The sequence below is a fragment of the Neospora caninum genome, chromosome Ia, assembly GCF_000208865.1.
Source record: "Neospora caninum Liverpool complete genome, chromosome Ia".
NCBI classification, from domain to species: domain Eukaryota; phylum Apicomplexa; class Conoidasida; order Eucoccidiorida; family Sarcocystidae; genus Neospora; species Neospora caninum.
Window position 1 is genome coordinate 1,089,280 of NC_018385.1, and position 138,631 is coordinate 1,227,910.

The 138,631-nt window shown below is 55.3% G+C and overlaps 14 protein-coding genes across 14 annotated transcripts in view; 8 read left to right on the forward strand and 6 right to left on the reverse strand.

Moving 5' to 3' along the window:
* Window positions 1-5,081: 5,081 nt before the first annotated feature.
* On the forward strand, window positions 5,082-7,344 carry NCLIV_001225 (uncharacterized protein; the record flags this gene model as incomplete). The annotated part of the gene is made up of 3 exons (XM_003879618.1): window positions 5,082-5,298; window positions 5,623-6,798; window positions 7,277-7,344. 3 exons carry the CDS (start codon window positions 5,082-5,084, stop codon window positions 7,342-7,344), a joined length of 1,461 nt encoding a protein of 486 aa, XP_003879667.1.
* Window positions 7,345-15,237: 7,893 nt separating this feature from the next.
* NCLIV_001230 (protein phosphatase 2C-like domain-containing protein, related) lies at window positions 15,238-27,028 on the reverse strand (the record flags this gene model as incomplete). Its single annotated transcript, XM_003879619.1, has 7 exons — window positions 15,238-15,509; window positions 16,045-16,285; window positions 16,730-16,911; window positions 17,478-18,083; window positions 18,609-19,216; window positions 19,527-25,541; window positions 26,934-27,028. The coding sequence occupies 7 exons, from the start codon at window positions 27,026-27,028 to the stop codon at window positions 15,238-15,240; spliced, it is 8,019 nt and encodes a 2,672-aa protein (XP_003879668.1).
* Window positions 27,029-33,166: 6,138 nt separating this feature from the next.
* NCLIV_001240 (hypothetical protein) lies at window positions 33,167-42,794 on the forward strand (the record flags this gene model as incomplete). Its single annotated transcript, XM_003879620.1, has 10 exons — window positions 33,167-36,352; window positions 36,953-37,108; window positions 37,798-37,887; window positions 38,341-38,427; window positions 38,862-39,018; window positions 39,804-39,893; window positions 40,505-40,644; window positions 41,166-41,276; window positions 41,934-41,994; window positions 42,676-42,794. 10 exons carry the CDS (start codon window positions 33,167-33,169, stop codon window positions 42,792-42,794), a joined length of 4,197 nt encoding a protein of 1,398 aa, XP_003879669.1.
* Window positions 42,795-46,257: 3,463 nt separating this feature from the next.
* On the forward strand, window positions 46,258-56,778 carry NCLIV_001250 (putative guanylate binding protein; the record flags this gene model as incomplete). The annotated part of the gene is made up of 17 exons (XM_003879621.1): window positions 46,258-46,545; window positions 46,982-47,501; window positions 48,538-48,953; window positions 49,781-50,065; window positions 50,261-50,433; window positions 50,777-51,287; window positions 51,523-51,770; window positions 51,927-52,067; window positions 52,375-52,513; window positions 52,997-53,135; window positions 53,568-53,743; window positions 54,123-54,299; window positions 54,725-54,844; window positions 55,244-55,459; window positions 55,856-56,005; window positions 56,207-56,381; window positions 56,567-56,778. The coding sequence occupies 17 exons, from the start codon at window positions 46,258-46,260 to the stop codon at window positions 56,776-56,778; spliced, it is 4,086 nt and encodes a 1,361-aa protein (XP_003879670.1).
* Window positions 56,779-61,726: 4,948 nt separating this feature from the next.
* NCLIV_001260 (putative RNA binding protein) lies at window positions 61,727-63,067 on the reverse strand (the record flags this gene model as incomplete). The annotated part of the gene is made up of 3 exons (XM_003879622.1): window positions 61,727-61,841; window positions 62,237-62,341; window positions 62,820-63,067. The coding sequence occupies 3 exons, from the start codon at window positions 63,065-63,067 to the stop codon at window positions 61,727-61,729; spliced, it is 468 nt and encodes a 155-aa protein (XP_003879671.1).
* Window positions 63,068-66,027: 2,960 nt separating this feature from the next.
* NCLIV_001270 (conserved hypothetical protein) lies at window positions 66,028-75,051 on the forward strand (the record flags this gene model as incomplete). The annotated part of the gene is made up of 12 exons (XM_003879623.1): window positions 66,028-66,207; window positions 66,645-67,141; window positions 67,554-68,378; window positions 68,682-69,327; window positions 69,570-69,972; window positions 70,757-70,836; window positions 71,471-71,553; window positions 71,993-72,221; window positions 72,918-73,000; window positions 73,414-73,516; window positions 74,015-74,163; window positions 74,790-75,051. The coding sequence occupies 12 exons, from the start codon at window positions 66,028-66,030 to the stop codon at window positions 75,049-75,051; spliced, it is 3,540 nt and encodes a 1,179-aa protein (XP_003879672.1).
* Window positions 75,052-79,417: 4,366 nt separating this feature from the next.
* Window positions 79,418-81,116, reverse strand: NCLIV_001280 (putative ribokinase; the record flags this gene model as incomplete). Its single annotated transcript, XM_003879624.1, has 2 exons — window positions 79,418-80,177; window positions 80,554-81,116. 2 exons carry the CDS (start codon window positions 81,114-81,116, stop codon window positions 79,418-79,420), a joined length of 1,323 nt encoding a protein of 440 aa, XP_003879673.1.
* A 2,889-nt stretch (window positions 81,117-84,005) lies between these two features.
* NCLIV_001290 (conserved hypothetical protein) lies at window positions 84,006-95,949 on the reverse strand (the record flags this gene model as incomplete). The annotated part of the gene is made up of 21 exons (XM_003879625.1): window positions 84,006-84,246; window positions 84,585-84,801; window positions 85,029-85,197; window positions 85,575-85,670; window positions 86,063-86,149; window positions 86,806-86,866; window positions 87,175-87,503; window positions 88,399-88,557; window positions 88,926-89,051; window positions 89,405-89,596; window positions 90,247-90,426; window positions 90,954-91,030; window positions 91,406-91,439; window positions 91,506-91,928; window positions 92,134-92,285; window positions 92,613-92,778; window positions 93,247-93,535; window positions 93,683-93,729; window positions 94,092-94,306; window positions 94,939-95,281; window positions 95,887-95,949. The coding sequence occupies 21 exons, from the start codon at window positions 95,947-95,949 to the stop codon at window positions 84,006-84,008; spliced, it is 3,666 nt and encodes a 1,221-aa protein (XP_003879674.1).
* A 2,751-nt stretch (window positions 95,950-98,700) lies between these two features.
* On the forward strand, window positions 98,701-99,102 carry NCLIV_001300 (putative calmodulin; the record flags this gene model as incomplete). Its single annotated transcript, XM_003879626.1, has 1 exon — window positions 98,701-99,102. The coding sequence occupies one exon, from the start codon at window positions 98,701-98,703 to the stop codon at window positions 99,100-99,102; it is 402 nt and encodes a 133-aa protein (XP_003879675.1).
* Window positions 99,103-101,030: 1,928 nt separating this feature from the next.
* On the reverse strand, window positions 101,031-103,258 carry NCLIV_001310 (putative tubulin-specific chaperone; the record flags this gene model as incomplete). Its single annotated transcript, XM_003879627.1, has 4 exons — window positions 101,031-101,221; window positions 101,755-101,830; window positions 102,188-102,494; window positions 102,987-103,258. The coding sequence occupies 4 exons, from the start codon at window positions 103,256-103,258 to the stop codon at window positions 101,031-101,033; spliced, it is 846 nt and encodes a 281-aa protein (XP_003879676.1).
* Window positions 103,259-104,134: 876 nt separating this feature from the next.
* Window positions 104,135-106,604, reverse strand: NCLIV_001320 (conserved hypothetical protein; the record flags this gene model as incomplete). Its single annotated transcript, XM_003879628.1, has 3 exons — window positions 104,135-104,329; window positions 104,889-105,155; window positions 105,747-106,604. 3 exons carry the CDS (start codon window positions 106,602-106,604, stop codon window positions 104,135-104,137), a joined length of 1,320 nt encoding a protein of 439 aa, XP_003879677.1.
* A 15,663-nt stretch (window positions 106,605-122,267) lies between these two features.
* Window positions 122,268-122,885, forward strand: NCLIV_001330 (conserved hypothetical protein; the record flags this gene model as incomplete). The annotated part of the gene is made up of 1 exon (XM_003879629.1): window positions 122,268-122,885. The coding sequence occupies one exon, from the start codon at window positions 122,268-122,270 to the stop codon at window positions 122,883-122,885; it is 618 nt and encodes a 205-aa protein (XP_003879678.1).
* Window positions 122,886-127,351: 4,466 nt separating this feature from the next.
* NCLIV_001340 (putative oxysterol-binding protein domain-containing protein) lies at window positions 127,352-131,934 on the forward strand (the record flags this gene model as incomplete). Its single annotated transcript, XM_003879630.1, has 6 exons — window positions 127,352-128,365; window positions 128,708-128,861; window positions 129,470-129,615; window positions 129,863-129,983; window positions 130,098-131,185; window positions 131,635-131,934. The coding sequence occupies 6 exons, from the start codon at window positions 127,352-127,354 to the stop codon at window positions 131,932-131,934; spliced, it is 2,823 nt and encodes a 940-aa protein (XP_003879679.1).
* A 2,433-nt stretch (window positions 131,935-134,367) lies between these two features.
* The window catches only part of NCLIV_001350 (putative EGF-like domain-containing protein), a gene marked incomplete at both ends in the record, with an annotated part of 5,593 nt that continues 1,329 nt past the window's right edge, over window positions 134,368-138,631 (forward strand). Inside the window, 3 exons of the mRNA XM_003879631.1 lie at window positions 134,368-134,668; window positions 135,209-136,093; window positions 136,555-138,555. Coding sequence (XP_003879680.1) covers window positions 134,368-134,668; window positions 135,209-136,093; window positions 136,555-138,555 — 3,187 coding nt within the window. The remainder of the gene's footprint in view (window positions 134,669-135,208; window positions 136,094-136,554; window positions 138,556-138,631) is intronic.

Consider the following 138,631-nt stretch of genomic DNA (forward strand, 5'->3'; position numbering starts at 1 on the left):
AGCGCATGCTGGAATGAGGCGACGGCCTGCGGCTGTAGAGACTCGAAATACAAAGTCACGGGGAACAACGCATGCAGGACAGGCTACGCAGAAAAGATAGACAGAAAAGAAGGTCAGACACACACAAAAAGTGAATGTCAAAGAAGAAGTGGGCTTGACTGTGGACCTCTCTGTGCGCGATAAAAAAGCACACACATAGCGCTGGTGCATGCGCATGCGCTGCTGCCTCCGAAAGAATGTCACTTCGTGCTTGTACTCCAGACGTGCTCCGCGATTGCACGAAACGGTTCACCAGAGAGGACAAGAAAGTTGAATACGGGGAACAAGTCGCTTTAGCTCCCTTCAAGAGAGAGACCATCTTGCTGGCACCTTCGGACTTAATCGATCCTTACTCGTTTTGTGCCTATGTCGCTAATCAACTGAAAATGCGTTCAGTATTTCATTTCGCTAACGACTCCCAGGTACGAAGATAACAATGGTGGCTAGCGAACCGATTGGAGGATGTGCGACAATGTAGAAGATCACAATCAGTTAATATCTTATCCGTCGCGGCAGAATTCACCGCCGGCATATAATAGTGGATCTAGTGCATCGAAGGAAGGCGTTCAAGGTAACATTGGAAACACGAGAGTATCTGGCCTGCAATGCAAGACATCTTCGGTTTCTCGGCAGAAGTAAACAACTGAAAGCAGCCGATGCAGTGTTGTTGCATCGCCGGCCATAATAGAACTTCTGAGAAGTACCTGACCACTGTTCAGAATATATGTGTGGCACACACGCAAGAAGCTGCACTCTTCAGCTGGTACTTATGCAACAGGTTTCTTATTAAAGCATCTTTTCTCATCGGCATCCGCGTAGTCGACGGATAAAGTCTAAAACCTTACAGTTTCCGCAGAAAGCTGCATGCGTCGAGGCCGCACGGATACTTAACAGGGAGCTTACGTTGATATGAAGGTTCTCAGCCAACGTTGCTTTTCTGTGTGTTCATCCACTGACAGATCCATCGACTGCCTCCCTCGTGGCAATGAAATGAACAGCTCCGGGCAATTTGGAACCGACTGTGTCTCTGAGAGAAGGGGAAAACTTTGAAGTTGAACCGACCCGACGGACGAGGCCGTTGTAGGCTCAGCCGTACCGTCATCTCTAAAACCCTCGTAACATCACAGGTCCGTGTCCCACCCATCAGTTCTGCAGCGTCAAGAAAGATATCGGCAGCGCCTTTGTGACACTAGCCACCGTGCGCTTCTTATGGCCACCGCAGCTAGCTCCTCAAGTATGCACACCCGCCACTGGACTGAGGATGTGACGGCGGAACTGTCCACCTATTGTAACAATTTGTATGTTGTTTTGTTCAAGAAGGGCGGTGAAACACTCCACAAACGCTTCGGGCCCGAGGAACCACCTCTAAACAGGCACCGGCGCTCGTCAGCAACGAAGGCCTTGACACTAAAGATGGCCTCCATGACGCACGAAAAAACAAACTGCGCGACAGAACGGCTGGAACGCTTCTAATTGGGACCACGCAGTGCTGAAGCCGCAAACACTATCAACTGACAGTGTCTAGGGCAATTCTTCTCTAAGGCAACAATGTACACGATTATCTCACACATAAATTGCCCAATTCTTCCCGGTACGCCGGAACGCAACACACCAGTAGGAAGTGAAGCCTTTTCGCTCGAGCGTGTCAAAACACCGCGTCCCACAAACCAGTGGCTCTCGCCTCCCAGGACAAGAGGAGAGTGTACTCCACTCCCGCAACATATACCTGTACGGGGAATCGCGGGTTTTTTCAGTACCTCACATCGCACAAGGAGCTGTACAGGGGGTAATCGCTCGCAGTCACAACGGCCCTGATGTCTGCGGGCTATGCCAATGCAGGGGAAGCAGGGACGTGGTTCCGTGTGTTTCTTTCTTCGCACCGTTGCTGCGCAATGATATCGTCTCGTGTGGTCTACTTTTGTAGATTTTCCTGGGTTGCCGCGCCACTGGTAGGAGGAGCTGCTTGCTGCGATCTGATATGCTGGGGTTCGGGGGGGGGCGGCGGGAAACATTGTCAGTATATTCCGACACATGTGCGCGAGTCTCAGATACTCGACATCCTGGAATGAGGTTAACGGTTCAGCCACAAGAGATATTCCGGAGTTCTTTCTATCCAATTTATTTCATCCGCGTTCCCGACCGATTACATTTTTTCCTGGGTTAAACTGGTCTGCCAGACTACACCAGCTAACACGCTTCGCCCATTGCACAGCACAGTGAGGAATTCCTCCGTCACTGCCAGACAGGAAATTTTTTATGTTTGCCCCTTTCATGGGCGCAGCATGGCTACCGACAGCGGCCACCTTCCCTGGATGAAGTTAGACACTGCCGACGGAACACCGGCCCTGGGAGAAAGGGGGGCGACAGCAGCACACGTTCGTGATTGAGGCCATCAAACACCACAGAAAGTGATCCGGCTTTCGTATAATTCACTCTGAGAACCAGCACGCACTTCCCTCTACTGATAGTACGGACTTTGGGGCGGTAACCGACGACGCCGTCCGCCAAGTTTATTCAGTTGATACGTCTGCACCGCGCTCACAGTATCGAGAGTTCTCAAACGCTGCCGTATACAATCGTGAAGGCAGTCGTACAGTGTGGGGAGGGAGCGCTGAAAGCAACATGTCGGTCCGTCAGCCAGCCGAAAATCGCAGTCGGCTCAAGGAGATATTTCTTCGGCGGCATTCCGTCTCTGGCCGCTACAGTCAGAAGAGACAGTGAATAGGATAGCACGGCTCAGCGAGACTGAAATTATTTGGCCGAAGGTTTAAGAATGCAGATTTCCGCGTGGGACTTCCATTTTGAGAAACTCGGTTTGGGTTGCGGAATTTTAGATGTTGATCTCTGAACCGATGGTGACGGCTGACACTAAGTTGCGCCACCTCATGCTTGGTATCAAGCGTTCAAGCGTGCCCGCTATTGATGATGGATAGACTCACCTTCCTGATGCTCGTGCTTCTTAGCACTATCTCCAGTGAAACAAAAGGCAAACAGGCATTCACCGATGGAGATGTCTCAAATTCTGGAGCTGCACAAGTGACCGGCTCGTCATATCCTTCCCCTTACCAACGCCTGCCACCTACTCATGTTTCTCCTATGGGGCAACATGGAAAACGGCAGCCCTTCCGCCAGGCGGGACGGCAGCCGCAGACTGTGGAGGGCCGTGAGCAGGATTGTTACCAGGAAGGGGAATTGATTGGCGGACATGCACATACAGCTGATGCAAGAGAGCCAATTGCCGGCGGGGCAGGCTTGCGCAGTCTGGCCGACACCGCCAGCATAACCCAACAAAAGCAACATGGCCATGAAACGTTCCTGTTGGTCAGTATTGCCGACGAAAAGTCGTTGCAAGAAGTTTTAGAGGGAACCCGTGCACGCTTGGCGGTTACAGGGCTCCCGAAGAAAACAGGGAGTGATAAGCAAGCACGGCCTCAGGCGTCAGGCGTACACACAGAGGAGAAAAACGGCCGCGAATGCACACATGAGGCGTCAGGGCCCCCAGTGGTTGCTCGTCTGTCCAAGCGCCTGAAGCTCACGAGTTTCGCATTGTCCAATGCCGTCTGCTTGAAAGGTATGAGTCACGGAGCTGTCTGTAGCTATGGCTTGCCGAAACGCATCTACGCGTGCGACTGAGGCATTCGCTCCGGCATGTGCTGCCAGGCTCCAGTGGCGATTGGGTCAATCATCAAGGGTGTCTGTGATACAACCGCCCCTCACTAGCTGCGCTAACAGTATGCCGCGTCAACGCATAGACAATACCGCCGACAAATAACGTCACAGTGAGACGTTTAATGACTTGTGGTGGCACTGTTGCAGGAGGCGCTTACGTGGTGACGACAATAGAAGATGTGAAGAAAATTGATGGCGAGCCATACGTGGCACCGTCAAGCAATTCGTTCGTTGTCCAGCAATTCTGGATACGGAAGCAGTGGAAGCAGAGTGGTCGAAGTTACGGACGCGAGCCCGGTCGCCGTAAATTTTTTGTCGCGTTGCAGGAAAATTTCCTCGTCTCTGCCACAGGACCGACGTCAATCTCTCAAGAGAATCCGCTGTCACTAGCCCGCAACAAAGAAGAGCACAAACATTGGCAGAAGCGGACTTTTCCACGAAAAGGCGACTACGTGGTTCTGATTTGTCTTTCAGCAGGTGGCCCCCTTATTGCTCTTGAGGCACGTTTCTCCTCGATGCTGTCTCTGAGTAAGGTGTTTGAGACACCCGACGTGTCGAAGTGCAAACGCGCGACACGGAAAGAGGCGTTATTTGACCTTGATCTATTCCAATGCCCCATGGTTGTTTAAAGTGGAGCCCTGCCTAGAAGTCACGCAGGTATTCAGCTTTGCGTGTTTGCTCCTTTTCATGCTCTCTAGAGCCTATACCTGCAGAGGGACTCGTAGGATACCTTTGCTCGTGAACACGCCGCATGCGTCTCTTGGCCTTCAACCAGCAGGCCCTCTTCGTAAATGCCGTGGTTGTCGTGTACGGATGGCCTTGTACGGGCCTCGTGGAGGCCAGATTCGGTAGACACAGTGCGTTGGTGGAAACCTCATGAACTCCGCTCTAGTGACTCTGTACGCTTTAGGACGGGCTCCCCCGCTGCACTCTGTTCACATCATACTCTCAATATAATAATGGCAGGATGCTATAATAAAAACAATGGGCACATCACCATGAAGATGTCGACGTGGACTGGAGGGCGGACTCTACCCAGTCTCTGCAGAAAAAAGAGTGCATGCGTGCGTCGCTCTTTACGACTTTTACCAACTGCTTCTCAGATGTTCTGAGCTGCTGCGTTTGCAGACAAGCCAGAGATTCATGCTGAACAAAGCTTCACGGCAGTCTACGGCTGGCGTGAACGCGAATTCACTTCCGAGAATGTTAACGACGACAAGGACAGGGATTTCAGCGGTCGTAGGCGGAGTGAGTCCGTAATGCTGGTGTTGAAGGCGCGACGCATGGTAAACCTTCTGGCGTACGGTGAAGAAAACGAAGAAGCGATTCAGGGTTCCGAGAAAGATGAAAAATGGGAGCGGGCGGAACTGCGGATGTTCTATTTCATTCGTGCCTGGCGAACAAGCCAGTTCCGAAAAAACAAAAACATCGCAAGTCTTTTCAGGTCGCCGTGGCGACCGCTCGACTGCTTCCTTGATGCCCAGCTCCCGTGGAGGGGAGCCAATATGGCAGGAACTGTGTGCCGACTGGCATCATGCGAATCAATAATCCTGCGATGCCGGCCGATGGCTGTTTACTCTGATCGACCACGTGAGTGAATAACACGAAGTTTTGCAGGTGATTGGTGCTTTTAGCCTCTTTGTCAACGTTGTGTGGGGGAGGGCTGCAGTGTAACGCGATCAGCGAGGGGTGATGCGGCTGAAACAAGTGTCTCAAGCGAGGTCACTTCAGCGGTCTTTCCGGTCAGCCCAGCTGAGCTTAGTCATTGTTCACAGAACTGCGTTGACGCTGCACCCGCGGACGGGTGTGCAAAAGTATTCAGTCCGAAGTATGTCTGTGGCTCGAAAGCAGTCACAGATTCACTGTCGTGATCTGTGAACGGCCAGCTGGCTAGGGGTATCGTGTTCTTTGCAGGATATACTGCAGTGCTGCTGGATAATCTGGATAAACTGATCAGCCTGCTACTTGCGGCAGACATTTTATTGATCTTCGTCGCTCCAGGCATCACAGTCGGCGGTCACGCACTGGCAGAAACTTCGGAAGAAATCGAAGAGTTATGGCAAACATTGGACAGAAGCGTCATCGAATACAACCCGATGATTTGTCGCACGTTCAACAGGTTAACGTGGGGAGCACAAGAGAAATGGTTCGACGCAGCCCGCTTGCAGAATCTCGTCAAAATAGCACGCCATATACCGAGAGATTGGCGCGCTGGTCTTGGCCTGTTGTGCGGAGGAATGGCATTTCGATTAGCCCTGTGGGCTGGCGCGACCTGGCGCCCATTGGTCCTCGCTTTGGTGGGGATGAAGCTGGCGAGGTGGATTTACTCATTTTATCAACTTGTTTTCGCCGATACCGGTGTTGGTGAGATTCGTAAGCTGGAGACTGCCAGGAATCGCCCATCTTCTGGCGTATCGGAACGAAGCGATGAAGCTCTGTCGTGGGAAGTGGCTGAAGCGATGGCATTCGGACGGTCGCATCAGGAGTCTCGTATGGTAAACGTGGAATCTGGAACAGTACACCGGGCCGAAAAGAATGTTGCCTCTGTGCATGGTGAGCGACGACAGAGCTGCCGAATTCCTACAACCGTGTATTGCTTTGGGCTGGAGGCAGCATTCCAAAACAAGGTATTGAAAGAGTCCGGTCACCGTGAGTCCTTAGCCGAAGAACGGCCGGGAAAGGGCCCCACAGGACCTCAGAGCGATCGCAACCTAACAAGGGATCTCCCTTCAGTTTCTTACCTCTTGGTAGGAGCGGAGCACGACGTCCGGAAAGAAGACGTCGAAGACTGGACTGTGCAAGGCACTGTCTACGTAGGTAGGCAGCCCGGCACAGGCCCCTTGGCTCCGCTTCAAGAAGAAGGACGTCAGGTAGTCTTGCCTCAACAGCCGGCAGGAAACGGCACTGGCTCAGGAAGATCAGATGAACAGGAATGGCCGGCAAGGGGCCGCAGGGGAAACACTGTGGCTCGAACAATTAATAGAGGACAAACCGCGCAAGATTACAAGAAGGAAATGTGGCATACACTGCTACCTCGTCACGCTCTGCGAGTTGTCAAAAACGTGACAGGCGGCGCCAGCTGTGTAGACGGTAATTCGTGCTACATGAGAAAATGAAGCTGCTTAGGTATTAAGGCAGCCAGCTGATTAAGGATGGAATACAGGGGTTCCACCGGTGGCCACAGTCTAGAAGAGTTGTGCCTCATGGCGCCATGTACTGAGCCAGGCCGCGCTAGCATTATTAGATGATACGCTGAAGCAAGTGCTGTCCCGTGACGTCGTAATGAGAAGAAGTTGAGCTCATGAGTGTATCCTTCTGTAGGCACACTTGCCGTGGACTCAGTTTGTGCCTCTACATGCAGGAACAAACGAAACATGGGAGTGATGGTGTATTTAAACTGTGCTGCTGTCACGGGTAGGAAAGTCGAAACACACACGTGCGGTTCCCGCGACGTTACACAGCCACCCGCGTGAATGAACAACCAAGCGATGCGTGTGTGAACCTTGGCATCTGTGCAGATTCTGCCTTCACAGTCACTAGTGTTGACAGTGTGTCTGACGATGGCAAGGCTGTCAACATCGCATTGGCTTCGTCGTCTTTGGAGTTCTCCCCGTTGGAGGAGGGACGGGCGATTGATATGCGAACACAAGGGCAGCGTGAGAGTTTGAAAGGGTCCATTCTCGTTCCGGTCAGGGCGAACATTGCCAGGTCACTGGTGACGAAGGAATCTCCGTTAACAGAATCCCACGCCGATACGAAGGAAAAATCGAATGCTGAGCAAACGGTTGCAATTGGAGATGCAGTCGTACTGTTGTGTCTCCGTAAAGGAGATGACATTATTGCCGTGGCTGCCGACCACGCAACGATGCTGTCAGGTAAACCGCGAGGTGTTTGTAGTTAGGTTCTTCTTTTTCATGGTAGGAGAGCAGCTGTAGTGCTCAGTGTGCCCCAACTACGGGGCTGTCTGCTCTCAGATTCTGTACAGTCGGTGCTGAACGCGAGGGCTGTCCCACACTCCGCGGATAACTGTAGGGATGTCCGAACTGATATGCTTGTGTCGACGTGCATACAGCATGTATCTGTGCTGTGTTTCCAGATGGTTCCCTAGTGTTTTGCAATCGCATCATCCCGCCCTGTGTTTGCAGCAGATAAGGACGGACCCTGGAACGGAGGTGTTGTCGTGCAGAAGGCGTGGGGATCACCGTATGATTCGTCAGATACCGGCTATCTGCTTCACACTCTGATCACGGTGGCGCGTTCCGTTGAAGGAGGCAAACTCGTGGGAGACAATGCCGCTCGACAACAAGAAACCGCCGGCGGTGGGCCATCGAACGAGCGTAAATTGTACTTTACGAACCTAAAAAGCCTTCAGGTGAAGCGTGCCGTTCCCTTTGGCCTGGCCCTAGCATCTCTTCTACAAGGAAGCGAATGCACAATCGCGCAGGTCGATGAGAAGTCACACCCAGAGGCGAAAGCCAAGCGTATCGCGCTTACGTGCATGCAGGCGCAAAGTGAGGCTTTTTGGGTTTCAGGTAGCGCACCATAAGATACTTAGGATAGTAAGGGTAGATTTACCGCTCGGGAATGAGAGATGATTCCTCGCCTCCTGGTTCTATAACGCCGCACGCCATTGCCGATAGCAACGGCAGACACGACTGTGCAAATGATGCCCTTACGAACAATATACTTGTTAAATTAGACAGTGTACCGGAACTGAAAAAAGACGGACTGACAATATACGCGAGGTCCTTGATAGCATCGACGGGATAGACACACATAGTCGTGCGTGCTCATTTTTCGCCAGAATGTACTGTCAGTGCACCGTTTGCGGAAGGCACGGGGCGGTAGTCGGCAAGTAGCACCATGCACTACCACGCACGCCAACTGTGTGTGTGTTTTGAGCAGAGAAGTCTCCTGTCAGCCGCGAGAGACTAGAGAAGCTTCCGGAAAATTTCGGTCGGGCGCTGAGGCGAGTGGCTGCAGGGTCTCTGATTACTCTCCTTGTCGGCATAGGAATGGCTGCTACTGGTTTCTCTGTCTCGCGAAAACCACACTTACCGCGTCTGCCTGCCGGGAGGCCTATTCCGTTGCGCGGAAGTCGTCTGGCAGTCAGACGGGGGTTCTTTTCGCGCATGTATGCGAGGTGGCGGGAAACGAGTAGACGGTGGTACCAGAGATATCGAGGATGGACTGATCTCCGCCGAGCGATTTTTACAGCTATGCAACCAGCGACTCGGGAACCAGTTGGAGCATATCTTTTAGGAGCCTTCGGAGGGAAGATCGTGGCGTACTCAGCGGTTGTAGCTTTTGTGACACTTAAGGGAATGGTTGTTAATGCAGCGTTACGCTACTGGGCGCGTCGTTTTGATACGAGGAAGACTCTGAAAATGAGAGAAAGAATACTCATGGCGCGACAACAACTGCGAAGTTCGACATTGTTAGCTCGCAAAGCGGAAGCGGAGGACGCCGCGCTGATAATTGTCTACTGCTTCGGGCTGGAAAAGGAATTGCGCAAGCATCGGTCAAGTGCGCATAAGAACAAGAAGATGTAACGTCAAACCTAGCAACGAAGTCCGCGTTGTCCAAACATTGCAAATACACCACTGTTCGGTACAGTGGACAGTGCTTCCGGGGTTCACCGTGCGGGCTACATAGCCTCGATTTTTTGGGGTGTCACCATTTGTAGAACGCCTGAATGCACCCTTCAGTTTGTTATTGTAGAGTTAGTCACTTATGCAATGGAAGTAATAACGATGATAAGTGTGTGCGCGTTCCGGTTCGCTCCTTGTCCCAGGTGGCTTTTATTGTTGGAACGACGGTGGAAACCCCCCAGGTAGCCAGTGGCAACCGTTTGATGTTTCAGCGTGACACTGACACAATGAGAGAGCCCCAGACGAGCTCGTGTTTGCGCCATGCCACAGCTGTTTCCGTACGGGGGGGGGGGGGTGCTTCTCCAGCCCATGCGGTGCCTGTCATGTACCCGGACATCACACTCGCCTCGCAGCCTGCATCTGGACTCCCCGAATAGACGTATCGCATTCGGTATCAGTTAGTCTTCCTCACTAATCCGCGATGTATTCTGCAGATCACAACAAGCAGGCGCAGAGATGACCTACACGAGTGCGTGAAGGTGGCCATTGTCTGCGTGAATCGACATGCCACAAATTGAGCTTTCCAGGGTCTTTGATTTCAGGGATTCCGTAACGCGCCCAAAACCCCTCACTGACTCTCTCATACAACAAGTATGGACCGCAGCATTAAACATAGGACTTCCGTGGGAACAAAATATGCCCATCACCTCACTGCAATGTTTTTCTGCCTCCCTCTCTGCCCACGAGGAATGCACGTAAATGCTGAGGACACGCGCAGTCCACTGGCGCTTCATGCGCGGTATGAACTGGTCACGCGCGTTCTGCCCACACACATCGATACACTCGCCCGGGCATTGACACAACGACCGCACATCAAGATGCACGCTGCGGTCTCTCCGTCGACCATCGAAGCAATGTGAACCACCACTCTAGTGCTCCAGAGCGATAACTCACCACCAGAGGACCACGAATCGACCGTTAGAAAAGACTCGTAATACATGACGGTCCTACCCCTTTTGGAACACTCACCAGTCTTAGGCAGTCCAGTGGGGTTGTGGTGGCGGTTGGCAGTCATGGCACCAGCAAAGCTAAACAGTACCTCCGCTATTCGATCCATACCAGAGCTCACCACTCCCGTGCGCGATTCAAACAATGATGACGAGCTCAGAAACACCAATATAGCATTCCACGTAACGTCAGCCAGTACGGTGAAAGCAGGCACACAGCGCTCCTGAGGAGCATTAGGCTCCACCACCAGAAAAAATTGAGTGGCTAGTTGCAACTCGCGTACCACACTACACATTCTAGCACAATTCCCCGGAAAACAGTTGACTTAGCCGATTTATCAGTAAGACTGAGTAAACGCTTACAGCAAACCGCCGCGTCACTAGAGTTCGCGCAGCCCTGTTTATTCATTATGAACCAGGAAGCGCTCCAAGTCCACCAGGAAAACAAGGACAACGCGTGAAGAACGGCAATTTGCTGACCTCTGAGCAGGCAGATTTCGTTCGACGGCGACTCTTTCGAGATTTCGCAGCTTTTTTTCTCGCCTTCTATTCTTATTCCACTCAGCCAACCTTATCAGAGGCGTATTTAGGACATACAATAGAAGTGCAAGAAGGAACGCTTCCGCAGATACATTTACTCCCAAAAGGCCCCCCCCTGCCACCAAAAATCCCGCCCCAGTTCCAGCGTCGTTCTGCCGAGCGAAGTCAAATGAGGTTCTCACGTTCTGCCACTGCTGGGCAGTCTGATAATCTACGAGGTCCTGATCCCGAATAAAGGGGAGGAGTCGGATCCCCACTCTTTCCGCAGCCGCGTGCCTGTTCACGAACCTTCTCAGAAGCTCGCTGCGCGACCGTTCCGAGCGGTATGTGAGGAAGTGACCCAGGAACATCGCCACCGCCGAAACGACATACACTTTGAAGAATGCAGACACGCAGGAACTTAAAAAACGCTCAATCTTATGAGGTAGCGACGCTAGGATTCTCCTGCTTGACGATTCTGTTGTGCCTGGGAAATACGAAGCACAGCTCACAAAATGACGGCATGCTTGAGCTTCGAAACTACCACGATCAATTAACACAATTAGACAGGAACAGCTGCAATGTTGTTCGAGGGCACTCTTTCCCCGAGATCTATGTGAGTCTCGCTAGCAATATATGCTCTAAAATAGACATGATGAACTGGAATCCTGGATGAAATACGCCTCTATGGTAGTATTGGAAAGCGCAGGCTGACAGGCATGCTGCTTGAGGGTTACTCGCCCACACGCAGCGCAGAGGCGATCACGTGACTCTCGCATAACGCCCGTGCTTACCATGTCGCCACCGCCTCGGGCGCAGATCTGAATGTCGCCCCGGGTCGCACTGCAACTCAACGGGGTACTGTTTCTGCCTGGTTTGGCGACTCAGGCCTATCAAAGTGCACGAGGGGATGTTCCTGAGAGCGATCCCTGCTGCCTCCGTAGCACGCTCCGTCCTGGCGTTGCTCGGTAAAGAGAGGGTCAATAAAAGAGGGACCGTGCTCTCTGATGGCTGCAAGCCGGAATCGAAACCACTGTTTGCCTTCCTGTCTGTTTTCAGTCGATCCGGTCTTTTTGCATCTGACAGTAACACGCGCATGGTGCCACCTCCTCCCCCTGCGGCTGCCGCTGCCGAAGGAAGCCACGCACGCCTGACAGCTACGCGATGAGACCAGGGTCCTGGAATATCAGCTATCGAAAGCAATAACAAAAGCATACAAGCGCTTCCAATAAATCAAAGTGAGAGACTTTGCCCCCCGTACACTGGATGCTTTATCGCCCTGCCACATGCCTGAGATATTCTGGCATTCCAGTTTCTGAGTTCCACTACTTCAGCTGTTGATAGTGTTTATCGAATGGCTCTGTTACCTTCGAAAAGTTTGGCATAAAGAAGCGGCAGAGCGAGGATCTTTTCTCCTCTCCCGGGGCACAGAACGACTACAGCATCTCCTTGACGGACAAAAGGATGCCCATTGCTTTGTCCTCGATATCCTTGCTCAGAGAGTGGATTCGCAACCATCGGTATAGCGTCCTCCCGCAGCGCCTGATAGCTGCGTGCTTCTGCTCTTCTCTCAGATTCGTGGTTGCCCATTTCATCCTGCTCCCCACTCTGCTGTGGCTGATGGGTGACAGTACGGTCACTGTCGTGAAGCGTTGAGAGAACGCCTTCAGGGACGAGCACGAATTGTTGATCATTCACCTGGCGTGTGGCCACAGCGGGCACCACCGTGTACACGAAGCCTATGCAATTTAACAGCAGCACAGCGGAAAGGAAAGGTGATGACAGCGTCGCTGCTGTAAGGGAGCCAGCCGTGTGTATACAAGCAGTTAGGATCTAATGTGGCGGATACACGGCGAGTTGCACGGCTTTTTCAGCGGGTAGACTCTACCACTGGAGCATCATACGCAGGATACACATTTAGCTTTAATACAGTTCAACCGTCGAGTAGTTGGCTGCAGGTGGCGGCGCCTCCGCGACGAGGATGCCCTATGCCACCAAAACGACGAACTATGCGTTAGCATGTGTCCGATTCCAGTTTTGGTCCTGGCGTCCAGATTCGTCGTAAACTCTGCCACTCTATAATAAGCTCACCATCTGCGCACAGGAGGCCACCTTGCTCACTCCGTGACACGCGTAAAACTTCTTTAGGCGAAAACGTCTGTGAAGATTCTTCAACAAAGCCAGTTCCCAGGCAAGCTCCATCACCGGATTCCATTCGTGGCTGCTGCGTCCGGCTACTTCCTGGCCTGCGATACGTTCGTTTCCGGTTTCCTGGTTCACGCCTCCAGGGGCCGGAAAGCAGACCGTGCACTACGCTGCCTAGATTTGGAGTCTCCCTGACCTGAGTACGACTGGCTGACACCAGCACAAAATGGGCATCTGAATGCCCTTTGGCCCGCCCCCCTCTTTCTTCTTCCGCCGCATCGCCTTCTCTCGCCCTTTCCAGAGTATCGATATACCTAAGCGACAGCTCATCATCCTCGGGATTCGCTAATACGTACTCCTCCGGGACAACGGCGGCCTCTGGCCAAATGATGCGGGGAAGCAAAACTACCCCGGCAATGGCTCCGGACAGCAAAAAAACGCCCAACTTTCCTCTCCTCATGCTGGGGTTGCCCCTACTGCATTCGACGCTTGCTCTCATGCGCCCCCCCTACCGGCAGATGATACACAAATATGACAATGCGCCAGAAAAAGACACGCTGTGGGTGACAAAAATGGGCTAAGCTGCAACCAGGTGTACAGAATGCGTTCTAATGCACCTGAGGTTTTTAAAACGCCTGGACGGGTGATATTTCGTGTTAGAGTATAAACCGAGGAGATGTAACGCCGCTGTGTCTCTCCAACGCTGCAGGATGGTGTCTAGTGTTGGCTTCCTAAAGAGACGCCGCTGCCCAGTCAATAATCGAAGGCGGACGTGCCGGGCCCCCCGGTCCGCGGCTGCGATAAATTGCTGCTGCATTTTTGTCGCTGCACTGTACATTGTGGAACACATGGCGTGGCGTTCTCGTGTGGAGTGTATGCAAATGAAAGACCAGGCCCGAGTGTTCGCCGGAAGAATCCGCTGGGCTTGTTTCGTGGCACAGCGCGTGCTTGGGACGGGTAGTGGCCAGGGCGGCATGCGGTGGAAAAGATTGCTCGCTGACTCCAGCAGTTGAGCTGAGAGAGCTGTTATCAGGAAAGTTTCACACAAAACATACTAGCGACAGACTTGGACAGGAGGAAGTCTTGGGCCCTCATTTCCCTCCGACGAACAGTTGGAAGACTTGACTCGAAAGAAACTCCCCACTGCGTCGACTGAAAGGCAGCTCAGCAGGAGCGGCTGTGCCCGAAGTACGCAGCTTCTTATATCCCGTGATCGCTTTGCCCACCGCAAGACGACGATGCAAGGAGAGAACGCACGTCAGAAGAGAAGCAGCAGAAGCGGTTATCTCTTTCACGACGTATGGCTGAGAGGAACTGCAACCGCTTGCACACCCTTCAGACAACTAACCCCATACGCAAAACAGGTACCCGTTGATGGAGAACTAACTGTTCGCTGTGCATTGGACTGTCACAGAGGGATATTTGCCTGGCGGTCTGACCGCTGCTCGCTGTCACCACTGGCACTTTAGCAATGGTTGTAGGAATCGGCGGCATGAGCCGCAGCCGCCATCAGTTAGAGGGCTCCAACTGCAATCGTTGCACTATCAAGAAGTAGAGCAACCTCAGAAGAGGCGGCTTCGCACATGCCTAATCTAATGGCACTTAAGGTGGAAGACATCGACGAAAATACGATGACAAAAGCTGAGCCGGAGTCTATCACAGTGATACCGACGGCTGGGACAGTAGCTGTTGGCAGGAGAAAGGGTCCTCTAATATGCCTACGTTATGTATGGTGATGGCTGTTGCAGCAGAGCTATACGCTGTAAAAAAGGCGAATCGACAATGATATGCCGCAGAAAAACGACATACGCCGTGGGTGCCCACGGTTGCATGTGATTCATTATAGAAAACTTTTTGCAAGAATGACACTATGAAATCGAGAAGGGACACTGAAATCTTTGCGGACGGGAGAAAATGCATTTTGATGCTGTTTGCGCCTGTGCGTTTCTTCAACCATTCCGCTTCAATTCCATTCATAATCTTGCTCCTGTCTCTGAACTCCTTCCCCTTTGCCTGCACTGCTTCGCTCTACGGCTTCCCTTCTGTCCATTTTCGCCCTCCAGTTCACAGTCCTAGACGTCCTGGTTTGTGCCTATCTTTGCTTCTTGCTCCCCCTACCTCTATCGCGTTCCGCCGCTCTTCATTCAGTTTTCGTCTTCGTGCTGCTCTCTTGCAAATAGTCTTTCTACGTCTTCCTCTGAGTTCTTGCGTTGTTGTCCGGTTGCCTCACAGTTCTCGTTTTACGAGTTTAGAGTGCAGAAAGACCTTCATTGCCATAGTGATGGCATTCCTCCGCTCTCTGCTTCCGCGATGTTCTCCTCACCCCGGTCAAGCGCAAGCTCGTACTCGCTATCTAAATTCGCATCGGCTTCAGCCACCACCCACGCAGCGGCGACAGTGATATCGTCTTCTTTCCCACCACTTGTAAAACTCGAAAACAGGGAGCCTCGCTGGCCGGCACGGCCTTCCAGTGCGGTCTGCTTCCTCGCTTCCTTCGCAAAAGGTGCCTGCGCAGAGGAGTCCAGCGATCGCCAGTACGCTGCCAAAGCAAGCGCACGAGCAATGTCGCCCGGAGGGGTTGCGCGTATCACACCGATTGACAGGTTCTTCGCTTCCGTTGGTGACAGAGCTAAACCTAGGACGAAGGAGAAACACATCAGCTTTCGCCTCCAGAGGTACGGAAACACGGAGTGGACGAAGAAACGGGAATCTCAAACATGCGATGCAGTTCGAGAGATGTACAGCTGTACACATATGCATTATCCACGCATATATCTCACAATACTACTGTTTCTTCTTCGTCGTTGCTATAGTTACATCTGGTGAAACTCCCTCACGCGGTGACAATGGAATCGTGCATCGATAGGAAGGCGTTCTGAACACCACGAGAGGCCGACTCGGGCGGCATATTTGCTTTCCTGGTGTGCTGAAACTATATATATATATATATATATCAGCTATCCATACGAATAGACAACGACACCCGTAGCCCTTTGCTAGGGATGGAGGGACGAGTACCCTTCCTCTATGTGCGCTGGTTCCTGGAAGCGGATTTTTTTGCGTCTAGAACTCACTACTGAGCGCGGTAATTTCGTAGTCGAAGAGATTGTCAAACAGCCCATCAGTGCCGAGAAGAATAAGGTCTCCTGCTTCAACGCGCACTGTTGTCGACTCGATACACGACGGCGAGTCTCCAATGGGCGAATCAGGTTCGCTGTGTTCACCTGCCTCGCCGCGCTTGCCGCCGGCGGGTGTCCTCTCTTCTGCGCGCTGATGAAATTCCTTCTCTGCAATGGACACCAAACGATGCAAGCCCTGCATGGACACGAGCGACACAGAGCAGGACGAGAGCGAACCGTACGAAGTCAAACAGAAGCGAGGGCCGAGAACGGGGAAAACGCAGAGGGTTGGAACAGACCAACGTCTCTCGAGAACTCGCACCCTGTCAAGGATTCACACAAAGTAGCCACTTCCAGCACGAATCGAAGCGCCTGAGAGGAAAATATTCCGTTGTACGTCGGCTCGTGAAGCGCAGAAGAACTGCACGAGACCAAGACGAGTTGTTGTTTTTGACAGAGCGACTCGAAAGGCTGCCGCGTTTTGGCCATCCACCCTATGGGGAGAAAAGCTGGACTAAGGAAATAGAGTGCGCCCTCGTCAGGGACCTACCGCGGCGCACGAGGAAGAAGCTGCGCAGAAGAGAAAAAGCAAAACACGCACAACCCCTCTTCAGACCGCCGGTCGCCCCCCTCCCCTTACCGTAGCTCGCAACCGCTCCCAATCCTCAGGAGCAGGAATATGGGCGAACTGATAGGGGACATTGAAGCTGTGCTGCATTCCCTTCACTCGCTTCACGACACTTAGGGCGGTTCCGCCGGCGCGCGTGTGGTTTCGGAGACGACGAAGAACCATCCCACTGCTGTCTCCGAGATTCGCGAACCCTGCGGTGTGAGGTGCCAGAAACGCGCCGCACAAAAAGTGAACAAAAATGAACGGAACAACCACACGCCACAGCGCCGGCGCGACACACACAGCGTCACGGCCGCAACCGACAGAAGGCATCAAGACAGGCTGGAACGAAGAGATTGCGAAACGGCCCCGAGAGAAGAGAAGAGTGCGACCCGATCAGACATGCAGACGAATGAGGAAGAAACGCAAGAAGACAGATACACAACGTGGAGAGGCAGAGGAAGAACCGGTATACCCGGAGAAGAATGAATGCAAGTCCCGTCACGAGCCAAGGACGGGACGAAGAAACGCGACAAGGACATGGAGACAGGCGCCGCGAGTCAAGCGGGAGCCATTTGGACTCGAAATCGCCAGAAACGACATGCAGAAACGCAACTATTTGGAGAGGACGTGAGCGGAGATGTGCCAGTCTAAGTCCCGCAGAGACCGACGGTTTCCGGCTCCATTTCTTTCTGGCGTCGGGCGACGCACTCTGTCGCGCCTGCGACGTTTTCTCGAACTGCATGGTCTTGTCTCGTTTGTTTTCTGTGCACCTTACCGAGGATGGCTTTATCCTCGTCGAGAACTCCCACGAGCGCTGTGCTGCTTCCGTAATTTTTTGCCTCCCTATAGGCCTTCGAAAGCGCCTCCGTGGCAGCTTGCGCAGCATCAAAGTCGGGCTTTGTCGCCTCGTCTGAGCCCTTGCGATCGTGTCCTTGTTCCGAAGCGTGGCGCTCTGCCGGCCGTTCCTCTGCCCGTCGCTGTTCCGCCCAATGCGTCTTCTTGATTCTCCGCACATGTCTGAGAGATCCCTTCATCAGATCCTGGGCGAAGGACTGAGGGTTGATGCCGGCGAGGTCTTCCCACTCGCCGACGCCGTCGGCCACGCCGACCGCGTTGCAGGCGCTGCTGATAAACCACGCGTCTTCGCCCCCTCGGTAGCGCTTGTCGTCCCTGGGGATCGAGAAGGAGCCTAGCCACAGACACAGGCGCGGCCTCCCCGTCCCTGAGGTCGCAACGCCCCTCGACGCAACCCGCTGAGACAACTCCGCGCGTGATTCCGTCGTATCGTGAGACGAAGAAAGGCCTGGCGGATGCCTGAGCTTAGCAGGCGGGGCGGGGCCGCAAGACGCAGAGCTCGCCGACAGACGCCCTCCGCCGCGGCCTGCAGGAGACAGGGAAAACGCGTTGCCGTCGGCACGCACACAAGACACGGTCGAGAAAAAGATTCGTGAGCCAGCGAAACAACAGGGAAACCAAACGTGAAGCGCGGCACGCTGCAGCATCGAACAGACTCCTCCAAAGATGCGGCAAAAGGAACCTGAACGGAAACCGTCGAAAAGACGCGCGGCAGCACACGAGAGTGGAGAATGGCACACAACCGGAGACCACCTTCGCGGATAGCCACAGCCGAGAGACGCGCCGCCTTCTGTAGACAGGCCGGGAAGGACTTCGAGTCAAACGGCCACCGGAAGTTTCGCGTTTGGACTGCGGAGTGACAAACACGATTACCACGCGCTTGCGGGCGAATCCCCATCCCCCGGCCCCTCCAACTTTCGGAGCGAGGATGTCCCCGTCGCTCCTGTACGCCGCGTGAGCACGCGCGCCCCTATATGCCACGAACAAGCCGACACCCACACGCACGGCCTCCCTGGCAGCGGAGCCTGAAATGTTACTGGTTGGAACTTACCGCCTGGGCGTTCGCCCTCTGTCTGCCTAGCGCCTGGTGTCTCCGGCCGTGAGTCGTGGCCAGCTCGAGGCGAGGCACGTTCGCGACAAGCCGGACCGTACGAAGCCTCTCGTCGCGGGCCTTCCCCGTCCTTTCCTCGCCCCTCTCCGTGCGTGCCGCGGGATTCGGAGGCGGGCACGGACGCGTCCATCTCGTCTTCTCGTCTCCGCACTCGCCTCCCACGACCGCTGAGAATGACCTCCAAAATGCACTGTGGGAAGTCTCGCAGGCAACCACTCAGGCGCCCCAGGTTGAGGTCGAGCCTCAGGCGCGCCTCGCCCTGCTCGGGTCCGAAGGCCACGGTGTTGGCGCGGTGGATGGGGCTGCGCACGGAGAAGACCGACGAGCCGAGCTCTGGACGTCCCGGTCCCTGGTCGAGGCTCTGGGGAACAAGCGACGCGCGAGAGGCCGCGAGAGGAGAGGCAGACAGCAAGAAGGCGTGGGACCACCCAGGAACTGCGTCTGCTCCGACGCTGTCCACGCTGCTCACAGAGTCCGCCGAGCCTGCGCTGCCGACAGACTCCGAGCTCAGGGTGCGTCGCCGGAACCCTTCGAGCGCTGCGAGGTCTCTGCAGCGGAAGAAGCACACGCGACGCCACGCGAGAATCTGCGACGCCGCGGGGGAAAAGGACAGAAACGAAAAAGAGGCAGAGACGCGGCACGCCCGCGAGCGGAACGCGGCGGAACCGGAGAGAGGCGAAAGACGGAGCAGGCGAAACCGAGGAAGCACGAACGACCGAAGGAGAAAAGTATCGGGGGAGACGGGAGACAACAGAGATGACGTCGCCACAGGTGGCTTCGAAAATCCGTCTGCGCGCGACCGCGTCCAGGCACCGCCGTGAAACCGGCCGGGCTGAGCAGACGGACGTTGAAACTTACCTTCTTTGCGTTTTCGCAAGAAGTTTTTGAAGCGCGCAGGCCCGACGCCTTGGCGGACTCCTCCAGCTGGCTCCCGATTTCCTCCGTAGGGAGCAGCGAGTCGCCCACGTCGGCGTCTTCGCGTCGTCTTTTGAACCGCCTGCCGGCACCTCGCGCGCAGTCCATCCTTCCTCGCTTCCAACCTGACTCCGGCTGATCCTCGCGACGTCTCCGCCCTCAGTGACCGGTCCCCTCGTAGGGCGAGAGGTGGGCGTCCCCACTAGACTCAACGTCTCTCCTTGTAAGACCGCAAGAGAGAGCGTAGTCGCCGGTGCGATGGACGCGCCCCACGTCTGTCGCCGCGTCGCCCCACTGTAGCTCGCGCCGGCCGGAGAGACCGCGAGTCGCTGGCATCCATCGCGTGGGATGTCGCCCGTCTGCGAGGCCTGCTCACCACCGGAAGAATCGTGCCAAGGCTTTCCAGAGGAAACCTGCAAAGGGGCTCCAGGGAGAAGACCCGCGTCCTGCGAAGGGTGTGGTGAGCTATCCCCCGAGCTGCTTCGCGTTTCCGCGCTGCGTTCCTTCCCTTGCGCAGCCGTCCCTCCCCGGTTCCTGCGTCGCTCGCCAAGGCGTCTTTCCTCGCCTTCTCCCGACCCCCGAGGTCGCTGCGCCTGCTTGGCCTGTCCTGCACACGCCACAGCGCCTGTTCCACCCCGATTCGTCGTCGATTGCCGCTCGTCCCCTTCGTATTCGCCTGTCGCCAGCGAGACCGTGGAGAGGATCTGAGGCGTCGAAGGCCGCGCGCTCTGGAAGAACAGCCCCTCGCCAGGCGGGCCGGAGACACACCGGTGTCCGAGGCCCGGACGGGCGTGCGAGAGGAGGCTTCGAGGCGCAGAGACAGAGGTCTCTTCGTGGTCGGAGTCTCGCTCGCTCGCGGCAAAGCTCCGAATGACGTGGCTCCTTGGACTCGTCGTGCCACTCGACGCCGCTGGACAGTCTCCACCGGATTCTCCCGCTCTCTCGGCTCGTGAGCGAGCAGTCCTGGAAGCAGGCGATTGAGGAATCGTCCCCTTTTCGGAGTCCCGCCTCGTTCCAGTAGAAGAACAAAGGACAGGAGGCGAACAAGAGCTCTGCGCCAGCGCCTCTGGAGAGGACCGCCTCGGACTGCCAGCGAAAGAGGTCGCGGCCGCGCCCCGCGAAGCCAAGGGCGACTCAAAGGACGAACGCGAAGACAGCGGAGAGGACGACGCACGAGATCCGGCGTCACCGGCTTTTGGCCAGCAAGTCTGACAGGTGGAGTCCCTCGGCGTAGGCTCAACACGCGCTGGCCGAACCACCGGTGTCCGCTCCCCACCGTCCCTCTCGACACGCCTCGGTCCTTCGCCCCGCTGTCGACTTGTTCCTCTTCCACTCAGTCGCTCCCGAATCTTCCGGCACAGCGCTGCGCCGCGTCCTGCCTCCATTCCCTGCCTGTCTTCTTGCCCGCCGTCCGGTTCGCCTCCGCGCCGCGCAGAACCTGCACTGGAGAGCGCCTTGGCGCTGGCTGGGCGACGGTAATTTTCCCACTCGGAGACCGCATCGGGGGAGCCCGACGTGCCTGTTGACCTTCGGCGTCCTTCGCACGTCGAGGGGACGCGTCTCCTCGCTGTGTGGTCTCCAAGACCTTGACAGGCAAACGCCCCCGGGGAGACACTGGGAGACACCTGCCTTCCACCTGCGTGTCCGCGCGCGTCTGCTCGTCTCGGTCGCCGCTGCGGCGAGGGACACCAAAGGGCGCGGTGGCCTTCGTCTGGGCGACACGGGGACTGCCGCAGCTCGCCTCTCCCGCCTGGCTTCTCCGCCTCGTTGCCCGGGCCAGTGACGAGCGTCGCGTCCGCAGGAACATTGGTGAACCTCCAGAGCTTTCGACGCAGCGAGTACCCGCGCCTCGACGGGGACATGAACGGGCGGGGGTCGGAATGGCGCACGCTGCGGTGCGGAGAGTGACTTGTCGCTCGGCCTCGTCTCTGCAGCGGCTGCTCGATGTCGCCGTGCCCCCAACCCTCACTGGAACTCCGTTCTGAGCTCTGCTCCTCTCCTGAGAACCCGTCGGGACTCCGCGGCGGACGGCGGCTCCGACACTCTGCACCGGTCCACCGCGCTTCTCTCCACTCCTCGCCCCGCCCGCCCGTCTCCGATCGCTGGCTTCCGCCTCGCCGCTCTTGCCAGCCAAGGGGAGAGAAACCCGACGCGGCGGCCGGTGAGCGCGGGGCGCGGCGCGAAGAGGCGGGTTTTAACTCTCTTCCCTCGTCGCTGCTCGCGGCACATGCGTCGACAGGAGACGGCGCAGATGGGAAAGACCGTGCGCCAGCAGGCAGATGGTTTCGCGGCGAACCGGGGCCTACAGCAGACGCCTGGCCAGGAGCCGCGCGGCCTCGCCTTCCATTCCACCTTTCAGCGCTCTGGCGAGGCGAGTCGCCAGCGACAGAGGACCGGGAGACAGAAGGCCCATGGCCATGAACAAAATTCCTCGGTCTCGGATTCGCCGACGCGCCGCTCTCTGCCTCTCGCCACCCCGCCCACCGCCCTCCGACGCTCGTTGCACGTTCCCAGTCCCCGCGCGAGGCGGGCGAAGTCGCCCGCTCCGCACCTGCGCTGGCGTAGAAGCGTCCGAACCGCGAGTGGATGTACACCTCGTGACAGACATCGCGCAACTCCGCGAAGAAGGGAAAGCGGCCGAGGTGCCGGGCCAGATGCGAAGTCCGCCACGATGCCACGGTCGAGCCCAGAATGGCTGCGACAGCTGCGCGCGATTTGCGCCACTCTCGCGATCGCGGAGGCGGGAGCGACTTGCCTCTGCGCTGGAGCGGCTCGCTGGGCGCGGCCACCCTCGGCAGCCCCGCCGCTTCCGGTGCGGCGACTGTGATGCGCCGCGAGGCGCGAGGCGCAGAGCTGGGGGCCAGCAAGCAGAGGGAGCGAGACAGATTGGGCACACACTCCGAGGGCGGAAGCGGCGCGGACGGTGACACAGACTCCTCACACTGCAGCAACGTCCGGAGCGGCTGCGGGGCTGTGCGGCACCGCGAAAACAGAGAAGAAGAAAGTCCCCCGTCCACGCGGAGGGCGGCCGCGGGTGCACCGCCGTCACCGGCCCTGTCGCCTCGAACGTTGGCACGGCGCGTCTCTCCGGACTCGCCCGCTTCTCTCGAAACGCACCTCTGGCGGGCTGGCGGATGACTCGCGCCAAACGCGACCTCCGCCCGCCAGCCGCGCCTCGCTTTGGAGGCACCTAGGAGTGCCGCATCGCCTGATGCTTCCTGTCGTCTTCGTTGCTTGGCGTCGCCGTCTCTCGCTTCCTGTCCGCCGCCGCAGCCCTCTGCGTCTTCACCCTGCGCGGCTTCGAAGTGAGGCGAGGCTGGAGACGCGAAGCCAGCAGAGGCAGCCTGCAGATCCCTTTCCGTCCCCCCGCGCAGGCCCCCCAAGTCTCCCCGCGAGGCTCCACAGCTGTCTCTGGGCCACCCCGCGCTGTTGGCCTGCTCGTTACCACCGTAGCTCTCCAGAGTCTCTTGAGTCATCTCGTGCGCGGCGCTTGCCGCCAGCGCCGCGCTGTGAAGGTTGTCTGCTGTGGAGACAATCGAAGTTGAAGGTGAATTGCCCGCGGATAACGACGCGGGACTCAAAGGCCAGCTTGGAGACAGGGTGCAGAGCCTCACCCGCGTCAGAGCTTCTTCGTCACCCGACGCGGGCCCCAAACCCGCGGTGTCTCTTCCGTCGTCTGCGCCTCCTGGCGTGGCCACGCCCGAGAACGCGAGAGGTCCGCGGCTCGCTTGGAATCTCCGAGCTGCGGGACTGAGACAGAACGCGGCAAAGACAGTTGCCTCCCCGTCACCGCCGCCAGCTGTCTCCACCGTCGTGCGCCCTCCGTCTCCTCCGTCTTCCCCAGGACTGTGTAGAGACCGCGGAGAAGAAAATGCGGACGCACCTGCCTCCCCTTCCTCGGGCCATCTTCCTTCCGCGAGCGAGTCGGCCTGCCTCACGAAAGGCCTCTCCTCGCGCCCCACATTCGCAGTTGGCGGCCGCCCTGCGTGCCGGTGCGGGTTCCCTTGGGAGGCTGTGGGGTCGGGCCCGACCCCGAACACGGAGGAGGCGGACGACGCCGAGACAAGTGCGGAGACCCATTGGACGAAAGGAGGGTGGAGATCTCCGTACGAATGCTCGCCAGTCGCCGAGTCCACAAGCGCCCCCGAGGGCGCGAACCGCATGTGACCAGAAGACGAGAAGAACAGGCGCTCTCTCCCGCCTTCGCCGCCTTGTCCCGGCCCATAAACGTGAACGAAAGCGTGGCCGGACGCGCGCCGTGTCGAGGCGTCCCGGTCTCTCTCGGCCCGCGCCCGCACCGAGACCGTGGCAGGTGCGAAGATCTCGCGGTGTTTCTGCAGGAAGGTGGCCAAGTGCCGCGCATGCAACCCGTGGGGACCCGGCAGCGACTGTAGGTCGCGCAGCAGGCGGAGACTATCTGCTGTCCTCTCCCCACCTGTTGGGTGCGGGGAGACACCTGGGACGGGCGCGAGGCCGTGGCGCATCAGCTGCAGGCGAGCGCGGCTCTTCCCCAGAGGCGCCCCGCCGCTCCGGCCGCCTGAGGAAGACCTTGCGCCGTCGACGGCTGAGGCGAACGACTCGTTCAACGAGGCCGCGAGAACCGCACTTTCGCGGGGAGCGGAGTCCAGACTCGAGGCAGAAGGTGCCGACCGTGGCGAGGGCGCCGGATCGGTTCCGCCCTTCCCATCACCTCCCGTTCCACCAGCGGAGACCAATGGGGGCTGACGCGGTTCCTCTCGCTGTGTGGCGCAGAGATGTCCCTTCACATCCGGTGTCTTCCTTTCTTCCTGATCCACGCAGGGCTCCACCCAGGTCGACGCGCGCGCTGCGTTTCGCTCGGCCTTTTCTTCTGGATGAGGGCGCACCCGCTCCTCAGCGCTCGCTCCTCCGTTCCCTCCCTCCTCTCGAACAGCGACGGCCTGGCGGGCTGCGTGTCCGGACAAAATTCGCGGCCTCGTGTCTCGGCCTCCGAGTTCCGCCCGCATGCCGACAGGCGTGCTGCGGTGTGGGGCAGCGCCCGCGCTGTCTGTCTCCCCCAAGGGAGCGGACGCGAGCGACCGCGCGGAAGAGGCGAAGGCAGCGCACGACGACACACCAGCAGACTGTGACGGTGGCGACGCCAGCTGTTTGTCTGCATGCAGAGTCAGAGCCTGGTGGAAGTCGAGCGCCGCGGGAGGGCAGCCACAGGCCGGAGGCGCGCTCGGCTCGCTCAGCGAGAGAGGGCCTTTCCCGGAAGCGAGCGGCGCGAGCGCCGCGCGAGGCCCACCGGCGCTTCTGGAGCCCCAGGAGACGCGGCGAAGAAAGCCTTCTGCAGACACGGCCGACTGCGAAGCCGAAGACGAGAGAGACGCACTGGAGGGACAGTAGTGAGAAGAGGCAGACGGGCAGCACGAAGACACCGACGGCGAAACAGAAGCCGCCGACTGCGACGTGCTTCGCCGTTTCCCTAAACCTTCCGAGGCGCTGTCCTCGTCGCCGCTGGAGGGGCGCCGGGAGAAGCGAAGACCGGCGCCAGCGAGCGCCTCGAGACTCCCGGAAGAGTTGGCTCCGCGGTCGCTGGCCTCTGCCGAAGACGCGTGTCGCGGCGCGAGATCGACGCGAGCTCTCGGGTCCGCGCCTTGTTCGCCCTTCCCGGAGATGCACGGAGAAGATGGAGCAGCGGCGCAGACGCCTGAGCGAGGCGAAAAGAAAGATTCCGGAGACGGTTCCGCACTCGACGCGCCGGCGGTCCCGCCTCGGGCGCGCCGCGTCTCCCGCGCAGGCGTCATGCGGCGAGAGTGGAGAGCATGCCAGAAGAGGGCAAAGGACAAACTCGGCGAGACAGACTCGGAGCGAAACCCTGCGCGAGACGACGCAGCAGAGCAAATGCTCAACCACGAGAAGACGAAGAAGTTTGCGCTGAGGGAGACGCTTGAGCGCCGCAGTCCGCGCACTTTCGCCACGGCTGCCCGATGATCTCTGTGGAACCGGAAAAGGGCACAAATGCGTTTGCCTGTCTGTCGTCTCCGTTGCACTGCCCGCTATGTCTCCTCACTCCATCTCTCTCTGCTCGCTTCCCTTGGCGCGTTCGGTCTCTCTGCCTCCCTGCGACGGGTCGAGAACGGGAGCGACGCAGCGCGACCAAACGGAATCCTGGCCTCAGGAAAAGGAGCCTCTCCTGTCCCTCCAGGCGCTTTCGATTCCCGCCCTCGCGGTTCCACGCAGGTACCAGTCCGCCGAGGTCGTCTGCTTCACAAGATAAAAAAACGACGGAAGCCCGAGCACAGACACGCGCGGCGACCTCTAAAGGGATCGCCTCCCGCTCCACTTCACTGCAGGCACACGCTGCCTCGGTTAGTGGACGCGGCCGAGGCGTTTTTTAAGCCGCGAGTGAGTGTCAGTACACCCGACTATTCTGTGGAGACGCTGCCGGGTCCCGGAACGCCGTTGGCGGCACCAGTCGAGCGTCCTCACGAAACCGTTCGCCTGCCTGTCCCTGCGTCGACGAGGCGTCTGCGGGCGCGGAAGCCAGGCGCGCATAAAAAAACCGGAAAAAAACGAAACGGTTACACTGCCCTGCCGGCAGAGAGAACGGAAAGAGGGTACACGAGCGTGGCAGCGGAGCGGCGAGATAGTCTGCAGACGAAGCGACAGGCGCGACGAGGCTTCTCTGCTGGCGCTCGAACCTGAGGGCCTGCGTACCTCTGGTGAACGCTTTTAGGCGCACAAAGACGCCGCTTTTGTTGTAGTACAGTACAAAGGCAGTGAGAGAGTCCACACAGAGTGCGGCACGTCCAGAGACGTTGAGACACGGCAGGACGAGTTAGCGCTCTCGTCACCAGAAAAAAAACCGTGTGCGAATGCCAGCTCGTACGCGCACACTCCGACCAGGAAACCTTTCGTGGACGCGAGACACAAAGTGCGGAGAGCCGGAGCGACGGGCGCAGCGCCAACCTGGACCCCACAAGATACCTGAAGGACGGGACAGACCTGTCTACATATAGAGCACACGTTTCGCGCAGTTCTCGCTGCGACAGCACCTTCCAGAATTCGTCGTCTGGGCTGCCTCAGCTGTGCAACTTCGCGGGAGAGAGGCCTGTGCGAGGCGCCTGCATCCGCCTAGCACGGCGAGGACAACCTCTCGCTAACTCGCCAAGTTTTCCGCCCGAGAAGGCCCGAGAAAGGTGGAACACTGAGGCGTGTGCGGTCTCGCCTGCTCGCATCTTTCGCGCTGCGAGGCAACCTGACCCGGTCGGAAGCAGCGAAGATGCCAGGCTGGGACAGGCGCGGCGCGCTCGAGGGCCGAGATACCCAGGCAGCGGCTGCGCGCCAGAAAGAAGCGGCGGGCGGCAAGGAGCGTCCTCGGCTCACCGCGGCGCGAGGCCGAAGGACGAGAAGAGCGCGACGCGGAGACGAGCCGGGAGAAGCGGGTGAAGCCGGAAAGAGAGCGCGAGAAGGCCACACATGATGGGCAATTCGACCTCTGACTGCGCCGGGGTCGGAAGAAGGTCGGATCCACAGGGCGCGGCGGGGCACCGCCGATGAAGCAGCGGAGGCTGCGGACCGCCGAAAAACAGTGGGACACGGGGGGAGAGCAGACGCTTTTTGCAGAGACGCCCGAGTGTGGCGTCATGAAGAGGGGAACTCCTCTGGAGACGCCCGGAAGACTCAGAGATGTGTCTTGCGTTTTCGCCGACCCAATCTACGGGTCAGGCGTGCGTTCTTCGTCGCGGCTGCGTCCAGCGAGAACCAGCGAGGCTCGAGCGGCCGCTCCAGAGGTTGCAGGGAGTCTGCTGGAAACGATTCCCCACGGCGGTACCTTGCAGCGCGAGCCTGTGAGGCTCACCCACTCGTGGCCGTGGAAGCGAGAAGGCGGGGAAAGGACGGTCTTCTCGCTCGCCGAGGAAGAAGCAAGGCGACGACGCTAGAAACCGACGGGGACTCGCCGCGCGACTGGCAGACGCGCCGCGGACAGCCTCCGCGTTCTCGGGTTTCTTCTCCCTCGAGAGGACTTGCGCGAGGCCTCTTGTCCTTTCGGTTTGTGCGCTCTTCTCAGCACTGAGTCTGTCGCGGGGTGAAACGGAGCAGTTTTCGTCGGTTTCAGCCCGAGACGGGGCAAGCGCCTCCGCGCGTCCATTCAGAGTCTTTTCCACGAGTTCCTAGCCCCCAGAGGGGAAAAGGAGAAAAAGTGCCAGGAGCGTGAGCGGGGATTGGAGCAGCGAGCTCGGCGTTCTTTGACTGCCCAGCCGCTGCTGCGACACACAAGGTGAGACCAGCCCTCCGTCGCGCGCTTCGTTCCAGTCCTCGACACGCAAGTGTCCAGGATTCCAGGAGGGGGAGTTTCGTCAAGCGCGTCTCCGCTGCAAGATGCTCACGGAGGGAGCGCGTCGGAACGGAATACAGATGCAACCGAGAAAGGTTTTCGCAGTGGAAGAGGCTCGCATGTGCCTCAGTTCGCGCTTTGCACGAGTCTCTCGCTCAGGCGCTCCTGAACCCTGCGAAAAGCGCGAAGCGGTCTCCCGGCGAGAATCCGGGCCAAAAAGAAAAAAGTATCGGAAGCAGGAACTGTGCCTGCGAGATTGGCTGTGAAACAAACGTCCGTTGGGAAACGGAGCCGTGGCCTTCCGCTACGAAGCCGCATATAGCGCCGGAAAACGAAAGCCGTGGGCGCAAAAAACACGAAAGAGTTAGCTGAACGGGAGAGAAAAATGCAGGAAAGTACAGCCTTCCACTGGAGAAACAGTTGAGAACTCGTCCCGGAAATCGACACAGACTCTCTCGCGCGCGTTTCTCCCCTGCAGGCGACCTCGGGGCAAACTCTCGTGAACCCTACCCTCCGTAGCGACGAGGCTAGCGGCGGATAAGTAAGCCTCTCCAAGGTCTGGGAGCGGAGACACGCGCAGCAAGCAACTGGAGGCTCTCCCCCCGGGAACTTGCGACAGCGCGACGGCGAGGCTGAGAGACACGCGGCGAGAAAACCGAAAGGAAAACAGGAAACGTCGATAAAAGCGAACCAGCGACAATGGACCCGCCGACCAGGTCGGCTGCCACGGTCGAGGAAAAAGCTCTTGCCTGCGCCGGCGCACGCCTATACATGCACCACGCCACTTGCTGTCGTGGCTCTATCTGTGTGGTGGCGATTTGAGAGACTGTCCTTCCCCCGCGCGGGGGTTCAGATGCGAACACGACACTCCGGCGAAGAAAGCGAGAGGATCTCTCCTCTCTCATATCTACACAGAGGCAAGCGGCGGGCGAGGGGAGGTAGGGGGAGAACGCCGGCGACGCCAAAACCGTCGCGTGTACGACGACGAATCGCCCGGCTGGCAAGCCGCTGGAAAGAAGCAACACCGAGAAGCGAACCCGCGGCAGAAAAACGCGCCTGAGAGTGTCGTTTTTCTCCAAGCTGTTTCGCGCCATGACAAGGGAACCGGGGGAAACCTCCAGAGATCCACACAATTCGTACGTGTGCTGCACGTACAGCCTCTGCGATATTCTCACCGACCCCGCAGCTGCGCAAGACAGCTCTTGTACACCGAACATCAACAGCTATTGTTCCAACATATGGGCACAAACCTACGCATCTCTCGTCCCCCTCTACAAGCATCGTTTGTGTCCATCTGCGCATCTAAGTTGATGCTCGGCCAAATATAAAAGACGCCAACTTCCTGGATGTACACATACAGCAAACTCATCCGTATCCCTTAGTCTACATACTCACACGCGCAGATATATACACGCATACACGCATATATGTATGCATATATATGTATATATAGGCAACAGACAGATGTCAGTGTGTAGTGCGTGGGCCCTAAAGAGGGAGAAACACAGGTTCTTCTTCCAAATGCACAGAACTGTCGGTGTTCTCGGGAGGAACGGCGTGGCTACGAAGGGAGTGAGGGGAGGAGCGAGGGGTGCGTAGTTTCGAGCCGCGGGGCGCACCGACAAGGGTGTCTCGTCCGTGTCCGTCGAGTCTCGCGCTCCAAACACAAATTCCCTGCTATCCCTTCAGCTCCTCCCGTGTTGTGTACTCCCAGGCGACCCGTTTTTCCTTCGCAAACCGAGTTTCCCCACGTATTTTCTCGGCCGGCCCATACTTTCGTACGTGTGTGCATGCTTATGGCTCTGTGGCGAACCTAACGAGAAGGGGAACGGAGACGAGGGCGGACATCCGATAGGCGGAATCTTTGGCAAAACTACGTCCACTCAAGCAGCACGGTCTCCGCCAGAACGTGTGGTTCGACTGTTTCACCTACGTGCTTGTATGAATGGAACATTCGGTGAAGAACTATGATAGAGAAACAAGGTATGGGTTGTTGGGTTGTTTGCCTTTTTACTTTTAAGACTATCTGTCACCGCCTTTCCACTACATCAATACAAAATATTGTTAGTTTATTGTCACTTTGCAAACTAGTGATTTTATTCGTTGACCCGTGAGTAGTCAGTAGAATTACACGAGACAGAGGACTTGATTCCCGTGACCATGTCCCCGCGCAACACGCGCCAAACACACCGAAACGCGTTTCTTGATTTACCAGGGTACTCAGCTACAACGATCATCGCTCCCTGAACCCCGGCCCTGCCTCTGTCATTCGATTTGAGTTAAACCCATGTGAACACAAAAGACCATCGAATATAACGGTATGCTGGATGAAACGGTAAAAATTTGGAGCGTCAGAACAGAGCCGCCGTTTACATGTTATTGCATCGTCCCGCTGGCCGACTGCGAGAATGGTCCGCCCTCCATCAGCTGCGAGTGGGCGGCCTTTTCGAACTGCGCTCGAGTTGTCCTCGTGCCTTTTTGTGTTCTTTTGAGAGGACACACGAACGGGAGCGATCCGACTGTGGGGGGAAGGGGGACACACTGCACAGCAGCGTTCGTGCCATCTCGTAGACGCCAGCCCAAGCGACGCACCGTGACGAGTTGTCTTCACGCGAAGAAACGGCCTACGAGAGAAGATCTCTTCCGCTCCGGGCCTGACGCTTAGAAGCTTCTACGCTCTGTACCACCACAGCCAGCCGAGATTCTCCACAGGACTCTTTCCAGCAAACCAGTTCCCGCGCCCGCTCGTCCTCCGCGATCCGGCGGCGACTCGCAGTTCGGAACACCAGCAAGCAGGCGTGGTGCAAGACTGCACACACGGGGCAGACACGTATATATATATATATGACATCTATGCGTGTGTAAGGAGATCAGACGCGTGGAGATGCTACCGAGAGAGAGGCCGAGAAGGACGTGCCGTCTTCTAGACAGGAGAAGGGAGAGAGAACGGGTACTCACTCACTTGTGGCCGCCTGAGGATCCTTGCGAGTGGCTGCGGCAAGGCGGAGATCGGTGGAAAACAAGCTGAAGAAGCTTTCCGTTTCTTTCTTGGCGTTATGAGGCTCCGCCCGAGCTGCAGAGCGCCCCACTGGTGTGACCGGGCGCCTGGAAGGCCCTTGGCGAGAGCCGCCGACTCTGCAGAGATTGACGTTAGGGAGAAACTACTCTCTATCACTGTGTGAACGGAGAGGCGCTGGCAACCCGAAGCTGCAAAGGCACCTTAGCCGCATGTGTTCAGGTGAGGACGCGTGTGTCACTCTCACCGCCAAGGGTCAGGGCGGGGCTGTGCGTGTGTGCCTCTTCCCACGACGGGGGACAATGGACCCCCATTTACAGACGCAGGAGACAGCAGGCTTTCCTCTCATCCCTCTGTAAAAGGCACTTCGAGAGTCTCCTCTCTGGAAAATCCCTGCTTCTCCCTTCCAGTTTGTCGATTTCCGGCGCGACAGAGGCGTCCCTCGCTGAGAATGTACACCCCGGCACACACGGGAGAGTGTGAGCAGTGCAACTCCCCGCGCAAGGCGTTCCGCCGTCACTTTCCATTTCTGCTTGGAAATGGCGACGATGCTGTTTTCTCGACTGCGAAGAGGAATGAGCGCGTGAGGACGCGCGACAGAGGGAAACGGTCAGCGAGCGCGCGTGGCCACACGCAACTGTCGGTTCGCCGCGTTGCGCGAGAAAGTCTCGCGACAGGAGGAGGAAAAAGCTGGTCGGCGCGCGCGCGCGCGGCAAAGCGTCACTGCATGCTTTCTCGTCGGCGCTCTGCATGAGCTTGCATATTTTCTTTCCTCTCCTCGGAGAGTGACTTTGTCGAAGCAGATATTGTCTCTTTAGGTTTGGCGGAGCCGGCGGGGTTTCCAGAGGTTTCGGGGAGGAAATCTGCTCGATTTGTTCCGCTTTCCCCCGCTGACTCTCGCTCCCCCGATTTTCCGCGTGTACGCTTCTTCCTCGCAGTGTTGCTCGACAAGAACCGTCGCTGGCTTTTTCGTCCCTCGTCTTTTTCGCTTCATTCTTCACTTTTCACTTGTAGTTTCCGCGGCGGCGCGCCAGGCTTTCGGGCTCCGACCTCGGTGCTCCCCTCGCCCTCGCACTCGGCCCCTCCCCATCGTCTGTCTCCCGCTGTTCACGCTCTGTCTACACGCCAGAGAGGCGGCGCGAAGGCAAACGCTTTGCCGCCTCTTACACAGTTCAGCAACTCCTCCGTGCTTTCTCCACTCTTTCTTCCGTCGTGCCTCTTTTAGGGCCTCCGACCTCAGTCTTCGAGTGCCTAGCCGAATCGTTCCCGTGCAGCGCCGCTAGAGCGCTTCTTCTTCCCTTTCTACCCGCTTCACTTGTCGCGAAATCGTCGAGTCAAGCAAGTCAGTCCCCTCTCTGCTTCTTGAGGTTGGCCGTGGACTCCGCAAAAGTATCTCCACCTCGCCTCGCTCACCTTTTTTCGTCTCGCCGTCTCCCCTCCGAGGCGTCACGCCTCTCCAGCAGATTCCCTTTCTTCGCGCTCTCCTCTTCTCCGCGCACCGCCGCCGTTTCGCGCCGGCTTCCGAGAAGCTGCGGGCGCCGAGGCGCCGGAGCGCACTTGGCATGCGCCGCTGCTGAGGCAGCGGGGGAAAAGGAGAAGACGGTTGCGTCGGATTGCTCTGAGCATCCAAAAGCTGGAGAAGATGGTTCTTCTGTCGCTTTGCTAAGGAGAGGAAGAAAGGCGCTCGCGCCCTGTCGTCTCTCGAGGGAAAAGAGTGTCTTTCGCGCGGTTTAACCTGCGAGAGACAGAGGACACAGCAGGGCTGACGACTGAGGGGAGAGGCTTCCGACTCCGGGATTTAATAGAACTTCATCGACTAGACCTAAAGGTAGACGGGCTGACCAGCCCGGGACGAGAAAGGCGTGCGTGTTTCTCGCTGCCGACTCCGCTCTTCTCTTTCCCTCGCGCGCGCAGCTCTCGCGTCTCACGCACGCGACTCTAAGCGCTGTGCGTGTGGGGGGATCCGCGTTTGAGCTGCGCGGCGAAAAACGCGTCTCGTGCTTCAGCCTCGCTGTCGGAATCCTCGGAGGCAAAAGGTTCTTGGCAGCGCCTTCTGTGTCTGTCGCCGTTTTCCGGCCAAGAGTTTGCGTGAAGCGCGTCGACTGCGAGAGCCTCGCCGCTCTGAGGAGACCGGTGCGCGTTCCGGTTTTCGCCTGCTCGTGGTCTTCTCAGGCGCGCGATTCTTCTCGCTGGCCCCTCGGGTTCCTTTCGCCGCCTGTCTTCCCGTTCGACGTTTCCCCTCTCTCTAGCGAGAGTCTCCACACCATGGACAGTCAGATGCAGCACAGGCTCGAGGTACTTCGGAACAAGTTAGGCCGTCAGCGCACACCTGTCCCTCCGGTTCCACCCGCTCTCTCTTCTCTCAAGCAGCCCGCTTCGGTTTCGCTCGGAATGGAGACTTCCGAGGCAGGCGCTGAGGGGAAAGAGGACTCAGGCGCGCCCGCAGCTGCAGCCGAGACAGGAGCTCAGTTTTCGCCTTCATCTTCTTCCTCGTGCTCTGCGCCGTCTTCATCCGGTTCTTCCGCTTCTTCGTTTCCAGGCGAAACAGTGAGAGAAGCGGAGGGCGCTGTGGAGAGGTCGGGCGAGAGAGGCGCGCACGTGAACGGAGCGGGGCCAGAGACTCTCGCGTCCGTGCCGGGAACTGCGGCTCTGCTTGCAGCCGCTTCCGCTCGATCCGCGCTCCGTTCTGGGCCGGCGTCTGCGGCTGCTCAGTCGTTTGCTGACACGTCTTCGAGCGTCCGTTCGCGCTTCGTGGGCTTGTCGGACATGACAACCTCCACAGCGCGTCGCATCGTTCTTCTCGAAGGGAGGAAGAAGAGCACTGCAGCGCTCTTGACCGAAAGCCTTCGCCCCTCGCGTTCGCCCTCGCACCCTCGCGGAGACGCCGAGAAAATGCGTGCTTCTGGTTCGCTGTCCGGTTGTGAGACGGAGCGCGAGGCGCCCGCAGAGGCGACGGGGCCTACGTCGCGGCCGCGCGTTTCCGAGCTGCAACAGTGGCGCTCGCGACTGAGAGAGAACGTGGAGAAGCAACTCGAGGAGTTTCAGACGCGCGCGCGGTCGCAAAAGGTTCTTGCGCCGCGGCGGGCGACCTCGAAGGAGCCCAGCGACGGAGAAGCCGAGACGGATCCGAGCGGCGCGCGAAATCCCGCCCGGGGTGGACCGGGAGAAGAACCGGAGGTGGGCGATGAACAGCCGGGAGACCGCGTGGTGGGGACGAAGAGCGACGGCAGAGAGGCGGACTTGAGGGCTGCAGACCGCGGAGAGGGCGACGAAGAGAGAGGAAACAATGGAGGATTCCACCAGGGAGACGCCGCGAAGGGAGACGACAGCAGGGCCGTGGATTCGCACGCGGTTTCGTCTCCGACGTCTCGCCTCCCTGCCAGTCGAGAGGCCAACAAGGAAGGCGAGAGAGACGCGAGCGAAGATGGCGCCGACTTCGAGCGGCCTTTGTCCAAGAGTCCCTTGAGTCGCTTCCACCCGCACCGCCCTCTGAAGAATGCGCACCTGCGCGATGTGCATGTTGCTGAGCGCCAAGAAGACACTTCTCACGCGGCCAGCGGCGCCGTGAGCAGCCCGGAAGCCGGAGCGAGTGCGCGACATGCCTCGCAGGGTCGCGAAGAGCGGCACGGCGGGCGGAGTCGCCATCCGCACGAAGAGCCTCGTTCGCGGGGAGGCGCGTGCAGTAAAGACGGCGGGTCTGCCGCGCGTTTCGCAGCGGATCGCGAGCGAGACGCCAGGGACGAGCGCGAGAGGCGCGAAGGCCAGGCGTTGCTGGACCGAGACAAGAAGCGCGAGGGCGGAGGCCGCGGGGAGGCGCACCGGCGTCGGTCACCGCGGAGGGAGCGCAGCTCGGAGGACGAGGCGCGGCGAGAAGATGTGGTTGTGGGTGGGCGCCCCGAGAGGAGAAGAGGGAGGAGCCGAAGTCGCGAGCGGAGGAGACACGAGGGGAACGCGCGGGCGCACCACCAGGAGTTGGCTGCGCGGCGAGAAGAGGAGACGCGCGAGAGAGAGAGGCGCGAGGAAGACGCCGGCAGGGACGCGCGCGATCGAGGGAAAGGCGGCCGCGAGAGAGAGCGCGAGAGAGGACGCGAGAGAGAAGGCTCTTCCCACGGCGGCTCGGCGTCGGCGGGACGCCGGAGCGACGAGCGCAGAAGAGAGGAGGCGAGCGGCGGGCGAGTCGAGGGGCGAAGGAGGAGAGACGACTCTGAGCGGCGAGAAGAGGCGCGCGCGTCCGGGTCCGAAGGCGGGGAGCGCGAGGAGAGGGAGCTCGCGAGTCAGCCAGGGAATCGAACAAAGGCGGCGGGGCGGGGTGCGAGCGGGAGGCGCCTCAGCGAGGAGCGGAGGAGCCGATCGGCGAGTCCGATCACGCGCGAAAACAGTCCAGAGACAGAGGAGAAGCAGAGGGCGGTGCGAGAGCGAGACAGCGCGAAGCGGGCGCCGCGTGACCGGGAGGGGCGAGGCCGAGAGCGCGAAGAAGAGAGAAAGCGGCCGCGAGCCGCGGGGTCGGGCGGCGAGATGGAGGCCGAGGGGGACAGTCTGCGCGCGACGGCGCTGGGGAAGAGAGAAGCCGCAGAAGAGAGAGAAGAAGGCGAAATCGACGAGGACGAACCCGAGATGAGGGAAGAAGACCCTGCGCAGAAACCTGACGGCGGGGAGACGAAGCAGAACGAAGAGAAAAAGAAAGAGAAGGAGGAGAAGGAGAAGAAGAAGAAGGAGGAGAAGAAGAAGGAGAAAGAGAAGGAGGAGAAAGAGGAAGAGGAGAAAGAGAAGGAGGAGAGGGAGGAGAATGAGAGAGAGGAGAGGGAGGAGAATGAGAGAGAGGAGGAGGAGATGGAGAGAGAGGAGGAGGAGAAGGAGAGAGAGGAGAAAGAGAAAGAGGAGAAAGAGGAGAACGAAGACGAGCGGGAAGAGCTGTTTACGCCGGAGCCTGGGGAAACGGAGATGCTGCTGACACCCGAAGATGGAGGGCAAGTCGACGCGTCTGTTGGGCAGCCGAGCGTGGAGGAGAGCGAGAGGCGACGGAGAGACGGCTCGGATCGGGCGAGTGGCCAAGAGGGGAAGGGCGTTGGCCGCGCCCTCGAGGCTTCGCGACTGAGCAGAGAGCCTCGGGCCGGGAGTGACGGCGACGGGCGCGGCGAGGACGAGGGCGAAGATGACGCGTGTTTGTCTGCGAGACCGGGCGCGGAGGCGGCCCCAGACGGGGCGAGGGAGCGCGGTGGGGAAGACGACGAGTGCAGTCCAGAGGAGGACGTGGATCCTGAGGAGCGCGAGGAGGAGGAGGAGCTCCAGAGACAGCTGCAGAGCGTGGGCGCGAGTTGCAAGTGCAAGCGCAGCAGCAGCCTGATGTACGGATGCCGCAGAGTCGAGATCTTCAAGAAACTCAACAAGATCAGCGAGGGAACCTACGGCGCAGTCTTCCGAGCCATGAACCGCACCACGGGCGAAATTGTGGTGAGCGACGGACCCTCCAACTCAGAGAAGCCGTCGAAAGACAGAGACAGAAGAGAAAAAGAGCGAGAGAGAAAAAAAGAGCGGGAGAGGAAAAAAGAGAGGGAGAGAAAAAAAGAGAGGGAAGAGACAGAGAGACGGTGTAGATATGACGGGGCAGGCTGGGGAACAGCAGAAGAGCGGCAGAGCCCAAAGTAGAGGGTAAACGGAAAACGGGTAGCAACATCTCGGCGGAGAGAGAAGGAGAAAGAACAAAGAGCAGGAGATAAAAAAGACAACTGGAGAGAGAAGGGACTGTGGAGGAAAGGCAAGAGAGCGAGGCGAGTTCTGGAGTTTGCGGCATGCGGAGAGTTGACCCGTGCCTTTGGAGAAGCGCGTTGGTTTTGGTATTTCTTCGACATGGGAGATGGACTTGAATTTGCTTGAACATTCGGACGCGACGGCGTCTATCTGCTTTGACGCATCTGCGAGCGGGGAAAGGGCGCGCGTGCAGATTCCCCGAGTGTCCCGTTTTTTTTTCCCGATCTCCTTTTCCCTCTGCAGCGGTCGTCTGCGGTCACACGCCACGCCGTGTTTCCCCCTTGCTTTGCGGCTCCTGTGCAGGCTCTCAAGCAGATAAAATACCACAACCGCCTGTGGAGCGAGGGCTTTCCGGTGACGAGTTTGCGAGAGATTTCCATCATGCTGGAGTTGCAGCACCCGAACGTCCTCGATGTCCAGGAGGTCGTGGTCGGGACGGGCCAGCATCAAGTCTTCATGGTACGCGGATCAAGTGGAACAAGGAAGAGAGACGGAAGCAAAAAACGGGGAGGAACAGAGGCAGAACACGCGCGGCGGGGGTGGGGAGTGAACGAAGGCGGGGCGTCCCCGAGACGGAGAGAGAGATGGAGAGGGAAAACGCGAGGAAGACAGAAGCGCACGAGGCGAGACTGGACACATAGATAGAGAAGGAAAGGAGAGACATACATCACAGACAGGCGGCAGTTGTTTGTTTTCGGGCCTCGGAGGGGGGTTCAAGGTTTAGGCGGGGCGGTCCCAAGGCATGCACTACTTGGCTGCCGAGTGCATCTGCACCAAGAGTGGAGCGGGAAACCTCACGACTCCGAGGCGCGTGTCTGCAGGAGTCCTTTCGAGCGAGGCACACACATCTCCCATTCTTTCACGCTCGGCATCCAGGACGCGGTTGACGTCTCCAGCGTGCCCACAGTTCCTGCGACTTTCGAGACTCCCATTTCCTCCTCTCTCCTCTCCCCGTGTTCGCTCCTAGCGGTATTTGTCTCTCTCTCCTCGCGACATCACTCTCTCTCGCCTCTCGAGGTCACTCTCATTTCCCCCTGTCTCTGTTTCGTTTTCTCTCGCTTTGTTTCTTCTCTTCCTTGCTTTCCGTCTGACCACTTTGTCTTGGTGGTTCGTGGACGCACAGCTTGTCTGCGTTCTCGTTGTCGCAGGTGATGGAGTACATTGAGCATGAAGTCAAGACGCTATTGGACGAGAAGCCGGAGTTTTCTACCGCCGAGAGGAAGTGCCTCCTCTACCAGGTGAGAAAGGGGGTCCAGTGCTCTTGCGACTTTTCGTTTTGTCTCCTCGCCCCTCTTGAGAGATGCTTCTCCGAACCACGTGGAAGCCGCATTTTTTCAGTCCACCTTTGGCGCTGAATGTTGAGTCTTTTCAAGAAAGCGCGGACAGCGCCGGCTCCGCGTGGTCGTCCGAGTCCCCCTAGAACCTCGGTTCTTCTTCCGCTCGTTCTGCGTCTCCGCTCCTGTCTCCCTTTCTTCGCGTCCCGTCTCTTCTCGTGGCACGTCGCGCTCCTGTATCCTTCCGTGCTTTTCCTTGCCTGCCTCGCACCTCGGCTCTGCTCCCCCTTCTGTCTCCTCGCTGACTGGCCTGCTTTTCCCTTCAGTTTGTTTGCCCTATCTTGCCGCCTTGCCCACCTTCCCCTCCTGTGTTTTCCGACTCTTCATGTGGTTGCTTTGGCTGTGCGATTGCTGCAGCTTCTCGAGGCCCTGGCGTACATGCATGCGAACTTTGTCTTCCACCGCGACCTGAAGCCGAGCAACTTGCTATACTCCAATCGAGGGGTACGTGACCGCAGGTTCCGCCTCGCCACGTATCTCTGGCGCCTGTGTAGTCTGGCCGCTCCTCCGTCTCTCGTCTCGCCTTCGTCCTTCCTGTGCTTCCCCTTTTCCTGCTCAGCTGCCGTCTCTCGCCCCTCCCAATTAGCGCAGTGTCGATGTCGTCTGCCTGGCGTCTCTATCCTGTTCGTCGCTTGTCTCTTTCTGCTGGTCTTTCTTCTGACCTTCGGTCCTTCTTTTGTCCTTCCGGCCCTGTGTCCGCCTCTTCGCCAGTCCTGTTCTTGTGTCCTTCTGTGCTTGCGTCCTTCTGTCCTGCGCTCCTTCCTTTGGTTCGCTTGGCTCTGTGTTTTCTCTCCTTCGCTCGCGTGTCTCTCGCGCGAACGCGCCGGTCTGGGTCTCTTCAAAAGCGTCTGTGGCCACGCCGTCTGCTTGCACTGCAGGTGCTCAAGGTCGCCGATTTCGGCATGGCTCGGAAGTTCGGTTTTCCGCTCCACAACCGCGTCTTCACCAAGAACGTCGTGACGCTCTGGTACCGCCCGCCCGAAATCCTCCTCGGCGAGGGAACCTACGACGCTGCTTGCGACGTCTGGGCCGTCGGTGAGTCCAAAAGAGACACCCAGCCGAGGACAAGAGGCAGGAGAAAGAGGGACAGCACGAGAGACGAAGGGTCCGGAGTAGGCGAAGGAACGGGAAAGAGGGGAGGGAGAAGAGTTGACGGGAAAAGACAAGTTGCGGGAAGCAGCCGGCGCCAGGCGCGTTGTGTCGTCTACCGCCCTTTCCGGCTGAATGCATACGAAGAGCGGTCGGAATCGTTGAGTGGATGCGCCGTATCGGCACGGGGCGATAGCGCGGGTTCCGAGGTTCCTCATCCGAGGCATGCAGTGGCTTCAGCAAGCAGACCTGAAGCACATTCAGACGCCCAAACAGGAGGCAAATATCTAGGCTTCAACCACGCTGCCTCCTGCTGCCAAAAAGCCGGATGGAGCCAGAAGATAGGAGCTACACACCGAGAGCAGCCCCCGTTTTCTGGCCACGAACGAGGGAGAAACGGTGGACAGGCGCCGCCCACCAAACCTCCACTTGCTGTCTCCTCCTGTCTCTCTCCTCCCGTTCTCTTCGTTGTCTCCGCGGCTGTTTCCTCGGAGATTGGCGCCTCTATTCGGTTTCGTATATATATTTATACATAGGCATTCACATATATATATATATATATATGTATATATATTTGTATACGTGTGTATGCATATGCATGTGCGTGTATGTAAAAGCGCACGGAAGGGGGTTCCTGTGGCTGCATGCGAGTGCACAAACTCTGGAAGGCACCGTTCTGCAGTTCTGAGGGAGCGCTGGGCGTCTCTTGGTTGGTTGCCGGCGTGGTGCAGGCGCAATTTTCGGCGAGTTTCTTCGAAAGAAGCCTCTCTTCGCAGGCCACGGCGAACTGGACACGCTGAACAAAATCTTCAAACTCTGCGGTGGGTGGTAGTAGCTCAGACTCGAAGGAGAACTCGGGGGAGGCCCCCCCTAGTGTGCCTGTGAGCCGCGGCGGAGCATCTCTGTCCGGCCACGCGTCCTCAAGACCGGGTTTTTTCCGCTGTGTGCATGCGCTATCCTCTCAATCTCGACGGGTTTGTGCATCTGCCTGTCGCGCAGTTTCTGTGCATTTCCATATACTTAAATACACATACTTACGCATATAGTGTATGTGCACATCTATCTCAGAATCCACGTGGTGTGCAGCCGTGCATGCGGTTTAGCACAGTCGTCTGTCGACTGGTTCGCCCTGTCTCTCCGTCTCCGTCGGTCCAGCCGTCCCCTTTCTGTGTCTCTGTGTGGGCGCGTGCGAACGCCTCGAATGATAAAGTGAGGGTTCCAGCGGCTGTGTGTCTCTACAGAGAGTTTCGCCTCACGCGTTGTTTCTGTCTCTCTCCCTCTCAGTGTCTCAGCCCTGCCTTCACTGATGCATGTGTGTGCATCGGAGGCTTTCTTGTCGCGGCTCTTGCCGCTCGGCGGCTCCACAGCGATCGCGAGACGAGGATGGTCAAATTTAAAACTGGCCTTTGCATGTGCTTTCTTTGCTTTTCAGGTACCCCGACGGAGACGTCTTGGCCGGAATTCAATTCGTTGCCCCACATCAAAAACAAGAAGTTCTTCACCTCGCCGCCTCAGTGTCAGCCTTCGTGGCGAGAGGTCTTCCCCCCACCTTCGAAACACCTGGCGATGGGGGTAGGGACGAACACGCGCGGCAGCAAAACGGCGCGTTTCAGTCCGCGTCGCCGTTTTATCGAACGCGACAGATCCTGCGCAGTTTATCTCTTCAAAGGAACCCTCTCAACGTGTGCTGCGTTCAGTCTCGATAAACTCCCTGCTTGCACTGGGCAGACCGAGACGCACTGGGATATCTCCGTCGCACTGGAACGGGCTTGAGTTGTGCCGGCCCTCTGTCGTTTGTTCTTCTTTTTCTTTCGTTTTCGTGCGTCGTGCGTGGTCTCACGTCCGCGTGTTCTCTCGTTGCTGCGCGGCTGTTTGTGTTTGTTCACGGCCACCCACCGGACGAGCATATCTTCTGCCTCGAGGCTGCCGCCACTCTGTGAATGCGCAGTGAAGAATAGGCCTGCATGCGTGCACAACCACTTCCATATGGGTGGAAGGTATGGACTTGTCCGCTCTCTGTTTCGTCGAGTTTTTGGCTCCCTTGCTTCTCGGCCATCGACCTCGCCTTCTCTCTTTTGTGTTGCGTTTCTCAGAGCAGCGGTGTGTTGACCGATCTCGGCCTCGATCTCCTCCAGAAGCTTCTCGAGCTCAACCCCGCGAAGCGCATCACGGCTGCTGAGGCGCTTCAGCACGAATATTTCCAGGTAAGAGGAAGAAAAGCAGAAAGAAAAAAGTGGAAACAAAACGCGTGGACGACGCGAGAAGCCGCGGGGCTCAGGGACGACCACAAATTGGAAACGCATGTGGCGGAGTGCATGCATGCGCCTGCAAGTTCATCTGCGCGGCCGCTCTGTGGTGCGGACACTCTGCGTGCTTTCTACATCGTTTTCGAGATGTGTGCAGCTTCACCTCGGGAAAACGCGCCCCAGCAGCGTACGGCCAGTGATGCACGTTTTGGTTAGGTGGACTGTGGAAGAAATCGCGACGCACCTCTATATTCTTTGTAGTGTGGAACGCATTGGCGCACCTGTTGCTATATACATACATATACACACATACATGTACATACGTATATATATATATATATATGTATATGTATAATAAATATATGCCTGAGTGGATAGTGTGTCCTTGGCTGCCGCGTGTCAGAGAGGTTTGCAGAATTTGTGCACCGCAACAGGAGGGAAGATAAAGGAATCTCATTGCGGGCGCCTTTGCGCAAACGCAGTCACGTACACGCGTGGACGTTTAAGGGTCGGGAGAGCCGTGCAGCTACGATGCCTGAAGTCGAGGTCCTTTTTGTCACGTCGGCGAGGTGAGGCTCACGCGGAGAGGTGCGGGTATGTTGTTTCCGTTTTCAGGAAAAACCCAGGCCGCAGCTGAAGGAACTGATGCCAACCTTCCCCGACACAAACAGCCAAGGTACGCGTTTGAACTTGCGTTCTGGAGTTCTCTCTCTGGGCGCCTCTGCGCTCGACGCCTGCTCATCCACTGTTAGGCTGTACATCCATGCCTCTTAAAAAATATATATACAGCCCTATCCGTTTGCCTAGACAAAGGTCTCCACATCTACGATGTAGCTGCGTCCATCTGCCGACATGGATCTCTCTGCCTCGATCGCTAGGCATGTGTATCTCTGTGTTTCTTTGTTGAGCTGCACGAATGCTCGCGGGGTGTTTGTACGTTTGCTGGCAAGTTCACTGATGTGGATGGGTCTCGCGCATGCACTTGATAAAGGCGGCATCTTACGGACTGTGGTTTTCAGCACGCCGGAAGCGTCGACGGCTGGGCAGCGGGAACCCGTTCGACGAACAGAAACGTAAGGGCGAGGTTAGGTCGATTTAGGCTTGCGCGTGACCGTCTGAACAGAGTCTCTGGGTTCTGCATGTATGCCCGGGAGTAAACGTGGAAGAATAGATTGAATCTTGAGTAGGGGGAAAAGAAGGACAATCGCATGTGTAGAACACGTGAATTTTTGGACGTCGATGGATCCCCTGCATCCGTTTCCTGCATCCATTGCGGCGTTCATGTGATGCGTTTGGGTTGGGGATGCGTGGCGCGGATGAAAAGAAGCGATTTACCTGTTTGCGCGTTTGTGTGCAGATCAAGACTCGTTCCGCTTCGGCGCTCGGGTGGATGCTGAGAAGTTTCTCTCTGCTCTGGCAGACCAAACAAAGGAGAAGAAGAAAGACAAGACGACGGGTGCCCGGAAGGGCCGGTAATTCTTCGGGAAAGAAGAGGGAAGGAGAAAGGCCATGGGCGTTCGCTTTTCTCGGATGTGCGCACAAAAGGCCAAAGAAGGAAGCGTCAGAGAGTGAAGTGCTTCGCCGCACCTGTTAGGCATGTCACGACGCGTTGGTGCGTGTTTTTATAGCCTCGCTGATAGCCGCAAGCACACGCTTGCATGCAGGACTGAATTTTCCAGTTGCGGACGCCCTTACGTGCTTATACCTTTGTGCATATATATATATATATATATATATATATGTATTTATATATATATATATATATATATATGCATGCTGATGTAGTTGCATGCGCAGCCTCTGGCGAGGGCGGGGCAGGGGTGAGGGAAGGGGGGCCGTGGCACAGCGTCTTCCGTCTGGTTCTGTGGGGTTCGGGAGACTGGCGTGTTGGCGATGTAGAGAAGAAAGAGTTTCAATCGGAGGAAGCGCTGCATTTTTGTCTTCGATGTCCTTGGCGGATCTCCTATTTGTCTGTTTGTGCGTCGATTTTTTTTCTCTGCGCGTTAACAACTGACTCTGCAAAATCGACGAACGGACATCGGGGGTTCATGAAATTCTGGCTGCAGTTGGCGAACCGAGTCTCCCGCAAACACCGCGCACCACACCGTCGCGCGGCCCCCGCGGAAATCTGCGCCGTCGGGCGCGGCCTTTTCTCGCGAAACCTCGACGTGGGAATGAAAAACGAAAGGCAGAATCGAACACGTCTGGAGTTATTCACAAACTAATTCGATATTCATGGATGTGTATCAGGTGGGGGCCCATACCTTAGCTTTTCTATTGACACAAACCCACACACATAGATGGAATCCTATACAAATGTTTAGATATCCAAGAATACAAAACTGGAGAGATTCGCCTGGTAAGGTGTGTCCCAGCGATGGCATCGCGTGTGCCTCCTGTCTCCCCTCTTTTTTTGACTCATGGGAAGAGACTTCCGCCCCGTAGCGATCAATCCCGACCCGTCGCTCCGTGCGGTCGCCTCCGGTTGAGACCGCACACAGCGACATCGGGGCACACAGCGACATCTCCAGTGTTCTCCGACAGTGTCTCAGTCGACACAGGCTCACAAAGGCCATCCCACAGTTCTTCCAAAGGGGGGTGTTTGTCCTCTCTTTGTTCATCCACGCTCGCGAGGAATCGAACAGTCGGATTCCTGCTGGTCTGCGACCGATTCCGACACTCGACGATTCTGTTCGCGGGGGTTTCAAGTGGACGCCCCTCGCGACTTGGGAGGTTGAGAAAATCGATTTACCCCGGGTGAAGCCAAGCCACCACGCTCAGCGGCTGTCCAACCATGACGGCCGTTTATTCAGAGAAGGAGGCTCGGCGACAGCTCTCTCCTCGTTCTGCGGAAGTGTGAGGTTTCGCTTTTGGAATGATACGCGGAACTCCAGTGACTCGAGCCTATACCACGATGCTCCCTAGTTTTAGCCTCTAGAAATTTCTGGGTTGCTTCGTTACGCCTTTTCAACTAGACAAGCACGTAGGTTCCAGCGTTCTTGTTTGAGAATGACGTTGCGACAAACGCTTGCGTTTTGCGGAAACAGTCATGAAAAGAAATAATACTGAAGGGGGCCAGGAGAAACAACATAACGTAGAAGTGTCTCCTCACACGCAGCATATTGTTCTACAACGATCTCCTTGCCAAGATAAAAATCCTCCGAGCGCGTACCACACACGGATTCATTTCCCGAGCGCAGCAGGGGCGATGGCTCTGAAGATGTTCTCACAGGAGATTTACTCTCTTCTTTGCTCCTTTTCCAGTAAGTACACTTCTCCGTGAAATCTGTACGACTAGCTCCCCACTCCGCGTTCCAGAAACCACCGCCTTCCATGTTTAGGCCAACCGGAACAATGCCGATGACATGCAAATGTATATCTTATTTTTCGCTCTACAAGTATGTAGGGGCAGCTGCGTACACAGTGGTAGACGCGCGTTCCGCTGTGTATTGGTGTTTCTGTGTTCCTGGTGAGGCACAAGCTGATCCTCTGAGCCGGCCATACTGGGGACGAACCCCGCAACCACCTGGAAGCTGGGTAAACGGCTGCGTACCACTGTTCTCTAGCGGAATAGTTGCCGTTTGAGGCCCGCGAGTACCATGCAAAAGTCCACCTTTTTGAGAAGCTTCACTGAACATATTTGTGCGCCGGGTCGGTTCGCGTAGAGTCTCAGTCGCGTTTCGTTCTGAAGAACTGCCGCTGGAGCCCGGGAAGCTTCTCCTTCCACCTTTGCTTCAGTATGTTTCCTCTGCCTTCGAAACAGACAGAACTCCGAACTTTTGCACACCCAGGGTCGCGCTAGTCTTTTTGGTTTCTCTGCTGCTGGCGGCGGCTGTCTCGCGCAGCTGCACGTCTTTCAAATTTTGCTTTGATAATCTCGTCCGTTTCTGCTTGTCGCTCCAGACGCAGGGGCGATATCTGGAAAGCGCACGCCAGTTAAACACACCTTGTCGAGACGTTCCCGCTTTTTGTCCTTGTGTCGGTTAGCATGCGTTGAGAAAACCCAAGAAAAAGGGACGTCCGAGGTTCACGCGTGTGCGACATGCGGGAACGTGTGCTGCAGCTTTTCTCAGCCGCCCGCCAGCCTGCTCGCGTCCGTCGCGTTTTTCGCCGATTTTCACTGTGGAACGCCGGGTTTCTCGCTCTCGTTTAGTCTGGCATTTCGCGGGCGCCGTGGAAAAAACGGTTCTCGAATCTCCAAGGGCGATTCTGCGGGTTCGTAGGCTCGTTCGCGTTCCCATTGCGATCCCGATGTCTCCGCAACACAGCGCGCTTGTCTGCCGTATGTGTAGGTTGAAGTGCCTCGCCGCGGTTGAAGTTCTCTTCGTTTTTCTTTGCAAGGCGCCATTCCGAAGTGAAATCTCACGTCGCGCCTTCCCTTTCCCGGAAGACGACTGAGGGCCTTTATTTGAGCTGTTGTTCCCTGAGTGCTCGACTTCCTACGCGGCCTCTGACGTCTCCGCGGCGGCCTGCACACGAGCTGCTGTATGTACACCCAAAAGGTTCTGCCGGCGTGGACCTCTCTAAAGTGTCGACACGGGAACCGTTCCCTTTTCCATTTTCTCGTCTCTCGTGGCATAACAGCTGCACACTGTAGGAGACAAACCTGCTAAGATTCGCTTTTTCACAACCCTCCACCGTGTCTCCCGTCCCTTGTGTCGCCGCGCTGCATTTCCGAACTCTGCCTGTAGAAGGCCTGAAGACATCTCCCTCGCACACACCGTCAATCCAGACTTTCTCGCGGCGCAGCCCTCTTGTTTCCCTTTTCCCTCTCCTTTTTTCTCCACCTGTTCCCCGTGGTGGAGGTCGGTCTTCGAAGATGTGCGAGCCCTGCGCGGACCGTGACCGCACCCTTTTGCGTTCAGGCTGAGCGGCGTCGTTCTGCAGCCCGCTTGTATCTTTTTCGCTCCGCAAATCGGTTCGTTTTACGCGAAGAATCATGCCCGCCCCGAACCCGGCTGCTTCGCCCCCTGTTGTGCCTCCGTTGAACGCTGTCTTGTCCACGCGTCCCGTCTCGTCTCCCGCCTCGCCCTCCGGAGCTCCGTACTTCCTCGCTGTCACTGGGGCGGTTGCATCCTGGTTGATGCTTCTGTGTGTCGCGCAAGAGCTGCCCTACGACCTGGGCGAAGGTCTCGGCATTCGCTTTCGCCGCTGGCTCCGCGCACATCCGCTGCTCTTCGCGCCGTGGACTGCTTTTCTTCGCTGGCTGGGCCGCAGAAGGCGTCTCGTGAGTCTCGGAGACTTCATTCTCAGAGAACACATTCGTCTGAGTGGCTGACCCGAGTGTCCCCGTGCTCTTGCTTCTGTGAAGGTCCAGAGAACTCGCGGCGGCAGGCAGCGGAGCTCTCCGGCCCTGCTCACCCACCTTTGCTTTTCGCGCCTCGTCTGCCTTGCTTCTTCTGCGAAAAAACGAAGGACAACCAAAACGCGACCCAAGACGGAGAAAACCTAAACCGCCACCGGAGACGGGAGTCTGTGCAGCCTGGCGAAACGCGGGACTTTCCGACCGCTTGGCCTGTCGTGTCCCACTGCCACTTCCCAGTCTTCTCTTCTGGAAAAACATACGGCGCATGCACCCTCGCAAGATGAAGGGGCTTCTCTGGAGAGACTCCTCGGCGCGGGCCGCGCTTGCTGGCCTTGCATGTGGCGATTCTGCGTCGCAGGGTGTTGCTTCGTTGCCGAGGCTTGTGGAGACCCGGAAGACGCCCGGCGAAAAGAGCAGCTCGATGCCGCTCAGACTCTCTCTCTTGCCGGTGCATGAACGGCCCGCTCAGCTCTGTCTCTTACTCGCTGTGACGCTTCTCTCGCTCCTCCTCAGTTCGTTCTTCGTCGCCTCGCCCTCCGATCTCCTGGGCTCCCACCTCAGTCTCCCTCGCTCCTCCTCGTCTGGGACTCCGCCGGTCGCTCCCGGTCTCTCCAGCTCTTCGCCTTGGCTTGGACTCGCCGCGTCTGCCTCACCGTCGCCTCTTCAACCTCCCTCCTTCTTCCTTCTACCTGCCTCTGCATCCCCGCTCGCCTCCACTGCCGCCGGGCTGGCCGGCGGGGTTGTCGCCTTCGGGGCGCGCGGGGCAGAGACTGCGGAAGTTGCGCCAAAGACCTCGAAGGGCGAAAAGGGCTCGAAAAAAAAGAGGAAAACGGCGCCTCGGCTTCTCCAAGTCGTCCGGCCAAATGAACGCCATACTGGTGAGAGTCGCGGAATCAGACGTCTTCTTTCCCGTTGCTCTTTCATCTCGTGATCGTCTTCGTGAGCCTGTCACTTTCGCTGCCTCTCGTTCACTTGCTGGTTTCTGCTGCGTCGTTGCGGAGTCGCGATAGACGACACGAACACGGTTATTCCGAAGTCGACCTGCTCTCTGCTCAGGACTGGAAATCGACGAAGAAGCGCTGGCATACATCGAGGCGATTCCCGCGCCCGTCTCCGTGGTGACTGCTGTCGGCTCTATCCACACAGGTTCGGATGTCAAACGCCTCTAGGCAAGAGACTGTCTCAGAATACAGAAATCGCGGCCCGCAGAAGCCAGTTGCCAAGCAGCAAAGCTCAGGGATATGGAAGTTGACAGACGTATAAGCTGTAGGAAGAGCGACGGGGTGACACAGCCACACGGATCGTTCCCTCTCGCCGCCGCAGCGGTTGACACGAAACGGCAAGCATCAAAAGATGCAGGCCAACATCCGAGGCGACGAGTGGGGAGGAACAACAGGCGCCTGCCGCGGATAGAGACATGCGCACAAACTCACATTCGTGTATATCTCTCTGCATGCATATCCACATACGTGCGTCTATATATGTAGTGACATCACTGTCTAGATATACCTGTCCAGAGAGAGGGCGAGAGGACGGTAGGGTAAGGAGACTGATCAAGCAGCGACTCCAGAATCAAGGTTACGCGGAGATATGTACACGAAGTTGCATGCGTCGGTCGATGCGCATATGCGTGTGTCAGTGGATGAGAGGAGAGATGGTGAACCGCAGCTTTTTCATTGCCAGGCGATGGGAGCTCGAGAGCGGCGCAGAGAGAGACAGAGAGGCCGATGGGCGATCCTTTTAGGTGGACGGGGTTGACGCGCGGCTACTCAAGCGCGTGCAGCTGCGTCGGGAGAGAGGAAAAATCTCCTGAGTTAACATTGCTGCCTGGTCAGAAGACGCGTCTCGGGGTCTGCGCTTTCCTCTGTCTTCTCCACCTTTCTGTCTCTCTTTTCCGTCTCTGTCTCTCTCCAGGCAAGAGTTTCCTGCTCTCGCAGCTCCTCGCTTTCTCCTACTCTCATGATCTCTCCTATGACCCTCTGCCGGACGCGTCCGCCGCAAACGCGACTTCCTCTTCTCGCCGCTTCACAGCCTTCCCCGTGGGCTACACGGTCCACCCTGGGACGCAGGGCCTCTCGTTCTGGAGTGAGCCTTTGCAGGTGGATCGGCGGACCGGGAAAGTTGTGGGAGGCGAGGGCGAGGATGGCCGAGCCAAGAGAAAGAGCACCGCAGGCCTTGGCGCTGAGGAAGTGACGAATGTTCTCCTCCTCGACACTGAGGGGTTTGGCGGGCCGAACGTGACTCGGAGCTACGACCAACTCCTCTACGCCGTGGCCTCCCTCGTCTCCTCGGAGCTCCTCTTCACCACCATGAAGATGATCGATGCGCAGGTGGGCCCCACCGAAGCGCTAGAGCAATGCATGCAACGGAAGGAAGACAAAGGAGGTCTCCAAAAAGCCATGTCTGCTCACATACAAGCCTATCTGTGTGCATGTGTTTGCCTCTCTGCATCTGTGCCTGCCTATCTGTACCTGTGCCCATGTGTATAACGTTTAAACACATATACTTATATATATATATGAAGGGAGCAGTAGTGTACATAAAGTGGGGGTATGTACTGTACTGACGTGCATGCTTAGACTGGGTGTGGTATGTCCGTGTGAACACCGTCTCTCCCAGTGTCTCTCAGAGACACTTTTAAATACTTTTCTGGGTGAAGGCATAGTTGCCTGTTGTGAGCGGTGGCGCTCGATATCGGAGGGGTTGTGTAATCTGCACGGGTCCTATAAAAAAAGGACTGTTTTTCGCAGGGCACTCTTAACCTTTTTCTCCGTTTTCGTCTTCGTCGCCACGCATGCCCGCTCAGTTCCTCACGTTTACATACGAAAGTCCGTTTATCCATTTACATAAATATATATATATATATAATATGCGTGCATATATACGTGTGAGTCGCCTTTGGGAAGATTCAGCGTCGCAGCAAAGAAGCGGAGCTCTTCAGTTTTTTCAGCGCCTCGATCGCGACAGGGTGTCCACCGCAGATTCCTATTCATTCCTCGCCTTTCTGGCTTTCTCGCCTTTGTTGCCTTCTCGCGTTTCTCGTGTTTTCGTTTCTGTTCTCTCTTCGCCCCTTGCCTTTGCGCACTTGCTGTTCCTCGATCTGTTTTGCCGTGTGCATGTCTTTGGTTTGCGCTTTCCTTTTCGGATGCATTTTCAGTCCCTGCAGCTGTTGGAGGATTTGACGCGCGACGCGAATTTGTTCAATTTGCGGGCACATGCGCAGTCGGTGAACGCGACACGGACGCTGTCGGCCTCGCAGACGCCCGGCCAAGACGACTCGCCAAGCCTCCCAGCTGTGAGAGCGACGGCGGGAGCGGCGCCGGAGAAAGAGAGGCCGGGGCCTGTGGCGGGGCGGGCCGTCGAGGAGTCTGTCGCGGGGTCGGCGCTCTTCTCCTCGCTGGCGCCCTGCTGTCTCTCGTGGATCGTCCAAGACTTTGTCCAGGTGAGAGAAATCTTTGCTAGAAATCTTTGCATGCGTGCCTCGGGAAAGCCCCCGCGGTCGTTGTCTCTGCGGCATGGAGGGGCGTTCTTCGCCGCGGAGTTTGTTTCTCATAGCCCTCTGTCAGAACGAGTCAGGGTGCGCTTTTGTGGAAGGTGCCGTGCATGACCGCAAAACGGGCTCGAGTCGTGTCTCCAGGACCTCCAAGGACTGACGGCACTGCAGTGGCTGGACCGCTTGATTGCCACGCACCGCTGGAGCGCCTCGCCCGCCGAGGTCGAGAAGAACTTCTGGAAAGAGAAACGCGGAACGGAGAAGGGCAAAAAACCCGGCGAAGAAGACGGCGACAACTCCCTGTCCCATTCGCTGCGGTACGCGTGCCAGCCGGAAAGAGGACAGAGAGGGAACCACACAGAGTTCAGTGGAGAGAGAAAAGCTCGAAAAGAAGTGGGAAAAAAGGGGACGGCAGAGGAACCCCAACGAACCTGGTTAGGGGAGAAAAAGAGAGGGATGGAAAACGAGGAAAGAAGGTCCGTCTTTTCCTCTCCCTTTTGCCCCTCCTGCCTTGTCGCGGCGGTGTGGAGCACCCGTTAGCGTCTTGGTCCACTGCGCTTTCGGCAGGGTCCGTTTCCTCTGCATGCGACACTCTGCTCGCTCTTGTTTCGTCCCTCGTAGAAATCCTTTTTGGACGCCTGTGAACGTTGTGGTTTCCAGGTCTTTCTATGACTCCATTCAGTGTGTGGCGCTTCCCGCGCCGTCTTCGTCCTCGGAGGCGTTGCAGCGGCTCGACCTCCTGCCGCTGTCGGAAATGACGCCGGTCTATAGGGCGGCCTTCCAGGACTTCAAAGACGCGCTGCTGAAGCGCGTGGCAAACAACTTCAAAGCGAAGAGCCGCCTCCTCCACCCTGCGAGCGGGGGCGGCGCGCAGGGAGTCTGCGCTCGCCGGGGAGGAAGGAGCGGCGAGACGGGCGAGAAGAGCGGGGAGTCTGGGGAGCTCTGTGGAGGCGAAGAGATGACTGGAGAGGAAGCGCGAGAAGGGCGGGGAGATCACGAGAACGAACAAAGCGAAGAAGAAACTGGGAAGCGAAACCGACGCGGAAGTGTCGGCCGAGTGGCGATGAGTGGCAAGGACGTCGCAGACCTCCTGCGGTTTCTCGTCAGAGCTGCGAACCTAAATATGTTCGAAAACGTGCAAATCTTCATGAACCACTTCTCGACTGTCCGGGTGAGCGCCACGCGTCTTCCATATATATATATATATACATACATACATGCGTCCGTTTTTCTGTGTTATATCCGTCTTGTTGTGTGTGCGTGGATTGTTTGTATATACGTGGGAGCAAGCGCAAAGTGTTGGGTGTTTCGCCTTCCACTCGATTCGCTTGCCACGAACAGAGGCGCCTCCTTGTTCGTTTCCTTGATTGTGCTCTGCGTGCCTTTGTCGCGGAGTCTGCTGTCAGTCGGACTTGGCGAAGAATGACCTCCTCTTACTTTTCGACGAGGACATGCAGAGGTTTTTGAACGTCCATCCACCGCCGCTTCCGCCGCTTTTCTTCTCCTTCGCGGACTCGCTTCGGCAGCAGCTGCTACAGCAGTGGCAGCAACAGATTCGCGGCCAGGAGGGCCTGCATGCGCACGAAGTTCAGCAGCGTCAGCAGGAAGAGATGATCCAGAAACTGAACGAGAAAGTCGAGAAGTTCCGCGGCATGTAAGCGACCCATCCGCACGGGCTCTCCACGAGCTGCCGCGCGCCGCTTTATTACCGTTCCCCGATTTTCTCCATCCACGCGGCTCGCGCGAGAGTCCACGGGCCGACGGCGAGCACACCAGACGGAAGATGTTGCCTCTTTTGGTCCTTTTGCAGAGCCGAGGAGCAAGTTCGGAAATACTGCCGGGAGTTCTGTGGTAAACGCCTGCAACAAGTTCAACAAGAAATTCAAAAGCACCAGCAGCGCCTCCCGATGGCGCCCCAGGCGCTCGCCGAGTGGGCGATCTACGAGCAGCGGTGGGCGAGGCAGCGGGGACGCACGCAGAAAACTGCGACAAAAAGGACAGAAAGAAAGGAGAGGAAGAGAGAAGGGCGAAACGCGCAGAGAGAGAGACAGCTGCGGGAGAAGAGGCGGAGGCAACAAAGAGAGAGACAGAGCGGTCCGGAGTTCGCGACCAGCAACGGAGAAGTAGCGGAGAGACAGGAAAGAATGTGGTAGAGGGGACAGAGACAGAGGAGACAGAGGCCGACGAAGAGGTCACAGAAGAGAGAGATCGACATGTCTCGTTTGCGTTCGGGATTTGTTTTCCTTCTGCGTGGCCAGACTTCAGCGGTCGCTTCTGACAGACGAAGTTAACCGGGGCGGTCGAGATTTTGCATCGGCAGACGTCTGCGAGGAGGAACTGCGAGCGTACGACGAGAAAGTCGAGAATCTGTTCCTTTTTCTGCACAAGGAAAACACGGTAGGTGCTTCGCCGTCGTCTCTCAGACAAAAACACGCCTGACACCGCGCTTTTCACGAGCTTTGTCCGAGCAAGAAAGGAGGGGATCTGGAGCGGCCGCGCCTCATACAAATACACAGTATAAGGTGAATGCTTAGGCACATGTTGTCTCTATGAACGCTTTGCACTTATATGCATATATATATATATATATGTAGAGATATATAAATCTAGATGTATACAGGCATATACTTATGCAGATTTGTACGGTTATCGATATGTGTATATATTTGTGTATATGTGAATGTGTCCACAGCTACAAACGGGCTTTTGTCTGGTGGCTGTCTTTTTGCGTGAATTGAGGGAGCGTCAGCGACTTCGTAGGGCAAAGATGGGGATGGGCGAGTGCCGACTGGTTTTTGTCCCGCTTTTCCCTTTCTGCGGCCCGGAGAATGCGCCTGGTGAGGTACTCTCGGTGCCTCCCGTGCATCCGCGTTCTTGCAGAAAAAAATTACGGCGTCCATGCAAAAAGCGGAAGAGCAGGCTGTGGCGTTCTTTGCCGAGCAGCTGAAGCAACACCCGCTGGAGATGCTCAGGCCCCTGGAGCAATTTCGCGCGCTTCTTTTCGAGTGGAAAACTGGAGGTACTGCCATCGCGGCGCATGCGCCGATGCCGGAGGCGCCACTGAGGAATGGCCGTTCAGAGACTCGTGGGGACCCATGGGGGGGAGACACCCAACGCGCAGCACGCTTCTGCATGCAGAAGAAGGGTTCTTCTCGTACTTCCATAAAACATTTCAAAACCGGAGGCTGACCGGGGCCTCATGTCTTTTCGAGGGGACCAGACCTGTCGAGTCTGCATGCGCTTCGTGTGTAGGGTATGCAGCAGCCTCTTCTTGCACGCACAGGGGAAAGAGGCTCTCTGGAGACTGCAGACACCCCAGACTATGCACTTCACGCGTGCACCTGTCTCTGCACATCGAGATGTGCGTGCAAATTTATAGTGTGCATGCATCCTGCGACGCCTTCCGTCAACTTACGTGGAGCGTGATGGCGCGTCTTTGTTTGCGGAACAGCTTGGGAGGTTTTCGAACAGAAGGTGGAAGACCTCAGAGCAGTGCGTCAGATCTACAGCGTCTTCGAGCAGCGGCTGACGACAGAGCTGAAGAGATTGGAGCAGCAGGCTTTGCAGCATTGGAACGAAAAGTGCACCGAAATTGCATCTGTAGGCGCTGGGGCAGGTCGGCGACGTGTAAACGGGGGTGACACGTGAAACCCCGCAGAGGGGGCTCAGGGACTGACGCTGTCAAACTGGCACGCAAACACAAATATATATATATATATATATATATATATATACATTTATACATACATATTTACATACATCTGTGCGTACATCCGTATATGAATGTATTCATGCGTATACATATATGTAAATGTATACATATGTATGGGCGTGCACGGAAGGAAAGACGTGCGTGCGTGTACTCGCGCTCGTAGGTGGAGTTCTATGTAGCTAGGTTTCAACTCTTAGACAGGTGGCGTCCGTTCTGCTGTTTGCTTTGTCATGGGTGTGATCCCTTTTGATCTGGTCCTCGCGGGTGTTCCCTCTGTGTGGCTTTGTTTCGCAGGACATCCTCCACAAGTGGAGCAACACGTACAAAGCGGAAGTGATCGCTTCGTTTCCCAAGATCCAGTCTCTCCCCGTGGATGAAGACATTCTGCATGCAGCGTCTGAGAACAAAATGCAGGACGCGCTGGACGAGATGAATGCGCTGTATTGCGCGAAAACGTCTCCCTGGCAGCAGGTAGAGTTTGCACGGCGATGCTCACGCCTCCATCCGCATCGTCTGCGTCGTATGCAGTCAGTGCGGAGAACTCGCGGAGCCTCGAGGCACGCAGGCACCCAGCCGGGGATGTCCCCACGGCTCAGCTGGCGTCCGAGACGAACACTCAAACTGCAAGTGGCGTGGTTGACAAAGTTGGGCTGAGAGACGCGTCGCTGGGGCAAGAGCTCGGAACCAGGCACAAAGTGTTTTCGTTCAACGCCTCATTTCCCTTCTTTTCTCCGTAGATGGGAGTGATGGACGCCGGGCAAGAGGCGCGTGGGCGGCCGCAATTCAGTTTTCGCTCTTTCGTGCATGCTACGAATCCGCTTACTCGCTTGCGGCCTCAAAAACCTGGAGTCAACTTTAATACCATTCGTAGTTTCTCAACCCGCTGCTGCTCTCAGGTGGCAGGACAACTGAGGGAAGTGATGCGCGAGAGGCAGAAGGAGCTCGAGATGCAGAATGTCGAAGCCATAAAAACAAACTGCAAAGAACCTCTGGATAAGCTTCTGAAGAAGCTGCAAGTAAGACATCATCTTCAGGGGAGTCGCCTCAGTGTGGTTTTGCATGCTGAGTGGAGCCAAGCACATTCGGGCCGTTCTGCTGTTCTTTCCATTGCGGATTTGTCTCTTGTGTTCCCGAGATACGCACATTTGGAGAGGCTTGTGGTTGCAGTGAAGCGACGGGTGTGAAAGGGGGCGGAAACGGAACGTCCTTCCGACGCAGGCCGGGGGAGTCACTCCGACTTGTTGTTTCTTCGTTTGCGTTCTCTTTCGGTCGTGCTGCTGCCGTCGAGGGCGTCTCCTGTAGACGCAGAACCGCAGGCCTTCTTGCCAATAGGCATGCGCCATTCGTTCGTTTTCAAAACATAGAAATCGGCTATTTCTTTCCGCCCACTTTCTTCGCGCTCCCTCTCCCTGTAGCCTGAAGCCGAGAGTCGCTACCTCTGGACCACGTTCCTGTCTCTTGCTCGACGAGAAGCGTTGGCCGTACTTTCGTCCCAGAACGCTCAGACCCGAGCTACCGTTCTCCTGTCGGAGCGTCTGGTGAAGCGCGTGACGGAGCACTGGCTGGAGACAGACGTCAGAGCTACTTACGCAGATACCATTTGGAGGAACATGGTTAATCTGTGCCAGCAGGTACGGGGGAACGGACGCGCGTCGCACAGCGGCGAAGAAGGTCAGAGCAATTGTCGATTGAGACGTCTTGCGGGTTACTGTTCTTTGAGACAGTTGGGTTGTACGTTGTTGGACGCCGTGAAGAGGGGAAGCGAGGACACGAAGGACGGGCATCCCGAGAGGACATTGGAGTTTCCCAGGTGCGCCTGGTTGAGGGTGACCGATGCCCCTGCAGAGAAAGCGTATGACCGTGCGGGGTGCGCGGAAGGATTCGCGCGGTATCTGCATGAAGTGAAGAATGGAGAGAAACATTTGTCAGTAGCAACACGGCTTTTGGGAAACACGGTTCGTCATTTGTCTTGTATCTGTGGCTACGTCATTCTCATTCTTATTCGCTACTGTGCTTTTTGCCCGTAGATTGCTGGAGGAATCGTAGGAGTTGGAGGCTTGCTCATCTTCAGCACATACAACATCTGGATGGGACTAGGCATGATGGCGGTGGGAGCATGGCTGCTCTTCGGAATTGTGACTCTTATCGGCTGGATGAGAGGAGCCTTCAAATTCACCGTAAGAACCAGATCGGAATAACTTCATCATGTGGGAACGGAGACCGGGGATAGGGGAGCTACCTGATAGGCTTCCCAGGACGCACGCATGATGGACTGGACTCAAGACGTTTAGCGGTGAACGCCGCGGGCCGCCATTTTCCCGTCATTCGGATTATGTCGTGTTCCGTTCTGCGTTCTGCACGTTTTTTGTTTTCTTCAGGTCCAGGGTCTGTGGCACGGCCTGCAAGACCGGGTCGGACTGGAGGCAGCTGTCGGCATCTTTTTCATTACCGCAGCTGTAGTTGGTGCCACCGGCTTCCGATGGTTCTCAATTCGAAAAGCTAGGGCTGTCCCGTACGTGGCTGGTCCCCAGACCTACCAGCCAAGCCCATGCAGTAAGCTACACAGGTCTACCGACACTGTATGCCAACGTTGACAATGCGTTCCTCTCACGGAGAGTATTGCTCACAGTGGCCGTGGCCGTCGGCTGCGCTATTGCGGAAAGGAACCCGAAGACTCAGACTCTCGGGAGAAGCGCGTGCCACGCTCGACTGATGCTGTTGCGTGTCCGGTTTTGCAGGTATGTCCCGGCCGTGTTCTGTTGACCCCGGTGCCTACAGCATGGCCGCAGGCCTATCTCGAGCATCCCAGTCGGCCATGCCTCAGCAGATGGAATTTCCGACGCCTCTAGGCGTAAGGTCGTCAGCGGCTCCGACATCCTCCATGATGTACGACTCTATATTCCCTGACGCAGAAAGAAAGAGCCGTTACTCGACAGCGTATGTAGGCTGAACCGGCCGTTTGCTAGTCTCCACTGAAGACAACTTCAAGCAATGGTGCACCGTGGCGTGCTTCCGGCGCCTCCCAGTGGCAAATCTGTGACGTCCTATATTTTTCGTACCCCACAGAACATCGTGGCAATGACGAGGTGATGCCAGTGACCTGGTCGGCAGACCATGAGCATCAGTATCCGGTTGCCGACTGGCTTTGGAACGGTTAGCTCTCCCCCACCGCCTGTCTATTGTCATCAGCTTCTGCGTCAGCGGTGTTCGATTGCCAGTGTTAGTGCTGGTACTCTGGTTCTTTGAACTGATTAAGAGACCAAGAAAACAGTTCTGGTCATGACGCGTATTCGAGTAACTGTGAGAAACGAGTTGAACGGGCGCATTCACTCCACTAGTCAGCATTTGAGCCCCTTTTGCAGGAACTCTAGGTGTGTAAAGTCGTTCGCAGGCCGGCGTCGGCTTTCATTTTCCGAGCAGCTAGCCTTTTTGAAACCATTTGGCAGTAAGCATCATGTATGTGACGGGAGCCGCGTCTGCCATAACGTTCCGTGGCGAGTCCCACTGCTGCATGAACTAACAAGACTCGCAAAGTTTCCTCCGCTTGGCTAGCAATACCAGTTGCCAGATGGCGCAGGCGATGATCCATCAGTTCCTCTTCATTTCTGACTCACGCACCAACAAACGTCTCACGTGCTGGCCGCAGTTGTCAAGGAAGGAAACTGTCACTATTTAAAGAATACACGAAAACTCACAGAACGGCGCTGGGTAGTACTGCAAGCAACAAACAAGAACCGGAACACCACAGGTCCGAACTCACGCCGTGATCGGATCTGCTCGAGTCGATAAGGGTCTCATTCTGACACATAGGCGCAATTTTGCCTCCACCAAAGGATTCGATTTTGGTCCTGCTTACAGGTGTTTGACTTGTGCGAGAGCCTTCAATATCTCATCTGCATGTCTGTCTAGGGCTCCAGTCTCTGCTACCTCTTTGTCTCTTGCTTTTCGGAGAGTTTTCACTAAAATCTCCAGGGCTTCCACTCTCCTTTCTTTTTCGTCATTTTGTTGCCGCAGCTTGGCAGCCTGAACATTTCCACGACAACGCAGTGAATGTCCTCACGCCGGAGTTGGGATCAGTATAATGCACACAGGCGTACCTGTTGAAGGGCCCTCTTTCTGCAATACGTAATATCGGTCTCGTGCAGCGAGAATTCGCTACACAAACAACAATGTGTGGAACACACTGAACGACGGCATTTTGTTCTCGATTCTTACTGTCGAAGAGCCTGGAAAATACCGTTGACGCCCGGAACAGCACTCATACCTGCCGGCTTTAGTATTTTGGGGGAAGGGAGAGACAGCGCTTCGCTTCTGCGTGACGAGATGGAGCCGGGCGTCGAAGTGCCTGGAGGACCACCGGCTGCTGTGGCTTCTTGGACTAGCTTCGGTGTTTCGCCGGTTCCTCTTCGTTGTCTTCGAGACAATTCTGCAGAGTTATCCCGAGAAGCCAAAGAGGTGCAAATACCTATCGTGGCATGAGATGTTTCAGACAGCCGATAGCATTCGTAAGACAAGACGTACCGGACGACGGTGTATGAAAATGATACGGGCACTGTTCTGTGTTAGTCAACTGCGCACTCCGGGCGGTAGATAAGGGTGATTGAGGAGGGGAGGGGTATGGCACAGATATACAACTTGACGGTTCAAGAAACTCCTTCGCAATCGCCTCTAGGCAGCCAGCAGCAAACGAATTGGATTTCAAACTGTTTCCTTCACAACGGGTCTCAAGCGCACGGCCAGATGCGCATGAGTCTCGAGACTGTCTTCGAGAAATCGACTGCCAACGGTATGTGCGTTCGTAACCGGGTGTGCTGGCCGGTTCTCTGCCGTACCGAGCGAGCGAAAGCAACGAAGGACTGGCCATCCTGATTCAGATCAGTAGGCGATACAAGGTACGTAAAACCACACGCTGAAAAACAACCTAGGACAGGCAGAATAGAGTCTGCAAATACGCTGCACAGTGTCAAACGAATTATACAAATCTTCCAATCTTGAGCCCGTAACTAAGAACAGCTTTGTGCAGGTGTCAGGGGTCTATACACCAGCTGAATTGCGAACACAGGCATTCCTTCGATTGAACAGTTTGCTGTTCTGTGGCGCTCCTCGTTTGATGGACGATGTTTGGCAAATCAAGTCGCCTGTTGACGTGGCAGTCACTCTTGGCATTGCTTCTTCGTGGCTCCACGTCCGTTCAGCGGCACCCAACAGAAACACTGCTGCCCCGCGACATCCTTGAAGCACACGCGCAGATGCTGTGCCTACTGTTTTCGGGCAGGGTCTAGCTCGTGGTTGGACAATGAGATGGAGCAGAACACTGCAGAATGGTGGATGCTTGCGGTGGTCGACGGACGTTTACCGGTACACGGTCGAATTCTGGCACCGGTTTGTCGGACATCCACAAGTATATCTTCTAATCTTACTTGGTTCCGGCGTAGCAACCAAACTCTATTGCGAAACCGGACGATTGCAGTGAGTGGTAATACAACTCGAATCGGTCCCACGACACGCAGTCTCCACGTGATATACGCTGAGCTGAGGCGGGAGCAGATCCACGGAAGACATGGAGATTCAGTATCAAAAGAACTGATGATGCATTAGTTCGGGCAGAGGATAGTTCTTGGGGCGAGTGGCAACGCTTACTAGTGGATAACATGCGATTTCCGGTTTGCAGTCGGTGCCGCTGCAGTAGAGTGCTACCGGGGAACTTCGTTGCTGCTCCCTACGTTCCAAAAAAGAAACATCGAGGTATTCCCCGGCCTCCAGAAACGGCGATGTCAGGGATCTCAGGGGAAAAAATGCATACGCATAACGGCAGAAATAGAGGCAGATGAAGGGGAAAAGGAAAAGAAAGAGGGGCGACAAACAGAGAACGGAAGCATCTGTCTTTGCAAGACAGCACAAGAATGTTCGCTTCTATTTCCGCAGGGACCTAGGAAGGGCCGATTTTACAGTGGAAAACCAAGCCTCCCCTTTCAGACTGGTTCCCTTCTTTCAGCGACTTCCTCCTCAAGTCATCTACAACGCAAGATGCTGAATCCTGCTCTGCCGAGTGGCTCAAGCGAGACAAAATTTTCTTCCGTCTACGAGAATACATATATATATATATATATATATATATATGTAGAATACCTCTATGTATATGCGGCTATTTACCTAGGGTGTAGTTATTTAACACATACATTATACATGCATGTTTATATGTAGAAGTTGTCTTCGGTTTGTAGAACTCTAGTTTCGTATGCGTGTTTGCTCAGCGGATGAAGGTGGAAGAGCTCTCCATCTCGAAAGAACAATTCTTTTTCTCATCATTTTTGTTAGGGAGTAGGACCTACACTGGAGGAAAGTGAAGTTTGAGCATACAATTGTGCTCGTTCGATCGTTCCAGCGCGTCGTCTCAATGTCGGGGGAATGACAGGGGAGTGAGAGACAGGTGCCCCTCCCCGCCGTTTAAAGAGGCGAAAACAGGCACACACACAGGCGCTCTCCGATATCTACTACATCACTCGTAGACTTGACGTTTCGCCCTACCTCAGTGATGTGTGTGTACCTGTCTGCGGTATCTAATTCCATGTCCACGTATCTGTTTATCTGCGCTTCTGGCTGTGTATGAGCAATTTCAAAGAGCTCAGGAATCATCAGTTCGGGTAGACAACTCTCTTTGGTCTCATCGCACATGTGGAAGACTAGACCTGAGTTTGAGTTTCCAAAAATCAACGAATGGCACTCTCCTCAGGTCAGTGGGCCCCCTGTCAGTAGAGATACAAAGCTATCTACCCATACAACATGTTTTATTCCCGTATCAAGGCATATCTCTAATTACCTTCACCAGTACCACCCTATTAATTACGCCGATATCCTTCTATCTCTATCTCTTCACGCTTCCTACCCGACATCTAGGTATTTGTATGTATGTATCTATGTATGTATGAATTTACATCGATACAAATAACTCGACATGTGTATCTGCATGTAGATGCGTACGCCTAAATTCTCCGTCAGGTATTGCTGCACAATAGCAGCGAGCAAGACGCAGGTTCACTGTGTCAGCGATACAAAGGTGCCACGAGCTGGAGCGTGGGACAGGCATGAGGAGCATGCCTGCCGCGAAACAGCCGCTGGCTGTGTGGTTGACAAGCGCTTCATCGCCATCGTTTTGTGGCGAAGACGACAGCGGCTTGAAACGTAAGAAACGTATTTGCGAAAAGATCCTCAAAAAGAACAGCCAGACAAGCACAGCGGCGCAGTCGAATACAGAAAACTACGCCTGTCAGCCGAACCCTCTTTGAAGGAGGAAAAAAGGAACAGCCTGCCAAAACGAGATGCGGATAGGGTCACGCGCCCCTTGATGACGCACGGATACACCCACACGCCTCTATCCCTCTAAGAAGCTGCGTCGACTCCTTTCCGTTTGAGTGGAAGGCAGTTCGTGGACGACGAACGGGAAACGAGATACAGAAGAAGCAGCAGAGGAGCAGACTGCTCTTCGACGAAACGATAAACAGATATACAGATAGATCTGTAAAGAGGAGGGAGAAGCGATGCACGAATGTGCCGACTGTAGCTCGCATTAACGCGCCACGGCGCTCCGTGACACAAGAGAGAGGAAAGGAGAAGGGCAAAGACAAGTCACTTCCTTCAAGGCTTTTCTACCCATACACAAGAGAAAAACATGGACTAAACAAAGGAATATACCTGCACGCTTGCGCATGCATATTTATAGATGGAGAACATAGGAACCATTCAGGAAGACAGATTTTGATAGATATCTAAAGCAGCTTGGTCTAGATGCAGATTTGCAGAGAGGAAGATGAGCATTTGGGTTTTTTATGGACAGAGTTGTAGGAATATTGCACGGAAAGCAGAGTAAAAAATACTGAACGAAGGAGACAAAAGCGCTTTTACGCGCCTTTCTTCTGGTACGACTGGCGAATGCGCTCCAGTTCCTCCTTCTGCGCAAGCATCTGCTGGCGCTGCGCAGCCTTCTGAGGGTTGTAGTACAAGACAATCAGATACCTGAAAACGCAGAAACCAAGGCAAACCAGATGACACCCGAAAAAAGTGAAACACAGTACATGCTTCCACGAAGACACAAGCATATATTGCCACAAAAATCCACCCACATGCATAGCCATAAATGTTTGTACATATCAACACATGGTAAGAGATACATAATTCAGGATCCTATGTCCTAAACGTCTCCGCTTTTCTCTTCATGTATACAGACATACGCCAACCTGTAGAGAATTCCGCATGAGTACATTAACCTAGAGACCTCTATGAGTATAATCTATAAAGACATATCTACATATACAGAGGCATATGCATGCGTAAACCCCTCCACATGAAGACGCCGGCAAAGCAATGGAAGAGTTCAACACAACGAGAGAAGACAAAAATGCGAAAAGCACCTGCCAGCGACATTGAAACCGGAGAGCTGATCGACTGCGGCGCGAGCATCGAAGACGTCCTCGTAGACGACAAACGCTGACCCGCGAGTCTTGTCTGTGTTTCCCCTGCAACAACCCACAGGAAGAGACTTTCCCAAATAAAAGCAATTGCCGGACGATCTGGCGTCTGTTCTATATCTGTACAGCTACACATCTACACGCACACAATCCTACATATATATATATATATATGTAAAGATGCGAGACACACAGTGCCTTCCATATGTGTATGCAGCTAACTATAGATTTATATATATGTAGTTGTCGCTGGGTACACAATGGAGATAAAGATACGCATAACAGAATACCTGTAATTGGACACTGACCAGTCCATACGTTCCTATTGTTTGTGCAACGGATAAACTTTCTGCTAACTATCTACGGCGTCAGAGACTCTCATCATGACGCGCAACTTCGACACACACACCGACGCAACTATATATATATATATATATATATATATATATGGTTTCCTATAAATACATATAGCCGTATCCACGTGCAAACAGATCTGCAAACGAACCCGTTTGCGTGGTTGACTTACTTCCGAATTTGTCTGACCGCTCCGTATTTGCCGAAGATGTCGTAAAGTTCGTCGTCTGTGATTTTGAAGGGGAGGTTTCTGACGTAGATGATTCTGCTCATGTCGGGGGCGATCTTCGCCGGGCGGCCGCGCACTGACCCGCCGGAGCCGCCTAGCCGCGTGCCGGGAGTCCCCGGCGTTTGCCCGCTGCCGATGCCGCCCATGCCGCTCGAGAGCGTCGTCTGCGGAGTCATCATCGGCGTCTGCATCTTGGCGACGGGGGAAGAAACGAAACAGAAGGCGAGAGGAAAGCCCCCAGACCCACACCAGAGGGGAAGAAGAGAGTAAAGGGAAGAAGAGAGTAAAGGGAAGAAGAGGGTAAAGGGAAGAAGAGGGTAAAGGGAAGAAGAGGGTAAGGGGAAAAGGGGGAGAGGAAGAGACAGGAGAGAACGCGAGGCCGAGGAGGACGAAGAGGCAGTTGTGCGAGAAGAGCGGGGCACGGTTGCCAAGAAAAGGAAAGGAGAAATGCGCGAGGCGAAGCAAGAGGCGAGATCTGATGAGACAGAGAGAAGGCAGGAAAAAGACAGCGAAGCTGAGAGCGGTTACGCGCGACGAGAGGACGAGGACGAAGAAGCCCAGGGAGAAGCGGGGAGGAGAACTGGGCAACCGAAGAAAAGAGATGAGACAAGAAGACGCGAAGGAGACAGGAGGGCGCGGCGAGACAAATTCCAGGGATAGTGAAGAAGGTGATTTCCTTCAGAGCCTGATTTCTGCGGGAGGAACCGCTCTGGACTGAGGAGCGAAACACTTGATAGAGATTCGGAAAGACAAACGGGACTACACGGAGGAGCGTTCCTCGTCAAAAACCCGACTGCAAGCAGAGAACCGACGAGTGAGGCGGAGAATAAGAAAAATCACAAAGATATCACGCTTTCCCCTCCGTTTTCTTTTCGCGTTTCAGAACATTCAGGGATATCGCTCCCCCTAGTGAAGATGCCAGAGCATGCGGTGATTTGACACGCCACCGGGACGAAAAGGCGCAGGGAAACACTGCTCCACATGTGTCCGTCTATAAGCCGACGACAACAGGCGCTCACCAGCCGTTTTGTCTCCTGACTGTCGCCGGAAGATCCACGGCGACAAGGCCGGGAAGAGGGCGCGGAACAAAGACTGGCTCTTTTTTTCAAAGAGGGAGAGAATCAGCCACAATCTGTACTGGGAAACGTGTGAAATTTTCCGAGCGAAACGAAGTCGCCGAGTACCCAATCGCTGCGTTTTGTGGGCACCCGCGCCAGCACACCTCTGTCGAGTCTGTCTCCTCTGCCATGAAAATCGACTCTTCAGCAGCGTGAACACCCGCGAGAAAACGCGAGAGAGACTCTCCGCTCTTCTGCTTCTCTCAGGCCTTTTTTTTGTTCGTGACGAAGACATGAGACTTTCCTCTACAACCCAACGGCTTCGAGCGCACTGTAATTCCGCGCGTGCCGAACGACAGGACATGACCATTTGAGAGCCCAGATGCCCCTCGTCTCCGTGTTTCGAAAGTTCCTTCGAAACGACTGGAAAGTCTGGAGACGCCGCGCCGCAGCGCGCAGACCCTTTGGCGCGTTGTGGATTTTTTCTGCGTGGAAAGAGGCGCAGACAGCGACTGAGGAGAATCCGCGGTTTCTTCCGTTATGCGTTGCTCGGGCAAGACACCCGAAACGGAAGACTGTAGAGAGTCGCCCTTGCCCTCTCCTCGTCCACTCTCCGTACATCGAAAAGGCAGACTTCTCTGCATTTTGGCGCAGTACGCCGGTGTATGTCGTCTTTCTTTCTCTCTGATGTGCGGGTTGTGTCACCACACTGGAGCCTCTCTGTTTCCAACCGCGCTTTTCTTGATATCTGTGGACGTTTTCACGCTTCTCTCGCCTAAGCGTAGCACCAATCCGATCCCGGTGTTCCGGCTTCCTCAGAGCCTCCGTCTCTCTCAACATGGAGGAAGAGCGTTTTTGCACGCTCGCTCTCCACGCCGAAGTTGCCCAGCCGGCACCAGACGTGTAGAGAGAGGCCGAAGCGAGCGGAAAAAACACACCAGAGAGGGAGAGGGAAGCGCGACAGGGCGGGAAGAGAGAAACAAGAGGAGCCAAGTTCTCAACACGGAGTAAGGAACGGGAAAAGAGAGACACGAAACCCGCGCGGAACATCGAGGCGGAGAGCGGGTGAGAGAGGGGAGGCGAGCAGTGAAGGGCAATGAAGGCGAAACCCGACCTCCAGTCTGTCTTCTTTGCGTCAGTCTCTGTGTCTCTTTTTTAGTTCTCTGACGCCTTTTTCTCTTTTTTCTGCCTAACCGTGTGTCTTGCTCAAACCCTCGTTTCTTCTCAACAGTGCCTCTCCCAAAACTGCCTGTGACGGCTGGTCAGAATTTTGCCGCGAAGAAAACATGCTCCGCCTCCGTCTTCAACTTGCGCTCTCAGAAGGACGCGCCAGGGGTTCTTCGGCTCTTCTCTCATTCCTCATTCCTCTCTTCTTCGCGGCTACCGCCCTCTCGCTCGCCCCTCCTCCGTCGCTTTCTTGCCCCGCTTCTGCCTTTCCTCGCCAGCTGTCTCGTCTTCCGGCATCCTGTCCTTCCTCCCCACGCTCTTCTCGCTCCCGCTCGCCTTTTCCCCTCGTTTCCTTGACTCTCCCGCGCTTGGCTTTTCCCTCAGGCCCCGCTGGTTCTCTTTCCGTCTCGGATTCGCGGCCCCGCGCCTCTGCTAGCCAGTCTCGCCGCGTTTCCTCGCCGCGTTCACCGACAGCTGCTTTTTGTCCAGACGGGGCCTTCGCCTGCACGTCCTTTCTCGCTGCCGCCGAGTGTCTCTCCGCTACCTTCCCCCGTTTCCCGCACTCGCGTCTCCCCGCCCCGGTTCCCTCCTCGCCTTCTCTCTTCCTTCCTCTTCCCTCTCCTCGTCCAGAAGCGCCCAACGTCACTCCCAGCTTCTTCTCCCGCGCTGCTGCCTCGCGCGCTCCGGCCGCGCCGCTCCTTTCTTCCTCTCGCCCTCCCTTCTTTTCATCGTTGTCTCCTTCCTCTCCTTTTCGTCGTTCGCCTTTGCCGTCTTCTGGACGACATTCTCGCGCTTTCTCCGGGCTGCGCCGTGTCCCTGCAGGGCGGGGGAAGCCAGGGAAGGAGACGCCCAGGGGGCGGCGCGGCCTTGCTGAGGCCGCGAAGCGAGGACGGCGGCCGGCGCCCACCGGCGTAGGCGCTTTGCGCATGCGAGGATGGGGCCGGAACGCCGACTACGGTTGGGAAGAGGAAGACGACGGCCTCAAGGTCTACGTCGCCGTCGAGCCGGAAGCGACGAGCCGCGACATCGACTGCGTCATTGGTCCGAAGGAACTCTTCCTCAAACTGCGCCACAGAAAGATGCCTCTCATCGATGGCGCGTTAAAGGTAGGAGTTTTTCTGCAACCTGTGACAAAACACAGAGCCTCAGAGGGCGCGACGTGGAGGCCTCCTCCTGGTGGAGAGCGCGGCTCTCAGGACGGCCGAGTTACCGCAGGCGCGGAGACAGAATGCGACCCCATCCGCTTCCTCAGCCATCGCGTCTTTCTCTCTCCCTATCGACATCAGCCCAGTGATCTACAGGCGTTCCCTTTGCATGCAGCTTGTATCGAGTTCTGTGTACGGATGCATCGGAGGGGACGGGCCCCGCAGGCTAAAAAAATAGTCAGTGCGTTTCGTAGATGCGGTGCGGACTGCGGATTTGGTTGTCCTCGGAGCGTCCAAATGCCGGCGCTCGTCGCTCGAAACATCTGTGACCTGTGCACACCACTGCGTGTCTCGTCTCCTTCCGATTCTGCCTGTGGTGCGCTCTTCGCATTCCGCAGGGACCCGTCTCCGTCGAGAATTCCTACTGGAGCATTGAGAGCATCACCGCCAGAAACCGACTCCCCCAATGCCTCACTGCCTCTTCCGCTTCGCTGCCTCATTCCGCTTCTCATGCTCCGCCTCATTCCCCTTCTCCTTCTCCCTCTTGTTCTCCTTCTCCCTCTTGTTCTCCTTCGTCTCCCCCTTCTTCGCCCTCCTCTTCTCCGCCTCGGGTTCCGTCAGAAGCGGAAATTGCAGAGGCGCCGTGGCTCGGCCTCGACCTCGTGGAGAATCGTCCTGCGCCGCCTGCAGAGAAGGCGTTGGGGAAGCTGGTCACGGTGTATCTGCAGAAGAAGCGGCTGCGAGGGACAGGCTTGGCGGTTGGCGGCGCCAGCGCCGGCGTGCCGTTTCCCGAGTGGGGGGGCGTGCTGGAGGGCGAGGAAGTTGAAGATCTCTTCTACGACATCCTCCCCTCGAAGATGCGCGACGTGACGCCTGCCCATCGCGCACAAGACTGGTGAGAATCGACACCGGAGACCTCTCTTCAGGGTGCGTTTCCTCTGTTGCGTTCAGGCGCACTTCCCACTGCCCCTGAGGGCCGCGGGACTGCCCTAGCTTCATTTTTCCATGTCCTTGAGGCGGTCGACGAGGCGGCGTTGTGGGGGAAAATGCATAGGTGTGGAAAACGCCGGCAGGGTGGGAGGCGAAAGGTGACGGGGACGGGCGGAGAAGGTCGTGCCGTGGAAGGCAGTGTGCGTCGATCTCGCGTTTTTCGGGCTCCTTCAGGCCTGCCGTTTCGCCTGTTCTGTCTCCTCGCGGTGTGGCGTTGTTTTAGGGGGGGACGAGGGTAAACGCGTCCTTGGCGTTTAGGGAGAGTTTCCGCCCTTCACGGGTTTCTCGGGCGTCGCCGCTTTCTCGACGTGTTTCAGGGTCCCGGGAGCGCTCCTCTACCGCCAGCCGTTCCCGGCGACTTTCACGCGTCAAGAGGCGCTGCAGTTCATCGACGCTTGGACGCGGTCCCAGAGCGCGATAGGGGCTGAGGCGATTGTGGCGGGGCCTGCGCTGTCGCGCGCCACGCCCACGTCGAATTCGTCTCTTCTCGCCAAGGCCCAGTCCTTGCTCGCTCCGCACTCCGACGCTGCAGGCTCCTTCGGACTCCCCGCGACGCAAATGTTCATCCTGGCCTCGCCTCTTCCCGATGGGGTGCGCCTCTCCTTCGAAGGCCCCGCCGCCCGCGCTGTAGGTGCGGGCTTCGAAGGCGAGCGGCGGGCTGGCGACGCGGGCCGAGAGCCGCGACGCAGCAGCCAGGCGTTCTCTGCGTCTGTGCCGGAGGCGCGCTCGGCGCTCTTTGGCCAGTCGCTCTCGCTGGCGTCGGAGCAGGTTCTGCAGACCGGCGGGAAGACGCGAGACCCGCGATACGACGAGGACGGCCAGTGGCTGCCGGAAGACAGCCTGGAAATCCGCGTCGTCGGCGAAGAAGGCCCGGAGGCCCGCGAAGAAGACGGAGGAAGAGAGTCTGGACCGGCAGCGCGAGAAAGCCTGCAGGAGCGGCTCAAGAGGCAGACGTTCACCTTGGAGCTGGTCGTTTTGAGAGGGCCTGTGGGGTCCGGAGGGAAGGGCGCGTTCGGGCCGCTCGTCAGCTTGCAAGTCCGCGACACAGAGGAGCGGCTGCTGAAGAAACTGCAGCAAGATCTCCTCGGAGTCACGCTCGCGATGCGCGAGAAACTGCAAGCGAGGGCGAGAGAACGAAAAGAGTAAGAGACTGGAGCGAGACACTGCCGGCGCGAAACGCGCCACGACACCGCGGGCGTTCGCAAAGGCCACAGTGGGAAGAGCCGCCTGCTCGGCCGGACGACCCTGCCCGGAAGCGGATCCGCAGGGGATGTCGGAGGGCGAACCGAAGAAGAACAGAGAGACGGGAAGCGGCGAGAAACGGGACACTCTGGAGGTGCTGGGAGGCCTGCGGGGGTCGACCGCGTCGGATGCGCGTCGGTGCGTGAAAGGGAAAGATGGGGCACAACTGGCGACCTATCTCCTTCGCATGCGTTTCTCCTCAGGATGGAAGAAGACCTTCTCGGACCCCCCAAGAACCTCCACCACCACGCCCTAGCAAGAGAATTCGACGGGGAGGGACACGACAAAACACCTCTCTCTTCGGCGTCTCCTCCTCTTCCGTCGTCCTCTTCATCATCATCATCATCTTCTTCTCCTTCTCTTTCTTCTTCTCCCCCTCCTCTTCCGCCTTCTTCTCCTCCTTCGCCTTCTTCTTCTCTTCCGCCTTCTTCTTCTCTTTCTCCTCCTCCCCCTTCTTCTCCTCCCTCTCCTCCTTCTTCTTCTCCTTCTTCTTCTCCTCCTGTGCCTGACGATTCCGTGGAGGTCGACACAGAAGAGATAACAGACGAGTGGATCGAGAAATTTCCAGGGCTGCAGGCCTCGATCGCCGAAGAGCGCCAGTGGCTAGCCCAGTTTCCGCTCAAGACGCGCGAGGGCAAGCACCTCGTCCCGGCTCCAGAGGCGCCGCAGGAAGGCCCAGAAGACGAGGCAGTGCGCGAGGCGCGGCACAAAAGGCTCGAGGAGCAGAAGAAAGAGCGGGAGCGACAGAAGCGGAAACAGGCCAGGAATCCGTACGGAATTAAAGTGGTGGATTTAGATGGGAAGAGCGGCCGCAAAACCCCCGAATTCATGAGCAACTGGAGTCTCGAGGTAAGCGTCGTGGAGCTGTCGGGCGTCCGGGTCTCTCTGCCGAATTCTGTGTCTCCCTGTGTCCCCGGCGTAGGCCCTTTCGCCTCGCGCCTTCGCCGCTGTTCCCGAAGCTCCTCATGGCCGGCGTGTCGACTCAAACAGCCGCGCGCTCTGTGTGCGCGGCGTTGTTCGCCGGGAAGCCGCTCTTCTGGCTTCTTTCGTCGCGGCATGCAACGCTGCCATGTGGGGGTGCTGCGTCGCAGAGAAGGCGGGAGTTCCAGCGCGAAGTCGTGCACGACTTGGAGCAGAACATCCGGCGCTGTCAGCAGACGAAGGAGGTGCTGTCGATGGCGGATGTGACTCGCCACCTGCAGACGTTTCTGAACTTCTCAGAGGAGGAAATCGCGGACGTCTGGAGGGCTGGGCACGCCGAGGCTTCGCGCTTCATCGCCGACCCCCGCCGCGACCTCGAGAACTTGAAGCAGAACCAAGAGAAACGCAAGACGCACTGGGCCCAGCACGAGCTCTTCTTCCCCCTCGCACGCGACGCGCCTGCGGACTCGGAAGCGAAAGTGGAAAAGATCCAAGTCGTCGACCTGATGGCTGGTCCGGGCCCCGACGTCGCGTCCCCACACACCCTCGGATTCAGAGTCTTGCAAACAGAATGTACGCGACGCAGAAGGAAACAACGGCCACCAATACCCAACTCGCCAGCGCTAAAACCCCGCAAAACAAACCGATTTGTACACACGCATATGCATATCCATATATATATGTATATATATGTATATATATGTATATATATGTATATATATATATATATATATGTATATTTATGTATATATATGTATATATATATGTATATTTATGTATATATATGTATATATATGTATATTTATGTATATATATGTATATTTATGTATATATATGTATATATATGTATATATATGTATATGTAAATGGAGGTATATATATATATATATATATATCGATACGTCTGCACACACGTATAAAAGTACACACATTTGCGTTATTACGGACCCTGCGTAGGTCTAGGCGTCGTCCCAGATTTGCATAGATGCTCTCGAAACTCCACCCTCACGCGCCTGTAGGAAGGACGTGCACGGGCGCAGGCGTCTTTAGATCTGCCAGGAGGTGCCTGTTTGCCTGCGTATTTCTGCATTTGTGCTTTGTGTTTTGTCTAAAAATATGCGTGTATGCCTCTGTTTCTCTGCATGTTCACATGCACGTATCTGTGGAGGCTCCCGTGGTCGGGTGTCTACACTTCTGATTGGACTTCTGCTTCTGGGTCAGCCTGGATTCCCTCGTTTTCCGCTGCCACTCGGATGCATTGCCTGCTTGCACACGCGCTCTCGTTTCTGCGAGAAAAAAGAAAAGAGAATGCGAAATGCGACTTTCTCTCTTCGTCGCCTGGTGTGTCTCCGCACAGACGACCGGCCTCTTCATCAGCGATGGGAGGAAATGTCGGAGCGAGACCAACTCGAGTATCGCGTGAAGCTTCGGGAAAAGGTATGCCTGTTTCACCCGTGAGGGCTCTTTCCGCCGAAGTTCACTGTTTGAGAGCGTTGTGAACAGCCCGTTTCACGCGATACCGATGCCCAGTCCACCTGTCTGTTCATCTGCTGACAGCTGTCTTTCCGTACCAACGTTGTTCACGCATTATCCTTCCCGCCATCAATCTGTGTCAGTCCATATCTGTCTCTCTACCTGGCTCAATCTGTCTGGTCATGTAACGATGTGTGTTTCTATGCTGCCGATAGGTCTCTGTCCCCGTTCATGGAAATCAAAAGAGCTTTCACTGATTGTATTTATGAAACGTGATTAGTTCACTTACCCATTTCTCTCTCTCTCACTGTCGATCGACGTATACGTGTCTACATGCGTCTATCTATATCTGCCTGTATCCTTCTTTGTTGGCTCTCTGTGTGTCTCCATGCGTCGTGCCGTGCCTGTGTCATTCGTTCGCTGCCCCGTAATGCCCGCCGCATTCGGCCTACGCCGACTCTGCCCACGGATGTGTGCGTGAGCAGAGCGGCGAGAAGAGACAACGAGACCAAGGAAGGAAGCCCCGGCAGCCTACCGGTTCCTCGTGTCAGTTGTGTGGACGTGGGCGTCTCCTGTGGCTCCGGCTGTGTGTGCTCAGGAGGCGCGTCTCGACATGCTCCTCTGCGAGCTCATGGAATCCACCGACGAGTCGATGTTCCCTGTCATTTGCGACCAGTACAAGTAAGAGTTCAACCCCTGTTTTTGGCTTGCCAGCCGCATTTCCCAGGTTCTCGTTTCCTCTCGCTCCGCGCGGCGTCTGCGGTTCTGTGGAACTCCCCCGGTTGCCGTCTTGTCTGTGAGAAGAGACCGTGTTTTCTCGGCTCCTGCATGCGGCCGAACCACGCCTCATCCCACGCACCTACACCCGCACGCATGGCGTTCTCCGAGCCGTGCATTTCTCGCAGATTTTCTTTTTCGTTTGCGCAGGAAAGAAGGCGACTCGCGCTTTGTGCACGCAGCTGCGTCTGTTGTCCGTGCCGCTCTCAAGCGATGAGCGGGTCTTCGATGCGTTGGAGAATCCCGTGAGGCGACGCCTCTTGCAGGCCGCCTCGTCGCGCGCTTCCCGGCACTCGGCCTCGCCACGTGTCTCCCTTGTCTCCTTTCTCTTTTTTGTGTGCAGAGATCTGCTGATGGACGAGCACTTTCTGTTGATCATGAAACTCCGGATTCGGGAGCGGCCGCCTCGAACGCGGAAGGAAAAGGACATTTTCGTCATTGTCAACAAATTCACAGTTTCGCTCTACGAAGACGTCGAGGCTCTGGCGCTCCAGAATGAGAAGGAGCAGCTGAAAAAAATCCGCCTTCTCTGCATGCAAGCTCTCGTCGACATCGACAAACTCACGGAATACGTAAGGAAGGGGACGGAGAAGGGGGATGGCAGGGGGCGAAACAGAGGGAAAAGAGACACTTTCGGATCTCTGTGAGATGGTCCTGAAGCAAGAGAGAGGCTGGCGGGAGGTCTGAAGAACACGAGACGGCGCAGAAGAAACCCCACCAGACGCAGAACTTCCCGCGGGAGGCTGGCGTGCTGCCGGAGCGAAACCGTCTCCGGGGGTGCCGAGTCTTGTGCGGTGGTTTCCGTTTCTGCGCACTCAAGAACGTTTCCTGTCGTTACGTTCAAAGCACTCGACGCGATGTGCATCTGATCTCTTCAACAGCCTACGATGTAAAGGTCAAGACTACATTAGCGAGGGGAGGCCGCCGTATTAGCCGTCGCGATTGGGTGTCTTTCTTGCCTGCGGCCCGTCAGGGTGCATCGGCAACAACTCGACAGCGTTTAAACGAGAGACCCGCCCGAGCGCTATGATAACAGTAATCCATATATTACGCCTAAAACATAACCGATGGCCGGGTGAAAAACTGACGAGAAGATGCTTGTCCTGCGAATCGGCTCTCCAAATCTGCGTTGCGTTCTTGCCGCATTTTCCCGTCTTAGGTTTCCTGATCTCACGGGTCCAGTCCTTCTTCGGCACGCTGGTTTCTCACTTTGTGCTCCTGTCTCTGCCTTCTTGACGGCGTCTGTGTCTCGCGGTTTGTCCGTGCAGGCCGAGTCGATGAAGCAGCTGCTCAACCGCGACTTCCTGGCGTACCTCGAGTTCGCCATTCACGCAGAGCGAAAGCGCATCCAGTGAGAAGCAAAACAAGGAAAAACAGAAAAGGAAAAACAAACACACGACAGACAGGCAGTATAAACTCGAGCCCTGCTTCCTCATTCCTCCTCGCGGCGCATATATATATATATATATATATATATATAAGACTGTTTTCATATACGCCGATGTATATGCGCATAGGCACATATATACATATATATGTATATGCGTGTAGGGTGTGTGGGCCCCTAAGTTTGCGGTGGAATTTGAGTGCGTCTGGTGTGCATTCGCGTTCCTATCCACGCCCCGTCGTCTCTGTAGATCCGTGTACATTTGTCTCACTGAAGAAGGGAACAAAGTGCGGGTTTCCGCCTTCGCCCCTTTGGTGAATGCTCGAAATATGTCGCGAACCTGACTGCGTTCCTCCTTTCCCTGCCTTGTTTCGCAGGAAAGAAGGAAACAATCCGGACGCTGCGCCGTCGCAGTGGTTGATGGTCCTCATGATCATTCACAAGGGAGTTATGGCCATCTACGAAAAGGAAATCTGGGAGGTGAGAAGGACGGGAATCCCGTGATCTTCGCCTCTTCTTCTCCGGCCGCGGTGTTTTCCTCCCCCTCGGCCGCTCCCGGTGCCCGTCCGTCGTTTCCCGGCACCCTTCTGGATCGTGTCCTTTCCCGTCGCTTTCCCCCCGTTGTCGTTCGCTCTTTCGTTTTCCCACCGTTTTTCGTCCTTGTTCGGCTCCCCTGCCCACGTGTGTTTCGTCCCTCGAGTCGCCAGTTCCCCGTCTCTGTCGGCGTTTCGGTTGCCTTCCCTCTGTCTCGACACCTCGCGACTTCGCACTCTGTTTAGTATCGCCTTTTTGTCTGGCGGACGTGCTGCCGACCCCCGGATCGGTTGTGTCCGCCCCTGCGTCGCCTTCGCGCTTTCCCTCTTTTCTCACTCTCTCTGGTTTGCCTCTTCGGCCTTTCGTCGACTTCATCTCGGTTGCGCATGCACTCGGGAGACGCCTGGGCTTCGCCGGAACGTGCTTGCGTGCGTGTTTGCTCAGGACGTCCTGTGGATCACCAAGGTCGTGACGCAGAAGCAGCCGGAAGTCCGCCGGAAACTGCTGGAGCTCTTCGTCGCGCAAATCCCCAAGGCAGACTGGAAACAGTTCAAACGCGTCGCCCTCAGAATGGCCGGCGCCCTTGCGCAGGGGTGCGTCCCCAGCGCGGCCTGACACGCAGCGAGACCTGAATCAGACACCTCTGCAGAACGCATGTCTCTTTCACAAACACAGCGAGACGCACGCATCTCTCGCAGTCAGAAACTCACATCTATATCTGTACATGCATGTATAAAGTGCGCAGCGTTCTTATTTACCAATATACATTTATATATATATATATATTTCTGTGCATGTATATTTATGTAAGTGAAGAGATACTACGTACATGCGCCATGTTTGTGGGTTTGGAGTTGGACGTGTATACCCGCGTTTAATGAGGCTCGACAGACGCCTGCAGTGTTTCTGTGGAGACACACACATGCGGCACAGATGGCGGCCTTTGCTGAAGAGCACACTTGTGCACCTATTGGCTAGGTCCGCTCGGAAGTGTGCCCGTGGACTCGAGGACACGCATTGCCCAGGAGTTTTTGTTTTCAAGCCGCAGACTGCCACGGCTCTTGTAGCCTTCCCTGGGTGCTCTGGCGCGCTGCGGAAAGGGACCCAGCAGATCCGAGAACTGGAAACGGCTGGCGTTCGGCAGTTTCTTTCTTCGAGCAGACACATTTCGGGTTCCGCGCGGGTCTGCGCTTCCGTTTTTGATGCTCCTTCTTCGCAGAGGAGGCGTCCACGGCCCTCTTTCCTTCCCGTCCTGTCCGTGGGTGCCTGCGGCGGTGCACCAACTGGCGAGGGACTTGGACCGGATTCTGCCCGACTGGATGATCGAGGGCATGATGACGGACTTTGATAAACAAGTGTTGAAGCAAAAAATGGTAGCAGAGACACTCCGGGAAACCGCGTTCTTCTCTTGCCCCGTCCACGGGCGTTTCGCGATCTCCCCTTCTCCACGCGCCTCGCAATGCCAAGCGCCTCCCCATTGATACACATATGTGCAGCTTTGCATATGTAGAGGTAGCACGCACACAGATACCTGTATATTTATATGTTGTGTATTTCTCTGTGTGCTTCGCGTGCGTCGGCTGTGCTCTCCGTGTCTCTCTGGCCTTTGACTGCGTCACGGCTGACCGCCTGTCTCTCGCGCGTCGCGGGTTACACGCGCTGCCACTACCCTCTTCCGCTCTGAGAGCCGCCGACTGCATTTTTGGCGGTCTCCGCATCTCTCTCGGTCCTTCGCATAATCCACTCCCCTTCCACGTCGCTACGCCTGACTGTATCTAGCTGCTTGCCTGTCATACCTCTCTTTCTCTCATTAATCCATACATCTATGTATATGCATGTATATACATGTATATACATGTATATATATGTATATATATGTGTATATATGTATAGACGAATGTAAATATATATACGAATACTATGGCGGTGCCTGTGTACTTTTTTACTTCCTGTCGCTCCATGTCTGTCCATGTGTGACTGGCCCTTGCGTTCGCTGTTTGCGAGCCACTGTCTTGTTTGTCTTTGCTAATTGTTTGCGCCTATGCGACTGCACTGGGTAAATGTGCCTGTCATTTTCCTTTAGGACCGCATGTCCTGTCTGTGGGGCGAGAGGGACCGCGAGAGCCTTCGACATGTGAACGTTACACTGCCCAACGTAGGTTTTGCGCACCTTCCTTTTCCCTCTCACCTCTCGCGTCTAGCTGGGTAACTCTCTCTCTCGGCTTCTTCCCCATGCTTTCGCCAGCCTGCTCTCTGTTCCGCTGCCCGACCTCTTCTCCTCGTCTTTGTGCCCGTCTATAAGCCGAAATTGGGTTCGGCGCGTTCCCGATGACCCTTCCCCGCTTTTTGCTGTCCCCATCGCAGGTGTCAGAGATGATGAAGCAGCAAATCGAGCAGGCGACGGTGAGTGTCAGTTTCCCCTCTCGCTGTTTCGTCTCTCTCAAGTCGCTATCGATTGTTCTTCCGCAGCCGGCGCCTGTGAACCCCGCAGCTTGGGCCTTGCGCCGTCGCCGCGACTCCTCGCTTCTTCTTCGATGTGTAAATCTATCTATTTTTACGTACATAAGTTTAGTAGAATTCTTCTGTACCTGTCTGTATGTGTATATTATGTATATTTATGTGATGCCTATATACCTGTTTATATCTATACCGATTTGTGTCTATATATATATATATATATATATATATATATATATATATATATATGATATGAATGCGCATGCATCAGCGTGAATCGCGTGGAGTAGCCAACTAGACGCATCACAGCAGCGGTTTGGCCTCCTTTCTAGCCACCCGAGAGACGTCTCAAGCGCACAGAGCGTTTTCCGCGATGCACTGCATGTCGACTAGCCAGGAGCGTCTCGATTCTTTTCCCGAGCAACCCTGTGTAGACGAACCAGAGATCAAGTCACTCCGGCGGCCATCTAGCAACGCACTGAGAACCGTTTTTTGTTTGCGTCGGTTTTTAGGAAATCTTCAACAAGCGCCAGGAATCCCCTGGAGCAGTCCTGTCTTGACCGCCGGGAGTCCGATCCTCTTCAGCCTGCAACGTCCCGCTCCCGGCTCCGACCCCCATTTTCAGCAGTGTACTTCTATCAGCGAAAAGTCGTAGACAACTGATACATGCATATCTCTTCGTAGATGTATATGTACATCTCGGGAACAGTTTCGCGCTGATTCTCCGCGAGTGCTTGCCGATCCATACGGGGGGTGTTTCGGTCGTCAAACCGTGCAAGTGTGTCCATCGCGATACGACGTCCGCGTATGCACGGGCACGTAATGAAAACGGTTCCCTCTTCTTGTCAAGCGATGCCGACACAAACGTGGGGCTGTATTTAACTAATGGGGAACTCCCCGTCTCTCCCGTGAGCCAGGTCAAAAAGCACTCAGCTCTCCGCACGCGCAGCGTGCAGGGGAAGCGAGGCGTCACCCCCTCTAGAGCAAAGCACCTGTCCCTCTAGAGCGACAGAAGTCTAATCAGAATCGAGGTATCATGCGTACACGTAGACGCGTAGAGATATGTGTATCTCTACGGATTTGCATTTGCAGTTTAGAGGTATGCGCGAACAGGGCCCGCAGCGGAGACACCCCGGCCACCCCGCTTTAAGATTCGGGCTTACAGACCAGCCCGTAGTTGTGTACACCATGCCGCCACCTTTGTGCAGGAATCTCCTTTTCGGATCTCGCTGCGCGCACCTGCATGCGGTCCGCGATTTTCTGCTGCTTTCTCGCCGCGCGTTAGTCAGCGAGGTGTCGACGGCTACCGTACGGAGGGGGAGAGGTTTCTGTAGCCCGCTTTTGCACGAACCTGTTCCCTGGCGTACTTTTATCGACTGCGCGCGAGGCGCGCCGTGCCTGCCTTCGCGGGCTGTGCAGGATCTTCGCACCTCTGTGTCGCTTGACTCAGAAAGGAGGCGGAAGAGAATTCAAGGCCTTCAACCAGGAGATGAAACGTCCCTCTTCGAGAAGGGAACGGCAGCCAACGGCGACCGGTTGAACACCCCCACTCAAAGCACATTTATGTCGCGTCTGTTTGCACACATGCAGGTATGCATAGAGGTACGTGCGCATGCGTTTGTGAATGCATGCAGGTAAATGCGCTTGAATGCCCGCATCATCGAGCAAATGTAATAATGTATGCATATATGTGCATCCGTATGCACGCACCTACGCGTGTTTTTATGCATGTAGGTACGGGCATGGACGTGCACACATGGGTGTACGTGTATCGATACGTTGTTACGCGTTAGTGCGCTTGCACACTTATATATGTGTAAGGGTGCTACACATATATGCACGATACACAGGCATATGTATGCCACGCATGCAAGTCCGAAATTGTGGACGCATGTTCGCCACGGCCGGCGTCAGTTTCAGACAGGGAGAAAACGACCGGTTTCATGGGACGCCCGAGGTGCGGAACTGCGCGAGGGAGAAGCTTCGTTCGAACGGCAAATCGGCCAGCGTCCACGACACGGCACATGGCCCGCCGAAACTGAGAAAGCCAGGCGCAGACGGTGACCGAAGAACGGCAGCCGCGGGGACGCAGAAACGCAGCCGCAAACACAGACTCGCACACTCACGCGCGCGCCACAGGAACCACACCACAAAACTCGAGAACAAAGACAGAGAAAGAAGTAGTGCCAGGCAGGAGCCAGCACGGTGGCCGCACAGGGGCAAGAAACACATCCGAATGTTGCCAGGTTGAAAACCATCTAGGGAAAAGAGCCGAGAGCAGACAAATGCATGGAAAGAAAGACCCTGCGAGACCAAACGGAGGAACTTGGCAAGTGTTGGACGTGCACAGAGAAGAAAGTGCCGCCCTTCCAAGTTTTCGCGGTTTTGGGGGTTGGCTCCCAAACACAGTTTGTCTCTCTTCCAGAAAAGCAGACAAACGAAAAGCCCGTTCATGCTTGACAGGTCCACCCGCCAGCTGGAAGTGTGAGCCAAAGTGTGCGCTACGCCCAATCAGAGATACACCGGTTTTCCATTTAGGCAAGCATGCACGCATATGCATGCACATATTTGTGCGTTTCTCCCTCGCTCCCTATGCAGGCAGGTACATATATATATATATATATATATATATATATATATATATATATATATGCCTAACAGTAGACAGCAGAGGAACCGCACACAAATAGATTTCTTTCCATTTATGCAAACATACGTCTTACATATATCCGAAAATCTCTGTCGCTGTACAAGTCTCCCTCTCTCTCTCTCTCTATATATATATATATATCCATGCAAACGTACGTACATACATACACACACAAAGAACTGTACAGACGAGGAACCAAAATGCACTACCATCGGGTTTTTTTCCACTCTGCAAACACGTTTCTCACATATATCGAAATTGCTGTCTCGCCCTCGCCCTCGATATACACATACACAATAGATACACTCACACACTTGACTGTAAAGACTATAACACCAAACACACACAGATCGGCTTCTTTTCCACTTCACACATGCATGTGATGGCACTGGCTTATTTATCTTGCCACGCTTCTCGATTCAAGCAAGTACATACAGCCATATTTTGCTGTTGAGAACCGAATACGGTCCGGACCCGCATGGGCGTCCTTTCCATGTATCCAAGCGCAATTACACAAATATGCATTTTTCTCTGTACACAAGCACGTCCCTACACACATATGGCCACATAAGTACGCGCATATATACGCACCTCTTTATGGACATACATATTGATATAAAGAGATGTATATGAAGGTGTATGTGTGGGGATATCTGAGACGGCCGTTTCGTCTCCATGTTCACGCCCGCGTGGCGGCGTTCGCGTTGCGTGCATGGCCTTTTTCTCTCTTCCGGTTTTCACTAAAAGACGGTCCCCCGGAGCGTCTCTCGGCCCGCGTAGCTCTCGTTCGCACCCCTCTTCTGGACGGAGAAGCTGGCGACGATTCCCGCCTTTTCAATTGCTTCGTTTACGCTGAGTTCCTCCTCCCCCAAAAAGTACGCGAGGGCCCCACAGAACGCATCTCCTGCTCCGACTGTGTCGACTACCTGTTCCGGCGGAACGCGTCGTTTTTGCTCAAGGTGCTGTATAGACACCCGACGGTGGCCAGACTCCTTCTGTCGAATCACGGTGCATCCGTCTTTGCCCTGCGTGACAATCACGTTGCACTCGGCCCGGATCCGCTCGCCGCTAACGCGCGTCTGCTCGCCGGACTCGCTTCCAGCGCCGCTCTCCGGACCTTGTACAGTTGTCGCCTTCTGGCCCAGCTGAATCAACTTGGCTCTTAGAGCAGCCGGCGAAGGGAAGACGCTTGCGCTGGCGCCTCCTGCTCCCAGCGACGGCCATTCGTCGTCCGACGACTCCCGCTCCTCAAACACGTTCCCGGCTGAGTCCTGCGTTTTGGTGACCGGCGCCAAGTTGTACATTTGGCGTGCTTCGTTCTCGTTCACCACGACGTAGTCCGCGTACGCAAAGGCTTCCAGGGGGACACTCGCGACAGGCGCAGGGGTGAAGACAGTCAGAACCTTCTCTGGCGAGCTCTTCGCCAGCTTCAGCGCAGTCACAACCACGTCCGGTCGAATCCCGTTCTCGCAAACAAAAATCTTCGCGTTCTGGATCAACCTGAAAGCCCAGAGACGCGCAGGGGCGCTAATTTGGACACATGCGCGCAGGTGCACGGCACAAAACAACGCGCAGGCGCGTGGCTGTGTGCGCCAGTCTGCGTCTGCGCGTACTCTGTAGAGGCGGCACGCATGGAGAGTGTGCCAGTGTGTGCACGAACCTTGTGACGAGCTGCTGGATTTCACAGCGGTGACGGCGTGAGAGGCTCCAGTCGCTGACTCCTCGGTCAGCGAAAGGCGCTTCCTCGAGACTGTGTGTGTGTGTGCAGAGAGGCCGCGAACGGACGGCGGGGCATCTCGGTTGCGCGCGCGGCCGTTCTTCAGAACAGCCTCCGGTGGACAGGGTGTACAGACACCGCGCGCGACTCGGAACTTACTCAGTGATTCTCGGGTTGCGGATATCTTCAGCAGTCAGACAGGCGTTCGCTCCCGGGTCGAACACGATGGTGTTTTCGGCGTCTTCAGCGACTGTGACATACGCGCAGCCCGTGGGTTCTCCCTGTGCAGTCAGCACGCCAGTCATGTCAATCCCCACTCCTTCCAGGTAGCGCCGGTACGCCTCGCCAGTGTCGTCGTCTCCGAGCTTGCAGATCAGCGCAACTTTGCCGCCTGTTTGCGTCAGGTGTTTCTTTTTTGAGGCTTCGTCGTTCACGGCGGGGTCTCCGCAGTCGCGTCTCATCAGCAACGCAGCCTGGACGGCCTGGTTTGCGCCCTTGCCGCCGTGGTAGATCACCGCCTTCTCGGCAGCGACCGTCTCGCCGGCCAAAGGCAAGGCCCGTACGCGGAGGTTGACGTCGCGGTTCGCGCCGCCCAGCACGACAAGGTTCGGGCTCTTCACTTTCCTCACCGTTGAACGCGCCGCCAGCGCGGCGTCTCGCGAAGTCGACAAGTCGAGCGGGTCCCGCGCGGCGAGTGACGTGGCTGGGGTGTCGAGTGCCATGGCGCCGCGTCCTCAGGGTCTGCGGGGAAAAAACACTGAAGGAAACTCAAAAACTGGCGGGATCGCACACACAGGCACAGGCGACGCCGTGACGCGCACGGACGACCGGCGCAGCGGGTTCGATGGAGGAAGGGCTGTCGGGGCGAGCGGAACACAAGAGTGCGGATTCCGTGAACAAGAGAGCGCCAAGGGGGAGAGGGGAAAGGGGGAGGAAGGGGGGAGGGGGGGAAACGGAACGAGAAAAAAGGGAGAGATTCGGCAACGGCGAAAGAGGCCTGAGCGGCACAGAGATTGGTACCGCGAAGCTGCTGGCCCCAGCGGGAAACACACGCGACGCGGCGGTCGGCACACGAGACGAGACAAAGCGACACCGGCCTGAGAGACGAGACACCGAGAAATGCGGGAAACGCGCGTCAGCAGAGAGATCCAGCGTCACTGTGGAGTCCAAGAAGACGTGTGCGAGGGGCAAGGATCACTAGAGAAAGAAAATACAGGCACGAAAACACACGAAACGTCGAGGCGCCGCGGAAGAAGGTCCGAGCTCACCGGGTGATTATGCCACCCAGGCTCTCCCCGCAGAAGACACAGAGGACCTGGCTGTTCCACGGAAGTGAACAGAACGCGAAATGCGTTGTATCCGCGAAAGGCTCTTGTGAAAGAAACCGGAAGCACACAACACACCGAGCACCCCGGAGCGAGCTGGGCGTCAGAAAAATCGGAGCGCGCGTGAAAAGAGTCTGAACGTGCGAAGCGAAGGACACAAAAGCCTTTCACCCGCGGAAACCTAGCAAAAAGATCTCACCTTCGTAAGCTCTAAAAAAATGTCTGAGACGGAATGCCGTTGCCCAGTTGAGTTCAAATGGTAGCACACATCGCCGGAAATGGCAGAGACCACGAAGATTTTCCCTGTTGTTCAGTTTGCCGACTCCCTGCTCCTAGGGAAAGCGTTTTTTGTCGGAACTGACGGTGAATGTTGCCGGCAAAAAAGCTTCGCGACAGAAAAGACTGTTTAGTCAGAATCCGCCGCGTGTTTCATCCGGTCACGCCTGTCGCACAAACCACACGTGAACTGCCTTGATCGTCGACGTCGAATTTCTGTCGGGGTTTTCCGCTTTGCGGCTCGTCTGCTCTTGACAACTTTTCTCTCGTTTCCACCAAACAAATGGAACTGTGTAGCCCACTGTTTCAACCCTTGGCTCTTGGCCGAAAACCTTCACTGGTTGAACAGCGATGAGGGGAGTCTAAAAAAGGTTTCACGCTGCGCTCGACACCCGTCTCGGCGGCCTCTTTCTCGAGCTGAGCCGTCGGAATGCAAGGAATCGGGGACGGCCTCCCTCCAGAAAAAAAAGATGGAAAACGCATAGAGCTGAAAGGAGCTTGGACGAAAGTCTCTCAGATCGAGGCGCTAAAGCACCCCTCGATTGTTTCACACACTTTGAACAGGATGGACCAGCACACGAGGCAGTTCCTGTTTCTCCCGCTCGTGAGGACGGGGGAGAATGGCGTGTTTTCCTTGGGGAACGAATGGATAGTTTCTCGGCGGTTTAAACACGGGCAATGGATGCACACCTTCCAGCTCTCCGGAGTGTCCACGACGACAAACAAACGTTCGTTCCTCCACCGTGGGTCTTTGGGGAAACCGAGTAGCCGAACGGCCTGGAAAACGGAGCTCTGCTGCGGCTCTCTGATTTGAATAGTCCCGATCGATTCGGGATTTCCTCCGGAGGGAGGTACTCGGCGTGAAAGGTAAATATGGTGAATAGGTCTCGGCTGGTGCTTTCTTTTTCATCGCGCTTCTGCGCCACAAAATGTGAGATGCCTGCGTGTTGAGACTAGCTCCTCACCTTGATCTGTTGTATGGAACAGCGAAGCAGAAAATGTTTGTAGAAGTTCCCATGCATAAATGAGAACCCACTGGAGCTCTTGGCAAAAGACGGCTTCTCCCTTTTTGTCGAGTGGAAGCTTTTCCAGGGTTCGCACCGCTTTTGCGGATTTCTGCGGTTGGGTGCCCACTGAAAGACGTTCTGCATGACTCCCGAGGTCGCCGCTTCGAGGCTCCTCTTCATTTGCGAAGGGAGAAAGTCTCGCGCCGTTGAGTAGAGGCTGCTTCCTTGTAAAAAAGTGCGTGGAGGAAGTCGATGACTTGACCGCTCCGGCCGCTTACGTCCCACCCTGGGAGAGGCTTCACGAGCCTTTCTTTCCACTTTCCCCATATAGCTGTGCCTATTTTTTGAGACCGCCGCACGCTTTCGGGTCCGTCTCTTTTGATGAGGACGTCGCGCTACTGATTCGCGTGCACTTTATATATTATATTGTATATATCTGTATATGTGTGTAACTGTGTAGGCTACTTGAACAAACAGCCGCCGGGACAGACACGATGCTAGAAGCAGAGGAGTCAAAAGGCGCTGAAGCGCCTGGGGTAGTCGGCTTCCTCCTTTTCGTACACGCAGTCAAAAATGTTGGTTCCCCGTCCCCGCCGTGTCTGTTTCACGCCATTCGCATTTGCAGACCAAAAGATGGGTCCGTTATGGCACCGAGGTGGATCCGGTTGCGGGTAAAAGAAACTCGTTTCTTTCCGTGATGACCGTCTTTCAAGGGCGAGAATGCCTTAGCCAAAGAAAAAACAGACAAGACCGCGTTGTGGGCAAAGAGAACTGACGGCACCCTTCTTCAGGGTGCCGTCCGACAGCCAATGCTCCGCTCTTTCGGGTCCGCACACCGTCTCTGCGACGCTCCACGGAAGCGCCTACGTATGCACATGCGTGTGCATATCTTCGGAGGAGACAGCTAAAGGATATATATTTCAGCGTTTCAGACTGCATTCATATACGCACATACGCATATATACAGTTTCACCGACAGGGGCCACGACACCGTTGATAAGATTTAGCGGATAAGTTCGAGAGCTTTTTGCAAGCGAGCTTTTTTCCATGTAGCAAGGAGTTTCTTGTCCTCGTCTTTAGCGGTCTCTGCCTCTTTCGCCTTGTCGGCAAGCAGCGCACGAAGCACCTGCTGACACTCGTCTTTAGCTGACGCAGCTTGCAGGAGAATATGGTTCTCTGTAACCATGTTGGTCAGCAACTCGATTGAAGCGTCGATCTCTTGTGTGTCGTCCTTCAGAGGGAACCTAAGGAAAAAACAGACAAATGTGTTGAACCGTGCGCACCACGGAAGAAACATATATATATATATATATATCAGACATGTGCTTCTTATTATCCTTCGAGTTCCTGAGGAGTCGCGCCAAGAGATGCGTCGCTCTGGTTGGTTTTGGTCTGCGATTTCTCGCGTGCAGAGAAGCGACTGGCTGTCCACATGACTGCAGAACCAAGAGTACATGCAGAGACTTGCGCAGATTCGCCCGTATACCCCCACGCCTGCGTCATCTACCTGTCTATACATTTACATATATGCATGTATGGATATACGCTGAGCGTTTCAGTTTGTAATTTCTCAGAGTTCTACCATCGCTTGAGGAGTTCAGTGAAGATTGTCGCGCTTTGTTCTCCAACTTCGCGAGTGTAGAGGAGAGCAATTTTCAAGAGCGCGCATGCAGCGCAGTCCGCTGCCGATCGGCAGGCGTCTGTCTGAAGCACCGGCGACTGCAGGGCGCGGGTGAGAGCCTCGACGGCGCCCTCGCGCCGTGACAGGAAAGTCTCGCGACTGTGCATGGCCAAGGCGCCTAAAGAAAGACAGGAAACACAGACACGCGTCTTCACTCTCTCCTGCGTTCTTGCCTTTCGTCGGGGCGATCGCATCGCCGACTGTCGTTATCCACCGACCCTCACGAGATCTGGTGGTCTCAGAGCCGCGGGGGAAACGTGGAGGCATCTCTCGCCCTCCGCCACCCTTTTCCCCTTCGTCTTCGCTGTGTGGGAGTTGCGTTGCTTTGCTTTCCGCCAGGTTTACCGATGCCGTAGGCCGCTGCACTGATGGCAAAGACGTCGTCTTCGACGAGAGCCTCCGAGGGTGGGCAGACAGTGAGAAGCGCCGCCGGCAGGACCACCTCGCCGTACATCTTCCCAGCTTCTGCGCCTGCGTAATTGATGGCGTCGGCGAAGATGCAGAGCGCGGAAACCTGCAAAACAAAGGGGACAGACGCTGCGCGGATCCGAGGCCGAGGCGCGCAGCGAATCCCGGCACACCACTCTCCCCAGTGCTGCTGGTGTCCCCGCACCGCCCCAGAAGAAGGGAGCTTGTCGAAACCTAGGACCCCCCTTTTCTCCTGTGTGACCGGGCGTCTCGCTTCAGCGTTTATCTGATTGGTGCCGAGGCAGAGAGAGTGGAGAGCACACATCGCCGCGGAAGAAGGCTCGAGAGACCGAGGGCCCCACGGGCGGCGGTGAGACGGGGAAGGCGCGGGCAAACAGAAGTGTGACTCGGAGAGGCGCCTCGTAGAAGGAGAGGCGCTGCAGTCGAAAACGAGACGAGCGACGGCGCAGCAAAGTGTCGTACCTTTCCTCCAGGGTTCGCCTGTTCGTGCGCGAGCAGCGCGCCGAAAGGCATCTTCAGGTGCGCGTCGAAGGCGGGCAAACACTCGGCTCCGTACAGCTGGAAACGGCACGAACGATCCACAGAGTCACCCGCAGAGACAGAGGGAATCAAGGGAAGCACAGGGGAAAAGCCGAGCTCCGGCGCAGCGAAGAAATGCGTGGCAAACGTGGCACTGAAAAACGGTCGAGCGCTGCGCCTCCTCGCGAGGGCAACAGATGGCAAAACAAATTAGGCAGCGACGACCGAAAACGACGACACACAGACCAAACTGCACGGATATACAGAGAGGTTCGTGGAGACACGGTCTTGGTCGCCGCCCCACGCACAAATGCAGTCAATATCTATATATGAGATGGGGGTGTACGCATGCATGTGGAGTTTTGTGCCTCCTGTCGGTCGAGGCCTCCACTCTCTGCCCCTCTTCTGTTTGTCTTTTCTCCCCTGCTCACCTTGAAGAGGGCGCCTGCGGTTTGCATGACAGCGTCGTAGGCCTCCGCTGCCGCCTCGGCTTTTTCTTCCTCATCTTCATCGACGTTCTGGAGGCAACCCGCAGCAGCCCCGGGGCAAACGAATCCTCGCCGGCCCGACAACGCCAAACGCGCGGATCATTTAACAAGCGCCAAAACTTTGGCGAAAACGCGCGCTCGTGTGCAGATGCAGTTCCCCGTGCATGCAGATACGCAGGACGTCCGCAGTGCATGCATCATATATATATATATATATATATATATATATGCCTACGAAAATGTTTAGGAAGCTATATACAAAATTTGCATCGGTATGCACATATATGCATAATTTTATGTATAGTGTAATACGTGCACTGCGCGATACAGGATCATTTTCCTCGACCGAGACGCCGTCTGCCTGCTCAGAGGCGAAGAGAAACCCCGGAAGAAAATTTTTGTACGTGTGCCTTCGTGCATGAAAAATCCACATGTGGAGAAAGCGAGAACTTGCGCAGGCACAGGGATCTGTGTACGATGCATACTGGAATAAACAATAGACACGTAAGGCAGCTGCGTCCAGAAATAAGCACATAAACATATATATATATATATATATATATATACGTAGGTGTCCATAAGATACCGTTTTCGGTACAGATATGGGTGGATCCGCATCTAGGTACCTTGGCAACTCTGCATGTGGATGCGTGCGGGGTATTTCTGGTTTTTTGTTACTGTCTTACCTCCCACTCATCGTCTTCGCCTTCTTTCGAGGCGAGGATTTCAAATTCTTCTGTCAAAATTCTGTAGAACACAGAAGAGGCGCACAACGCAGCTTCTCTCAGATGTATTTCGTGACTCGCATTCTCCATGATTTTGCGTTAATAACAGTCGTCGGTGACTGCGTTCTACTGGCTAAAAGAGTATGTACGAGGCCCCTCGTACACCCCTCCCCGCAACCTCATCACTCCCTATCCGAGCCTCTCTCTGTCTCGCTTGTCGGGTCTTTCTGCCTTCTTATTGCCGACACCAGAATGCTCTCTTGTGCTCTTCCGCTCGTTTTCCTGTCTGCCTGTCCTGCTCGGGTTCTGTGTTGAGTCCGTGACGCGTACGGAATGACGAAGCGGCCCATCGCCTCGAAGATCTGTGCGAGAAAAGCTCTTCGCTCCTCCGCGGTGAAGACCGTCTCTGCAGCTGCCAGCCCGTCTCCTGCGTCCTGTCTCTCCCCCAGAGCCGCGAGGCCTCGGCACGCTTCCTTCCTCTCCTTCTCCGTCGAGAGATTCTGCACGAGTCGCGTTGCCGCGGGAAGGACAAAGTCGCTCAAGTGTCGCGCGTTGTTCTCCTTCAGCGCCTCCACCACCAGGGCCAGAGCCTCGCGGGACAGCCTCACGAATTGCGCCGCGTCCGACACAGACAAACAATTCACGATCGCAGGAAGTGCCTAAAAACAAAGGATCCACAAAAACGCAAGCACATGCATATGTGTAGTTGTAGGGCCCAGAGCTCGACGCGGATACACATCCAGTCCCACAAATCAATATAAACATGTAAAAAATATATATATATATATATATGCATGCGGCGATGCATGTATTGATGGGTTGGTTCGCGTGTCGTAGAGAGGCCACACGTGTTTGCCTTCGTGGAGGAGAGAAGCGACGCAGTCTAATTTGTCAATACGCGAACGAGGCCGATCAGCGAGTAGCGTCAAGATGTTTTCGTTCAGAGGCCGCCAAAACACGAATCGGCAGCTGTCGGGATCTCTTCTGGCAACGCTGAGGATCGCCCCTCTGCGCGATGCGATTGCCTGGCCTTCGCCTCTTGCCCCGTACGAGAAAACCCCCAGGAGCAACGAAATCCGATTTTTTCCTCTCAAGCGCTTCCCATTCTTCAACACCCGCGGAGGGCTGCAGAATCGAATGGGCTCTTCTTGTTACCGAAGGCTTGCGATTGCATTAGAGTTTTGACTGGAAGAACAGACTTCTATGATTCGATTTCCGCGGGAGGGCTTCGCTCATCTCGCGAAGGCGGACGCAGAAACAAACACGAAGCAACGACCTATGAATTTTTCTGTCCCGGGGAACGCGTGAGCGTCTCGACGGCCAGCCCGTCGTCATGGAACGTCCGGAAGCCGAAAGGGGGCGGATAAAGAACGTGTAAACAAAGTAAAGAACGTGGAAACAAAGTAAAGAACGTGGGAACAAAGTGGGGAACGTGGAAACAAAGTGGGGAACGTGGAAACAAAGTGGGGAACGTGGAAACAAAGGGGGGAACGCGATCGCCAATGGACCCCTGTGACTCGAACCCCAGATACACTCAGCGTGCACGCGCCTCACCTGGAAAGCCTCCTTTCGGATCAGAGCGAACTGGGCGCGGGACTCCGCAGTCACCGCCGCCGCCCACTCGGCGGCAGTGGCGGGCGCGACCTGCCCTGCGACGCTGGTGGCCAGAGTCCCGAGGAGTTGCAAGGCTGCGCACTTTTCTTCCACAGCTGCCTGAAGGCGGAAACGCCAAAGTCGCGGCCATGCAAAACGTGAAAACAGGGATTTCCACGCCAGCTGTCTCCCAGCGAAAAAGAGCGGAAAGCTCACAGAAACAGAAAGACTTGAGGCGCGCGGGTGGAGTCTGCGGAGATGCTTCACACATACGGTGCAGAGGACCTTTTCGCGAGAGACAGTCGAGGAAGGACACGAAACGACACTCGCCGACGTGTCTCGTCGACGGGCGACAGAAAACGGGGCGACCGTCCCTTTTTGCGCCTGTTTTCTGCGCAGGTTGTATACAAGACAAAGGAAACGCGAAATTCCGAGGTGGCTTGTCAGGCTTCTAGCGCCTCTCACTTGCTTCGGCTGTCCACGCGTACCGTGTTGATGGAAATGACGGTCTGCCTGCCGCTCTTGTCGGTGATGTTCACTTTCGAAATCCGCCCTTCCTCGCTGATCTTGGCCCCGGCTTCTCCCCCCGCCGCAATCGCCTCGGCAAAGTTGCACTACGACCAAGAGAGAGGCAAGACACAGAACTTCGAAACAGCCGTTGAAGGGACAGAGGCACACGCCGGAACCAAACGCCTTCAGAGCTGTAAGTGGTTTTGCGCACATCCACGGATACAGACGCCACCAAGTCTCACAGACACGTGTATCACCATATCCACATATATATATATATATCCACATATATATACATATATAGGTGTGTTGGGTTGTCTGTGAGGCTTCTTCTTTTTCTCTCGCCCCCTCCCCCCCCCTGGCACTTCTCTCGAGGGGAGATTCGCATTCTTTCGCGGGTTTACGCCGCTGTGTGTGTGTGTGTCGAGAGACCCGCGTGTGGTCCGTTTCCACCTACCTCGACATGCTGGCGAACCTTCGCGAGGACGATGGGCGAAATTGCTGGCAAGAAGCGCACCGCTGCCCCGCCCATCACCTTGGCCACGACGCCCACAGCCTCCATGGCCGTCGCCTGCAGCGAGGCGTCTGCGGTGCCTTGAGAGCAAACGTTCTGGATCTCCACCAGGCGCTCCAGCAGCCAGGGTGCATCCTACACGAGACAGGAGACACCCCACAGAGACGCAGGTCCGATCCCAGAACGGCGAAACCCGAGAAAGGAGCGACAACACCACCCTCGACACAAAGAAAAAAACGCCGCACGCGCAGGCGAGCTGCCGCATGCGGTCCACTCTAGACTCCAGAAGGGCTCTTTCTCTTTCCGTGGGGAAGCCTCTCGGCGACGAGCCGACCCAAGAACTCCCAGTGAAGGAGCGCGTCACACAAAACCGCGCCATGCCGCCCTGTCTCCTCACGACCTCTGACAGGAGGCGGGACGCGTTCCGACTCAAGCGGGAGGCGACCTCCGCCCAGTTTAGGCGTTCTTTCCCTGGAGAGACAGCTTCCGAGCGCAACACCGTCTCTCTCCGGGACGAGCCTCGCAGTTTTGCAGCAACGGAGACAGGCAACGAGGGCTACGCATGCACAGTCGTTTCCATTGAAAACCGCAGTGCGCACGACCCTGGAGTCACGTTCCAGGACTCTCGACGATCAGTAAAAAGCCCTTTCCGTCGTCTTAAGCAGTTGAGAGGGACACAAAACGTCCACTCCCAACCAGTGGCTGAACAAACCTATCAATTGATTAAGCTGCTGCCTGTTGTTTTTCTTCGCTTCGGCGCCGCTCTCTTTTTGACGCAGACTTACGGGCGCAAAGACCTCCATGCCGACGGCAGCCGCGAGGGCGCCGGCAAATTCTACGACCGTTTCGAGGAGCGAACAGCCATGGGGATGCGTTTGCAGGAAGGACGCGAAATCCACCGAGAGCAGGCGGCGCACGGCGCCCATGAAGAAGGAAAAGAAGCGCTGGAAATGCTGGCCGCTGACCTGGGAGTAAGCCAACAAAGAAAGGCAGAAAGATGGCTAGCTAAGGGGCGAGTCGGGGGCGATTCAACATCAGAGACAGACGCGCAGAGAAGAGAACGCGATGCGACGATATTTACATTTGGCCTTTTTCGAGAATTCTTGGCATTCGAGGAAAAAGCACAAGAAGAGGGACGTACATACAGAATTATAGCATTCTACGTGCTCGCCTGCCGTTCGTGGCAAACGTGGAGCGCAGAGAGCCCGCGTGCGTATCCAGCTGTGCATATACGGCGACACTCCGAGAGGGGAGACACGTCGCCGTTGCCACAGGCCGAGAAACGTAGAGGGAACGCGAGCCCGACAGTTATTCCTACGCAAACAACCGGAAATGAAAGCCTTACAGCTGCAGCCTCTCACGGTCAGAGAGAGAAAGAGAGGGCAAGGACAGCAGACCGTTTTTAAGGCGCAAGGGAAACGAAGCCTTCAGGGGAAAACCTAGAGCGAATCGCCATACACAGAATGTGCATCTACGCGCACAAGAGACTTACTTGAGCAAGGACGGAGCCCACAGCGAGGGCGAGTTCCTGCGTTTGTGCGTCGCTGCTGTCGCAAAGAGGCACGACCGCTGCAAGGTGCCCACAGACGCCGATGAAGACGAGTTTGTTGGAATGGCGGAGAGCATCCGTTGCCCGGGAAATGTGCAGAACAATGCAATACGAAACCCTTAAACCTCGATGGGAAAACGGCGCATACGCACTCCTACGTGTCGATGCACATTCGTCAGTGCAGAGGAATATTTTAGGTGTGTGTGTCTGCACATACACATCTGCATTTATAGTTGAAATTGTATATGCATGTGGACATATATGATGTAAATGTAAGCTTGAAGACGTGGTCCACAAGTACGTGCACACCTGTCTCTGCATGCACACGTTTTACGGATACGTGGGCGTGCAGGCTGCGGCGGCTCAACTGCGTAGGGGCCCAGTGCGCATCTCACCATTTTGGAGGGCAGTGTCGATGTACGGGGCGAGCTGGGCAAACAGAGACAAAGACGAACGCGACAAAGAAACTGAAGCGCGAGGCCGTGGAAAACGCACCTTCTGACCACCCACAGGCCGCTGCTTCCCGTCGCTCCCGCTCCTTTTTTTCATCTCCGTCTTCCCTTCTCCCTTGCCGGTTTCTGCGCTGGAGGCTGCTCCGTCATCTCGCAATCTCGGTGCGTCGAGCTGTGCACCCACTTGTCCATACACTGCAGCGTCCATCGCTTTGCCTCCGTCGTCTTCCTCGGATCCAGCAAAGTTCGAGAAGAACTCGGCGACGGCCTGCAAACCCTTTCTGCGGCATCGGTTGTTTGTCTCCGTCTGGAGGGACCCGAGGAGATTGCCGAGCAGGTTCTTCTCGCGCTCGGTCACCTCGCCGTCTCTCTCTTCTCGCTGCAACAGGCAGCAGAGGCAGTTCAGCGCGGCCCAGCGCAGGCGTGCCTGGGGGCTCTGGAGCCGCAGGAGACAAACGGAGACGATCTGCGAAGGCGACACACACACATGGAGACTCATGCGGGATGCACGCGTAAAAGGCGCCTCCCCTCCACGCTCGCCTTTCGTTCGCCCCTCCGCCACACAACGTCGCTCTCCCCCGGCCGCCTGCAAGTGTCGCGTCGGCTGTCGCTGCGCCGCAGGCCGTCTCCTGCCGAGCCGTTTTTAGAAACCCGCTTCCTCGCTTCCCTACCTCGTCCGAATGTGCCACGACACTCAGGCTGCTGTGCTCCTCCTCGAGCAGCGCGGCGAGAAGCGCGAGGGCCGCCAGCTGGCGGTGCGAGTCACCGGACGCGAGGAACGAAGTGCAGATGTGCAGGAGCATCTCCAAGACTGCGTTGTTGTCTGAAAAAGATGGACCCAGTTGAGGAGGGAAGGCATTTACCATCCGTCGTTAGCATGCAGGGATGGCAACTGCATGCGCGGTAACGCTGAGGGGACGTGCGGCAACACCCCACACGGCGCGAGCTCACGCGGCTGAATGAGACAGACACGAGGCGCGCGCCGCGTCACGCAGACTCCGACGAGGACAAACGCGCCGAATGACAGAGACTCGGAGGACGATGGGGGGATCACCGAAGACGAAGCTCTCGAGGAAGGGGGTAATGCATCCACGAAAAGATCGCGAAGAAAAGTGCATGTCCGGGTCTTTCTCGGTTGACGAAGCCTCACTCAGTCTCTCGGCAACACGCGTCGCCAGGGCCAGAGCCTCCTGCGACAATTTGTCGTCTTCCTCGTCTTCTTCTCGGTCCTTCAGGCTCCACGTCTCCTCGTCGGCTGTCACGCGACCGCAACACTCCGCCAGCACTTCCAGAAGAGGCTTCACGATGCTCAGATTCTGAAGGCAAACCGAGGAACGGCGCTTCTCGCGGTCGTCACGCCCGGGGGTGGGGGTCGCCGAAACGCCCGAGACAGTTTGGAGCCTGCGCGCGTCCGTGCCTGGTTTGTCTTTCGCGTGCGCTGAACGCTCGAGTCGAGATGCGTCTGTGTCGACAGGTAAGTCTACTTGAGAACGTTTTCAGAGTGAAGGACAACACCTTCACATCTGGGTCGCTGCATGGATCAGCCGAGCAAACACCCTGGCAACACTCGCTGGTTCACCTCAACGCCTCCCCACACATGTAAACAGAGATCCGCACACTCGCATGTACCTGCACTCTTGTACACATCCCTATACACACACAGAGGTAGACAGATCTGCATACATATACATAAACATATATATATATATATATACATAAACAGATATATATATATATATATACGTATATATACATATTGGCGCTTGAATGAGTTTTCTGCTCACTTTCCTTGCCCATTTGGGTGCACTGATGATGGCGGAAACGGCTAGGCGGAGCGCGACAGGTTTCACATCGTCGCTGTCGTCTGCGTCGTGTGCGCCTTCGCGGTTGCCCACGATGTGGACGACGAGCTCCAGCAGGCGGGCGTGGTGGCCCGCAAAGAACTGGGGCAGCGCCTCAGCAAGTTGCTGGGCCGAGACGAAGAGAGCGGGCGAGGGGTTGGCGAGCAAAACGGAGAGGAGCGGCGGCGCGAGATCAGAGAGGGACGCGCGAATGGGCGACCCCGACGGCAAGCTGCAGGCCTCACACAGCGAGAAAACCGGAAACGCGACTCGCGGCCAGAAGGGAGTCGAAGTCGGAGAGAAAAAATCAGAGAAACAAAAGGGGGAAAACGCCTGAGAGGACTGGAGCCCCGACAAAGACGCCCGCCGTTACGCCTACCTGCTCACGCACGTTACAAGGACCTCGAGCGACGCCGCCACGCAGCCCTGCAGAACCGAGTGTCGGAGACAGGAGTAAAAGAACGACAGTGAACGGCGGCAAAAACGCCCTGGGCGTCCACTTCGTTTTGGCCCCTCTCGCAGGCTTCTCTCGCAAGGCCATGGCAAAACCGCTCTTCCGTCGTCTTTTTCCTTTTTCTCAGACTCGCTCGTAGTGACCCTACCGACGTCCTCCCCTTATTCCTTTGCTCCCAGTCTGTCTCTCCCGCTCGCCCCTCTCCCTGGTGTCTCCCTTTGCCACGGCCACGTTTTCTTTCTTTTGTGTCTTTCACCCCGCGCCTTGTCACCTCTCCGGCCTTTCCGTCCTCCCCTCTCGCCCCCCCCCTTCTCCCACGAAGGCTGCCCTGTACCTCGATCTCTTTGCCGCCGTCGCGTCCCGCTTGGAGCGTCAGCGCAACCTTCCGCGCCACATTCACTCCGTGAGTCTGTGCGAGGCGCGCAGCCATGTCTTCGTCTTCGCATAGACGATCAAACAGCCGAAAGAGCGCTGTGGCTGTCGCGAGCTGGCCAAGCTCCGGCTCGGCTAGCCAGCGCGCCACAACGGCACACGGCGCATCCTCAAGACCTACGGACAAAAGAAACGAACGCACAGGGCGTGTCTAGCATCGGCGAGAGAACAGACGCGAAACACAGACCAGAGAGCGAGTGGCCGAACAGTGCAGGCAAAAAGCCGCAGCCAGCTGCAACAGCCAGAGAAGGAGAAACAACCGCAAGGGAAGCAAAAACGGGAGAGGAAAGAGAAACGGGAGAGACGAGAGAAACGGAAAGGAAAAGATCGGCGGAGCCGGAAGGGGACGACGGGGAAAGGGGGAAGAAGAGAAGGAGAGCAGAGAGACATCCAACGAGGAAGAGGACACGCGAGCAACAAGCCGGACGGGCGGCGACAGAGACGGACAGACGCACTGGAAATTCAGCGATATATGTGTGTGTGTCAGGCTTCTGGGCAGTCACTGTCCTCCGCAAACTTCATCGCGACGCCAGTCGACCAAGTCGCCCACGTGTCTTTTCTCGTGTTTCCGGTCTGTCCCTTCCTTCGTTTGCTTTCCTTCTCTTCCTCCGGCTCTCCCTGCGAATCTGTGAATGCCTTTTTCTCGCTGCATCTGCACGGACAGCCCCCGGCCCTGCCGATGGGAAGGTCCACCTCGTGCGGCTCTGTGTTTGCCGCGAACCCTTTTGGTTTCTTGGCGTCCGCCTTACTTCGCGTCTGCGTCCTTCGCCACACCTCAGCGGCAGCGTCGGCCGCGCTCTTCTTCACCATGCCGTCGGCGCTCTCCAAGACCGCTTGAAGGAGAGCCTCGAGGGTCCGTTGGAGAAGCGCATCGACCTCCGCGGCGTCGAGCGTCCCCTCGACTTCCCCCCAGCGAGACTGGAGACAGCGGCGCAGAAGAATCGCCGCCAAGTGCTGGTCCGCAGGCGAAGGGCCGTCCTCGCGCACGCTCTGCGCGAGAGCAGGAAGGAGCTGCGGAAGCGGCACGCCCGCCAGAGCCGCTTCGCTCGCCGACCGGACGGCGTTGTCGGGCGACTGGAGGGCTTTGAGAGCCTAGCGGAAGCAGGAGAGAGGAAAGGCGTCAGAAAGACGTAAGAAACAATCGCGAGCGCCGTCAGCCAAGACACACTTTGGCGTGCACGTGAATGTGAATGCACGAAGAACGCGGGCCGGTTTTACGTACGTTTTGAGCATCACCAGAAAAAAAAGGTCGCGTGACACGTCCTCACGGCAACCACACATAGATCGACGCTGCTCTTAACAACCCCCCAAAAAGAGCCCCCAAAAATACCTCCCCTGCACAAAAAAACCTCTCTTGTACCTCTGTAAATAGAGACACACGCAGGTACGTATATATATAAATATATATATAAGTATATTCATATATATATATATATATATATAAGTACATTCATATATATATATATATATATATATATATATAAGTACATTCATATATATATATATATATATATATATAAGTATATTCATATATATACATATATATAATTATGTAGATTCGAATATGGAGATGAATAGCTATATTGATCTAGCTAGAACACCGAGAGGAACGGCGCGAATGACAGAATGCTGAGGCACGCGGCAGGACCCAAGGGGATACGTGGTCTGGGCGTTTCGGAGTGTTGGTGTGTGTGTACCTCGTGGACGGCGTTTGGCTGCCCCATGGGATTCTGCGATGCTGGCGACGGCACGGGAGGCATTATTTGCAAGAGGTCGGCGGATTTTGAAAAGGGGAGGCTGTCCACGAAAACGCGGGAAAGCGAAGCGAGGCACTACCGGAACGGGTGGATATAGGGCTGCACAGACCGAAGTCAAGGCCCCAGAGAGACACAACAAAAGCATGCACACACAAGGTGGAGTCTCGCTGTCGGCAAAGTTAAAGGCTTTCGGCACCAGATTCCCTGGAGAATGCGAAGCCTGGAGAACAAGGAGTCTTCTCGACGACCTCGCACGTTTGGAAACGCTCGAAAGACGTGCGTTCTACGGTGCCAAAGACAATTTTTTTCCCAGCCGCCAGCGGCGATACGCAGAGGGAAGAGGGGAAGCACGGGGAAAATGCCGTAGAAAATCAAGGTTACTTTCGGAGGAAGAAAAGCCGAGACGAAACGACACTACTTTGCGCGGGAAGGTGGGTGGCAAACACAAACGAGAAAAGGAAGAGAAAGCAGAAGACAGGAGGGCACAATAGAGGGGAGACCGACGGGGAAGACTAGGCGACGGCAACTGAAAGTAGGGAAGCAAAGGCCGAGGAAAAAAAAGACCTTTTGTTGGGGAGAAGGCGAAAGGAAATGCATGCATGTCTTTGCTTCGGCAGTCAAGACCGATTTTTCACGGAATTTATGGCGGTTGTTGGCTGCTCGGCCGTGTGCTCGAGGGACAGTGCCTTCTTCTCTTTCGGGAAGCTGTCGAGAAGACAGTGAGACACGAGCAGAAGAGAGAGACACTGAGAAACGGCGGGGAACAAGAACCCTTTTTTGAGTGGAGAAAAGGGACGACCAAATTCGTGATCGGCTTCTCCTCTCTTCTTTTATAAAGAGCTTCTTTCAAAGGGATTTTTTCTATGCATTTACTCTGCGGAAAGTGATGGGAAAACGAGACCGAGACGAGGGGGGTGGGCCCCCGCGTACACACCGACAAGACTCTGCCGTTAAAACGCTGCTTTGTGTGCTCTCCAGCTTGCCCGAGTGCAGCGTAGACTCGCTAATCACACTTACACATATGAATGTGCACAAAACCATCGTTTCAGGAATTGCAACCCTGCATGTGTCAAACTTCACATCGTACCTGAGTTGTATTTTCTAGCATATTATGCGGTGTTTTTCAAGTCGCACAAAAAAAGCAATGTAGTCATCGGAAGTATTCATTGATCTTTGCACCACCGAGAGAATTGCAGAAAATGGGGAGACAGTGGGAGGCAGGAATGTGTTGACAAAATTTACGCCTAGAACATATTCGAAGTGGATTACCATGAATATAATTCCAGTTATAAGATACACAGACGGCCAACTTCTTTATGGTTGCCGTACAAATCTCATAGCTGGTGTCATATGTAGCGCCCTGGGAAAAAATGCGGGCTTCTGTCGCTGTGTCGGCCCAGGCGAAGCGCGAAGTACACAGTAGATACTTGATTTTCCGATGAATCCCCCCGGGTTCCGCGTGTTTCCATCAGATTGCTTCTTCCACTCTTCGCTGAAGAGGCGTTGTGGCACTACACCCGACCGAAAACTTCCCTTGCAACGCACCACCAAGTGTTCTGTAGATCTGCGAGGTTCTGTATGTGTATGCGTCACGCAGAGTTCTCAAGAGCGGACGTGAACTCGTGCCACTCTATGCTCTTTCCTCCACGAGTGTTGCAAAGTGTGAACCGAGGACGCAGTCGCATTTCTGAGACAGTTTTCTGCGTGTGGGTTCAAAAGAAACAAAAGACGTTTTTCTTCTTGTCGCCCGGTGAGGGCAGCTAAGGGGGCGATCCTGTCCTAGGGCACTCGAATGTTTTTGTTTCCTCCTTCCTCAGGTTGAGTACAAGTGCTCGTTCGCCGAGGGTTGGTCGGTATTTTCGATGGACGTGTGCGTTTGTGGGCAGTTTTATCGAGTGAAACAAGTCGGCATTTCCACCGGAGCTAGACACTCCGCCCGTAGGCGCAGCCCTCGATGACTGCGTTCTCGTCTCTGTCCACTGTGTGGTTGTCCGGGAACAGCAGGGAAAACGTGCGAGGCGGCCTTGCTTCTGTAGATGCCTACACTGCATATGTCTTTTCAGAAGCCAAGTAGATTTGTGTACGATTTCTGGGACAGCAGCCAAGATAAGGGGCACGCCGAATTCAAAGGTTTCCTGGGATTTTCGAGCAACACGCCGAAGCGGTCTTCACAGTTCTAGAGTCTCCCCGACACAAATAGTAACTCGGCATTACGCCTGTTGCCGCTATTTTTTGAGTGCGTACCCCGTAGTATGTAGTATGTTTAAGCGTGAAAACACCAAATGGGACATGTTCCTAGTTGGCGCGCTGGCAACTGTAGAAAAGACTTCCGCCTCACCGAGCTTTTTACCCGTGAATCCTGCCGCCTCGCTGTTGCCTAGCCACGCGTGTTTTGCTGGCTGGCCGTACTTTCACGCCTGATCAGCGCGCTTTCGCATTGCTTCTGTTCGAGACTACTCACTGGGGACTCAAACGTTTCTTTCGCCTCTCGTGAGATTCGTCCTATTTGCGACGTCCATTGAAGAAAAAATCTGATTTGTAGTTTGGTTTCTGTTCCGTCTTTCTTCGCGACACTGAGATTGCCCCGCCCTTCTTGTACGGTTTTTTCGTCAATAGGTTGCGGGCTTGTGTGGGACTTTGGTAAATTGGTAAAAGGTCTGTGAACGCATTTCGCTTCTTCACTTTTCTCCTGTGTTTCCAGTTTTGTTGTTTCGAAGTGTTTTCTGTTCAAACTCAATCTGTCTATTCGCCAAGATGCCAGTTTCCGAACAGAACATGCGCGAGGCATTCATCGTTTTTGATCGAGACGGCGACGGCGAGCTCACACATCAAGAAGCTGCGCTGGCCATGCGATCATGTGGCGTTCCTGTGGTCGACCAGGAATTAGACCTACCAGGAAAAGTGAACTACGCCGTTTTCAAGGATTATCTGATGAAACGCATTGCAGTGTCAGATCCACTGGCAGAACTCATCAAACATTTTGAGCGCGTCGATCGCAAAAAGGACGGCACTATCCGCACTGAAGAGCTCGGGCAGGTCATGAAAGCTCTGTGCAGCTCTATGACGGAGGATGAGATCGAAAATCTCATGAGACGGGCAGATCCGAACAAATCAGGGAGTATCAAATATGCGGAGTTTGTTCATCAGTGCTTTTAACTAGTTTCGCGCCTTGCGACACGACGTCGCAGGCAAGGAATGACGAGGCACTCTCTCCTCCCCAGTTACTGCTCCTTTGTTTTCGGAGAGACGGAACTCTTCTCAAGAACCCCCTGAACGGAAATCAATTGGGCAGAAAACGCTTGTACCGTTCCTAGGGGAAAACCGTAGTGACTTAACGCCTCTGACCGAGAGACCCCGCTAGTATCTATGAGAGCAAAATTAGGATTCACGTCCCTCAGGCATGGTTGCGTTCTCTGTTTCTGAAAACCCTTTTTGCAACAAACAGATTGCGCCCGTGGACTTGTGCTTGTTCTATTTCGCGTGTCGTTCGGTTCGGCATCTGCTTTTTTCACTATTTTTCTTGGGGAAGAGAAACGTTTGCAAGGGTGTTGGCGTGATCAGACTTGTTCGTGGTGCATCCTTTGTGAACAACAAACTGTTTTTCGGTCCTCTGGAGAGGAAGGCACACTGCATTCGCATCACCCCCTCCGTGGGATACATTTTTTACCGATGTGCCGAAGCAACTAGCCAGAACGTGGCAGACCACCCACGTCCCGTGTTGAGGCACCTAAGCTTCCAATCGCGCGGAACTCTACATCTCAATTCTCAATTGCACCAGCGCGTGAATGCACACAGTGGGCGAGGCCAGGGGATCAAATGCCAAAGAAACCAATGCACCGCTCTACACTCTATGTCCTGACGGTTCTGTACAGGTGGGGAGTGTCACGGATTTAACGAGCCGGGTCGTTCCAGCGGCAGACAGAAAGCTTGTTCAGGCTTACTCCCAGCGGCTACCATGTTTATGCGTCTTTGCTTCTTGAAGCACACTGATTCAAAGGCAAAAAAAAATGAAAGCTTTAGGTCTGCCCTGATATCTAGGACACATCGATCTACCTACAGTAACACTGATACGGGTATTTCGCTAGTGTTGTAAGCTGCCTACTAACACAGTATGGTTAAACACATCCGGAGACTTGCACGCTCGTGCTATACGCGACTACACAACACTCATATAGACGACAAGGGAAGAACCAGCCCTTTACAACAGACGGCCGCTGTGACGCGATCCCATTGCTTGAGAGAACTGGAAAGCACGATAGGTGCCTGCTGCTTCGGCGTTTGTACTGGATTGCTGTGTGCAATGTGCAGAGAGGTCCGTCGCTTCACGCTTCAATTCGTGGTGTCAGGGCAACTAAGAATTGTCCAACAATAGAACCGCGACAGAAACTGATCACGCCGACCTACTCACAAAAAATGTTGCAAGCACTGATGTTTCCTGGGCCGTTTCCCGCTGGGCAAATCGCACCGTCGACACGGAAAGGCGAGCAGCCGCCCACTACTGCCACGTGAAACATCATGCAGGCTGCGGTTGCCATCCCATGTTTCTGAGTAACCTGAATTAACACGATGCACCTGGAGTTGTGTTTCTTCCAAAAACAGAATGGAGAACCAACAGTTGATTGGCCGTCACCATGCCACCAAGAACTGCCACTGATCACCTGGATTGCAAATACAGAAGGCAGATATTCTCAGTAAGTGGATAAAAAACCAGGTTCACATCCGTTCTACGTCATCAGCAAAATGGCAGCTGCGTTTGCGTGTATGTACACCCACGTCCTCGGCCATCACACACCCCCTGCCAAGCTTTTGGTCGGTGGTATCTCGAGATCTCTTCTGTCCCTTTCCCCTCCGGCTTGTTCACTACGGGTAAAAAAGGACATCGCGTGTGTCCTTTTCACACGCATATTTGCCGTCTTTTGAACCAGCCATCAAAGCACATGCGTTCTAAAAACTGTCTGCCATGCAGACAAGCGCCAGTGGATTCGTCGTAGGACTTCTCCATCAGCCAGTCGGTCTCGTCAAAAAGCGAAGCACGGGGAGTTGACAGCCTGACCGTCGCCCTACCCTCCTCTCCACGGTTCTTTCTAAATTTCGTCGAGCAAATCAAACGGGTCTATGGGCGGGAAGTCGCCCACTTCCACTTCGTCCGGCGTTGCAAACTCTCCATATTTCTCTCCATTACACTCAAAAAGAGGCTTCAGATGCGCGCCGGCAGCCTTCTTCGACGTCCCATCTCGGCCGTCTGTCGTGCCGAGGGGTTCGTCCAGAGCCACGCCTGCAGCCAGTCGCAGAACAGCACAGAGATAGAAGGAAACATGCAAAGTACAGCCGACGCAGTCCACAGCGACGCACTCCACGTGGGCGCATGCAGAGCTCCGCATCGAGTGAAAACTCGAAGGTAGCCGGAAAAACAAAATGGACAACGCCGTTCATCTTCTGCAGTTTTTTAGAGCGAGAAAGGACGAGGGAAAGGGAAGCAACGGGATGTACACAACGCAGGCTCGTGGAGCAGGGAAGGCGAAGAAGCGGATCTGAGAGTGCCGACGGAGCGACGGCCTTCTTTCCTAGAGTAGGGGGCATTCGCGGGAATACAACGCGCTCTGCCCCAGACTTGGATGCTCGGTGGAAGCGCAAAAACTTCCAGGGGAGCGAAGCAAGAGCCCGGCGCGAAAGAGCCGAAACGGACGACGGAGACGCGGAACCAGCAGAGAGCAAGACGAGCGAGGAGATACATCTCGCAGCGCAGAGGCAAGGACGAGAAGGCGAACGAAAAGATCAAAAAGAGAGACGAGGAGACAACTATCTTACCAATCCAGATTTGCCGAAGAGACTTCGACGGACGCGGTCCCACATAAGCAACCGCCCCGCGGCGGTCGCCAGAGAGCTGGGCACATCGTCGGCACAGAATGAGGAGACAAGGTCAAGCAGGGGAAAAGGCATAACGCACATTAAAACGCAAAGCATACGCAGAACGAACCAAGACACGAAACAAAAATGAACACAAAAGTGCATATATATATATATATATAAATATATGCATACCTCTTCCCCCTTGGTGTTGCAGAGGAGCTGAACGACTCAACATAGACAAAATCCGTCTCCAAAGGCATATGTCCTCCATTCACAGAAAAAGAAAACAAGGATATACAGTTCACACAAACATGCATACATATATGTTTATATAAACAGACGTATCGAGATGCGTGTATGTCTATTATTGTCTGTGTCCGTCGCCACCTACCCTGCAACGGCTGCCGATGGGGAACGTGGTTCGCGCGGTTTCCAATCGTTGCTTCCACGTTTCTTCATCTTCCTCCTCGACCTTCGCTTCCTTTTTCTTGGCAAACAAGTCGGGCTGTTCCTTTTGCAGGCGCGCGAGAAACTTTCGGGCAGTTCCTTCACGTTGGTCGTACGTTTCTTCGTCCATAACATACTTCCCCTCTAAACTTTCTTCCCTGCTTTCGCCCACGGAAGAGGGAGGAACGGCGACTCGCTCCCCACTGTCGTCGACGACGTGGAGAATGCAGCCTTCTACGCAGCCTGCTTCTCTGCAGCGGAGAAAAAAAAACAAACAGCACATGAACCGCTGTGGCTGCCGCGGATGCAGATGGGCGAGGAAAGTGTATTTTCGGTCCATTTACACAGACGTAGACATGCATATGCCCTATAGAGGGACTCCTTGGATGACCCACGGTAGACACTCCATCGCGCGTAGGGACTGAAGTCTGTCGCTGTGTCCTGTCCTACCAGAAAGAGGCAAGTCCATGGTGTACCAGGGCGTGGTTTCCTTAGCACGTGGAGATGTGTCCATATGCCTCGCCGACAGGGTTGGTTCCCTTCAGGAAAGCATCTCACCTCTTTCCATCTCCCCACCGACGCAGACGCACGCATGCACCTCCCTTTCATTTACGGCCAGAGAAAAGCGAGAGCCGCTACCTTGAAGATATGCATGCACGCGTGTGGAGAATTCGGCGTAGCTCGCTGCATGCACTTTGGTATGCTGGAAGAGAGACACCACACGAGAGAACAACCTCCTGTACCTGAGCGTTTGCGCGGGGTCGAGGAGAGGCCTTCCCGGGTCCTCCGGCGTGAATTTGAGGAAAACCTGGATATTGCTCGGGCTGCTTCCCGTGTGTCTGTACAGCTTGTCTTTGACGGAGGCCAAGGGCGCATCCAGCGTAAACACAATTTCCATCCACCTACGCCCAGGATGGAGGTTGTGTGTGACGTCGAGGCGCGCGTAAGCTGCGCTCTCCCGTGGACAGAGAAGCAGGCGAGCCTGTGCGTCACTGTCCAAAGCCGCGTCCACCATTTTGCTTCTTTTGATGAGCGGAGAGGCGACGAAGGAGAGGAAGGTCGGGAAGCAGACGAGACCCACGAGACGAGGGGCCGGACGGGGAGGGGGGGGAAGAGCCGGGAGCGACAAGGGGACTCGGCAGAGACCGCCAAGGGACGAGAAACAGATGACACGACCGTTTTCTCACGAGACACACTCGATTGCAAAACCCCTTCACCGCTATACCATCAGTGCATGCGAATCTTTGTACAGGGGTACGCATGCGCGGGTGGTTGCCTACAGTGGGACGGGTAGGGCTGTATGAGATTGCAGGGAGACAAACACGCGGGAACCTCGAAACTTCCTCGGGCTACCAGAAATTTTAAAAAAGAAGGTACGAAAGAACAAACCGGAAATGACGGCTAGCGAAACGTCGCCCGACGCTCTGCTGGCCACGCACTCAAAGACAGCAAACGAACGTCTCGCAGCAAAAGGCAGCACAGCTTATACAGCGAAAGGCATGCAGATGTTCACATGAAAAAGATCATCCGCGCGCAAAAGGCCGGATAAATAGGGAAATGGGTAATCATGTATGCAGATAGATCTACACAGAGTATAGACCTACTCTATACATACTACATGCGTATATGCATTTGTATGTTCTATATGCGTAAGCCTCATGGATGTGCAGCGGCTTTCCCAAGAACCCGCGCCCGATCTGCGGTCCGGGGTCTCTACGCGTCTAGACCTTCTTTTCGAGTTCTGTCTCTTGTCTCGATCTTGCGCATCGGTTCCGCGGTCGCTCCATGGAAATCTCCTCACGGACCTTTTCCTTTCGACGCTTCTCCTGAGAGTTCCTGTTCACCTCCGGTTCCTCCGCAGCTGTTTCGCCTTCGTAACTGGTGCACACCGTTAGGCGCTGGGCTTGTCCATCTCTGCCTTGAGTTTGGCGCTGATGAGATTCGTCTGAAAACGCTCAAAAGTTTGTGGGCGAATGCCCGCCAGCAGCTGCTCAAAACTCTCAAACGGCGACGAGACAGCCGCCAGCTCCAACTCGGGCTCGTTCGCGGGGATCGCACCTGACACGACTTGTTCAGGATTCAGAATCTGCCCGCAAAAAAGAGCCAAAGATCGCAAAACGAAAGACGCAACAAATTCAACGAATGTGGAACTCTGAAGCGCTTTGTGGAGGTCCTTTCACACCGCCGCAGATGGGTATAAACACACCCACCTACATAAATACATAAATAGGATATGTGTGTGTATATACGGATGTGTGCAGGATCGGTGACACTTCTTTGGGAGTTCCCAGTCCTACTGCCGAGCGTTCGCGTTCTCGCCTGTTCGCTCACACGGTTGATGGAGCCCTCAAAAGCGTGGAAGGTCCACGAAGATATGAGGCGAAAAGCGAAGTGGCGACGTCTTCGAATATACACACGTGCACACATTCAGATGTGCACACATGCATATATATATATATATATATATATATATATATATATAGCAGTTTGTACATATGCGTAGAATGGAGAGGTCACGGGGACACGGAGCAGCTGTGTGGGAGATCCCGATGTCGGGCACCTTTTTTCGATCGCGAATCCCTTCGAGGTTTTTCAGTTTTTCGCAGACGCGTGCGCCGCATTGCCTGCTGGGTGCAGAGACTCACAGTGAACCCCCTGGAGTCGACTTGGACGTAGATGGTGTCGGTTTCCTGGAGGAACCGAAGGGAAAAGGCGAGGCTGCCGACAGCCTCGACGAGAGATCCGGCTTTAGCCTCAGCGCGCGGCTGGATTCCCGCTGGAGGTCCGTCGGGCAACTCCTCGATCCGGCACAGGCTCGCGTACTCGCGTTGAAGAGACGCCAAGTCGCCCTTGAGCGTCCGCTCAAAGTGTGGATCCCCTGGGGACGCAGAGGCACCCCACAGCGACGGCGACTGCTCCATTGAACGCACCGCGTGGAACACTGTCTCCTCACACTCCGCAGGCGGCACGGCTTCGAAGGGGGGTCGCAGCGCCGTGTACGGTTGGGCCGTCGATTCGGAAAGGGAACAGAGGGAGAGCGAAACGAGAGAGACAGCGAAGGGAACAGAGAGGCAGCAACAAGGCAGGCTCGCCGACACGGGCGACCAAGACAACCGGCGATAGGGGGTATCCGTTTTTCGCCGGGAACCAGGACAGATTTGAGGAATTGAAGATACAGAACGTGCACCACGGTGTGGTAATCTCCGAGAGCGGATCCCCCAGTCCGGCGTTTGTGGCTGACGGCTCGCCCTCCTCGCAACCCGAACCCGTTCCAAAAGAGATTGAAGAACTCCGCTGATGGTTTCCGTCTCTGTTCAAGGTGCTACACTCCGCTCGCGCTTCGTCGCTCTCCCAGGTCGCCTGCTCACCAGGTGTCGTGTGCGTGCTGCCTTTCGCCGCTTCACGTGTGTGCGATGTCTGTTCCCGCGTCGGAACGAAACGCTCAGATCCGTCTCCCCGGCGCTACGGTCTCACGCCGCCGGAGCTGCGATCCCCGTCTCGACCTCCCGAGCCTCCGCCGCAGCTTCGGCCTGCCTTGCGGCTGCCGCGGCTGTCTCCGCAGCGTCGGTCGCTGCGGCGGCGGCTTGGCGCGCGTCTTCCTCGGCGGCTCGCGCCTTGGCGTAGTCGAGCGCCGCGGCGTCGGCGGCTGCACTGGCCGCGTCGAGGTCCTCTCCAGAGCCTTCGCCTTCCGCTGCGACGCGCTCCGCGACTTGCGCTGCCGCGCTCGCGGCTTCTCTCGCTGCGATCGCTGCGGCCTCCGCGGCAGTGGCGGCGGCGGTTGCCGCTTCAGTCGCGAGTTGCGCGCTGCGCGAGGCTGCAGCCGCAATCGCCCGCGCCTGGCCGACGGCCGTGGACAGCGCTCGAGAGGCGACGGCGACCAGTCCCTCTGCGGCCTCTGCCGCGGTCGCCTCTGCAGCTGCGGCTGCGCGGGACGCTGTGGCGGCGGCCTCCGCTGCGATCGCTGCTCCGTGGGCTGCCGCCTCCGCGGCCTTGGTGGCGAGGTGCGCCTGGCGGGCAGTCTTCTCCGCCGCAGCTGTCGCGACACACGAGGCGGTCGCGCCGGCCGACCGCGCAGGGACACTCGGAGACGAGGCAGGCGCCGGGGCACCCGCGAGAGCCGGGGCGCTGTGGGGGTGAGACACTGCGGCGGGCGGGCTGCAGAGGGGCCCGCACGGGAAGGCGCGACTCGGCGGCGCGCGCGCAGGCAAGGAAACGAGGGAGCGGAGCGGCGGCGAAGACTTTGCGGCGGGGAAGGAAGACACCGACGACGAGAGGGTTCGGGAGGGCGGGGGGAGCCAAGAGAGAACGGGCGCAGACGATGAAGCCGGAGGGCGCCGCGGCGGTGGACAAATGAATGGCATGAAGGGCAACGGGAAAGAGACACACCGGAGAACGAGGCAGGTCGGCAACGGAAACGGAGAGGCGCACGAGGTTTGTGCGAGCAACTCAGCGAAGCTGAGAGAACATGTCGAGCCGGAAAAGAAGCGAAACGCTTCTGGAAACGCCCGACCGGCTTCCGCCACTGCGAGCGCCCCCTGAGAGCCGGCCGAAATGTTGGGTGTTCCGGTCCGCTAGGATCGCAGACACCGACCTGCGCAACAGTCAAGAAAAAGATGGCGCGAAAAAAACAAGACCGGAAAGATTTAGATATCCGGGGAAAAGGAACGTAGACACCACACAGAGGGCACAACAGAATCAAGCGGTTGGCGTGGAGAGGCTGACTGGCCAAGCGGGAGGGCCGTGGTAAGGCGGGAAACGCGCTCAAAACCCACTAAAACCCAGTGACGTTCGAACGAAAAGCGATCGGAAAGGGGAGCGGAAACACCCCCGACACTTTGCAGAGCGGGCAGCACACCCGAGCTGGTCTCATATAGTTCTTCGCTGTCCCTCTATCTCCTATTTTTCATTCTTCTCGGCTTCAAGGCTGCTCCTTGTTCGCCGCGGGTGTGAAGAGAAAGGAACGCGCAGTGGAAGGGAAGAAGCGAAAGAAAGGACCTAAACGGTGTTTTGGGAAGAAAATCCACAGGAGAGGGATGGCAACGACAGTGACTAACGAAAGAGAGAAAACCCTCGGCCCAACACACACTAATGTGTCTCTGTGCTTGGAGCAAAAAGTGGCGGACACCTTTTTCTCTCGTTCTGTTTTGGCCTCGGGAGGCCATGCCCCGCTCGCTGAAGAACCACAATCCGCCCTTCTGTTGCCTGAACAGTTGCGAAAATAAGGGAGAAGAGCTAAGTTTTTACGGAAGGCTGTGACACAAAGAACCACGGAACAGAAAGGGAGAGACTGAAGGGCGTTTGCAGCTAAGGGCTTTTCGTTTGTCCGGAGGGAAAATCCCAGAGGCAAGGCGCTGTTTACCTTACATCCGCGCCGTGGCACGTTTTTCAGAACAGAGAGGTAACCGCTATCACCGACCAGCCCGCGTGACGACGATATGCAATGCCTGTGTGCGCAGGCGGACCGCTCCGTGTGTCTTCGTAGGGTGGTTTCGCCTTCTTTTCCCGGTACACCTCGCAGTTGAATAGAAAAGACCGGGGTCGCCTTATATCCGGCGCATCTCCTGGTCGACACGATCGACAGCGTAGATGATAGCAGAGTTGTTGACCGGAAATTGCTGTAGCGTTCTGCTTGGCCGTCGTTCGGTTCCCCCTCATACTTTCGTTTCCTGTTTCTTGGTGTCGGGTGTTTTCTCTTTTTCCTGCCTCTCCACTACGCCTGTGTCGTTCTGTGCCTGTTGCTCGGCCTGCCAGTGACGATGACGAGTGTCAGAGTTGCATGCAGCCGAGTTCTGTGCTTTTCGTCCGACGCCACAACTTTGCTTTGGCATATGGGGGATTAACAGACAGACACACGAACAGTGGCAGATTTGCGTTGCTCCGTTGTCGGATTGTAGATATTCGGAGGAGAAAAGCATTCAATGACACCTACAGCGGAGGGAATCGGTGTGTAGCTTGGAGCGCAGGTTGTCAGCCACGAACGCTTTCGACGTGAGAGCAACTGGAGGCAAAAAGACGTTTTGCATATTTTTTCTTTCTTGGGTTTCGTATAGTTTGCTTTTCGTCGTGTCTCTCCAAAAGGACTGTGTGGCGTGACAGGATGGGTGTTGTGGTTGGCCCGTCCTCATTGCCATGCCATGTTCCGCCGTGACCGCTGCCACCAGGAGATACCCTTGTCAAGCACGAGTCCGTATCATACGTTTACAGGAGGAGCGTTTGGGTGTTCCATTGATTTTAGTTAGCCCTACTGTGGCGTTAGGTGGAAGGACATCCCCCGGAGTCTCGAGTCCAATTCCACGCGATTTTGTTCCTCGAACCGTCACTGCATGTGTGTCTTGTAGGAACTCGTTGACTCCTCGATCCGTGGCGGAACGTTATTAATGTAAGAGGGAAAGTGCGTGGCGAAGTGGTTGCTGCATTCAGGCACTGAAAGAATAATTTGGTGGGTTCGTCTGGCAAGTGGGGTGGTGTGCTGTCTGTTGTCACTTCCGAGCTCTGTACATGCAGAGCCCCTCCGTCTCCCGACATCGCAAAGAATCGAAAAAGAAAAGGGGAAATGGAACGCTGCACAGGTTGTGAAACGGATGCGTTTATATCTGCGCATTTTGAGGAGCAGAAACGCAGTGAGAGCTCTCCTTCGGATCAGGCTGCTTTCGTCACATATTGCCTCGCCCCGTTGCGACCGGACATCTACGTCACTATTGGGCTTTGTGTCGGTGTCACAAACAGTAAAGAAGTGTTTGAGGAGACAATACGGAAGTCTCATGAACAAACGGACGGGACCGCGAGCGACGCCGCCAGCTCAGCACGAACTTCACACGGCTGTCCAGAACAGGGAGAACCACGGGCAAGAAATGGGTTCACTTCTTCTGAACTGGGTAGCGATTCGACAAGGTCGTCGCCTGCCAATGCGGCCAGGTCACCACAACGTTCCTTTTCTTGTTGGCTGTGCATGAACCCCGGGTCATTAGTTAGCTTGGACCAGGTTCTTCTAGGCGTGTTACGTGCTGTTGAGCATTTCGAGGAAGGGAGCATGAAGACGAATGACTTGAAGAAAGAGATTTTGTACTGTGCATCACCAAGCCGGAACATTGCACAGGCGCTGCAGCATCTAGGCTCGCAGCCTGACATGCGGCAGCTGCTGCTTGTTATGGTTCAAATGAGTGCAGAGCAGCAAAGAAGTGTCTGCTCGCGAATCAGAGGGACGTGGCGTGAACTCAGCTGTCTGTCGGAATTGCGTGATAGAAATAGAATTAGGAGTTTCATACACTGTACCAACGATGAGGAAACGTTGCCAGGCGGACTCGAGGCTGCCGTGATGGGCAGGATTGCGTGCAAATATATTTGAAAACGTATGACATAAAACGAACACCGCAGCGCGACTCAGAAACCGCCGGCCGTGGCTTGTCGCCGATTGTCTTTGAGGACCTGCAATATCACATCCATTTTTAACACAGAAGCAGACTCATCGTTCTTTTTCGCAGTGTAATCTGGCAGCTTGTCTAATATCGAGTAGTCATGCGCATGCAGCTGCCGCTCTGCCTGCGAGCAAACGTAGTCGCTGATTGTTCTTGAGGTATTCTTTTTTCGCTGGACACGTGTAATGGATTCTTCGTGTAGTTGACACCTACTGCAGACGCGGAATCATAAAAATAGTGAAACGTCTGGATCCTTGGCGTCCCTCAGGAGGGGTTCCCCATACATCTCGTCGCCTTCATGTAGCCACTATATGCACACTTTCGATTTTGTGTGTTTAAGTGTCTCACAGTTGCCTAACCTGGAATTAATCCTGAACATGACACCAACGCTATTTGCTCCGTTAATCCCGACCCACGGCTTTTGTAGGCCGTGCTAGGGGAAGGCTCCGGTCGAAGAAGGCAGCTATTTTGCTGCCCCGTTGTCGTGTGTATATGCACAAGAGGCGTGGTGACGGGTTTCCTTTCTCCGGAAAGCTGTAGCGTATTGGTGAATACAGACAACGCGGGGAGTTTCTGTTACCGTCTCGTGTACCGTCGTCGGTGAACCGCCAGGGAATTCCGATCAACAGGCTCGTGCACACATAGGTAATTTGGCAGAAATATTGTCCGGAAATTACCCTGGTGTTTCCGTAGAACTTCGTGAAAACAAGGGCTGTCCCCCACCCCGGACACCTAGCCATCGCCGACAGAGGCCCGACGCTGATTCCCTGCCCTCTCTCGCGTAAACGCGAGGTATATCAGCCTGAAAGTTTTCAGATACGATGAAGATGTTAGCATGCACCTCAAATCGTTTTACATTCGTATGTTCTAAAGTGTGGTTCAATGGCTCTGCGTAGCTCTCCAACAAAATTTGTGCGCGGAAAACCTGTTTCGAAAAACATCACGCGGTACAGTTGGTTAGATAGGTCTACTGTTGTGGGCTTCAGTGAGGTTCAAAGCAAAATAAACGCCATATGGTCAAGTGTTCCTGTCAGCACGCAGCACAGTGGTGCAACGTTATGCAACGTTAAAGTCGTACAGATCATTAGACTGTTCAAAGACCGTCCCTTTGAGTGATGCACAGCTTGTGGCCGCCATGTTCACCCTATTTTCTGCTACACCCATGGTGGAATGCAAAAGCAAAAGGAAGAAAGCGGTAAAAGAACAAACACAGTACTCCTTTCCATGACATGTGTAGCCACTGCCGACAGCGTTTTCCCGATGGATCATGCCAAGACAATGTGGGGCGGGGCGGGATCACGACAAACTAACTGCAGCGAATGCGGTCCCCTGGTTGTTGCTTTGACTTTACTAATGAAGAAGAGACCTTTGTTCATCTGATCCTCCCTTCACTTAGCTGCAAGTCCGGTCTTCACTTTGTAAAGAGCCACGATAAAAAGAAAAGGCCGGTGGCTCTCATCTTAGGCCCCCCTGACGGCCTGCAAAGACGCGTCTAGTCACAATCTGGTTCCCAATTCATTACTTTGTAAAGTCGTGTTCGTTTGGCCGTGGTACGGAAGCATCGAAGCACCAATCTCTGGCTACAACAGAAGAACCGCTTTTGGACCGGCTGCGGTGGAATTCGTGGGGGGCAGATCCACGCACAAGGATATCCCTTCTTTTCGTGTTGATGCATTACGAGTTTTTTGAAAAATGCTTTAGTAGGGGCGAAGAGGCTCGAAAGAACATTGGGTGCTCACGGCAAGTCGCTTTCGTTCGAGCACACGTTTCAGCAAAAACCTGGACAGAGTCGGCTTGGCCAGACCGCGCTCCTTTGACTTGCACACGAGACACAAAACCATGTATGGTTCCTGGGTACAGTAATGTAATTGGCCAAACTAACAATCCTGAATACAAAAACAAACCCATAGGTAAATCTGCATATATTCTCTGTCTGAAGGTGAACCACTTGGAGAAACTGGGGCATGCTGAACTAGTGTGCCGTTCTGTCCTGCTACCGTCAACTCCAGTATCAATATACTGCCGATTCTGGCCACGTGTACCGGGATAATCCAGGTGAACGCTCCAATGTGCTCGGTGGATTCTTTCGGCAAATTGGCGAAGTTGTTGAGAAGTCGAGAGGGAGACGCCGATCAGAAATTGCTGTGAGAAAAAGTGCAGATGTTTCCACATTATCTCCCTGGGGCAAGGGACATTGGGATGTGCAACGAATTTTACGGCCTTCTGCGCCTTCTGAAATCAACCCCGACCTCTGCGTGAGACTATCGGATTCGTGGGAGATACCGGAGTTCGACGGCTCCTCGAAGAGTCAAATGCAGGAGAAAAGGTGCTGGAAGTGTTGAAGACATTAATTATTGAGGCGTAGAAAACCTCTGACATGCAGACTACCTGGATTCTTCGTACCCGTATATCTTACTTGAAGTGCAAAGTGGCTTGGCATCAGTATCCTCCTGGCAACCCGAGAAGAATTAATAAAGTTCAGTAATTGATTATGGAAGCTCAGGTCGTTTCCAGGGTCTATCTGATGGTTTCGAACCTGCTCTGTTCGCAGAGAGAACGGGAGAATAATGAGGACGCAAGCTAGCGTGGTGCCATCAAGAAGGATCCTCAACAAATATATCTGTTCCCTGGTCTGTTTAATCTAGCGAAGAGACGCCACCCTGACTAGAAACAACCAGTGCGGTTCTATGTTCATTTGGAGGAGTTCCCCAACAGATCAACGGACTCTAAGAAACGAATGAAGGTGTATAGTTCTTGATTGACGCTCGTGGTACGCCTGCCTTACGCAACGTGAAAAAGGCAAAAGGGAGCGCAGGGAATGCGAGACAAGAACAAATCAGCGAGTCGAAGTGCTTGGAATTCACGCACGTGGTCACAGCAAGAAAACAAGGAATCTCATCATGACTGAAAACATTTCCATGTCTCTCTCCCGCCGAAGGAGAACGGCGGTTTTGCACCAGCCCCACCGAAATAACCGGCCTGCTTCTCTTTTCCGCCTGCTGGCATTGAGTTCTTTGGGAACATGCGTGGTGGGAACTGGAAATTTCAAATTATTTCCACTTCCTATTTTAGCGACTGGTTCTCCTGCTGTCGAAAAAGGGAACAAAATTGAAGGCTCTTCTCGGTATGCATCCTTCGACGCAGCAGGCTCAGCAACTCGTTCTCCCGCTCAGTTCCCGCCCATACGCCGCCTACAGCAGACACACCATGAGTCGGTTGGGTTCGGGAATGAACAAGAAAAAGTGGAGGAAGAAAGGGACGAGACGTATGGTCCTCTGCAAGGTGAGGAAGACGGCACGTCAGTCGATCGTTCGTACGGTGGCGACGCCGATTCGAATGAAGAGCCATTTCCGCGAGAGGAGTGGGATGAAGAGCATGCGGAGCTTCAGACAGCCTTCGCAATGGCAGACGTATTTGGAAGGCTGCAAGGGAACCAAGAAGAGCAGCACTTGCAGGGAAAAGAGCAGGATCTCTACGAGGTGGAGGGCCTACAACAACAGACGAACGGAGGCGCCGTATCAGATTTACAGGAGCACAAATCAAATGCACCCCAGCGCCAGTCACTTCATTTTCTTGCCTATCCCTCAACGGGAGGGAGACGCCGCCTTCACGTCGATGGATCCCCTCGTACGTGGGTGGACATACGTCCGTGGACACCGACGAATAATCGCACTCCACAGAGAGGTGGCGTCGTCACAAAAAACAGAACAATGAGGATGGCTGTATCTTCTAAGAAAGATCAGAGCAAGACGTTCGATACTCTTCCAGATTTCCCTGTTTCACCAGAAACTGTTTCTACTGTATCTCCCGTGGACGCGAGGAGGCTCGAGTACTTGAAGGCCTTCGTTGAAGGTGGCAGGCCCTCTGATGGAGCTGGAAGAGGCTCATCCTCGCAACAACAGCACGTTCATGTCTCTTCGAGAGCAGAATCTCCTCAGGTGTTAGCCGCGAGTAGTTCGCGGGGTTCCCTTCCCGAAGAGGATTGGACAGAAAGCTTCAAACAACAACTCTCTCCAGATGAGGCCCACTGGCCAACGCGGGCGAAAAAAGCCGCACGGCGAGCTTCAAGAGGTTGCTCCTTCGATTCTCAAGGGAGTGAAGCGTGCCCGCTTCCTCACTTTGTACCCCCCGGCGTTACGCCATCCGATCTGAGAGAACAACTGGCCATGATCGACAGCTACCTAGAAGACCAACACTGGTCGGAGGCGTACCTCACGAGTCATGGCGACGCAGATACAGATCCGGGCACTTTGTCTGAGCCGACAGATGAACATTTCGATGAAACTCCCGACAGGCACGCGGTTGGGAGTACCGCCAGTCACTCGTCTTTCTTCGTCACTCCTCGAGTGGCAAGCAGCCGCGACACCCCTGCTCGATCTGGCAACGTCGAGACCTGTCTCCGGTGTCAGAAAGTCGTTGTCTGCTACATGCTGTACCCTGGAATTCACACGCTCCAGTCGTGCACGCTGCTGTTCTTCCCAGATGCAGTAAACGATCCATATTCCGTTTTCAACAACGAATGCAATCTCTGCCTCTTCTCTCAACCCAGAAATGCACGCCGCATGGTCTCCGCAGCTGCCTCCGCTGCCGCCACAGCAGGGGCTGCGGCTGCTGCTGGGGCAGCTAGGCATGTGATTGCTGCGGCGGCTGTCGCAGCCGCGAATGCGGCGACGGTGGCAGCTCTGGACGCCAGTGGGGGGGAGGGCTCCACTGCCTTGAAAAGTGGAACAGAAAGGTTACTAGACGACGACGGGGGAAGCGGCGCAACGCCCCGGAGACGACTACAGGCTGTAGAAGAGGACGAAGCAGCAGAGAAAAGCCTGCATACGAACAGACATCATCCCGGACAGCCGCCTGTGACCAAGGCCTTCAAACCCGTACGTAGCAGACAGGCAAGAAACGCGTCCCAGTACACATCGACAGGATTTATACGTAGACGGAGACCCGTTGTGTGCAAATATCTGCGGATGTGACTGCAGACGCACAGGTGCACAAGAGCACAGACACGGTGTCCTATTTCAAATCCCGTCTCTTTTTAGCGGTCGCGACTGGCCGCGACACGGACGGGTGCGCTGCGTTCAGGTTCCCCCATTGGCCTCGAAACACAGGACGCGTCAACCGTTCATTTGCAGTGTTTGTGTTAAACTTCAGAAGCCCAGCGACAGTTTTCGAGGGGAATCGAGCAGCTACACCCCTCTGATGTTGAGGCAGATGCGTGAGCATCCTCGGATGATGCAACTGATCTTGGCGTCAGCTTTACTCTTGGGAGCGGACACAGAGAAGGCACTTATCCTTGGCAGAAAAAGCAGAGATTTATCGATAGACGTCTCCCAGCTTCGAGTGCCGAGGGCCGTTGCAGAAGGAAAGGTGCCTGCGTCGGCCAACAGTGATGGAGACAAAATAAATCGTGACCCAACCGCCGACTCCGTTGCCAGCCGGAGAAGAAAGCAACTTGAGATGATCGCGGCCAGGCAATATCCAAAAATGTCTCGTTTCTGGGAAGCTGCCGCCGGGCTACTAACGGGCGCAAATGTGGAAGACGTTCTCAGTCTTCGTAGAAGAAGACAGCACGTGCTTAACAAATCTGCTGAAGCCTCGCCGGTTGCTCCTCCTGCATTCGCACTGCATCTAAATCCACTAAAGGATAACGCAGCGTTTGTAAGCAAGAGCCGAAAACAATTGGAACGGCAACATCCTCAGATGACCGAATTCTGGGAAGTATTCGGTGCTCTTCTGACTGGGAATATCCCGGCGGTAAAAAGGATGAGAAAGCAACGGATGATGGCCTAGCACCGAACTCCTTTCAACGCGCCATTGTTCAGTGGCAGCAGAACCGACATCTGACGAGATCACGAGGGAGGGCGGACTTGCGAACATGTTTGAAGAAACCTCAACTTTCCGAGCTGCTGCTCGACAAAATCGTCCGTCGATACAGTCACGTATACCTGTACAGATCTCAGCAGGTGCCAAGTGGAAGCACGTCTTTGGCAATCTATATGAATCTGAAGGCGGGGACGCTGTCGGCGAGGGTGGGCGTAGGAGGATGTACTGTCGATGTTAACAGCAGTTTGCCATTTACAAAGCATACCTCTACTGCCCACAGTGCGGTCCCCGAGAATTAATGCGACTAATAAGACATTCGTGAACCTACACTCATCCGTTTCTTCCTGGCGGAATTGTTCTTTTGCGTCTCCATTTTCTGTGTTTTTGCTAGCAACGCCGTCACCACAGGGACGCCTCTTTGTTCCTTGATTCGTCCATCGGATCCCGTTACACGAATATCCATCGCCCCTGTTACCCCACAGCGACTTTTTAAGTGTGTCCGTGAAACGTAGTGGGCGTCATGTCAACTCCCGCGGGCCTCGTATATGTCCGTTGAGGGGAGGACCGATACTCCACTTCAATTTCCTGTATTATAATAGTTTTACATATTTTCTACTTACATTTAAATGGTTCTAGTAACCCTGCAGGTATAGATACCGCGCTTAAAGTTGCCTCCTGTACTGCTCTCCTCTTGCTCCGAAGCGTCTACAGCTACGGTAGCTGCGGTGCTCGTAACCAGGTGATCTTTCTTTCCTCTACGTACTCAGAGCTTGCAGCCCACCTTCGTAACTGACGCTCGAACCTTGGGGAGCACTGGTGATGCCCCGGTCGCATCAGAGATGGCCATTTGCTTGCAGCGACGGTGATCTTTTTCTTAGCTTTAAGAGTGACTTCGAGCTCAGCGGCACTCCAGTTCTTGCCCGAAGGCCAAAATTTGTCTTTTTCTGCTGTCTCGCGCCGACAAGTGTGGCAACGCTGGAACGGTAGTCATTCTGGCGCGGTCACCACACCATTGGGAGAGGCCTGGTCCGAGATCAGAGAAACTCGGAACCACTTGAACAGAATGGGTTCCAAATTTCCAGCTTACCCCTGTTTTGGGAAAGAGCCGCGAGAGGGAGCAGTTGTCCACACATATGTCAGGCGATATCGTGTGCAGAATCAGTGGTAAGAGCATCAACACATGAGACTGTGGCCTTCCGAGCTGAGGCTGGGGCCGAGTGCCCGATTTTGTCAACAACCCTCCGAGAAAGACGGAGCGCCACAAGTGAATTGTGCAAATTTGGCCTTTTACACTTACCACTCTTGCGCACGTGACTGCGCCGATGTCTAGAATGCTAGGCGCACTCCCGCATATATGCGTTTCTGTGTCGGTTTTCTGCAATGGCCGAAGAGTAAGGTGGACCGGCTACCGCAGCGATGATCGTTGTTAGCCTTTTCTGTGGCTCTGCGTGGACGTCGCCTTTGAATCGCAACTGGTGATACGGTTCGACGTAACGGTGACAAAGTCTACGCTGCCGCAGCTCATCGACCTTTTTTGTCTTGCGAAGTCGTGACACTCTGAAGCCCAGAAGATACGGATCTATCAATGAATAATGGTCCATGGCATGCAAGTTTCTCCAGCTCCAACCCGGGGGTGAGCGAAACCGGCGGGCTGGGTCCCCGCCTCGTGCCTCTGCCCGCCCCTCCGTGCACCGACTCGGCTGTCGTCGGGCACCGAGAACTCGCCCTTTCATTCAGCAAAGGTGTATTATTGGAACTCCGCGGAAGAAGCTACATACTTGCGGCGCTCGGTGAAACGAATTCTTTTCGAAGGTGTCTGTTGTGGCTCGAAGCTTGATAACATATACGAAGTAGAGCTACAGCGCAACTTTTCCGTACCGCGCTCCCGTGTGACATCGCCGGTACAGGACACAAGCGCGTGTTGGTCACACCTGTAATTCATGGTTCTTCCCCGTTTTTCCACGTTCCGAGCTGGAGCGCAAGTTTTCTTTTATGTAGAGGGTTTGGACAGCCAGTTCAGCCGTGTGAGAAACCCTGTGTATCGTCGAGGCATTGTGTCCTTTTTGCAGGCTGTCGAATGGGCAGCGAAGCTCGATTCATCTCCTGATTGTCCTCCGTGTTGTCCACGTGCTATTTTGTGACCCCATATTATCAGTGGCAGATATTCAGGACATGCTGAGGCAGCTCACTTGGAAAGAAACACCGGCGCCTGATGAGCGCCTGATGCACGCCTGATGTGCGGGCTCTCGTGGACACCAAAGCACCGGCGCAACGCCCAGTGCTCCGCAAGGCCCGCGCGGTCCTTACAAGGCCATGCTCCGCTACATCAGTAGCAGCACTAAGGAAAAGCCTGGGTAGCTTGCGGCTTCTACATGTGTCTCTTTCCTAGCAACAATACCAGAGAGAGGAAAGCTATCGCTGAGCCTTATTGACGCCACAAGGGGATTTCGGCGGCTAGGACGGCGGTACAGTTTAAATTCCCTGACGGAGGAGGAAACCTGAAGCGAATCGAGAAAGTCCTTAGAAAACTATCGCCTATTCTGCAGTGGGGACTGCATCTGGCCGTGGTCACACCCATATTCTCGAGCGTATCAACATCAACTTGACCTCTGCGGGCGTAGGAGAGGATGGAGCCGCGCGTGCGATGTCGGACTTCTGCTGTCCTTTCCCTCTTTTTTGTGACAGCTTTGGCACTCCTGTGCAATATTCGGGCCTCTGATGCTGGCGTCGGAGTTGCTCAAGCATCCACTGTCGTGACGGCAGTTAAAGAGGACATTCCCACGGATTTGTCAAGCATAGAGAACGAAGAAGAGGAGACGATCCCCTCCTTTGGGGACGAACTTTTCGCAGAGAGCCTGGAGACACGCCGGAAGAGAAAACAGAAGCAAGAGTCACTCCGGCGGCGAAGCGCACACAGGAAAGAACAGGAAAAACTGCGAAAAAGGGCTGCGTTTAATCGTTCGCTGGCCCAGTGGACAGTGTTCTTGCTCGTAAACGCAGCGGTTTCGGCGGCTGCAATCTACGGTCTTTGGAAAACGGTACAGGCCGAAAATGCAGTGCCGACAGGAGAAGAGCCTCCGCAGACTGAAAAGCCGCAAGAAGGAGAGCCTCCGCAGACTGAAAAGCCGCAGAAAGGAGAGGAGGAGAAGACACCCGAGCCCCCTACACCGACACCAGCTTCCAAAATAGCTCACCGTGTTATCTCAACTGGATTGGCCGGTTGGGGGTTGGCCATGACGGCCTACGCCCTATACAACCTTGCCGCGTCTAGTCCCACGGTAGAGGAATCAAGAGTGAGCGCGATGTCACGTATTCCGTTTCACAACTCTGGTCAGCAGTAACTCCCATCGTAGGACCACATGACCACGCAGCGGAAGAAACAAAGTGCCATGTCTAAGTCCGTCATCGGTCTTCGTGTGTGAACGCCAGTGCACATGGTGGATATTCGGACGCAGGAGAGGAACGTCCACGCGCATGCAGGTTCTGAACCTCTTTCGTGCAGGCCCAGTCTGAATGTTTCTCCTCGATTTCACAGCAGACGGAAAACTTTAGAGTTTCAGCTTCGAGTGGGCGGCCTACCACGCCTCTCTCTTTTGCTGCTGACCGCGTAGCAGACGAGTCATACAGAGCTTTTTCCTGTGCTGGTGGTCTGCTGTCTCAGATGTGACCAGAGACCCAAGCATCATGCTCCATGGGGCGTCTCCGCGGTCGATAGCGCACATGGTAACGATTCCTGCCTTTGCTATTCTTTTTGTTCGGGAGTCAAAACAGCCGTAGCATTGGTTCGCCTCCCACAACGATTTTGCAGAGATTCCGTGTCCTAGCAGATACTCTGATAATTTAACCGGGCAGCGTGCACCTATAAAGTTTATAAACCTAACGCCAAACAGGAAGAGCATCTACTGCAGCCACGATGGTGAAGAGGATTTCGGCTACGAAATGCGTAAAGATACACATCTTCTTCATCATTGCCGCAGTCGTTCGCATTGCTGAGCGCCCATCAGTCACGTTGTTGAAGACTTGCGTTTGCGCTGGAAGCTTGAAGAAAAATATCCAACAAGTGACTTTATGAGAATACAGCAACACACAATATGACCCTCTACGTAGACGGAAATATCTGACGGGAACAGCATGTTGAAGTTGAGTGGTGCAAGAACCAGCAGGGACTGCCGCTTCTACAGCACCTATACCACTATGACTGCTTTACTCTTGTGCGAAATGGACCTCCACTCTAGTCGAGCGCTACCTCGGAGTGGGCGAGAACCGGAAACGCTGCCCGTCTGTGGAACAGTACGAGACTTCTGCAATCAGCCCGAACGTGCCCCACGGACTCTAGGCCAGAAGACGCAGCTCAGACGACTGTGCACTCGGGAGAGAAACTAAAAGAGGACCCAGATGTATAGTGTTGAAAATTCCATTCTGTTGAAGACAAGTCATCACACTTTTTTTCTCTCAGCCCTGTCCACAAAGCTCCCCGGTCCAGCCATGACGTGACGCCCGGTAGTATATTCCACTCGGAGGAAACGAAGAAAAACGACCCCCGAGAAACAGCACAGGTACGCAGTTTTGCTAGTCAAACTAATGTGTGTGCCAACGTGGACACGCCGGTACGGACCTGTGGAGAGTTCTTTTTTTTTACCACGTGCTGCCGCGGTGGACAATGGCAAGACCGATAGTGGAATGCGGGAGAAGCTCAAAAGTGAACGAAGTCAAAAACACTTTAGATGCGTGGAAAAACATGAGACAGTGCTCACGTAATGATTTGACCCTTGTTTAGGCTTCAGGAATACTGCCTGATGATTCTTGGGCTCCAATGGGGTTGACCCTACCGTTACGGGTGCAGTCTTCCTCCCAGTTTGTTCTGTCCTTGCTCTGACTCATTGATCCATCATGTTGTTCACAGACGGTGAGGTTGCCCCATAGTATACCGACAGCCGCTATCGGCTGAGATTTGCTTTGGTTTTTGCTGCAATATTCCTGCCCGCGGCCTCCGCAAGTGTTCTATTGCCTTGATCTTGCCCGGGACAACTCGTGAATATAGCGGCCCTACAGATGTGTATATCAACGAGCCCGCGTTGGATTATCCGGGGACTTGACAGAGTTACCATGTTGATCATGCTTCACGTAGTTTCATCCGTACACAGCCGCCGGTTCGTTGGCAATCAATGTGTCCATATTCTTGTGTCATCGAGTTCCCATGTCCTGCAACCGCCCACCCCCCCTTCCCCGCGTCACCGCGTATGCCTGATTGAAATAAAATAGCTCTTTCTAGTGACCCTCCCTCCCTCCTTATAAATAGCACGGTCTTCCGCATGGTGTCAAAAATCCAGACCCCCTACTACAAGGGATCTTATGGATCGAAGATTGGCCGGGTTTCCTGCAACTTTTCATTGTGACAGCGTCTCTCGTGCAGCCCCATGCATGCGCACAGAAGCTACGCTACGTCTACAGAAAAAGGCGACGGAATACAACAGTATGCACGAACACCATCCCGGTTGTGTGAAGGTGGTCTTACTTGCTTGCAGTAGATTGTCGCGTTCGGAAGTTGCCGGTATGTGCATATGCGGGGCAACGCGTGTCTGCGACAAAACACCTGTTGGCGATTATGCTTGGAGCGGGCCTCAAAAACGCTATTTTCCGTTCAACCGCCTTCGGCAGATTGCCCGTTCCAAGCATTCTTTTGCAGGCGTCTTGTGGATACGCCGACCTCAGAGTCCGGTAGTGTTCGGTGCCCAACGCAGCCTGCTGGTATGTGAACCTTCGGCGACACACCAAATAAATCGCCCCTTGCGAGTGCGGCGCTTTGCCTGTTCGGCAGTAAGGCCGTGAATCCATCGAACTTCTGCAATCCAGATCGAGAAGCAGATTGTCTCGGATATCGTCTGGAAAAAAGGTGTGAGGTTCCGAGCTGACTCAGCCGCGCACGCCACCTCTGTGGCAAAATGCAGAATGGACGAGCGCGAGAGGACAGTGGCGAATGCGTACGCATTGTTGTAGATCTTTAACAACACACGTGAATTAAATACAAGAGTCCAGGTGCCGCAGGCGAGCTCCCAAGTTCTGTATACACTGTTGTAAGCCAAGAGCAATTCGAAACGGTGATCCCACTGCGTTCTGTTCGGCCACTGTCTGAAAATGGTGGTTCGCCACATCGCCAGGGCGTCTTTGCCGTCCCCTACGCGAATCCTATCAGTGAGGTACATTCATTCCACGACAGAGTGCATCAGAGCGCCCATTCCCTCGTCTATTCTTCTACCAATTCTTTCGGAAGAACGAAGGACCTCGCGGGACCGGTGGGAAAAGCATGATACCGTCCCTTGTTTCCCCGGGAGTGCCGCGCAATGGAGGATCAGGTTCCAGTCTTCTGGAACTCCTCACAGTGAATCCGCGGGGATAGGGCAGGGAACCGATTGTGGAGGTGAAAGCTCAGAGTCTATGGGTTGGGATAAATGTGCGAGTCTGTGGGGGGGTGGCGCCGGTGAGCGGCGGAGTGTGTCGTACAATTCACCAGCCGGCCACCCGTGGAGTCCTAGTTTTCCATTTCGAGATTTCTGGACCTCGACCTCACACCGGGACTGGCGCAGTCAGCACGGCGAGGAAGAGGGACCAGGGTTGCAAGTGCAAGCACTCCCTAATCTAAATGAAGAGAGCTGTGTTGAACCGCGTGACGCCACTCAGAAGCTCCGTGGTTGGGCCAGGTGGAATCCCTCAGTGAAGCAGGATTCTCACAAGAAGGATACAGGCACGTGCCACAGTTCCCGGGCATCAGAAGGGACTGGTCAAGCAATGAGGTGCACATGGAAGGGAGGTCTATTCAACATCTCTTCACCCGTCGAGCCGGAGGTTTTCTCCATGAGCCTCCCGCTACCTAGCAAAAAGCCTGAATCACTGGACGATCAAAGGATTAGTCTGATGCCGACATCTCTGCCTCAGCGGTCAGGCAGTGCTGCAGCTGCATCAGAGTCGTGGGATTTGTTGAGGCCAGCAATAAAACCTTACGGGATCTTGTGGCAGAATCCCTGTGCTCGGGACGAGACGGTATTATTGCCCGTGGTAAACATCGAACACCCCGGGCAGCATGCAGGCGCTCTACAACACCCAGATGAAACCGAGCCCGCTGCAGATATTCCAGGAGCACTTGACGAGGTCCGTCGTCGTGAGTACCGTTGCAATAAAGTCCGAACCGATAAGAAAGAAAGGAAGCGTGCATTTCCCCAGAGAGGCTTCTGGAAAAAGCAGAATTTCCTTCAGGTCAAAAACAACACCGTGCGCCTTGCATTCGCCGTCCAGGGCGTTGACTTGCTAAAATTGAAACGCCTTCGGTGGGGGGAGGTGCGGAAAGGGAATACGGGCTGGTGGACGGACGACTACCAGAATCCAAAGGTATCGGGGCCATCGAAATGAGCTTCCAAGGAGGCTAGCGGAAACCTCGAAAAGTGTGTTTTCTGTGGACTTGAGGGGCAAATACAGTGCATGCAATGCTTTGAACTGGAGTGCGGCATCATCAGAGACAGGTGGTTTAACTTTCGTTAAAAGGTTTCTGTGGAAAGGGATGGGGACACGCGAGAGAGTCCCCTCACCTTCTGAGAGACGCGCGCCAACACGTGGGTGCCTCACCGTCTCTGGGACCTGTGGATCTCTAGAAAGATTTTAGTCATTCTCTTCTGATGGGCCGCTGAGCCCCTCGCTCGGCAGCTCCTCGTTTAGTAGTTAGCGTACGCAGCCAGTACGAAAACCATCGTTTTTGCATTGTATGCTAGGTTTTTTAGTAAACTAGAAGAGAAACTGGGGCAAATGTAAATGTGTAGGTCTTCTTTGCTTGACATAGAAGAAAGTTAAGGAATTACATCTTCTGCAAATCTGGAATTCCTTTCTAGTCGGTCGTTTTACAGATTTAGCCTTCCCCCTCAACAGATTAGAGGAACATCACGTCTTCAGCATATGGCGCGTCTACTACTTCTTCCTCTCCTGCGTCGCATGCATTCGTTTCAATAGGGGACAGGATCTCTAAATTCGTAGAATCTTGATGATTTCCAGGTATGCCGCTTCCGCACCATTTTCCGCCTCCCAATTAGGGTGCAGACAGACCCACATAGGTTGTGAAAGACCTGCAAATCAGCGCATCTTGGCCACATGCCACTCTGTTGTACGAGAGTAGATACTCTACCAACCGAAAGTCTAGAGGTTGCTGTCTAGCAATTTTTCATTTCTCACCTGCCTCTTCTCGGTATATCCAGGCACATAAGAGTCGTCGTGGTTTGTCAGAGCACAACGGCATACGTCTTCCTGTTGCGAGCAGGCTACGATTTGAAGAACAACCGACGACGGTTCCGCCAGATGTGCTCCAGCGCATGTTGTGGCAGGGATCCACGTCGGAATGCCTTGTTCCCCGTCTCGCCGCACATAGCAACTTTTTCGACAAGACATACGGAATGTGCTTTGGTATGGCGCGCGTCGTCAGAAAGTGTGGGTCGGATGATGCCCTCAGGTCTATGCTTCTACTTTTCACACGTGTAACTACCGGCCCTGATGAAACCCATAGATGAAAAACATCCATCGGCGCGGCCTGGGTTGTAACCACCCAGCGTCAAAACGTCCTCTTGGTGATGATGCCCTCTCACGGCCTTGCACAGATGGTTTGGTGCCTGCTGCAAAGACTCCAAAGCACCATGGTTTTCGAACACGCAGCTTTTGCTTCACTACACGAATCACTAGCAATGCCTTGGGCTAAAGGCTTTCTTATGTTTTCGACACGTCTGATGCTTGCGTTGCACCACCGGAACGCCGGTTTCCCGCCCCCGTGGGTGTGGCTCCCTGAAACCGCATGCTCACAAAGCAAGTTTACTAGCACAATTCCGGGGATAAGTGAACGGAGGGCAGATTTCAATATTGCCTTTAAGAACTGGGTGGGACCTGTCAATTATTTATTGCAGACGATGGGATTCCCTTCCTGGCTCTTGGCGAGGCTCCCTTGCACTTTCTGAATTGCAGCATTGAGCTGATGCCATGTCGGATGCTCAGTGTCGATCTGATCACTGTGTCTTTGATTTTGCGTACTTTCCAAATCTCCGTTAACCTGCTGCAGTAACGTCCATGGCAACAACTACTTGTTACCACACTCATATGTGATCACTAGAGGGTGTATTGCTGTTCATATGCTACGCTCGGGTGTCCGTCGGCAACAGACTTCCTGCTGCTAGGGGTGAAAGACCACGCGTTCTACCCATTAGGAGAGACACAAGTCAGCTCGTGCTTTTGTCCACCCCACTTGCTTATCTGTTTAACTGTAACTGTCATTGAATAAGCTGTAGCCCAACACTGAATAGTGCCGCACGGCTACCGAATATGACGACACCTGTACCTCTAAAAAGATTCAGTTTACGGAAAAGTCCCTCAGATTGCGTGATCCTAATATTATGCACGCTATCCTTACACCAGCGAAAGCTTCTACAACGATAGCGGTGGTCTGAAGAGCTACCAGGTCTAAAGACCACAGAATCGAGCTGTGGAAGAGAATTGACACCCAGATTAGGCTACACTCATGGGATGTGTGCAGTACGCCTACTCTCAAACTTAAAAAAAAACGACATGGCAGCACACACACGAGGTGACTAACTGTCGGAGGTGATATTAATACATAGTACTTTTTTTTCTGTGTGGGAAAGCGTGCCGCTCCGCATGCAGCCACTTCCATCGAAAGCACTTTGACACGCGAACGGGAGCCTTCTGGCAACAGCGGAAGACGAAGTTGTTCCCACTAAGCAGAGAAGAACAAATAAAACGTGAGGATGGCCACGATGTTGGTCGGCTGCTGATTTGTGTCCTTTGCACGAGACTCCACAACCTTCCCCGCCAGGGATATGAGGTGTTCACAGAAGACCAAACGTAGCCCGCTGACTGTACTGGACTTTTGAGTTGGTGAGACATTCCCGCAGAAGGGGCTTGTACTGTGGGACTTTCATACTTCTGCGATAGCTCCAACACCATTCTCGAAAAAAGCAAGCGCTTAATTGTGGTTGCATGGCAGGGCCTCCCAGGAGAGTTTGTCTCCGGAGCATGGGGTGCAACGGCTGCGCTTTCCGGCAGGACAAACCCAGACAGATATGGCACTTGCAGCTTCCAGTTTTGAAGAATGAAGGTGAATCCATTATCCGAGTGCTTTCCGTATCTACAATCGCTGCTGAATAGGCACGCGTCTCACTCATCGGCATCCAAATAGAAAGGACATCAGTTCATCAGTATGCTGATCACCATACAGGAAAAGGTTTTTTGCGGACTTGTAATTTCCCGCGCTTCTACGCCTTGAACGACTACCCATCACGACTTCCGTTCGACAGAACAGAGCGAACAGCAACCAGAGCGTGTTGACAGTCTGGATATACGTTATAGCGGAAAGCTTCGACAGATACGGGTCCGACTGTCTAGTGGATTCGTCGTCTAAGCTTCGCATACGGACTTACCAGCATGTGTGTTCCGTAAACGGCAGCCAGCCATGTATGTCCACCTCAATGCATTAACTGTGCCTCCTCAATATGGCACATCTTTGCATTTGTCAAGGGTTCGTAAACGCAGCAGGTTCCCAGCCAACTGGCACAAAAGCCGATACGGAATCAAGTAATGCAGCGAGCTGCTGTGGAGTCCTCCTCTATGCTTTCTTTTCGTGTGCTGTACAGCTGGAGTTTCTTAGAGACCACGTCTTGAATGGCAAATTCCAGTGAAGCTCCTGCCTACACTTCCATGTTCAACAGAGCTGACGACAAGGTTGATCGACCACTGCAAAACCGACGAGGGTACAGGGCATACCACCAGGCGCAAGCTCAGCGAACGGTTGGCGAGCGGAACTGGTACTACTGTCGTCCGGAATGAGTCGCCGAGCATGGAGGCCAGAATTCCTGAAGACAAAGTGAGTTTCCTTTGGCAGGTGTAGCGTAGTTTGAGTCCCTTTACACAACTGCATTCGGTCGACCCTGCGGGGCGTTAAGTTAGTTCTAGTGAATGGGTTCTCTTTCAAGACTTCTTTTGGGCATAGGCATCACAGGCCGCAGTACTGCTCTACGAAACAGAAACAGAAAGTGAAAAGCAGCTGCACAGATTGTCACAGCAAAACGGCATGCCAGCAGAACGGTCAATACTTCTCGAACTGGAGAGTACCTGGAACGGAGATTCTACCAACGAGAGAGATTTTGCTAGTGCTCAGAGACGAACAGGGGTGCGACCTTTTCGTTGCACAGCGCCCTGCGCATTTTGGAGATGTACTGCAGCCCTCTACAGGGGTAAATGTAAAAGAAGCTGGACAGACGACGACAGCGAACCAAAACGAAGAACTAACCACCGGACAACAACGTCTACACAAGGTGATAGCATGGAAATCATGCGGGAGAAAGTCACATATGGAGAGGAGTGAGCAGCCGAAGGCGTCGCACTTGGGTTGTCACACGCCTCCCACTGACAGCTACAGGCCTGACGGCTCTAGAGGGCATCGAGGGAGGAAATGGAAGCGCAGGGAAGACGACATCCGCGACGTGAAGCTGGAACAGAGTGAGCTGCTCAGGGAGGCGCAAAATGTGACACGCAGTTGCCGAAAGAAACATAACAGGGCCTTGTGGCATTCAATAGTGGCCACGGTTGGACGGACTAGACAGTCGTCCGGCTGTGAGGACGACGCTTCTTTGATCCCTTGCAAGAATGCAGATCCGGCTACCGCAGATGGTGAAGAGAAGCAGGACCGGGGTGCTCTGGGAGGAAAACGTATAATCGAGCAAGCTTCTTCATCACGACACAGCGACAAGAAGGGCGAAAATCAATATACCTGGTATTCTGTGCCCGGCAGCAGCGGAGCCAACTGCCGAATCGATTCTGGAGCACGCCAAATGACCTACAAACCGCGTTCCCCGGATGGTCTGCCTGTCCATGACACAGCTGCGCTGCAGCCAGGCACGGACAGTATTGCCAGTGGGTGGAAAGAAGACGGGCAGGCTGAATCGGAGCGGAACCCTGACAAAGCGTGCATCTCGCAGCTTCAGTCTTTCGAATCATGTCATTTGGTGGGAACGGACGATGAGCACACTCCGAAGGTAGTGCCTCGCCTCGAGGACTCTGTTCGACAAGTGCTTCCTGGAAGAGGGAACCATCTGCCTAAAGTCGGAAACCCGCAACCGCGTGTGTTTCTGCCATGGAATGCTCCAGATCCCGCGCTGCCTGTGCGGCGGTCAGTGCAACAGAGAGGATCTTCTGAAGAGCTGTTAATGCATCCTCGTCACATTTTGGAGGAGGTACGACGACCAGGAGAAGAGGGGCGTAGTGACGATAACACTGGAAACGTGTGGGATACACGTGAGGAGTCCACGGAGCGAGCGGATCATCAGAGTGACACCACCGAGAAGTCGTTTGCAACGGCGTGCTCCAATATTGCCGAAGACCGAGCCTCAAGCGGAGAACCATGTTGTCATGGGCAACGGTATGGGGTCACGATGCCAATCGCGGCTCAAATCACGGGAGAGTTGGAGAGGATTTCCGACTCGGGCATCCCCGCCAGCAGTAACGAAGTCAATGGAAACCGACACCAGGCCGCCGCAGGGACTAGCGAAACCGCGGCGCCAGAACATGCCAGGACGAATTCGAAAGAAGCCACTGAAAATGTCAAGGACGCGTTCTGCAGTCCGCTCGAAAATGCTGCGTCAGCGGAGCACTACCTTCGCCCCTGTACTTCAAGAGACGTGCCCCAAGGGACGGCGACGTCGACTGAACGGCGGACCAAACTGCCCTGTGCAAAACCAAGCAGCTGTAACTTGAGCATCCTTAAGGTTTTGAAGCAAGTAAATAGCTCTGACATGCGCAATTTCTCTCTCCCGATCAACGTCAATGAGCCCCTTTCAATGCTACAGGTAAAAATTATGCCAAATCTGGCCTAGTGGCCCCTGCACGAAAACAGGAACGCCGGAGACGTTTTGTTGTGGTTGCAACAGGCTTTTACATTGATTGCTGCCCGTCCGGTTTTCTCTTTAACGGCGAGCGCAACATGCACGATCCAAGAACGCTCTATAGCACGTGGGGTCCCTTGCAATTCCTCGTGGCGGCTATTGTCTCCGGTGTGCCGAGGCAGCTGGTCTGTTCGTGCTGGGCATCAATGGGGTTCACGTTTTCCCTCTAGACTGAAGTCGCCGACCCTGCGTGGATCCTTTCTCTACCCCAGGAGTATCATGGTCTCTCTTTGTGTATCGTTGCAGAGAATTTGCGAGGATTTCGAGTACACCAATCTTCTTTCGATCGCTCGCACGAAGACGACGTCGACGGAAAGGCTGGCGTATGTCACCATCTTCGCCCTCTCAGCATATGCAGGCAGTATGGACCGCTGTTACAAACCGTTCAACCCCATGCTGGGTGCGTAGGGAGTCAGCGAAAGGAAGACCCGCCGAACAATCTGACCGAAACAGCACTCACCCGTGGCGTGTCAACTCCATTTCTGTTGCTGCAAACTACTACACAGTTCCATTGTGCGGCATTCCCAGATCTGGCACCACAGGGTAACGGTTTTTTAAAGATAAGATCGAATACCGCCAACGTGGACCTCTGACACCCGGCACAGGGCGTGCAAAGCAGGAAAGACCACTGCCAGCCGCTTTTGTGGCACGCATTCACATCTGCTCTAGTTTGAGTTCCCTGTGTTTCGACACTGGCCTCCTTGCACCGAACTTACCATCTACAGACTACTAAGGATTCTGTTCGTCTATAGAAGACGACAAAAGGTTTGATACAAAACAGTAGGTTTCGGCCCATGTTTTCATTTCTTTGCAACAGCAGCTGTGCTACTATTGTTGCGACTTCAAACTTGGATGCATGGAGCCGACCGAGACAGAGACGTGGCTGCTGTCTTGTGAACTCGAAGCAACTTTCCACGTTCCACACCAGCTGAATACAAGACGCCGCCGCGCCCAATTCACCACCCTCAGTTTCGCCAGGGACCCGTGAATTGTTTCTGCCTCCGTCAGGAGAAACGTTCGAATGCTCCCACCGAGGATTCAACTACATTGCGGAGCAAGTGTCGCACCACCCGCCCGTCTCTGCGTACCATGGGGCAGCTCACAATGGGGACTTTGTGTGCTTCGGAACCGTCTCTCCTGTTTTGAGCATTCAGGTGAGATTTCGGGAACTGCTTGTGCGGATGCAAGCATGGGGATGGGTGCGATTCGGTCACTACCTCTGCTACGTCTAAAGTATTTCGCTGTGATTTGAAAAAGTGTTCTGCCTGTATTAAAACTCGCTCTTCGATCATCCTGGAGGGAGCGGCGTTCTCCAATCCACTGAAAACTGCCCCGCTTCGTCCAGGTTGATTGCTCGCAGTTGCCAAATGTGTGGGTGCGTCGGCGACTTGCTTTTCTCAGGGGACTCATGTCGACAGTTGCAATACGGGCACGGTAACACTAAGGCTGTTTTTACCTGGAGGCGGAGTCGAAGATTATACGTGGCACCGGCCCAACACGCGAGTTCATAATATTGTATTCGGTAAGCTTACCTTACACGGATTGCGGCCCCGAGTCCAACGCTCGAGCGACGACATTTGTGAAAGCGCGAAAGTGCGATGCATGGAGCTCACCTTGTTTCTTCCAAATGACGCAGGAACCATGTGGATGGAATGGGTCGGAAACATGACCGTCACCAATCACATGACAGGTGAGGTGGCCCACGTGACGTTCCTCCCTGCCGCGTCCTCTCCCTCCTCGAAAGCTGCCGGCGGTTCGTGGCTACCCTCGTTCCGCTGGAATACCTCGTCGGCCAACCAGGATTTGACGGAACCTGCCTCCTCCCCAATTTCCCAGTCCAGGCGCAGGCGGAGCAACAGCGTAGCGAGCGGCGAGGCCGCCAGCGCACCACCGACTGGGGGAGCACGGGGCGGAGGGGAGGATGGACAGGAGAAAGTCGTTCTCGGTAGTGGTCGGAAAAACAGTGCTAGTTCTCGGTCGGCTTCTGCTGCCCCGCCGACGCAAGCAAAGAGAGGCCGGATGTATCGGCGGAGCGATAGTTGGTTGTCAAAAGAGTGTGCAGGGAGCAACGGACTGAGGGGGGAAGTGCTGGACAGGTCCGGCTGTCCTCGCTTTTTTATTGATGGATGCTGGAGCAAACGCTTGTGGATGACTCGAGTTGGAAACGGAAGCTACCAAGAGTTTAAGCAGCACAGTGAGCAAATCAAATCTAGCAGCAGAATGAATCGAGACCAGACCTCTGGAGCAAGTCCGAGCTTCAGCCGGGGTGGACGGCACACTTCACCGTCGAAACAGACTAGACCTACCAGCAGGAGATCGAGCCGCCATGGAATGAGTCTCCTTCCGCTGCCGAATCCTGGACTCGAGATCGACAGTCCAGGGGAAAGCCTCGACATACCTGCAGCCGAAGCCAGCAGCTTTGTGCCCGCTGACAATGGCCTGCCGGAGGTCTGTTCGGAGCAGTCTGGGAGACTGGACCAAGCATCAGGGAGACTGTTAGCAAGAGGCGATGAGCTTGAATCCATGTGGAACGACGACGACACATTTTTCGTTGCCTGGGAGGCCACACCAAAGCCGCAAAGTGCGAAAGTTTTCTATAATATGCCGGCGTTTGCAATAGAACTGAACGAACTCACTGCAGGCTACCGATTTAACCCCCCAGTAATGAAGCGAGCAGGTTGGGCTGGGACAGCACCAACTGACTCTCGCTTCAGACCTGACTTGGTACGCCTTCTTTAGCTCCAGCATCCGATTCTCTAAATCCGCGTTGGGATCAAAAGCTGAGATGGATGAAAAGACCACTCGCTGCCAGGGAAAATGAGACACGACATCTTCACAAACTGATAAAGAGGGCGTTGCCCAGCCACAAGATAGTAGGTCGTGGCAGTTGCCAGGAACGACTTTTCTTTTCACCATTGCCTGTCGCGTACGGTGACGCGGATGGACGAAGACGCACGACGCACCCCAGCCACTGCGTCACTGTGAACTGGTAGCATAGGAAGGGCAGAGAGTATCCAAACCGCCAACACTTCTGTTCAGTGCACGACAATTGTCCCCATTGTTTTAACACTTGGATCTGAAACGGTAGGACGACTTCTCTCTTGTTGAACGTGCGTTCTGAGGATCTTTTGACAGTGCGCTGTTCACCGTTTTGCTTCGGCTGTTACCTTCAGCGGAAGTACGAAGAAGGAGACTCTGCGGGGGCTCAAGAGGAGAAACTTCGTCTAGAGGAAAAGCAACGCGCTACTGCACGCTCAATGAAAGGGGGCGAATCAGCTTGGCGGCCGCTGTGGTTTGACAAGGGCATCAATGCCGTCACCGGCCACGTGGATTGGTTGTACAATGGGCGTTACTGGCCCGAGCGCACTCGGCCACTTCTGACAGCTGGAAATGCGATAAAGCCAACCGGCGGAGACTGCTCGAACACGGATTTGGAGCAGAGTCGATTTGCCATGTGTCCGGACATCTATTGAACGTAGACGGCGTTTGTGTATGACTGTGATTTCTTCAATTTAGAAGTCACGGCAATCGCTACGGCTGGTGCTAGATCACACAGGCTCAAAAACAAACGTGTGGCATGTCGCGCAGTTCTTCTGCTGCGGCCAGCTGCGCGCCACTCCACGTATGCCAAAGTAATGCCCGACGTAGTGCTAGGAACCGACACGAACAGGTGTCTACGTCAGGTTACTCCTGGTCAACCCGAAGATCCCAAAGGTTTGGGGATATCTTCGGTAGAGAGTTTAATCCAGTCCGACATGGCAGAGCATCCCTACTGGTGGTTCCGAATGTTTGGCCGGGCATCAATCTGAGCTGCCCTATGTGCGCCTTTCGCTGGATCGAATTCTGGCCTCTGACCGCTGCGCCACTTCCACGCTGTTGATCTGAGATCGACAGACGACTGACAGACGTATTCAGGCACTTATCCTAGTAGTGAGCCCGCAACCACCGGTTTTTTTCAACGTGGTTGCCGGTGGTGTACTCGGCATCGGTCTACTCCCCCCTCTGAGAGTGGCCTGCAGCGTGGCGGTATAAAGGACTTGGGGATGTGATGGAACGGTCTTTCTCTAAAACCCCGATTCAAGGCTTTTTTTGGCGAACAGTACTATTCGGGCGCGACTAGCGTCTCTCGGTTCACGGGGCTGATTGCCCGTGACCTCTCTCCACATCGACAATAGCCTACGCCATGTGCATGTGTCGCTTATTTTGTGGCATGCTGGTGAAAAGTCGTCAGCGCTTTATGCCTCTTGCCGGAACTGAAAAGCAGCGCCAGGTGTGCTACGGAACACCAGTTACAGCTGTAGCCACTGGTCAAGAACCAGTTTCCTAGCCCGTTCCCCTTCATGCCCCCTGCCACATGGAATGGGCTCGATTTCTCAATAGATACTTTCTGGGGCTACAGGCTGGCCCACCCCAGAGTTTTCTCGTCCTGTGGCAAACGATAAACAATCAGATATACGCAAGTCGCGCGACAAACGAATAGCCAGTGTTCAGCCGATTCGTCGCGCGCGGTAAAAAACGCGTCTGTGTCTAACCCGTCCGAATCCCCCGTATGGAGCGCACGGATGCACGAATTTCAACACTGTAGTTTTAACTTGATTTGCAAAAATAAGTCCTGCTTCCACTCCAAAACTGGTAGCACAGGTGTGCCATCTGCTGCCGGCGGAATACTAGCGCCACGCATACCTCGCACACGTAGGGTACACGAATCGGGCAGACGACAACCGACAGACAGCATATTGTTTCACGTGTTTAATGTTCAATCCTGACGGGAATGCTTCAGGTGTGGAAAGATACACCTTTCTCCGCTCTTTGTTTAGAACGAAGATATCGCTACCATGATGTTTTTTATCTGGGCGTGCGCTCGACCCGGGCCCCTACTCTGAGAGACGTGCATCCGTCATCGATTAGTAGCGGCAGGTGTTCTGTTATCACGAAGGATCAACGGGAACCTATTGCTCTTCTTCAGCCAGAGAAACTCCCTAAACTTCCCCAATCATGAGCCATACAGCTTCGCATGCCACTCTACATGTTTGGCAATGCGATGTGTAGCTAGCTGGCAGCGCCGCAGTGAAATTGTCTCCGTAGGGGCAGAGCGTCATTGCAGCTTCGTCTGTTAAGCATGCTGTGTCGCCTTGCCGGAACCTCATTTTCTGAAGAAAAGTGTGTTTGCCTTCGCACGGTCACCGAGGTTCTCAATTTCCACGCTCATCAGCAATTCTCAGTTAAAGTTGCTTGCAGCATGTGGGCCACTCGGGTACCCGCAGGTGGACCCAGCTCTCTGTGCCGGCGGATCCAGCAGCCTTTCCCCCCGGGCCAGCTAGACGGCCTGCGCGCTCCGACTCGGCCAAATGTCGACTGAGTGGCGAGCACCTTGCGCACCAGCTGGAACCACAGGAGCCGAAGAAGCCCATCCAGCACGATGTAAATGGTACGGAATGGTCATGCACACCGGTTGTCGTGTCGATTCTTCCTGTAGCGCGCCTCTGGCATGGCAATGGGCGGTGCCTAACCCCGTCAACTAAGGGGTGCGGGTTTGCGGTCACTAGTCGCTGTTCTCCCTTTTCATTTGCTTTATCTTCCACAGTGCTTCTTCCTTCTTCCAGTGTCCACGGCGTTGACTGGAGTAGCTGTGTTGAACGGTTTCCCTGCTTTCCTTGGTTGCAGCCCGCAACCAGGTGCCTTCAGCCTGCAAGCGCTGTTCGCGCTCTCTGCTCGCACTCTTGGGCAGCGCCGGCGACCTCGGTCAAACTCTGCCGCGATATGTGTAAACACGAGGCTTAGGGGCCCGTAGGAGCTGAACACCCAGTTGAGTCGCTGCTCCAGCGATTTTGACCAGATTTTGTCGTCTAACTCTCAGCCGCCTCTCTTTTCGCAACAGCGTGTGCCTCTCTCCTCAATCGTCCAAAATGGAAAACAGAAAAGGAGCGGAAGCCGCCTCGGCCACTGGAGGCTGTCGACGCAAGAGAGGCATCTCAAACACCTCGCTTTTGTTCATATCTTTGGTCGCCGCTCCCCCTGTTGCTCTCCTTTTTCTTGGATGCGGACAGGGTCTTTTTGTGGATGCAACTCAAGCGTCGTCAACAGCAACTTCCAGAGCTACGTACATGGACCGCTTTAACATCCCCAAGAATCACGTCGATCTCATTTGGGAACCATCCGGGTCAAAATCATACACACGTGGAAATATCACATACAGGTGGTCTGAGCGTAAGTGCCTGACATATGCCGGTTTTTTCAGCCACGTTTCAGAGCCTACAAAAATATACTACCTCCTGCTGCAGTCGGACGATGCGATGTACACGGTTATATGGAGCACACGTCCACACATACACACACACACGCACACATACCATCAGTTGCCGATTGATGTATTCGGGTTTAGAACGTCGGTGGTTTTTCTGCTGGAGGACAATCCAGCGGGTAGTCGCATTTCCGCGCTGTGTGCGACAGCAGGCACCGGGCCGCCGAGCAACTGTCGGGCATGAGTGCTCGAGTCTCTCGGTAATAGGTGTTGTCTCTTTGGTGGTGATAACTTACATGAGCATGGGTACATATCTGGGCTTAGCCAAGAATTCTGCGTTTACTGGTGTGATTCGTGCATCGGGACGTGTATGCACAGACAAAGAAAGGAGTTTCACACCGTTTGGGCCCAAGGAGAAGTGCCGTGCGCCTCCATCGGCGCGGAAACTTGCGCCTGCACGCATTTGCGTGTTTCTTGAGATGGATTTCTGCGCTGTTGTTTTGCAGGCAAGTTAAATGCTGGGGTCTACGCGGGCTACTCGTATATGTACGATTCGTCTAAGCACGCTTATTGTCAAAGTTCGAAGGCAAAGATTGACACTATGGCAACAGTGGGGGGGCCGTATATGGCGTCGGGTGCCTGTCCGAACTACGGCAAAGTCATCTCGTTCACGAACCGCGATGGCAGCAATGCTGACATGACGCGATGGAGAAACGAGATCCATGGAAATGTGATGCCACACAGCACAACAGGTTGCGCTACGCAGGGGAAGCCAGGAGATGCTGAAGTCGCAAAAGCAATTGAGGGCTTTGCGATGTACTCCGGCTATATGACCCACTGCCCCTTCAACGAGAATGTATACCTGAAAGATATGGTGCCAGATAGGGAATTCGACAGCAACGTGTGCAGCTTTGTAACGCAAAACAACCCCCTTCGATTTCTCGACACCACGCAGCGGCAGCCTGGCCAGGCATTCACTGAATATGCCTTTCACGGCAAGGGGGGCCATAAGGGGTACGACTACAAAGGACAAACCAGCCATGTCGGCTGTCCCCCTTATTCTTCTCCGCGTATTACAAAAGGCATGAAAGATTCTACCTGGATCAGGGACCCATTCGACTGCAGCAGACTCAGCCGCTGCACGACTCACTGCTGGCCGTACAAAAGCGGCAGCTACTGCTTCCGAAGTTTGCCTTCAATTTATGACATGAGCACAGGTGAATGCCGTATTCTTGGCTACCAAACGCAAGATTACCGGCACCAGAGTTGCGCTGAATTCAAGACGGACAATACCAGTGCCTTCTACTGCGTTCGCCCCATGAAGACTGCCGGATCATCCGACTTGGTTTACGTCACCTCTCACACGCGACCTGACTACGAAACGAAATGCCGTAAGATGAGAGTTTGGGACCAGAATAGTGTCGTATCTTAGACGTGTGTCGTACGCCTTTCAGGGCCCGGGTAAGGCCAAAAGTCAAACAGCGCGCGCTCCGGGGACACGAGAAGTTGAGTTCCTGTTGCGTTCAATGGGTCCGGGGTCGCGCGTGAAGGAACAAACGGTTCCAAGAAGTGACACGTAGTTGCAGAACGAGATTCGGTGACAGCGCGTTTCCGCAAGACGCGGATGAGGAACGCAGCTAGTGGAGGAGGTGATTTACTCTCGAGCAGGCATCGCTGAGAGGCGACACGTATCATCAGCTGCATTTCTCTGAGGGAGTGGCTAGTGTGGCTAGCGGATACGCCGACGTATCTAGTGGCGTTCGCCTCTTTGTGGTGTTTTTCTGGCTTTTTCACGCGGAGGCACTGGGTTTGACGTGCTCTTCTTCTCCCCTGTTGCGCCGCCTGTCTTCAGCTCCGAGAGAACCCCTGAAGAAGGTTAAGTGGGGTGTGGTGTCACAGGGGAAGTACTGCCAACCCTTGGCGGCACGAGCGAATTTCAGCAACGTGACCGCCGAAATGTGCGGGCAAAAAGTGTTTACGATGAGCAGCGCAGATGACCCCAGTCTTTCCTCGCAAGTCCATGGCTACCACTGGGCCACCTTTGTTGCCGACAACTGCGCTGACATGGGGAGCAGCTGTGCGAGGAGCGCGCGAGGCAAGTGCTTCTTGTACGACACCGTTCCCGAATGCCTGATCAGTTCTGCAACTGCCATGGCGTTCACTTCGCTGAGCGCAGTCGACCCCAGCATCGCAATCGACCCCGACAGCGTCGCTGTGCTTCCATTAGATAAGTGTGTGAACACGGACTGCGGGTCCCACGGCACGTGTGACGCCGGCACGGGGAAGTGCGTCTGCTCGCCTGGCTTCAAGGGAGACTTGTGCGATAAAGATGACCTCTGCTACAACAACAAGTGCTCGGGACACGGCACCTGCAAGGATTCGGACGGTTCCTGCCAATGCAAGCCTGGATACAAAGGAGAAAAGTGCGAAACGGTCGACAAGTGCTACAAACAGGACTGCTCCGGGCGTGGCACATGCGACGAGGCCACCGGACACTGCAAGTGCGAGACCTGCTACACAGGCACCGACTGCTCGCAAAAGGCCGAGAGCTGCTGCGCGGCTGACAGCGACTGCGGCGGCAACAAGGCGTGCAGTATGGGCACAAACGAGTGCGTGTGCAAGGAAGGTTGGATGGGCCAAGATTGCCAAGAGAAAGACTTGTGCAGCGGCGTGGCGTGCGAACAGGGTAAGGTGTGCGATGGAAAGACCGGGAAGTGCGTCTGCGAGGAAACCTGCAAGACAGGTCCGAACTGCGATGAGGTGAAACCCGAATGCTGCGAATCGAACGACGAATGCCACCAGCCGCAAGGCTACTGCAAGATGGACGAGGCCAAGTGTGTCTGCCGTCCGGGCTTTGGGGGCCAGACCTGTGAGACGAAGGAAGATCTGTGCGCCGGGGTGACCTGTCAAAACGGCGGCACGTGTGACTCCGCCACAGGTCTGTGCCGGTGCGACGCATGCCACGGCGGAAAGACGTGCGAAATCAAAAAGGAGCACTGCTGCACTGACGACAACGCCTGCAATGGACACGGAACCTGCAACTTGAAGGACAACACATGCAAATGTGACGCCGGCTTCGCGGGAGTCAACTGCTCGAAACCCGAAGGCCAATGCAAGAACACGCAGTGCTTGAGTGGTTACTGCGAGCCCTCGACTGGCACGTGCGTCTGCGACGCATGCCACACCGGTGCCAAGTGTGAGACTCCGGTCAGAGACTGCTGCGTGACGAACCAGACGTGCAACTTCCCCAACGGCTTCTGCTCTGCGAACAAAACGTGCGAATGCCAGGAATCATGGGGCCACGGCGACTGCAGCGCACCGGTCGACAAATGCGAAGGAGTGAAATGCCACAACGGGTCAGTCTGCGACGCGGACTCGGGAACCTGCATTTGTCCTCCAGGCTTCGGGGACGAATTCTGCGAAACGTGCGCCCAGAAAGGATGTCTGAACGGGGGTGTCTGCCAGCCGAACGGCACGTGCGCGTGCCCCACAGGGTTCGAGAGCCCGTCGTGTGACGTCCCCGGCTCCTGCCCGGGCGCCGGCGGCCAGTGCCAAAACGGCGGTCGCTGCGATGTCGAGCAAGGCAGGTGCGTCTGCCCTGAAGGCTTCGCAGGGAGCAAATGCGAAGAGCCGGCGAGCCCGTACACCTGCTCCGAGTGGTGCCAAGCGCCTCAAGTACTGACCGAATCTACATGCAACCCGTCAATAGACTGCTATGAAGTCTGCTGCGAAGTCATGAAGGGCTGTGCAAAGGTTCAGCATCCCGCTGCTCCCGAACAGGACTGGGGCCTATGCTATGCTAACGGGATGGACGAGCGGCAGGCGGCGTGCTGCTATGCGCGGGAAGAACAAGGTAAGGAGGCAGAGACACCTGCCGTTGAGATGGACTGTTTTGCTCCCCTGCTGAGAAAGAAAGCCGGGACATTTGA